General features: G+C 33.3%; 1 protein-coding gene across 1 annotated transcript; it reads left to right on the forward strand.

Annotated features, from left to right (window-relative positions):
- The first annotated feature begins 23,787 nt into the window (after positions 1–23,787).
- On the forward strand, positions 23,788–80,116 carry LOC126888388 (juvenile hormone acid O-methyltransferase-like). Its single transcript, XM_050656593.1, has 4 exons — positions 23,788–24,101; positions 51,814–52,199; positions 60,277–60,554; positions 79,017–80,116. The coding sequence occupies exons 2-4, from the start codon at positions 51,835–51,837 to the stop codon at positions 79,199–79,201; spliced, it is 828 nt and encodes a 275-aa protein (XP_050512550.1). The 5' UTR covers positions 23,788–24,101; positions 51,814–51,834; the 3' UTR covers positions 79,202–80,116.
- Positions 80,117–114,532: the final 34,416 nt, after the last annotated feature.

Below are 114,532 nucleotides of genomic sequence, written 5' to 3' on the forward strand. Positions count from 1 at the left end.
TTACTGTTTTCAGCTCCCGGACTAACAGGCGCCGAAGATGTTTACCAGGAACCTTTTTTTTATACAATGATTTATGCACCTGTGGTTGATTGATTTATGAGGAACCCTAATTTAAAGAAACATCTTGACCGAGTTGTTTACATATCTTTTTCTAATAGTTGTTCTATTGTTATTGTACTAGAAAATTTAATTTTATGTGCTTTAAGTTATTATGTAAATACTCGTTTATTGTGGATCATTCTTTTGTAGAGAGATAATTAAGCATTGTATAAATAAGAGGGATTTTAAAATTAGTAGTTAGTTGTGAATTTGAATACGTCGGTGTACTTGATATGTATCGGCGCGATATTTTTGAACTTGTAATTATGTAAATAAATTAATAGATTTAGTGTAATACATAAATTAGATACCGTAGTTTGTAAAATAAAAGATATGAATTCAGTGTCTTTCATTTGTTTAGAAGTAAGTTATTAAAAAATAAATAAAGTCAACTAAAATTAAACTTAGTGCCTAAAAACATAATAATAAAATAGTAAAGTCAACCGCGTAAAGTCAGTTTTGTAACAATATTTAAAATATATTTGAATTAAATAGGACTATCATTTAAGTTATCAGTAGTAATTACATGAGAGCTCTAGAATTATCGATTTGTATCCCAAGTGACACTTTGACAGTTTTATTACGACAGTGAAATTATGTCAAAGTGTCACGAAGGTAAAACAAATCGGTAATTTTTAAGAGCTCGAGTGCAATTCGGTAAGATTATTTCAAGTATAAAACTGTCTTTTGAAATTATTTTATTTAATATTTTATTGATATCTTCGCCTGAATATTTTCTAAAATTGTTCATGATTGTTCTCTTTGAGACGTTGTAAAACATTAATTGTCATTAATGACACTAAATGTTCAGTTTTGCGTAACAACGAAGGGAATCTGACGTAATACTTGATGACGGGATATTATCGAAACAAATTCCCAACATTAATATCACAAAATAGTGAGAATAAATTGACAATAATGCGACAATTTTTCTAAAACTTCTAAAACTTTCTAAAACTAATAGTCGAGCTCGAGTTTCCATTCAGCTGTTGCTGCATGGAAACAAGTTTAAAAAAATTGTAGCATTATTTTCTTATTTATTCTTACTATCGTGTGATATTCGATAGGTTATTTTTTAATAATTACATAGAAAAAATAAAAGTGTTTGTATGAAAACATTCAGTCACATTTATCCCATGTACTTAATATGATACAGATTTTTTAACTTGTCAAAATGAACAGCACAATTTAGCAAATACTCAGACGAAGATATCAAGAAAATATTACTTCAAATTATTGATTAATACAGTTTTATGCATGAAATAATCGTCTTTTTTTATTTCGTAAATACAGCCGCAACCACCTTAATGGCGATTAGCGGCGGCTACAGTATACAAAGTTAAATTTTATAAAATATTCCTATGAATTTTAAAAATTTTACAATATTGTCAAATGGTTAACAGTAACTTTTATATCACTAGCGGTATTTCGACACTCATCTTTTTCTATATCGGCACATACAGCAATTTCACTTGCGCACTGGTCAGCTTTTTCATTGCCTGCAATTCCAATGATGGTATCCATATAAATATTATGTGGAAGGTTTACTGGTTACCCTGAGATGACTCGCCCTCGGATTCAGAGACCTCTTTACCCAAATGCCATAGGATTTTCTTTATGAGAGTGGTGATAAAACGTTTGGATGATCTGTCTTTCAATTGTGTATAAATTTCAGTGAACATATCGTATAATCGCATTAGGTCGGAAGTAAAATCTTGAATAATTATATCAATAGGATTTTGCGCGCCACTAATATTGCTTATAAGAAGATTTATTTGGTTAAAATTGAGGACAAATGCGGGTGAATGATTTTCGATAAATTTTTTTTTCAGGTTCAAGGTTATACGATTTTAATGATTTCGCTGCTACATGCTCCTCGGTGCTTTTAATCTTCTTGGCTTTAGGTTTAGATGAAGGTACATTAAAGGGTTTTTCTGGAGAAGTGAGAACCTCATTGATACTACGTTTCGACTGAAGGTCGACATTAATGGCTATGGAGCTGTCCATGTTGCTAAGTTCTTGATTTTCTTCTATATTAGGATTATTCAGATTATTTGTTGAGCTTTCTTCGACAGGAATTTGCTCGTTAGATAGGAATGTAGCTGTAGGTTGAGGCATAGTTTCGGGTGAGGAAGACGAGATAGGTTGACTGTTACTTGAACTTGCTATTGATTCCATTTTATCGGGAAAATTTGTGGCGATGTGTCCAGGCTTTTTGCAGGTATAACAGGCCATAGTTTCTTGAGATTAGAAAATTCGATGTGTTGTATTATCGAAGTCTAAAGTAAATGAGTCGGGTAAGAAGATATTGTGAGGACTAACGTATATTTGAGAGAATATTGAGTCCTATTTTTTGTAAATAATCAATTAACAAACTGTGTGGTATAGTTGGACATACGTTTGATAAAACGATACGTTCAGCTGGAGAAATCAGTCTTCTAGCTTGTACAGTATTATTCTCGTTTTTTATTTGTCCGTGCTTTTACATAAATTCGTTCCACCGGTTGTTTGCTTGAAAGGTACATACATATCCGATTGTTCGATAATCGTGACGAAAATATAATATTTTTTTGTTGAATTAGATTGCCCAACGGAATTAAGTAATCTTGCAACTTCGTATTTTCTAAGGCGCTGAAGACAATCGCTTGAAACTTGGATTAAAAAGGTGTAGAAGTGGCTGATAAATAGGTTTTATTGGTATTTGTCTGCAATTGTTGTACATGTTGCGAGTCAGAGAGACTCCGAATGTTAGGTTCCATTTTTAATTGTAACACGAGACATGTGTTCAAAACTAATACGGACCTGACCAGTAAGTAAACCAGTAACAAAACTGGAATAAGTTTAATCTTATATCGTACTTTATTGATATTATTAAATAAGAATTAGCCAAAACGTTTATTACGTTATATTAAACAAAAATAATACGATCAATTCACTTACTGGTATCTACTAAAATTGTCACTTAACTATTTATAAATGAAGTATTACTTTTCTACACAAAATTTGCAATTTTGTTGAGAACAGAAATAAACACGCAATTCAGTAAGTTGTTCAGGGCCGGACTTCCATGAAATAATCTTACTGATGCAAGCTCGAGCGCTTAAAATTCCGATTTGTGTTGTCGTCGTGACAATTTGACATTCGTTGCAGAACAGAAGATTATTATGGCTCATTTTCTTAAATATGACAATTGTCCAGACTAGTAAACTCGTTCTGATTATACAGAAACAATCTACCTAAAAATTATTTCCACCATAATAATGTAAGTAAAAAATTCCCACTATAATAATAAGCTGATTGGACAGAATTAAACCCATGATGAAAAGTCTCGCTACACGAACACGATTGAAAAGTAAAATAATTAAAAAATAACCACTGTAATTTTTATTCTTGTAGGTTTCTATTGGTCAGAATTTCTATAAATGAAATAATCACAAAAATCTATTTAAAATTCATAAAAATTAATTTTAATATTTTCTTGACATCGCGACTCGCACAAAAGCATCCTACTAGATTCGGCACTCGGCACTATGCACGGAAGTACTGGTTGCAGAAATAAGCAATTTTCTCGGCTCGTGATTGGGGATTTTCTCATGGGAATAAAAACTCCATCTACAAATGAACAGCCGTGACAAGCGCTATAATTCCTGGTGCGGATGAAAGCGAAAGAAAGACACAAATTACAGCACGGTTGCGGTCATATCTTTTACTGATACTCTTTACTCTTACTTGAGTGTAACTATACATGGTGTCGCAAAAAAGTTGATAGCGACCATTTCCTAAAATATGATGTGACAAATATAGTAGGTTAATTGGTGTAGCATTACTATTTTTTAATGTAACTCTATTCGCCATACTATTTTTAAAGCGATTTATTTTCCAGCTAAGAAAACTCTTTCAAGACTTCTTAAATGGTGCCGAATTACCAAAAGAATGGACATTATCTATCATGTGAACTATCCACAAAAAGGGCAGCAAGGATCAAGGATCAGTGTGAAAATTATAGAGGAATTGCGGTAAACAGCACAATAAGTAGGCCGTATGGGAAACTTATTAAGAACAAAATAGAAAATTACTATAGAGATTACAAAGCAGAGGAGCAAGCTGGCTTTAGAGCTGGGCGGTCCACAGTAGTAGACCCAAGTTATTCAGAAAAAAACAGCCGTCAATAAAAAAGTTTGCCTGGTTTACGTCGACTTACAAAAAGCATATGGCAGTGTGCCCCTCAGCAAACTATGGTCAACCCTACAGCAAACCAACATTAAACATGGTCTTATCAAAGCAGTCCAAAGTTTGTATAATGGAACGACTGTAAAAATTAAACCTGTGGATAAGATCCTTATAGTCTGGGCTGATTTCGGAGAATAAGCCATTTTTGGGAAAAGTTATTTACCAGCAATTTTATTGCTGGAATCGAATTATAAGATCCTATATATTAATAATATAGGCATGCAAAGTCCTCAGATAGTGTGCTACTTTTTTTATAAACAAAATAGCGCCCGAAAATCGTGTTTTTTTCAATTATTGCTCTATAACTCCGAAGATTTTAACTTTACAACAAAAACACTCAAATAAAAATTCACCGCGATTAAATTCTGCATAGAGACGTGTTTTTCCCAATCTGCTCCGACGAAAATTTTCCTCGGAAAATGCGGGTTTTCCCAACAAAATCTTTAATTTTTAAAGAAAGTTTTAGATAAGTAATTATCTACCAATAATTAAATAATTTGGTGACTTAAAAGCCTTCTTGCTTTAGATTATAGTTCCAGAAGCTGGTGAAAATTAAACTAATATTTTAGCAACAATTCAATTGTTAATTAATAATTTACGGTCGCAATAATAACCAAAATAATTATGATACACTGATCAAACTTTGAAATCTTATAAAGATGAGATGCCTATTTAACATTTTGTCGACAAAATATAATTTTTTTATTTTTTTGCAAAATCTTTAAATGTTTAAAAAAAATAGTTATAAACAAATTAACGTTTCTCAGAAAGTTTGTATTATATAATAATTTTAAAAAATAACTAAAATGCGTATTTCAAATATCTTGAAAATGAATGCTTTAAAACTTTTTTGCAACCATTTGCAAAAAATTTATGAAACAGCAAAATAAACATACGATTACTACGGTGTTTATAATTTTTTTTAATTCTTTCAAAGCGTAGAAGTTATTTTAAAGTACAAGCTAATTATTTATAAAACAATATCGATTATCAGCTTAATGGTTATATTTTATTTAAAAATTATAAATATATTTTTTTGTAATTTACACGCGCGAAAGTAGAATAATACAGTACCGTAGCTACCCGCCCACATACACAACTCGCGCGAGTTTAAGTGTGTCAGTCGCTTCGAGTGAACATTTTACCTCCGGCTCTGTATCAAGCCTACTTTCGCGCTAAAAATTACAAAAAAAAGTATTTTTAATCTTTGATTAAAATATAACCATTGCACTAATTTTTGACATTCTTTGTGAGTAATTAGATTGTACCATAGACTCACTTTTAAGCTTTGAAACAATTAAAACAAATTATAAACAATGGAGATATCGTATATTTATTTTGCTGTTTCATAACTTTTTTGCAAATGGTTGGAAAATTTTTTTAAAGCATTTATTTTCAAGACCTATGAAATACGCATTTTAAGTATTTTTTCAAATTAGAATATAATAAACAATTTCTAAGAAATGTTAATTTGTTTATAACAATTTTTTTAAACATTTAAAGATTATGCAAAAAAATGAAAAATTTATATTTTGTCGACAAAATATTAAATAGACATCATATCTTTATAATCTTTCTAAGTTTGATCAATGTCTAATGATTATTTTGGTTGTTATTGCGACTGTAAATTGTTAATTAACAATTGAATTGTTGCTAAAATATTCGTTTCATTTTAACCGGCTTCTGAATTTATAATCTATACCAAGAAAGCTTTTATTTCACCAAGCTATATAATTATTGATAAATAATTACTGGCCCAAAAAATTTATTTGAAAATTCGAGATTTTGTTGGGAAAACCCACATTTTCTGAGGAAAATTTTCGTCAGAGCAAATCGGGAAGAACATGCCTCTATGTAGAATTAAATTGGGGTGAATTTTTATTTGAGTATTTTTGGTGTAAAGTTAAAATCTTTGGAGTTATAGAACAATAATTGAAAAAAATACGATTTGTCGGCGCCATTTTGTTTATAAAAAAAGTAGCACACTATCTGTGGACTTTGCATACCTATATTAATAATATATAGAATTTTATAATTCGATTAAAGCAATAAAATTGCTGGTAAATAACCTTTCTTTGTACTTTACTAATTAGACCAACGTATTATAACTATTTTTTTTTCAAAATTTAAAGATTATGCAAAAAAAAGAAAAATTTATATTTTATAATCTTTATAAGTTTGATCAATGTATCATGATTATTTTGGTTATTATTGCGATGTAAATTGTTAATTAACAATTGAATTGTTGCTAAAATATTCGTTTAATTTTCACCGGCTTCTGGAATTACGATCTATACCAAGAAATCTTTGATGTCACTAAGTTATTTAATTATTGATTAATAATTACTTACCTAAAACTTTATTTGAAAATTATAGTTTTTGTTAGGAAAACCCGCATTTTCCGAGGAAAATTTTCGTCGGAGCAAATCGTGAAAAACATAACTCTATGCAGAATTTAATTGCGGTGAATGTTTATTTGGGTGTTTTTGTTGTAAAGTTAAAATCTTCGGAGATAGAGCAATAATTGAAAAAAATACGATTTGTCGGCGCCATTTTGTTTATAAAAAAAGTAGCACACTATCTGCGGACGTTGCATACCTATATTATTAATATATGGGATCTTATAATTCCATTCCAGCAATAAAATTACTGGTAAATAACTTTTCCATGAATTTTGCTAATTAGCCCAGAGTATTATGGCTGGTTTCACAAAGTAAAGGTAACTTGTAGTTAAGAGATAACCTCAAAATTACCCCAAAATATGTGTTTCAGTTTCATAATTGTTACCCTTCTGGGTATACCCATAGGGTAACCCACTCCAACCTCTTGTTAAAAATTCTGTGAGTTAACCATATTTTGCCGTTGACCTGAAACTAAAACGCATATCTTGGGGTAACTTCTGGTTATCTCTTAACAACAAGTTAACTTTACTTTGTGAAACCGGCCGTTAGTGGTCATCAAGTACTCCAAATACTTGGAGTACCTGATGTTTAGAAAATTAACCGTTTTGGCTAATTATGTAACGAATTTTCACAAAGCTTTAGAGGAAACCGTTGATTACATACTTTAAAGTACCCTTAAAGGTACGTCAGTGGCCCTTGCTGGTATCATACTCGTGTTTCGCGACATCAAAAAGTACCAAACGAGTACCAAAGTAAAGTAAATCCGAGTACCAAAATTTGACATTACAGTAATTAAAGATACAGTAATTAAAGAAACCTCTTTTTTTCAGTGTGGAACCCATAGTATTACAATCTTTACCTTGGCAATTTTCCCTTATTGTATATATTTATTTACATCCACTTAATGTAAGTCATTCAAAAGCAGTAGTGTAGAAAACAGTAGTCTTCTAGAACCTCAACAAACTGTAAGATAATCTAGCGGGTTTTCGACAGATAAAATGCTTAAGTCCATGTTTTCCAAAATACGAAACCATCGACTTAACTACTAAGCTAAACTGTCCCAGACAACGGCAGTTCTCGCCAGTGGCACACAACCCCCTACATGCGACACTACATTTATATACACGAAATTTTCGATTTTCTAAATCTGACTGAATTGAAAATTTGGCCAAATCCTATTTTAAAGTTTTTGGAAAAGACTCGCCCATCCATATGTCCACCCATGCATTTTGGTCCAAGGGTGTGGATTTTACTGACCTTCCCATTTAGGGTCTTTTTTCGTTCTCTTCTTCAAAACTCCCAAAAATTTCAAATTCAAAATCAGTCGATAACCATTGCGCACGACCCATTGGGGGTCGGTGAGCACGAATTACATGACGGCGATGATCTCCGAGGTACCTGATGCCCAGGGTGGAAGTCATCGCCTGGAGTTTTATGTTAGAATCATTCAAAATCAGTCAATATCTATTACTCGGGGGTTTTTGGGTCCAAAATCTCCAAGTTACAAATAATTATAGTAATAATTAAAGTTAAGATATCACATATTAGTTTATATAGCATAATGATACAAATGTTCAAGAAAGGAGATAAAGAAGACCCCAACAATTATAGAGGTATAAATTTACTGAACACCGCACTTAAGCCAACTACAAAAGCCTTACCAACAATATCAATAAATCAAGGATTCAGATCCGGAAGATCATGCAGTAGACGCCGTATTTGTACTGAGACAAATCACAGAAAGGGCCATTGAGTACAATAAACCAGCATATCTCTGTTTTATAGACCTGACAAAGGCTTTCGATCGCGTCCAAGCCGAAGACGTCTTACATTTACTGTTTAGAAGAAACATGCCAATCAATACTATACAAACCATCGAAAACATCTATTTTCATAATCGAATACAGGCAAAGATAAATGGAAAACTAACGCGGTTTATACCAGTACAAAGCGGGGTTAGACAAGGTGACTCATTAAGCATACTACTCTTTATATAATAATGGACGACATAATAAAAGCATTAGGTAAAGTCATGGTTACAGAATGGGGAATAAAGGAATCCAAATATTATGTTATGCAGACGACGCCGCAATAATCGCCGAAACAGAAGACGATCTCCAAAGATTAACACACATCTTCAATACAACAGCCAAGAAATATAATATGATAATATCAGCAGAAAAAACCAAATGTAAAATCGAAATTGATGGGAAGATAATAAAGCAGGAAGCAAGGTTTAGATATCTGGGAATAGATATAACCAGTTACGGAGATGTTGAAGAGGAAGTACGATAACAAAGCTTAAAAGCAAGTAATGCGGCGAGATCTCTTAATGACACAATCTGGAAGAAGAAACACCTAAGACAAGACACAAAAGCAAGAATCTATAAAGCAGCAATTAGACGTATATTAATATACACGGCGGAGCCAAGACCTGACACATCTAAAACGAGACGACTACTAGAAACAAAAGAGATGAAAATACTCCGACGAATATCAAGGAAAAGTCTGTTGGATGGGGAGAGAAGCCAAAACATAAGAAGACCATGCAATGTATAAGACTTAAATGGATGGGTGACAAAACGGAAACAGGAGTGGAACGAACACATTAGTAGAATGGCAGAGGATAGGATAGTACGAATAGCACGAGATAGGTCACCAAATGGACGAAGAAGTATTGGCAGACCAAGAAAAAGTTGGTGCGATAACTTTAACAATTTAGGAGGCTAATATTGAAGAAGAAACAGGCTTTAAAGTCTACATACAAGAAGGAAGAAGAAGAAGAAGAAAAATAAGAAGAAGAAGAAGAAGAAGAAGAAGAAGAAGAAGAATAAGAAGAAGAGGAGTTTATATAAAATATTAATTTTGGAGATTAATGAAATAAGTTTTTGTATATCTGAAGTTTTAAAAGATTTATCTTATTTTTGATTTACAAGACCAATATTTTCTTTAAATTATTAAAACTTTAATGATAATAATATATTTTTTGTTATTAACAATATTTTTATCTGGAATTATTAGGGTAATTCCAGATTACCTGGATAGATTACCTGAAATTACCTGAATTGTTCAGGGTACGCTCCACTGCCAAGATGAAATTTGTGGTCAACGACCTCCAAAACCCCCGAGTATAAAAATTGAACTAATTTCCGTCAGTATATTTCCATCTTAAAATACATCGTAAAATCCATCTTAAAATATGAAACATCGCTAGTGCAGTGCTTCTTTCGTCGACTATAAACTATCGATTCAAATTATCAAGGTTAAACAAATTACTTCCCTGTATCTACAACAACATTTTATAATTTGTTCCAGTAAAAGTGAAGTGAGCTAGTCCGGGTAGTATGGCGGCTAGGAAAAATATTCTCATTTCATATGTTTGCACAATCTTACTTGAAATAGTTCCCTTATAACAAAAGTCCATGTTGCCAAGAGAAAATGATAGTCAAAAAAGTTTAACATTATTTATTTTTTAACAAATTATAAAATTAATTTTTTGTCCTTTTTTGTCATTCTGAGCAAAAAAGGTCATTAGTAACTTTTCTTTAAAATACATTTTTTCAAATTATAAACAATTTAAGGTATGAAAAAGAGCAAAGATGGCCATTTTCAATTCTCAAAAACTCAGTGAAAAATTAATATCTTCAAATCTGAACCATCTTTCCTTTTATCAAAATTTAACACTCGTCAGATTACCCAAAACTAAATTTTACAAGATTGCGAAGAATTTTTGATGTTTTTATCAATAACTATATTGTAACACATTGTTTATACCTTCGTAATAATGTGCTCGAAAAAAAGAACAGTTAACTTTCAATGATTTCGACTCTTAAATGTTCGTGTTTTCTTTATATTTAAATTTTAAATTTAAAAATGACATTTATTAAAATTTTCTAGCTAAAGCTCCTTCCCTGGTCCTGTTTACACAGAATTTAGGTCAAATGTCCTCACAATCCTTTCTGTATTTTTTGGTTGCCAAAATATCCTTGGTTATGGTTCTCCTGATTAATGATAAACTTTCAAACAGAGCTGCTACAATTATTTACAAACTCTTACTGACAAATTACTTTTACATCGTTCAAAAAAAAACTACCGACACTATTCCTAGCTTCTCAGGATTCGATGTTCTTCTCCCACAGGTCAGCAACAGATAACCACCTTCTCGGCTACCAAAAGTCCATCAAACTCAAAATTCTTCTTCCACCCTCTTTTTTTCAACCAATCATCTTTTAGTCTGTTTCATTTCTCTTTTCGATAAAAAAAGCTATGTAATAAAGGCCCTGCATAAATGAACTTTCTACAATTTCTCCGAGTTTTAAAAATCGATTGACATACAGTTGAGATTGTTAATCACTTATATTTTGTTTATTCAAACGGTACAGAACAGGTACACGGTTTTTCGCGTGAAAGCTACGAACTACGAAACTAACTTGTTTTATTATACGTTTCTTAAAACTGATACTATCCTAAATTTTAGCCTAAATTAAGTCCATAATAAGTCCATATCACTTTTAAAACATATATGTGAATATAATTCATTCCTCTATTTTAATCTACGTGAAGAAATATCCAACTGTAAGAGTTTTTGGTTATTCTTCCTTTTATTCCAGAATGAGATAGTTATTCTACAAAAAGTTTATTCTGGACAAAAACATTAAATTTTGCACAGTGTTTCAAAAAAATTTTAAACAATTTTCGACCATTATTTTTTCTTGGCAACATGCAGGTTTATTAGGTATAAGAAAACTATTTCAAGTAAGCCAAATTTCAAGTGTGCACAACGCCAATATTCCAACAGACTGGAATAACTACGCTACTATGATTTTATTACAAAAAGAGGTGGCAAAGCAAATTAGAGACTTATCAACGAAGAGAACAGATACGATTCCGAAAAAGTTACGGAACTAATGGCCATCTACAAAGTATAAAAACCCTATAGACCAGGGCGGATCTGTAAAAATATTAGTACATTTGGACGTTGAGAGGTGACTCAAATTTTTTTGCAGAAATTGCTTGAAAATAAGTCAAATAATAATATTTGAGTTATCCTCCCTCTCCGAAAGGTCCGGAACATTGTTTAAATAATGAAAATGTCAAAAAATGAAGAAAAAATTCGATTTTTCTCTTGGTTTTTTGATTATAACTTTAAAAGTATTCATTTCCAAAAAAAGTTGTACCGACATAAAAGTTGCATAATTAAATTTCCTACAATATAGATTTGGTTAAAAATTTAAAAAATAGTCACTTTTGTTGCAAAATAGCAATAATTGCGAAAAACCATACAAAAACAAGTATTCGCATTTTACGTTCTTCAACCATTTATGCTACACTTAGGACCTTTATATTTCACCCAGAAAAACTTTATGATACAGTAAAACAATATAATACTGTAAATTTAATAAAGATCGGTTCAATAGATTTTGCAAAATAAACTTTGCAATCCAGCTTTCGCAAAAAAATTTATTTTTTCAAAATGTTACAGGACTGAAAATAAAGCAGATAGTAAGTTGAAATTTTTTATACGTATAGAAGTGTACTGTACCTTTCATTTGCAATTTGCAAAATTAAAATCAATTAACTACCACGGCGTCAGGAATTTTTTAAGTAAACATTAATTATAGGTGCTACGCGCAGGGCAGCGTATAGTTTGCTCTGATTGGGCATTCCAATGACCTTTGATAATGATTGATACATTTTAATTTTTATTAAATTTCGATATAAATAAATAAATTTGTTTATTGTAAAATAAAAACACATACTCTATCCTTTGAAATAACACTTTTTTTAGCAAAGACTTTCTTTTTTCATATATTTTAACTGAGAGAATAAAAGTTTATTATTTTTAAACATATGCAATTGTTTAAACAATATTTCACAAACAATAATCAAATTTGTTTGATTTTGTGGAATTAAAATATTAAAATACAATAAAATATAGAGTAAGAAAATAATATATTAGATAAAGATTGAAAGAAATTTTGGTGGAAATCAACTTGTGTGAATCGAACACCGCTGTCCTGCGCGTAGCACCAAAAATTAATGTTTATTTAAAAAATTTTCTGGCGCCGTGGTAATAAATCGATTTTAATTTTGCAAACTGCAAATGGAAGGTACAGTACACTTCTATAAGCAAAAACAATTCAACTTGCTATCTGCGATATTTTCAGTCCTGCAACATTAAAAAAAAAATTATTTTTTTTGCGAAAGCTGGATTTCAAAATTTATTTTGCAAAATCTATTAAACCGATCCTAATGAAATTTACAGTGTTGTTTTACTATATCATACAGTTTTTCTGAGTAAAATATGAAGGTTCTAAGTGTAGAATAAAAGGTTGAAAAACGTAAAATGCAAATACTTGTTTTTGTATGTTTTTTTTTGCAATTATTGCTATTTCGCAACAAGGGTGACTATTTTTTAAATTTTTAACCAATTCTATATGGTAGGAAATTTAATTACGCAATTTTTATGTCAGTACAACTTTTCTCAGAAATGAATAGTTTTAAAGGTATAATCAAAAAATCAAAAAAAAAATCGAATTTTTCCTTCATTTTTTGACATTTTGATTATTTAAAGAATGTTCCGGACCATTTTGAGTGGGAGGATAATTAAAATATTATTATTTGAGTTATTTTCAAGCAATTTCTGCAAAAAAAATTGAGTCACCTCGCAACGTCCATCTCAAAACAGATGCGCCCTGGACTACTAATAGAGTAATCGCATAAAAATAAAACGTTAGACAAGGAGAGCCAATGTCACTAAACTTTTTTATAAAATGGTTTCTTCTTCTTAAAGTTCCCTCTCCTATCGGAGATTGGATATCATAATGGCTATGGTCGCTTTGTTGGCTGCTGCTATGAATAGTTGTAATGAACTACAGTTAAACCATTATCTAAGGTTCCTCAGCCATAAGATGCGTCTTCTTCCTATGCTTCTTCTTCCTTGGATCGTTCCTTGCATAATCATTCTCAGCAACTCATATTTCTCTCCTCTGGTAATGTGACCCAAATATTCCAGTTTTCTAGGTTTTATACTTTTCATAATTTCTAACTCCTTATTTAAACGTCGTAGCACTTCAACATTGGTAATCCTTTGAACCCACCGAATTTTCAATATTCTTCTGTAACACCACATTTCGAACGCTTCTATTCTTCTGATGTGTTGTCTCTTCAATGTCCAAGCTTCCATTCCGTATAGCAATATAGAAAATATGTAGCATCTTAGAGCCCTCAATCTGAGAAGCAACTGAAGGTCTTTGTTTATAAGCAGTGTCTTCATTTTTATAAATGCTTGCCTTGCAGTTTCAATTCGGACTTTCTTTGCTTTGGTCATTTTTGTCATCAACCCAGGTTCCCAGATATTTGTATGTCTTAACTTTTTCTATTTGGGTTTGCTCTATCATTAACCTTTCATTTTCATGTTCTGTTTTTGAGACACTTATAAATTTAGTTTTTTCTTGTTTGTTTTTTGTCCGTATCGAATGCAATAATCGTTAATTCTATTTAGCAATTTTTGTAGCGATTCCAGGGTGTCTGCCATTATAACGGTGTCGTCAGCGAATGTTATTTACTAATCTTCCGTTTATAGAGATTTCATCACTTAGCTCGACTATCGCTTCCTGAAATATGGCTTCACTGTACAGGTTAAACATTAGCGACGACAGATCACAACCCTGTCTTACTCCTCTCTTTATATCAATATTCTCGGATTCTTGTTCTTCTATCTTTATATTGGCCTTTTGATTGCAATACAGATTGATGATAATTAGTAAATCTCTGTCTATATCTCTGTTTTCAATAATTCTATTAGTTTTTCATGTCGGACCCTGTCGAACGCTTTACGGAACGCTTTTAATCGATGAGACAGGAATAAATATCCAGGTTCATACCTAAGCATCTTTGAGAGAGGACATTAAACGCAAACAATTCCTCTCTTGTTCCAAGTCCTTTGAGGAACCCAAATTGGGTATCATCCATATCATATGCTAGCTTTCTGTATAATCTTCCATGAATCACCTTTAGAAATATTTTGAGGGTATGGCTTATTAGTGATATTGTAATCTTTGGCATATATTGTTTTTGGTATTGTTACAAAGGTGGACACCAACCATTACTGAGGGATTTTTCCGGTTTTATATACTTCATTAAACAGATCCAGTAGTGCCGGTAGAGTTTCATCGTCTAGACATTTCAGTAATTCCACAGGTATTTCGTCTGGACCTACAGTTTTTCCGTTTTTTGCGTTTCGTGTTGCTTGTTCGATTTCCTCCATTATGATCTCTGGTCCCGTTTTGCTGTCGATTTCTACCGGTTCTTGCCTATTATCCTCAAACAGATCTGTTATGTATGTCTTCCACTTTTTTAATTTACCTTTGACTTATATAATAATTTTTGCATTTATGTCTCTAAGAAGACCATCTTTCTTTTTTCGCTGTGTATTTGTGATTCCCTTTATTTTCTTGTGCATATTAAAGCTATCATACTTTTTAGAATATTCTTCTATTTCACTACTAGCTCGATTTCACTGCTATATTGCTTTGCCAGCCAGGTGGATTTGGCCTCTTTTATGACATGATTTAGAACATGCTTTTAAGAATTTGGATTGGATGACGAAGCGAATAAAAATAGATGGAGAATATCTTAACTACTTTCAACAACGTTTCGTCGCTCATGTAGTCATAATACCTGAGGATCTAGGTATGGCAAGAAAGATAGTACAGGAACTCGTTGTGGCTACAGAAAATGAAGGTTTAAATATAAACATCTCGAAAACAAAAATTATGACCAATTTGGTACCCAACCAGAACATCAGTATTGCTGGGAAAGAAATAGAACTAGTTAACCCTTAACTGGTCCGGTACTGTAGCAGTAGCGTAACTGGTCCGGCGTCGTCTGCGAAACTACTGTTTTCAAGAAAGCCAAACAACACTCAAAAACAATTTTTTTATTAAGAATAAATGTTACAAACATACCTTGATATGTTTATATAAAAGTGAACGTATTAGATTTGGGCGTTATTTGGGTTAAGAAGAAAATATTAAAATAAAACTGAAATCCGCACAAATATTTGTGAAAAAGTACATAGTTTTGTAAAGTAAATAAAAAAAATATAAAAAAAAACATGAAAAACAAAATGTATTGCTAGGATAGATGTTCAAACTGCACACTAAACAAAAAACTAGGTAAAATAAAAATCGATCAAAAATGTTTGTTTCCAGCATTAGCCAAACTTTACCTATTTTATATGCAATTTTTACATAGGTAGTGGTTTTGTACATCCCAAACAAACAGGCTTTTTGCAACGCAAGCACAGGTATTTTGTCATCCTGCGCTTTCTACAAGGCAGTGGCGACGCGTGACTTTTTCTAAAGTGTTACCAAAACCAGATATTAAATATATACCAGATATATTATATATTATCTATATATATAATGTATTTTATAAATATTTTTGTGTTCCCATACATCAAAGTTTGTTCGACTAGACACCGTGAATTTTCAGCTTGCTATTAATCAACTTTTTTTTTAAACGCGCGATCCAGGTCTATTATAAAAATAGATGAAATACAGAAATAAAATTAAAAAATTGAAAAATTTAAGAAATTATATAAAGTATCTACAAACTAATAATATATTTGTTGTTTTTAGGTAAAATATGTATTATATCACCTTTATACTTTATTAAAAAATCCAAATTGTATAATTAGAATAGTAATCAGTACATTCATTTGTCATTTTTAGCCTAAAATATTAAATAATTTTTATTTTATTGATTATACACTACAATGTACTGTATAATCAATATTATTATATGTCATATTATAATAATGTTGTTGTTAATTAATATATTTCGACAAGTAATTAAAATCGATTAATATGATTTATATAGGATAAAAAGGTATAGATATGCTATCTGTATAATAAGCAAGTACAGTTACAAGTTATAAACTAATAATTAATAATGCATATTATGCAATAATCCAATCCAAAGCGCCGGTACGGTTAACTAACCGGAGTTTAATCGAGAAAATACCGGCCCTAAGAATAACAGACTTCATAAATGGAATTATAATTATTACCTATAATTATAATAATAATTAAAATTGCATTTATTAAGTCTGATATTCTTACGGTCGGTATTTTCGGTCCCGATAGACACCGGCCCTACCTAGCGTCACCAAATTAAAATTTGGTAACACCAATACTAATCCACAGCGGTTTCAGAGCCATCGTGCCCGCAAAATTTTCAGAGACCATCCAGTCAAAGATCCTACTATCGTTGCCACTCACAGAAGTGGTAAACGGCGCGGCGCACGGTAAGGGCACAGTATAAATATGGAACCTCTTTATACTGTGGTAAAGGCATATTATAATAACGTGCAACCGATTTTACATAAACTCGCTGATATTTTCGTGCGTCTAGTTGGCTATTTTACTGAATTAGGTAGATACTATTAACAAATATTTCTATTTTTAAAAAATATAAATGGAATTATTTCATAGTAGTCATAAAATATTTATTTACAAATTTTAACTGTTACCAATGGTAACAATGGTTACATGGACGCTTCGCCAGTGCTACAAGAACATAAACTGCAAATCTTGGGTTTTTCTAAAATAAGAACATCCTCTTGTTCTTCTTGAACTCCAAGTATGAACACAAAAAGTGACACCAACGGTCCGGCGTCGTCTGAGAAACTACTCTCAACCTAACTGTTGCGATAACTTTTTAGGAACTGAGAGAAACTTTTCTCAAATACACCCACTTGTCAAGCTCCAATAGTTTAAGGATTAGATAGAACGACTTGCCTGTGGGCGGTGCCAATTTCCAATAAAAAATAATCAAAATTATTGAATCGTCTGTCAGACGACGCCGGACCAGTTAAGGGTTAATAGATATAAATACCTGGGACATGAAATTATAATTGGCCGGGAAAATCAGACTCATTAACTGAAGAGAAGAATCGGAGTTGGGTAGGCAGCATAAGGAAAACGGAGAAAAACTTTTAAAAGTGAGCTGCCCACATGCCTAAAGTGAAAGGTACTTGATCAGTGCGTCCTCCCAGTCATGAGATACGGAGAAGAAATACTTACCTTAACAAAAGACTCGGCTACCCAATTGAAAAACACTCAGAGAAAAATGGAAATATGTCTATTAGGATCTATATTATAACTGCGAGACAGAATAAAAATCAGACTCATGAACTGAAGAGAAGAATCGAAATTGGGTAGGCAGAATATAGAAAACGGAGAAAAACTTTTAAAAGTGAGCTGCCCGCATGCCTAAAAAGAAAGGTATTTGATCAGTGGGTCCTCCCAGTCTTGACATACGGAGAAGAAATACTTACCTTAACAAAAGACTCGGCTACCAAATTGAGACTCACGCAGAGAAGAATGGAGATATCTCTATTAGGATCTATATTAAGAATAATTGGGAGATAGAATAAAAAACGAAGAGATCAGGAAAAGAACCAACGTGACTGACCTCATTAAAAGGGTAGCCAGACTAAAATGGAGATGGGCAGGACATATAGCTAGAATGACAAATAGGTTATTGGAATGGAGATCAAGTGAAGACAAGAGAACCGTCGGTCGTCCAAATACAAGATGGACCGACGATTTAAGAAGGCTAAATAAAATCTGGATGAGAGCAGCGCAAGATAGACAGGGTGTAAACTGGGGGAAGAGGGAGTATGTTCAGCAGTATACCTTTGAGGCTGGATGATGATTTCAAGTAAATGGTTCAAGTGCAATCATATATGGTGAAATGAGTGAAAAATAATTTTCTCGACCACGTCCAAGTAATCTGTTAACCGAGATACACTAGTACCAAGCGGCGCCGCTAGGAGGACACTATAATAATGCGTTGCAGATTACTTATATGAAACGTTGTCATTTTGTACTCTAAAACCGAGTAATGCATGACAAAAAGAAAATAATCGTTTCGATTTGGTTCAATTGGAGTCTCTTGCCATCCTCTGACATCTGATGTTTCGGAATCTATTCCTTGTCAAAGAGGCTTTAAAAGAAGACTGAATTGAACCATAACGAAACGAAGAGGAAGTGCAAATATTAAAATATTTGCACTGGAGTATGGTTAGACTGTCCTCTAACGGGGAATGATGAAATGAATGAAAAATAATTTCGACCACGTCCAAGTAATCTGTTAAACGAGATAAACTAGTACCAAGCGGCACCGCTAGAAGAACACTTCAATAATGCGCCGCAGATTACTTATATGAAACGTGGTCATTTTGTACTAGAGTTAGTTTGACTTGAATGTTTGAACTTGACTTGAGTTTGACTTAATTTCAAGTCAAACTCAAGTCAATCCTTCTGACAAATATTTCAAGTCAAGTCAAACTGGTCAATCGCACAGGTTTGAAAATTCAAACTGTTTGTCAAAGTAGTTTGAAAGAGTTTGAAAAATAATTTATTTAGTACATATACTTTTTTGTCGAGATAGACATGTTAGTTGCCAATTAAGATAAGAAAATTAATAATACAATGAGTGCCACATAAAAGTCAAAATTCTCATGTGTTTTGATTTAAAACTTTTAAATGTAGATATTTATTTTTTTCGAATCCTGAGAAAACTAATAAGTATTTTTGAAAAATTTAAACGCAGAATGAAAGATTGCGGTATTACCGAGGGCCGAAAGTCTCTTAGAATAAATAAAAAGTTTCTTTTGGATGAAATATTTGCAATTAATAACAACACTAAATTTTCCTTTTTATGTTCACCCCCGTAACTAAATAATAAAATAAACATTATAGAAGTTTTCAGGGATGTTCATCCCTCAGAAATAATGTAATATTTCATGCTGCGTTTAATTTTTTTTAAATTCTTATTAGTTTTCTCAGGATTTGAAAAATATTAATACATTTAAAACACATTGAACATTTTGATGAGCGACATGTTGCACCTATGCCTTTAAGGGTTACAATAAAATAAGACTATTTGGTTTTTCAATGGACAGCTCAAAATAAAATGATTTGGAATTTTTATGACTTTCTTTTATTAAAAAAGGCATTTATTTAGGGCCAGTTCGAAAAAACATGTGGTACCAAGCTGCTAGTTCACTCGAAAATATGTACCACAATACAAAAGTTAGTATTGTTGTATATTCGTTGGTATTTCCTTAAAATTCAAAACTAACCATAGGGTTATTAGAACTGGATCCCGCGTACCAATAAAAGTTGATTAATAGCAATCTGAAAATTTGTTAATAGCTTAACGGTGTCTAGTCGGACAAACTTTGATGTAAAGGAACACTGGAACAGGGGAAGTTTTAATTGTGGAACAGTTTAAAAATTTGGAACGTCATATTACGAAAACGTCCTATGTATTTTGTCGGTCAGAACATCCAATTGATTTGTTACCCTTTCATTAAACTCTCATGCAAAAATCAGACTGCTATTACTAACCAACATGATTCCTGTCATTTGACATGTTCTTCGTGTTCCACTCATTAAAATGCCCAGTTGGTGATAAACACCAGTCTGATTTTTGCATGAAAGTTTAATGAAATGGTAACAAACTAATTGGAAGTTCTGTCCGACAAAATACATGGTACGTTTACGTAGTGTGACGTTGCAAATTTTTAAACTTTTCCACAATTAACTTTATTGAAATTTGTAAAAAAAAAACTTACCTTGTTGGGAGAGGGGGGTGGAATTTCCCCTACCCCTCCCCCTCCTCCCGTTGATCCGCCAATGAACAAATAAAGGCGTAGGCGGTCTCATTTAAAATTGAAAATAAACACGTTGCGTGACATTCAAACTTTTCAAACTGTTTGAAGATGTTTGAATTCAAGTCAAACCTAAAGATATCGAAATCAAGTCAAGTCAAACTTTTTTATACAAAAAGTTTGATTTTCAAGTCAAGTCAAGTTTGTTGAGTAAAATCAAACTAGTTTGACTTGATGCATCTCTATTTTGTACTGTAAAACCGAGTAAGGTATGACAAAAAGAAAATAATCGTTTCGGTTTTTTTTTTCAATTCGAGTCTCTTGCCATCCTCTGACATCTGGACGTGGTCGAAATTATTTTTCACTCATTTCATCATTCCCCGTTAGAGGACAGTCTAACCATACTCCGGTGCAAATATTTTAATATTTGCACTTCCTCTTCGTTTCGTTATGGTTCAATTCAGTTTTCTTGTAAAGCCTTTTTGACAAGGAATAGATTCCGAAACATCAGATCTCAGAGGATGGCAAGAGACTCGAATTGAATCAAAACGAAACGATTATTTTCTTTTTGTCATACCTTACTACTAGTAAGGTATGACTACGGTGTTATATCTTTCCTATACTGTTGTACGGAGTTGAGTCGTGGACTCTCACAGACGCCACCTGCTAGAAAATCGAGGCTTTTGAGGTGTGGTTTTATCGTCGAATCCTGAAGATATCTTATACCGACCACATTACTAATGAGGGTGTTTTGCTGAGAATGCAAAAGGAAAAAGAGCTGTTAATCAAAATAAAAACAGCCAAAATCGAATAACTCGGTCACATCATGAGGAACAGTGAAAGATATGGACTGCTGCAACTGGTCTTACAGGGAAAAGTAGAGGAAAAGCGAGGGCCAGGAAGACGAAGGATTTCGTGGTTGAAAAATCTACGTACGTGGTTCAACACAACCACTACAAATCTTTTCAGAGCAGCAGTGTGCAAAGTGCGGATTGCCATGATGGTCGCCAACATCAGAAACGGATAGGCACTACAAGAAGAAGAAGAAGAAGAAGATACCTTACTGGGTTTTAGAGTACAAAAAGACCACGGTTCATATAAGCAATTTGCGACGCATCATTGGAGTGTTCTCCTAGCGGCGCCGCTTGGTACTACTGTATCTCGGTTAACAGATTACTTGGACGTGGTCGAAATTATTTTTCACTCATTTCATCATTCCCGGTTAGAGGACAGTCTAACCATACTCCAGTGCAAATATTTTAATGTTTGCACTTCCTCTTCGTTTCGTTATGGTTCAATTTAGTCTTCTTGTAAAGCCTCTTTGACAAGGAATTGATTCCGAAACATCAGATGTCAGAGGATGGCTAGAGACTCGAATTGAATCAAAACGAAACGATTATTTTCTTTTAATCATATATGGGATGAGAATATCTTTCCTAGCCAGTGCGGTCGGTCGTACTACCGGACTAAATGTCAGGTAGTGTAATGATTATGGATGCGTTTAAATTTCACTATTAGACCAGGGCGCATCTGTAAAAATATTAGTACATTTGGACGTTGAGGTGTGACTCAAACTTTTTTGCAGAAATTGCTTGAAAATAACTCAAATAATAATAATTGAGTTATCCTCCCTCTCAAAAAGGTCCGGAACATTGTTTAAATAATCAAAATGTCAAAAAATTAAGGAAAAATTCGATCTTTTTCTTCGTTTTTTGATTATAACTTTAAAAGTATTCATTTCCGAGAAAAGTTGTACTAACATAAAAGTTGCATAGTTAAATTTCCTACAATATAGAATTGGTTAAAAATTTAAAAAATAGTCACCCTTGTTGCAAAATAGTAATAATTGCGAAAAAACCATACAAAAACAAGTATTGGCATTTTACGTTTTTCAACCATTTATGGTACACTTAGGACCTTCATATTTCACCAAGAAAAACTTTATGATACAGCAAAACAATACTGTAAATTTCGTTAAGATCGGTTCAACAGATTGTGCAAAATAAATTTTGCAATCCAGCTTTCGTAAAAAAAATTCATTTTTTCAAAATGTTACAGGATTGAAAATAAAGCAGATAGCAAGTTGAATTTTTTTTGCATATAGAAGTCTACTGTACCTTTCATTTACAATTTTGCAAAATTAAAATCAATTCACACCACGGCGTCAGGAATTTTTTTAAATAAACATTAATGGCTGCATAATTAGTTGCTACGCGCAGGACAGCGGATAGTTTGCTCTGATTGGGCATTCCAATAACCTTTGATAATGATTGATACATTTTAATTTTTATTAAATTTCGATATAAATAAATAAATTTGTTTATTGCAAAATAAAAACACATACTCTATCCTTTGAAATAACACTTTTATTAGCAAAAACTTTCTTTGTTCATATATTTTAATTTAAAAATAATAGTTTATTATTTTTATACACATGCAATTGTTTAAAAAATATTTCACAAACAATAATAAAATAAGTTTGATTTTTGTGGAATTAAAATATTAAAATACAACAAAATATAGAGTAAGAAAATAATATATTGGATAAAGATTGGAAGAAATTTTGGTGGAAATCAACTTGTGTGAATCGAACACCGCTGTCCTGCGCGTAGCACCAAAAATTATTGTTTATCTAAAAAATTTCCTGACGCCGTGATAATTAATCGATTTTAATTTTGCAAATTTCAAATGAAAGGTACAGTACACTTCTATAAACAAAAAAAATTCAACGTGCTATCTGCTTTATTTTCAGTCCTGTAACATTTTGAAAAAATAAATTTTTTTTGCGAAAGCTGGATTGCAAACTTTATTTTGCAAAATCTATTGAACCGATCTTAATGAAATTTACAGTATTGTTTTAATGTATCATAATGTTTTTCTGGGTGAAATATGAAGGTCGTAAGTGTAGCATAAATGGTTGAAAAACGTAAAATGCGAATACTTGTTTGTGCATGGTTAGTTCACAATTATTGCAATTTGGCAACTAGGGTAACAATTTTTTAATTTATTAACCAATTTTACATTATAGAAAATTTAATTACGCAACTTTTATGTCAGTACAACTTTTCTCGGAAATGGATACTTTTAAAGTTATAATCAAAAAACGAAGAAAAAAATCGAATTTTTCCTTAATTTTTGGACATTTTGATTATTTAAACAATGTTCCGGACCTTTTTGAGAGGGAGGGTAACTCAAATAGTATTATTTGATTTATTTTCAAGCAATTTCTGCAAAAAATTTGTGTCACCTCTCAACGTCCATCTCAAAACAGATGCGCCCTGGACTATATATGACGCAACAGTAATTATTTACAAACATCCCATAATAAAGTGAGCTTAGCAAAAACAAGTACTTGATTTTATCTGTATGTAAATTTAGTCAGTAGTAAACTACTACAATTGAAACATTTTTATTAAAACTAAGTCGCTATACTTGCTTATTTTGCTACGAACCAGAACTTTTTGCTGCAAATTTAAAAAGCCAAGAACTTACAACAAAAAGTAATTTTGTTTGTTAAGGATAACTTGGTTTCTTTGCAAATATTAGTCTGTCTACATATTTTTACCAAACAAGTGGGAATACTCTAAATACATTTTATATAATTATTGTCATTATTCGCTTGACACAGATTACGTAAGCAAACCAATGCAAATAGAAAACATTTGATATCTGGCAGATAGTGGGTAAGTAAATATTTTTAATAATTAAGTGACCTATAAAAATTAATACTCCAGGGAAATAAGCTAGAAATAGACCATGTTCGGGACACTCAAATATCCAGACAGCTGAATACTTTTTTAGTTCTCTTCTTCTTCTTTGAGTGCCTCTCCTATCGGAGATTGGATATCATTAGGGCGATTCTAATTTTATTTACTGCTGTTTTGAACAATTCGTTAGTGGTACAGCCAAACCACTCTCTCAAATTTCTCATCCAGGACATTCTTCTACGGCCTGGATTTCTGCGTCCTTGGATTTTTCCTTGCATTATATTTTGTAGGAATGTGTACTTTTGTCCCCTCATCAGGTGGCCTAAGTATTCAAGTTTTCTCTTTTTTATATTCAGTAGAACTTCTGGCTTGTTATTTATTCTGCGTATTACTTCTTCATTTGTAATTTTATCCACCCAACTTATTCTTAGTATACGGCGGTAGCACCACATCTCAAAGCTTTCAAGATTTTTAATATTCCTCTGTTTAAGAGTCCATGACTCAACACCGTAGAGCAAAGTACTGAATACATAGCATTTTAACATTCTAGTTAGTAGATGAATACTAATATCACGATTACAAAATAATTTTTTCATTTTTATAAAAGTAGACCTGGCAATTTCAATACGTCTTTTTATCTCGTGATTTTGGTCACCTGTTTCATTGATAAGGGTTCCCAAGTATTTGTATTCGTTTACTTTTTCAAGTTGGGTACCGTTTATTGTGATACTAGTGTCATTTATTGGATTCTTACTGAAGGTCATATATTTGGTTTTTTTGACGTTCATCCTTATGCCGTAGTTATTACATATCTCATTCATACTTTCAACTAGATGTTGTAGATCTTCCGCTGTTCTTGCCATTATCACAGTATCGTCAGCATATCGAATGTTATTGATAACTTCTCCATTGACTATTATCCCTTCGTTTGCATATGAGAGAGCTTCTTGGCATATTTGTTCGCTGTAGATATTAAACAAGAGCGGTGACAATATACAACCCTGTCGTACCCCTCTAGGTATTTCTATTTCGTCCGATGTTTGGTCTTCTATTTTTATATTAGCTCGCTGATTCCAGTACAGATTTAATATTATTTGTATGTCTCTGGTGTCAATGTTCTTACTCTCCAGGATTTCTTTGAGTTTACTGTGGCGTACTTTGTCAAAGGCCTTTTCAAAGTCTATAAAGCAGGCGTGTACCTCTTGGTTAACATCTAGGCATCTCTGTGTTAGAACGTTCAGGGCAAAGAGAGCATCCCTTGTACCTAATCCTTTTCTGAATCCCATCTGTGTATCGTTAATATCGATGTCTAGTTTTTGATAGATTCGGTTGTGGATGACTCTAAGAAATATTTTAAGCAGGTGACTCATCAAGGAGATTGTTCGATGATCTGAACATTGCACTGCCTTAGTTTTCTTCGGTATGGTGACAAACGTAGACAGCAACCATTCTTGTGGTATTATACCAGTACTGTATATTGTATTGAATATATGCAATATTATGGTTACGGATTGAACATTCAAAAGCTTCAGCAGTTCTGTAGGGATTTCATCAGGTCCGTTTGCTTTTCCATTTTTAGCATTTCTTATTGCGTATTCTACTTCTTCTTTCAATATGTCTGGCCCAGTTGCATTGATTATCTGAGTTAAGTTGTTTCTATCGTCTTCAAATAATTCATTCAGGTATTCTGTCCATCTTTTTATTTTATTCTCTAGATCTACAATAAGGTTTCCATCTTTGTCTTTAAGTTTACCTATTTGGCATTTCTTTATGCTTCCTGTTATCTCTTTTACTTTTTTGTGCATATTGAACGCATCGTACTTTTTCTCATAGGTTTCCATTTCTTCACACTGTTCTTTAATCCACGCCTCTTTGGCTTCTTTTATTCTCTTTTTTATGTGTTTGTTTATTTCTTTGTATTTGTCTAGGTAATTCTTCATATTTCTTCTTTGTTCCATCAAGTCTAGTATGTCCTGTGTCATCCACCCCTTGTTCTTTGTTGTCGTTTTTGTCAGATGTCTCTTTCCTGCTGTTTGTATAGCTGTATTTATGTACTTTAATTTTTGGTTAACGTTATCTGTATCGTTAATTTGTTGTTGCACTGAACTGAGGTTTTCATTTATTTCTTCTCCTGTTTCTTGTTGTATATTTTTGTTTCTAAGTTTAACTAAATCTAGTGTCTTTCTTTGTGGTCTCCTTATCTTTTTTGGTCTCACCTCTATCACAGTAACTACCGGATTATGATCTGAGGCTATATCAGCTCCTGGGTACGTCTTAGTACATTTAACAGCATTACGATACCTCCTTGCTATCAGAATGTAGACTTTTTTAGTTATTGTAGACATATCGGAAAAAACCTACCTGTTTCTTGCCTAGAGTTCGCGTCCGTTTTTTAATTATTAATAATTTAGTGCAAAAATAGCGATTTTTTCGATGTTTTGAACCCCTTTCAAAAGCTAAATAGTTGACATAAAATTACAAAATTATATTTTTTGGAACAATGAAAAACATTCAAAATGCCGATTGTTGAAAGTTAAAAAGTTAATTTGTTGCTACACAGACTGTAAGTGAAAATCGTTATTTGTTAATAAATTTTATTAAAACTACCTTTACTACCTTACCTAGAACTTTAGTGTTTCGCCCAAAGTTCACTATTGGGATACTTAACAAAACCTCAAAATTTGAGACCGATCCATAAATTAGTTAAAAAGTTATTCTATTTGTTTATCCCAGAGACCTTTATTTTGCGATAACGTAAGACAGAAAATAATAAAGATAGTGCAATTCTGCGTATGCCAAATGAAAGGAGAAAAGCAGTACTAACAAAATGTACTAAAGAAAGATAAAAAAATTAATCAAAATAGTCAAAAATCCTAATGCCAAATTTTTGATAAACATTTAGAAAGACATTAAAAATATTGTCCGTAGAAAAAATCATTTTTCCACCCACCTCTACCGAAAGTATACTTTTCCGAACCTGATTGTAGGGAGAAAAGTTGTACTTTTCCTCCGTAGAGAGAAAAATATTTTTCCTCCCTAGGGAGGAAAAGTAAAAGTGACGTCATGGTATTTCATTCATGAAATATAACTTATTGACGCCTTGTACAATATCTATTTTCTATTACGTAAGTATATATACATTTTAAAGTTTATATATAAAACACCCTGTATTTTGCAGAATGGCAAAAAACAGTAAATTGTTATTTTGATTTAACAATGTTTACATTAATAATTTTACTTAAATTTGACAGTTGACAGTTATATTGTACCTACTTGTTAGTTTTAGTTTTAATAAATTTTGTTGGTTAGTTACATAAATAAATTAAGTAAAAATAAAAAAATTACTTGTTATTTGAGGAAGGTGGAAAAACCATATGTATAACATGGGAGTAAAGTGCCTTTTCCTCCCTTGAATGATTACTGTCCTCCGCTACGCGTCGGACAGTAAACTTCATTCTCAAGAGGAAAAGTAGCACTTTCCTCCCTTGTTATACAAATAGCTATTACATATTCGAAAAGCTGGTATTTTACACGAATTTTTAAAAATATAGTTCAATTAATCACTAGTCGTGGTAAGTGAAGGGGGAGCTAGGAGCCGACAAATGCACGACTTCAAAAACTAAAAAAGGCAACTTTTTACTATTATCATTTTATATATCTCGAGATCTACTGAATATATTTTGATCTTTCTTTTTTAATTTGTATCTAATTTGTCTGTACATAACAAAATACGCTATTTGTCTAGACATTTATAAATTAATAAACAGTCTAATTTGTTTAAACAATTTTTGAAAAAATAATTTTTTCTCAAAAATCCATGTTTTAAGCATACTATCATTATTAATTATAGAAAAAGTTAAGGTATATTTTAATAAATAAATTGTCGTCAATAAATAATTATCTAATAAGAATAAATTATTTATTAAAGTGCATTTTAACGTTATCTATGATTATCAATGATACTATGATTGAAAAAATAGATTTTTATAAAAAAACAATATTTTTTCAAGAATTGTTTAAACAAATTAGACTGTTTATTAATTAATCTTTATGGTTCTACTTGCAAAACAAATCTTTTAACACTAGACAGAATACAATATAAATCTATAAAAATCTGTCTAGGAGCTATGATGTCCTCACCAAGTCATGCAGTCCTAGCAGAAGCTCAAGAACCACCTTTATATTATATACGTAGGCAAATATTAGCAAACAAATGTCTAATAAAATACACAACGTTTAATACAACTATGGTTCACAAAATAGGTCTACTTTCGACAGAAAATTTAACAAATTCTTACTGGAGGATAAAAAATTCGCCTCCTCTTACAGAATCTTTTATCGATACGAATCTTTACCAACCTTATATTTCACAGCTACCAAAATTTCCTTTTTTCGAACATGACTTTGAAGTTCTGATAGACAAACCAACCATTATAATGCCATCTTATTCAGACTTGCCAACTTTAACAAATCTTATATTTAAATCCATACTGAACAAATTAGGGAAAAATTTAACAGTAATTTATACAGATGGATCAAAAACAGATGAAAGTACTGGTTTCGCATTTTTTGTTTCAAACAACAATTATGCAGAAAAATACCGAATTCCGGATTGCTGTTCTATTTTTACAGCCGAGGCTGCTGCCATACAGAAAGCACTAACTTGGTGTGCACTATACAGATGGATCAAAATTAGATGAAAGTACTGGTTTCGCATTTTTTGTTTCAAACAACAATTATGCAGAAAAATACCGAATTCCGGATTGCTGTTCTATTTTTACAGCCGAGGCTGCTGCCATACAGAAAGCACTAACTTGGTGTGCTTCTAATTATTGCGAGAACGTTGTAGTAGTCTCAGACTCTCAGGCAGTACTACAAGCTATTAGTAGCCATCCATTAGATAATTTCCAAAACTCCATTATTCTTGATATCAAAAAAATATTACATAATCTAAAATCCACTAAAAAAACAGTTATTTTACTGTGGGTTAAAGGACATAGTGGAGTAGTTGGAAACGAAATAGTGGATGGAATGGCAAAAAATACATCCGAGATACCAGAAATCACAAACATTTTCAACTTCAAAGACCTATTTTCTATTATTAGAAGTGTTGGCAGGGAAAGATGGAGGTCCAAATACGAAGATGTTCAGCAGACATCAAGAAATCATTACTTTTCTATTCACCCATTATTACCCAAATGTATACCTCATTTTAACTACAATTATAACAAAGTACATTCCTCATTAATAACCCGGCTAAAACTTAACCACGGCCTTTTTCCAGAGCATCTACATAGGATTGGTATCTATGAAACTCCCTTCTGTTCGTGTAACCATGAGTCAGTATATCGGGGATCTGAACCATGTATTCTTTGATTGTCTTAATCATAGGGATCAGACTCGAAACTTATATTTAGGTTTAATTAATCTTAACATTAGCCTTCCAGTTAGCATCAGCAATCTTTTATCTTATTCTGACAAATCTATATTTAATATCTTAATCAAGTTTATAAATGATTCTAAGATAAAAATTTAAACATATCTATAACAAAATTCTGTGGCAAAAAGACTCTTTGTCTAATGCCATCTCTTTCTCTCCACACACACATTAATTAATAAAGTTACAAACAAATTGCATATTTGTAACGTAGGTAGAAATTACATACAAATTAAACAAAGAAAGATCAAAATCCATTGATTTGATCCGGAGATACAGAAAATTTGATTAGTTTCAAATTGCTTTTTCGGTATTTTAACTTAGTGGATTTGTAGGTTCACCCTAGTAACTGTTTGAACTACATTTTTGAAAGATCGTAGTATCGTAGATGGTGCTGTGTAGGTGCAAAGTTTATGCAAATTCTTTAACAAAAAATACAAGTCCCAATCTTTAAAATGGCATCAATTCTTCTTCTTGTAGTGCCTATCCGTTTCGGATGTTGGCGACCATCATGGCAATCTGCACTTTGCACACTGCTGCTCTGAAAAGATTTGTAGTGGTTGTGTTGAACCACGTTCGTAGATTTCTCAGCCAGGAAATCCTTCGCCTTCCTGGTCCTCGCTTTCCCTCTACTTTTCCCTGCAAGACCAGTTGCAACAGTCCATATCTATTGGCATCAATGAGATTCCTTAATTATTTTAAACAAATTAGCTGTGAATTAAAAAAAAAAACACATGGCTAACTTTATGCCCAGGCTACGTCCTCACTATATTTGTTTATAAGCCAAAATATTGTTTGTAAATTTAAAACAGTGCTAAGGCCGCTTAAATAATCCGATTTTAATTCTGTAAAGTGTATTAGATAGGTAGAGAACCTCTTTATATGCAAAAAAATTAGCAAACTTCTAAATGGTCTACTTTTGGTTCAGAAGCTTTTTAAAAAATTTGAACTTTTTTAAAAAAAATTAGATTGCAAAATTCTTATACAAAATCTATTTGGTCGATTTTAATGAAATTTGGTGAACGGTTTAATTTTCTAAGAAAATTATGAAGGTTCTAAGTACAACCAAAGTGGTTGAAAAACATTGAAAAAAAAACAGTCTTTTTTGCCCCATTTTTTTCTATTTATTGCTATTTTGCAGAAAGGGTAATAATATAAGACATTTTAGACCAGTCGTATATTATACAAAATTCAATTATCTTTATTTTATTTCCCTACGACTTTGTTCCAAAATAAATCGTTTTAAAATTATATGCAATAAAAGTAGAAAAAAATCGATATTTTTCTAAATTTTTAAAAATTTAATTTTTTTTTATTAATGTTCCGCGCATATTTGAGAAGGAGCACAAGGCAATTATATTTATTGAGGTTGTCACCTAACTTTATCTGCAAAAATCCGAATGCCACCTCTCACATCCGTCTCAAAACAGATTCGTCTTTTTCTAGAATCTTTCAGAGATATATTATAAAGACAAATAAAATCCATTAGGCCATTAAAATGTTACATTTTTTAGACCATACCTTGCATTTGTTAGAGGAGTCAATTTTATTTCTTTAACGTATAAGTGGTATCAGTAGAAGGTTAAGTTCAAGTTTTTGGGGTCGCCACCCTTGTCCCCCGGCCGCCATCTTGGAAATGGTGTGCAAAGGGGTTTCGCGCTATATCTCGTTAAATTACCAACCCTACGGAAAATCTAATTAAACATAAAATGTAGCAAATTTAAATTTCTATAATTTTGTTTCCATTACTTTTTATCGTCAAGTGACCAACAAAAAATATATAAACAAAAATAAGTAAAATTTTTTTAACAAGTTTCCTTTTCTAGGTTATAACTTTTTTTCAGTTCATTTTAAAATAAAATAGCAGGATATCAATTTTGTAGAGGGTTTTTCAGCGAACAATTTCCACTATAAGGTTATTTAACTCTATTTATTTATATAGGTTTTACAGGGCTTCAAACTTGACCAGATGCTCGAATGCTCACAGTGATACATTAAAAAAAAGGTTAGGCTTACTTTTCTATCTATATATATTTCTTATTCATGCAATTTATTATGATTTTAACATTCATATGCTATTATTAATGTATTTTTGACCTTTCTCCCCACTATAAAACTTATAACCGTAAGCATATATAGAAAGGCCGAAGAAGTTGTTTGAGGACAAATTCGCCGGTCCAGAAGAAGAATGACGCAACCGCAAAATGCAAAATTTTTAAGAAGAACAAAAAAAAACGATTTTTGATATCAAAATCATAAAGTATGATCAAAATTAGCCATCCACCACACCGTGACCAGGATCTCGAAATATAAGCGTTTTTTGGGGTGTGTCGCTTGTCTATGAAGTAACATAACTTTTTTCCTATTGTATATTTTGACTTAAATTTTCCAAAAAACTTCTTCATGAATCATATTTTATTACTGTGTTGGTTAAAATTACAAACTAAAAAGTTTGTCACTCAACTTTTTTAACTAAACATGAAACTAACGAAATATGTTGACAAAATGTTTAAAAATTAACAACTCCTTTTATAATGTGTTTAAACATTTTGGACAAACATTGTTATCTAAATACCTCAAGGATTACACAGTAAAAGTTTCAAAAGGAAATATTTACAGCAACCAATGATACAGCGAGGTAAATTTGAAAAATCATAAAAATTAATTTTTGGCATTTTTCTACAAAATTTGACTTTTGAACATGTTCCACCAACTCTAGATAAAAATAAACTTCATATTCGGATTCAGCGACCTCGAAAACATAAAAAATGATTAAAATTCGTCATTCACCTTAAATTTGATTTTCGTGGTCGACATAACGTAATTTTAATTAAAGTATTGTTTTTATTGTATTCCTATGAGAATTAGAGAATCTGGTCAAGTTTGGAGCGCTGTAAAACCTAGTACAATTAAACAACTTTATAATGAAAATTGTTCATTGAAAAATCCTCTACAAAATCGCTATGATGTTATTTTATTGTGAAATGAACGGAAAAAAAGTTATAACCTCCAAAAGGAAACTTCTTACAAAATTTTCTCTTATTTTTGTTTATAACTTTTTTGTTGGTCACTTGACGATAAAAAGTAATAGATGTAAAATTGTAGAAAATTTAATTTGCTACATTTTATATGTAACCAAATTTTCTGTAGGGTTGCTAGTTTAGGAGATACAGAGCGAAACCCCTTTGCAGCCCTTTTTTCAATATGGCGGCCGGGGGACAAGGGTGACGACCCCAAAAACTTGAACTTAAACTTCTACTGAACCCCCCTCTACATTAAAAAAATAAAATTGACTTTTCTAAGAAATGCACACTAAATATAACATTTCAATGCATTACATCCTTTTTCACATTTTCACTGATTTTTAGCCTGATGCACACTGAAGCAGTTGATTATATTATACAGTGTGTCAATTTAAAAACTTACAATGGCTATATCTCACGAACAAAAGCTGATATCAAAAAATGCTTGAAACCGTTTCTAGGATAGTAAGGGGGAACTAAAATTGCATGAAAGAGAACTCACCCCCATCAACCCCCTAGGCCCCACCCACCACAACCCAAAAAGTTTAAATTGCAAACCCCTACTTGTGATATATAATTGAAGAGGCTATAAAAAATGCTATCCAATGGTATAAACAATAATTATACAGGGTGAAGCAATAATTGTGAAACTTTGGCTTAAATGAAAAATTTAATGAGGTTTTGTTGAATTGCAAATTTGATAAAAATGTCAATTAAGTAAATATTTAATGTGAATTCCGTTGTTTGGTAAACAATAATACAGCCTATTATCAAATTCTGCACGAAATTTGGCAAATGTTCTAGTAATAGGGCGACATGCTTGAGTAATTCTTTCTCGCAATTCCCCAAGTGAAGCAAGTTGAGTTTTATAAACAACTGATTTAACGTAACCCCATAGAAAAAAATTATATACTATTCTACTATAAAAAGTACCATCCAATGGTATAAAAATTAATTATACAGGGTGTTAATATCAGCTGGCTTACTATGACTTTTGTATTTGTAATGCTATCTCCCGGACTATTATTTTAAATGGTAAATGTCCGCTCGAACTTTTTTTTGTTGAATTAAAACTTAATTTGCTATTTTTACCTTAAATCAGTTGTTTATAAAACTTAACTTGCATCGCTTGGGAAATTGCGAGAAATAATTACTCAAGCATGTCGCCTTATTACTAGAAAAACATTTGCCAAATTTCGTGCAGAATTTGAAAATAGACTGTATTATTGTTTACAAAACAACGGAACCCACTTTGCAAATTTATTTAATTGACATTTTTATCAAATTTGCAATTCAACAAAACCTCATTAAATTTTTCATTTAAGCCAAAGTTTCAGAATTATTGCTTCACCCTGTATAATTATTGTTTATACCATTGGATAGCATTTTTTATAGCCTCTTCAATTATGTATCACAAGTAGGGGTTTGCAATTTAAACTTTTTGGGTTGTGGTGGGTGGGGCCTAGGGGGTTGATGGGGGTGAGTTCTCTTTCATGCCATTTTAGTTCCCCCTTACTATCCTAGAAACGGTTTCAAGCATTTTTCGTTTTCAGCTTTTGTTCGTGAGATATAGCCATTGTAAGTTTTAAAATTGACACACTGTATACTTTATTCTTTTAGCTTTTATTATAACGTAGGATATCTGGTAAATGATCCCTGACTAAAATTTTGAATATAAAATACATACCAACATCTATAAATAGAGAAGTAAAGCATTATGCTAAAACACAGCAGAATATAGTGATGGATTGGGCAAGTAGACTGGGGAATTCGGAAAAGCTCGACAGGATCTTCCACTCGACCAGCTGATTACTCTGTTATAGTCACCTACTTTGTGTAGTACACTGCTAAATTTTTAAAGTGGAAACCCTTGACGCAATAGAATTGTTCAATATAAAGTGTTTCTAACTTAGTTTTCTCCTCATATTGAATTTCATATTAATTCCATTTCTTTCTATTCTGACAAAGTAAATATATATTAAATGAATATTGTAAATAATAGTCTTTATTTATTTATTAAGCGCAACAGGCCTTGTAGGCCTAGGGCTAAAATGTTTACATTTCTGATTACATAAATAATATAGTAAATAACTTAATATAACTTACATAACTTCTTATAAATTTTATTTAAATACACTTCAGTCTTTTTATACACTCCTTCACAACCTCTCTCCATCTCCTTCTGTCCAATGCTAGTTCTTTCCATCTCTCAATGTTACTTTTCTTCAAGTCTTCATATACACTGTCCTTCCATCTTTTCCTTGGCCTGCCTTTCCTCCTCTTTTGTATTGGTCTTCGTGAAAGTACCATTTTTGGCATTCGTTTACTTCCCATTCTCTCTATGTGCCCCAAGTATCGTATTCTCTGTGCTTTGATCGTCGTCGTAATCGTTGGCTCTTGATATAGTTCTTCCAATTCTTTATTGGTTCTTCTTCTCCACTGACCTTCTATTTTCACACCTCCATATATTGCTCTTTGCATTTTTCTCTCCCATCTTTCTAACAGGTCTGTTTCTGACTCTTTGAGCACCCATGTTTCGCTTGCGTATGTTACTGTAGGTCTGATAACAGTCTTATAAATTCTTATTTTTGTTTTTCTTGATACGTATTTGGATTTCAATAATGTGCGTAATGCTCCATATTTTTTATTTCCTTTAGCTATTCTTGCCTTTATCTCCCCTTCTTCATGACCATTTTCATCTATTTTGGCTCCCAGGTAAATAATTTCTTTGGCTCTTTTAAACGAGTATGTTTTTTCTCCATCTATTTGTACTATGATGTTATTTTCTTTTTCTTTTTGGATCTCTCCCATTATCATATACTTTGTCTTTTCTTCATTTATTTTAAGTCCGAATTTTTTGGCTTCTGTTATTATGTTTTTCATTAACTTTTGTAGTTCTTTTTTGCTTGTTGCTAATAGCGTCAGATCATCTGCAAATGCTATGCATTGGTGGCCGTTTTTAAATATCGTTTCTTGCATGTTTATTCTGCTTTTCCTGATTATTCCTTCCAATGTTAGATTGAATGCCATTGTTGATAGTGGGTCTCCTTGTCGTAATCCTTCCTTGGTTTCAAACTTTTTGGATGTATACCCTTTCCAAGCTATTTCGTTTGTTGTGTTTTCCATCGTCATCTTTATCATCCTGACAATTTTACTTGGTATCCCCAATTCTTTCATCAGTTCGTACATCTGCTGTCTATTTACTGTGTCGTAAGCTTGCTTAAAGTCTATGAACAAAGCATATAGTACTGTTTTATGTTCGTAACAGGTAGTCTGTATTTCTTTTAAGGCAAATATTTGGTCAGTCGTTGATCTGTTGTTTCTAAAACCTGCCTGGTATTCCCCCAGTATTTTTTCCGAATAATGACTTAGCCTTTTTCTTATACTTTGTGCCAAGATTTTGTAAACTATTTCTAATAGTGCGATGCCTCTGTAGTTTTCGCATCGCATTCTATCACCTTTTTTATGTATAGGGCATATTCTTGCTATGGTCCACTCTTCTGGCATTTTTTCTACTTCCCATATTCTTTTTATCAGGTCATATATCTCTTTCTGTAGTCTTTTCCCTCCTGATTTTATCATTTCGGCCGATATTTCTGTTATTCCTGGGCTTTTGTTATTTTTCAAGCTCTTTATTTCGTTCTTTATTTCTTGTTCTGTGGGTATTTCTATTGCTATCTGATCATCTTCAATTTCATGGTTTGTTTCCTTTTGTACTTCGCTCTTATTTAGCAGTTCTGTGAAATAGTTTTGCCAGTTTTCCATTATTTTTTCAGGCTCATTTAGTAACATCCCTTTATCATCTCTCATATATGGGTTGTTTTTTTGATATCCTCTTTCCACAATGAATATTGTAAATAATAGTCTTTACAAGAAATAATACGAGCGAATATACAAAAAGATAGAACAAACATCTTTGCAGACAAAGAAAGCATGGCCAAAATTACCTAAAAAAAACCTGTTTAAAAATTTTTGTGAAATATGAAAATTATGAATAAGTTTTATTCTCTCTTTCTCTTGTGGTTTCCTCATTATTACTGAGGATCGTAATTTCTTCCAATACTCCTAACAATTTTTTCCATTAATCTCTATTTTCAGCTGCTCTAAGAGCTTCGCACAATGAGTTTCCAGCTGAATTCTTAATTTGGTCGGACCATCTAGTTGGTGATCATCCTCTGATTTTCTCCCTGGAGCGTTTCCAGAAACAATTAATCTCTCCAAAGTATCGTCACCTTTGCGAACCACGTGACCTAAGAATTACAGAATTCGTTGCAGACATATTGTGGACAGCCTTTTATTAATTTAGAGTTGGTTTAAAATGTAAACGTTCGTCCTATGAACTGTCCAAGGTATGCGCAGTATTCTTCTCCAGCACCACACCTCAAAGGCATCAATCTTTTGGTGCTCGCGTGTGCCAAGAGTCCAAGTCTGTGCCCCATATAGAAATATTGAGAATACAAGGGCATTCACCAGTCTCATCTTGATATTTTAAAAAATAGATCTGTCTTTCCAAACTTTAGTTATTCTTTCACGGTTTTTGCTCTAAATTTTAAAGAACCGCTTGGATTGACATGAAATTTGGCATACGTATAGCTTACATGTCAAAGAAAAAAAGTGATATTGTGCCTATGTGTGCTTTTGCCCTGGGGGTGACTTTCATTCCCTCTTGGGGGTGAAAAAATATATGTCCAAAATAAGTACGGAAATGGGTAAACTGACTAATTTTAAGTAACTTTTGTTCTATAGAGCTTTTTCGCCAAGTCAACACTTTTCGAGTTATTTGCGAGTGAATATGTTCATTTTTTAACAAAATAAGCACATTTTTAGACGGTTTTTCGCAAATAACTCAAAAGTAAGTATTTTGTGGAAAAAAACGTTCTTAGCAAAAATATAGCCTATAAAAAAGTAAAAAAAATGGAGTACACGTTGGGTCTCTGGATCTCGTAGAACCAGAGTTATAGCCAATGAAAAATAGATTCATATTCACCAAATTTCAAATAGAATATTTCGACGTAAAATATCCAAAAAATTAAGCACTTTTTGGGAAAAACCCATTATAACTTTTTTAAAGTGTTTAAAAAAAGATTTATTTTTGTTCTTACAAAAAGTTTCTAGCTTTAAATTTAAGCAAGTTACGCTCAAAATAAAGTTGGTCCCTTTTGTTTTTGCAAAAAAAAAAATCGGGAAGACCACCCCCTAATTAGCAACTTAAATGAAATTAATCGTTACCGCTCCACAAATTATTTTACTTATGTTGTGTTTATATGATCTGTAAGTTTCATCGATTTAAAGTGCTTATTTTTGAAAAAATTTGGTTTCAAAATAAAAATTTTTAAAATTTAAATTTTGAAAAAGATGCTTTTTTTCAAAATAACTTAAAACTTGTTAGAGATACCAAAAATCTCGAAAAACAAAAAAGTCAGATTTGCTTTTCTTAATATCATGTATTTTTTTGTTTTTCTGTTAGACAAAAATTTATTGAGATTTGGTGTTTCTAAATTTGCATACATTCGTGATCAGTGACTCGTTCAACCCCTTTTAAATACAACACTTTCAATAATAAGGACTTTGAACCGATGAAACTTACAGATCATATAAACAATATATACACGAGTCAAGAAATTTGTGAAGTCGTAACGATTAAGTTCATTTAAGATACTAATTAGGGGGTGATTTTCTCGATTTTTTTACCAAAACTAGAGTTGCACAACTTTGACTTGAATGTTTGAACTTGACTTGAGTTTGACTTAATTTCAAGTCAAACTCAAGTCAATCCTTCTGACAAATATTTCAAGTCAAGTCAAACTGGTTCATCGTACAGGTTTGAAAATTCAAACTGTCAAACTAGTTTGAAAGAGTTTGAAAAATAATTTATTTAGTAGATATACTTTTTTGTCGAGATGGACATGTTAGTTGCCAATTAAGATAAGAACATTTATAATACAATGAGTGCCACATAAAAGTCAAAACTTTCAATGTGTTTTAATTTAAAACTTTTAAATGTAGATATTTATTTTTTTCGAATCCTGAGAAAACTAATAAGTATTTTTGAAAAATTTAAACGCAGAATGAAAGATTGAGTTATTACCGAGGGCAGAAAGTCTCTTAGAACAAATAAAAAGTTTCTTTTGAATGAAATATTTGCAATTAATAATAACACTAAATTTTTCTTTTTATGTTCACCCCTGTAACTTATTAAAATAAACAATATAGAAGTTTTCAGGGATGTTCTTCCCTCGGAAATAATCTAATATTTCATGCGGCGTTTAAATTTTTTTTTAAATTCTTATTAGTTTTCTCAGGATTTGCAAAAATTATACATTTAAAACACATTGAAAATTTTGATAAGCGACATGTTACGCCTATGGCCTTAAGGGTTACAATAAAAAAGTCTATTTGGTTTTTCAATGGACAGCTCAAAATAAAATGATTTGGAATTTTTATTACTTTCTTTTATTAAAAAAGGCATTTATTTATCTAGGGCCAGTTCGAAAAAACATAATCAAGTATATTCAAATGGGAAATAAGCCACAATTTTACCTAAAAATGATTTTATTAACGTTTCGACGCCCAAGTCGGGTGTCGTTGTCAAAATACAAAATAATACTAAATAAACAAAAATGTTGCTTAGTAAAAAATTCTTCTAATAATTTATTTAATCTGACTCATTTATATCGGCAATTCAGACAGGTATTGTACATTTTAAAGTAGACGACTTTAAAATGATATTGCCAATATTGATGAGTTGCGTTCCTGGGACGACTTTACTAAAAGATAGTTCATTCGATTACATGAAATCAATCCCAACTCAAGAATATCCGCCATAAAAAATCATAGCATGTGATCTGTCTTTAAAAAGACAACCAAATGCAACGGTGGCAATGAAATTCTCGCGTTAGAGATTCCATAGTAAATCACGAGGGAAAACCAGGAAAAACCTCGTGATACTATCCCGACTTCGTAAGTATTTGGGTTTACATTTAGTTTACTCTCAAAACCAATACCAAATTCTGACTTGATATTTTAAATTTTAAATAATACTAAATATGTACTAACTCGATATGTTACTGATTTACTAATTGTGGTATTTTCTTTCTATTGACTTCCTCCTTTAATATGGGTAACCACATCCTACTGCATTCTACCGAGGAATTTGCGACACAATTGGTTTCATTTAGCATAATTAGAGCCGCTTCTTTGATTTTTCTCTTTTTACTATCTGCTTCTTTTAGGACTATACTTGAATCTCTCCACTAAACTCTATGTTCATTATCCCATGCGTGTTGATATATTTGAGATCTATCATATTCTCTATTTTTTATATAAGACTGATGTTCATTTACTCTAACGTCTAATGGTCTTGACGTTTCACCTATATAAAACTGTTCGCATTCACAAGGTATTTTATAAATACAATTCTTTGTTCTTTCTTGTTCACTGTTAGGTTTAGTTTTAGATAGAATAGATAGTAAAAAAAGAAAAGAAGCAGATAGTAAAAAGAGAAAAATCAAAGAAGCGGCTCTAATTATGCTAAATGAAACCAATTGTGTCGCAAATTCCTCGGTAGAATGCAGTAGGATGTTACCCATATTAAAGGAGGAAGTCAATAGAAAGAAAATACCACAATTAGTAAATCAGTAACATATCGAGTTAGTACATATTTAGTATTATTTAAAATTTAAAATATCAAGTCAGAATTTGGTATTGGTTTTGAGAGTAAACTAAATGTAAACCCAAATACTTGCGATGTCGGGATAGTATCACGAGGTTTTTCCTGGTTTTCCCTCGTGATTTACTATGGAATCTCTAACGCGAGAATTTCATTGCCACCGTTGCATTTGGTTGTCTTTTTAAAGACAGATCACATGCTATGATTTTTTATGGCGGATATTCTTGAGTTGGGATTGATTTCATGTAATCGAATGAACTATCTTTTAGTAAAGTCGTCCCAGGAACGCAACTCATCAATATTGGCAATATCATTTTAAAGTCGTCTACTTTAAAATGTATAATACGTGTCTGAATTGCCGATATAAATGAGTCAGATTAAATAAATTATTAGAAGAATTTTTTACTAAGCAACATTTTTTTTTATTTAGTATTATTTTGTATTTTGACAACGACACCCGACTTGGGCGTCGAAACGTTAATAAAATCATTTTTAGGTAAAATTGTGGCTTATTTCCCATTTGAATATACTTGATTATAAAAATGCCACAAGAAAATAGCTTCAGAACAACATCGAAAAAACATGTAGTACCAAGCTGCTAGTTCACTCGAAAATATGTACCACAATACAAAAGTTAGTATTGTTGTATATTCGTTGGTATTTCTTTAAAATTCAAAACTAACCATAGGGCTATAAGACCTGGGTCCCGCGTAACAAAAAAGTTGATTAATAGCAAGCTGAAAATTTGTTAATAGCTTAACGGTGTCTAGTCGGATAAACTTTGATGTACGGGAACACTGGAACAGGGGAAGTTTTTATTGTGGAACAGTTTAATAATTTGGAACGTCAGATTAAGAAAACGTCCCATGTATTTTGTCGGTCAGAACATCCAATTGATTTGTTACCCTTTCATTAAACTCTCATGCAAAAATCAGACTGTTATTACTAACCAACATGACTCCTGTATTTGACACGTTCTTCGTGTTGCACTCATTAAAATGCCCAGTTGGTGATAAACACCAGTCTGATTTTTGCATGAGAGTTTAATGAAATGGTAACAAATCAATTGGAAGTTCTGTCCGACAAAATACATGGAACGTTTACGTAGTGTGACGTTCCAAATTTTTAACCTTTTCCACAATTAAAACTTCTTCTCTTCCAGTGTTCCCATACATCAAAGTTTGTATGACTAGGCACCGTTAAGCTATTAACAAATTTTCAGCTTGCTATTAATCAACTTTTTTTGGTACGCGGGATCCAGGTCTATATGGTTTCATATCTACAATTTAATGTTTTTTCGGATACAGGCTACAAATGTTGGGTTTAAATTAAAAAAAAATTAATGTATAAATATGCATTAAGCTTTCTTAATAATTATCTTAACTGGCGCGTTTATTGGGTTTTATTTGTCTGTCTGCGGTTTAAATATTGTATCAGCCAATACACTTCTATGTTTATTGAAATTTGTCAAAAAAAATTTTTTGGACCATGTTGGGAGGAGGGGGGAATTTCCCTACCCCTCCCCACCCCCGTTGATCTGCCATGAACAAATAAAGGCGTAAGCGGTCTCAATTAAAATTGAAAATAAACACGTTGCGTAATATTCAAACTTTTCAAACTGTTTGAAGATGTTTGAATTCAAGTCAAACCTAAAGATATCGAAATCAAGTCAAGTCAAACTTTTTTATACAAGAAGTTTGATTTTCAAGCCAAGTCAAGTTTGTTAAGTAAAATCAAACTAGTTTGACTTGATGCATCTCTAACCAAAACCAAAAGGGACTAACTTTATTTTGAGCGTAACTTGTTTAATTTTGGTACTAGAATTTTTTTCTATAAAACAAAAATTAAGCTTTTATTAAACACTTTAAATAAGTTGTAATGAGTTTTCCCCGAAATGTGCTTCATTTTTGGTTATTTCACGTTAAAGTATTCCATTTGGAATTTGACGAATATGAACCTATTTTCATTAGCTATAACTCTGCTTGTACTAGGTGTAGAGCCGTGATATATACACCATTCTTTTAAATTTTTTACAGGCTATATTTTTGCTAAGAATGTTTTTTCGACAAATTGCTTACTATTTGAGTTATTTGCGAAAAACCGTCTAAAAGCGTGGTTATTTTATTGAAAAAATGAACATATTCACTGCAAAATAACTCGAAAAGTATTGACTTAGTGAAAAAACTCTATAGAACAAAAGTTACTTAACATTAGCCAGTTTATCGATTTCCTGACTTTCTTTGGACGAATATTTTTTCACCCCCAAGAGGGGGTGAAAACCACTCCCAGGGCAAAAGCACATATCGGCACAATATCACTTTTTTTCTTTGACTTGTTAGCTAGGTGTATGCCAAATTTCATGTCAATCCAAGCGGTTCTTTAAAATTTTGGAGGTTTTGCAATATTTTACCGTTAATGAATGGACTATTAGGCGCTTATCGTATTTTTTGCCATACCAATACGTCTCCGAACTTCTGCTTCACAGTTACCATCGTCCTTTATACTAGATCCGAGACAGACAAAAGTGTTTACTATCTGGTATTCCTGTAACATGTTAGTTAGTTGATAATGTCGAATCTGTCGACCACCATTATTTTTGTCTTTGCTTAATTGATTTTCAGACCAACTTTATTGCTTTCATACTCAACTCTTCGCAGGAGATCAAACATTTATTGTTCAATTGCTGCTATAAGTGTAGTGTCATCAGCAAATATTAAATTGGAGATTCTCCTAACAGCTATTGTTACTCCACCGGCCCATCCTTTTAAAGACATCCTTATGACATACAACGAAGCATATAATCATAGATACTTGAAATTCTCTAGACTTTTCAATGAGTTGTCTTAGGTTCAGGACTTTTTCCCGTGTAGTACCTTTACCCTCTACAAACCCCGCTTATTCCTGAGGTATATGGTAATGTAGATAGTCTTTTAATCTGTTTTTGATGATATGCAACGATATTTTACTAGCATGTGTTATAAGTGACAGTGTGCGGTAGTTTTTACATCTGGTAGTAGTTCCTTTTTTGTGTAGCGGGATATAAATTGAGGTACACCATTTAGATCGCCATTTTCCTGAATTCCAAACAGCGACACGGATAAGTTATATTGCATACTTATATAAAAGTTATATAATGTCCGGTTTATAGCGTATCGTCTCCGGTTACTGGTCTCTATTTAGTAGGTCTATCGAACCAGTCTCCTGGTCGCAGATCTCACTGACTTTTTGGACTTCACCAAGCCATCTTATTTGCGCCCTTCCTCATTTTTTCCGCTCAGGTAGCTGCGAATCCAATATTAACTTCGGTAAGTGGTAGTAGAGATGCATCAAGTCAAACTAGTTTGATTTTACTCAACAAACTTGAATTGACTTGAAAATCAAACTTTTTGTATAAAAAAGTTTGACTTGACTTGATTTCGACATCTTTAGGTTTGACTTGAATTCAAACATCTACAAACAGTTTGAAAAGTTTGAATATTACGCAACGTGTTTATTTGTTCAGTAGCGGATCAACGGGGGGGAGAGTAATGAGTGGGGGAGGGGTAGGGGAAATCCCCCAATCCCAACAAGGTGCAAAAAAATTTTTTTGACAAATTTCAATAAACAGAAATGTATTGGCTGATATGATATTTAAACCGTAGACAGACAAATAAAACCCAATAAGCGCGCCAGTTAGGATAATAATTATTAAGAAAGCTTATAGCGTTTTATAGTATGATACAATTGATCCAAAGAATGGCATAAACCAGACATCCAAAGTGAAAGTTATCATCCAACACCAAATTGTTCTATATGGTCCACATAATGTTCAGAAAAAAGTAACACCATTTTGAGCGTCGGGTTTGAAGGGTAGAGGGGGGAGAAATCGGTAAATTCGTAGTTTTTTACGTTTTTCGTCAATATTTTTAAAACTATGCGATTTAGCATGAACAACCTTTTATACAAAAATGTTCTACATTCAATTTAAAATAAAAAAGGCCCATTGCATAATCCTTCTAAAATGAACGGTTCCAAAGTTACGGAGGTAGTATAGTATAACTGGTCAAAAAAAGGCCTAACCCAAACATCCAAAGAAAGAGTCTTCCTTCAACACCAAATTGTTCTATATGGTCCACATATTGTGCAGTAAAAAGTTACACCATTTTGAGCGTCCGGGTTGGAGGGGAGATTGGGGAGAAATCGGTAAATTAGTATTTTTTTAAGTTTTTCGTCAATATTTCTAAAACTATACTTTAGCGTAAACAATGTTCCATACAATTCTACATAAAATTTAAAACAAAAAAGGTCCTATATATGATTGTTATATAATCAACGCTTCCAGAGTTACGGAGAGTGAAAAGTGGAGGTTTTCGATATTTTTTATATTTTTTGGGCAATTGATGATGATTTTGGGTGGTGAGGTTGACGTTTCTTCGAGGGCTTATCACTAACATGCCACTGAAATAGCAAATTTTATTTACAAAACACAATCCTGTTAAAGAAAATTTCTTTCATCAGTAATAATATTATAAATTTCCCAAAAAATATAAAAAGTATCGAAAACTTCCACTTTTCACCCTCCGTAACTCTGGAACCGTTGATTTTATAACAAATATTTATAGGACCTTTTTGTTTTAAATTTTATGTAGAATCCTTTAGAAACCGCATAGTTTTAGAAATATTGACGAAAAACGTAAAAATCGCCGAATTTACCGATTTCTTCACCTTCTCCCCCCAAACCCGACGCTGAAAGTGGGGTGTGTGACTTTTTTCTTACCATTATGTGGACCATATAGAACAATTTGGTGTTGGAGGATAACTTTCACTATGGATGTCTGGGTTTGGGTCTAGTTATAAGTTATACCATACTATTAATGCATATTTATACATTAATTTTTTAAAAATTTAAACCCGACATTTGTAGCCTGTCTCCGACAGAAATTTAAATTGTAGATAAATGTAGGTAAAACCATATAGACCTGGATCCCGCGTACCAAAAAAAAGTTGTCTAATAGCAAGCTGAAAATTTGTTAATAGATTAACGGTGTCTGGTCAGACAAACTTTCATGTATGGGAACACTGGAACAGGGGAAGTTTTAATTGTGGAACAGGTTAAAAATTTGGAACGTCAGACTACGTAAACGTTCCATGTATTTTGTCGGATAGAACTTCCGATTGATTTGTTACCGTTTCATTAAACTCTCATGCAAAAATCAGACTGGTGTTTATCACCAACTGGGCATTTTAATAAGTGGAACATGAAGAACATGTCAAATGACAGGAATCATGTTGGTTAGTAATAGCAGTCTGATTTTTGCATGAGAGTTTAATGAAAGGGTAACAAATCAATTGGATGTTATGTCCGACAAAATACTTGGGACGTTTTCGTAATCTGACGTTCCAAATTATTAAACTGTTCCACAATTAAAACTTCCACCGTTCCAGTGTTCCCGTACATCTAAGTTTGTCCGACTAGGCACCTTTAAGCTATTAACAAATTTTCGGCTTGCTATCAATCAACTTTTTTTGGTACGCAGGATCCAGGTCTAATAACCCAATGGTTAGTTTTGAATTTTAAAGAAATACTAACAAATATACAGCAATACGTTTTTATTGTATTTTCGAGTGAACTAGCAGATTGGTATGTAACCAGATGTTTTTCTGACTGGCCCTTAAATGCCTTTTTTAATAAAAGAAAGTCATAAAAATTCCAAATCATTTTATTTTGAGCTGTCCATTGAGACACATGTTACTGTGCTTGACTGCTAAATACAAATTTTAAGATTTTTTCACTTGAATACTATTTTGTCCTATTGTAACATGAGCGGAGGTGAGGGGGCAATATAATACAATCCAGGGGTTCTATGTAAAATATAAACGAAAGTTGAAAAGGTGGAAGATTGTGATTCGGTAGTTTTTTTTTATTTAAGTTAAAAAAACAATGTTACGTATATTACGTAATGCGCTGTTCGAACCATCCTACCCCCTCCCCGTGTAACGCGCCGTAACGTTTTACATGACTCCCCCCCCCAACTTGCGTTACGTAATACTTGAACCTGAACGCTCCCAAAGTAGATTAAATTACACTTTATATGATAAAAAACTATCCAACGAATTCTTTGTTTTAATCTAGTAACACTCCGATATAAAAAAGTTATATGGATAAAACGAAACTTGCCAGCAAGCAGTTTAAGCATTCAGGAATCATTTTCAAGAAATTTAAATTTACGACCCTATTTTGATTATAATCGCTTCCCGTATTAAGTTACTTTTATGTGGCACTCATTGCATTATTAATTTTCTTATCTTAATTGGCAACTAACATGTCAATCTCGACCAGGGCCGGACTGGCTTATAAAAAAGGCGCCAACCTAATCTCTAAACAAAGGCGCCAGAAACCCCTTCTTTATATCAAACTTTTTTCAAATCCTAACGCATGTAAAGTAAATAAAAAATATTACTTGTGATTTTTTAAAGTTTATATTAATTTAAATCCCTAAAGTAATTTACTATTTTTATTGGAAATAGTAAATTATATTAAGATGCCATAAAAATATAGCTTCAGTATCCCTTTTACTACTTTCCATTTTTTGGTGCTCTCTGAAGACTTAAAACAAATTTTTGAAAAGTTTGAGTAATTTTTCAACTGCTTCTACAGAGGAATCTACTGGTTCAAAAACATTAAACAAAAATCATGTTTGGTGTCCAATATAAGTCACTTTTTGAATTTTTCAAATTTTTAGACCGCTCTAACACTCCATATAATAGAAGAGTAAACCTATATAAAATATTTGCAACCACACGGTGTCAGGCGATCCGTGCCTGAGTGGTGAATGACCGAGATCAGACGGCCGCAATGCGGAGCCCTCGGAGGACTGACGAAACCCTTTGAAATTCAAGCCTTAGCGTGGGTAAGTGCGCACTGCCTCGCCGGACAGTATAATTCGCCCCTACTCATGGGAACTATATGGATAAGTATTTAATCACGCAGGAAAAAATAAAACAAAACGAAGGGACAATGGAGCGAGTCACCGGTGATGATGCAAGCTGGAACAAGCTATGAATGAGATGATAATATGGTGTTCATCAGTAGTGAAGAGAACAAAGGGAAAGTACTCAGCGAAGAAGAAAAGAGGAAGGAGACTTCGGAAAAACGGGATCTGTTAGAAGAATTCCGGTCACGGGTAGGGACCTGAACAAGACGGATCTTCCAGCGGATTCAACCTTACAAAGGAGCTCCTCATTTGGGAAGAAAAGATTTAGAGAGAAGGAGTAGAGCTCCGACATAACGACTATGGTAAGAGCAATGAATACACTTAGCAGAGTTACAAATAATTTAGTGAAACTAATGTCCGACCATAAGAACACGAAAGTCGAAATCAAGAATGAGGTAAAAAACCTTAAAAGAGTCACCAAAGACATCCTTTTTGTATAGACATGACTGTCTGTTTTTTCAATGTGCCTCTAGTAAGTTGTCATTCCATCGTTTTCGTGGCCTTCCCACTAATCGTCTTCCTATTGGGGAACCGTCTCTCGCTGTCCTTAAACTACCGAAGACCACTGTCCACCGAAGACATGGAGGGCACTTTCAGAGAAGTCGTCCTCGGCATCACTAAGAACCGAAATAGAATAGTGGAGGAAAGTGGTGAGGAAGAAATGACTAAGAGGCGGCAAGCGTGTCCACACAAATGGACTTCGAAGAGTTCTTTCCCGAATAACTTAGTGAAAGAAAGATACAAATGATCGCAACGGTTCTGAACTCAAGGGAAAAAGGCTTTGAAAAAATTAACATTATAAATTCGAATGGGAAGAAGATCACTTTACTTTACGGTCGCCAAACCGGGAAGAGGAAATAAACCTCCATGCGACTAAGTAATGGTCTTGGAACCTGAACATCTAGGTAAGGGGGAGAGGTCCTGATCAGGAACAACCGAAACTGGTAGTATGTGAAGTAGGTAAATACAGACCAAGAGAGATACCTCCAACTTAGTTCTATGATCACAATTACAAGGTAGAGTCAGGAAAAAGAGGACCGGGGAAATCGTCAGACTATTTTCGTGATCCCTGTAGAGAAAAGGGTGACGGAAATGGAAGGGGACAAGAGACTACTGGCAATTATTTCTAAGTTATTGAGGGAAGACATAGAGACACTGGAGACCAGAGAGGCGTATCTAAGAGTATAGAGGGGCTACAGAGGTAGGGACCTCAGGAAGCTCCTCGAAGTCACCTTTATGGGTATGGACCTCCACCTCGCGCTGGAGGAGTATGAACGTGGTGACGAAGAAGGTGATCGTGAAGGGATGTGGAAAATCCTACGCCGAGTTGCTAAACCTAAACAAACGCTGTGCAGACATGAGGAAGAGTCACATTGGTGTCAAAAGCGCTAAGAAGATTAGGTACAAGGACCTAAACCTAGAAGTGGCATGAAAATAACAGGCCGAGCACCTGAAGAAGATAAGCGTGGCCTGCATGCACGAAAACGTATTAGAGAACGTCCGGGGCTATCAGGACCAGGTGGACATATTTGATATAGACAGTGATGTCAAAAAGGGAAAAATCCTGAGACAGGTTCGGAGGTATACCGGCAGCAGAAAATCTAACACATCAAACTCATCTCTATAAGGGAAAATAGTGAAGGCAACACAAACGTCACAGTCAGACCGCCGCACATCGCAGCCAAGAAAGCACTGAGAAAAGAATCTGTTGGCTATAACTCGTGAAAGATACGAAAGAGAGACTGCATGTCCAGCGATACTTCAGATGCCTACAGTTCGGTCATGGTAAAACCGACTGCAAGGGAGAAAACAGAGCGGATTCCTGCTACAGATGTGGCAAATGAGGCCATCAGGCACGAAAGGTCAGTAGTGCCTTTTTGCCTCACTTCAGTGCCTGGAGTATAAATGGGATGTAAATGATTAATGAGACGTTACAATATCTGCAAGCTCTTATTTTTAAAGGAGGCTTATCGAATTTCTTAAACATTTATACCAAACATTAAAATGGCCACTTTTTGCGCATTCCGACAAAGTTGCGTTTATACTACGCCCACGGGCTTCATTATGTAGGATTCTAGGGCGCAACAGTCCTATACGTATAATGTAGTGATGGAGCGCAGAAGACTGCACATGTTTTGGGCCAATTGTGAGATATTATAATAGAAAGGATATTGATACCTACGAAAGGCGCCTGAATCGAAAAATTGGTCTTCGAGGGCGCCGCGCGTCGCATCTAAGCTATTTGATTATCTAATACCTGATACAAGTTGACAAGTTGTATTTTATTGTACCCAATGGTTTCATTATTTAGAAGTCTGTGGCGCAACAATCTAATACCTGATACAAGTTGTATTTTGTTGTACTCAATGACTTCATTATTTAGGATTCTGGGGAGCAACAATCCTATTATGTGTAATGTAGTTATGGAGAGCAGAAAACTACACCTGTCTATTATAGGCCAATTGTGGGATGTAACACTGTTTGTATCAAGTATCAGATAATTAAATGGCTTAGATGCGACGCGCAGCTCCCTCGCATAACATTTTTATAATAGAAACAGCGAAAATTGATACCTACGAAAGGCGCCCGAATCGTAAAAATTATCTTCGAGGGCGCCGCGCGTCGTATCTAAGCTATTTACCTATTATAATATAAACAGCGGATATTGATACCTACAAAAGGCAAAGGAATCTAAAAATGGTCTTCAAGGGTGCCGCGAGTCGTATCTAAGCTGTTTATTATAACAGAAACAGCGGAAATTATTGATACCTACGAAAGGCGCCCAAATCGTGAAAAATGTTTTCGAGGGCGCCGCGCATCGAATCTAAGCTACTATGTATTATAATAGAAACGGCGGATATTGATACCTGCGAAAGGCGCCCGAATCGTAAAAATGGTCTTCGAGGGCGCCGCGCGTCGTATCTATGCTATTTGATTATCTGATACCTGATACAAGTTATACTTTGTAGTACCCACTGGCTTCATTATCTAGGTTTCTGTAGCAGTTTCTGTTTCTTCATTAAGTAAAAACAGTTTTTAGGGGAATGGTAGCCGCCTAATCTTTGTGTAAAGGTTAAAAAAAATTTTCAGCGTTTAATTTTTTAATGGATAGATACTAATGAAGGCAAAAGGCGCACCGGCCCACTGGCCGGTGGGCCGGCGGGCCAGTCCGGGCCTGATCTCGACAAAAAAGTATATCTACTAAATAAATTATTTTTCGAACTCTTTCAAACTAGTTTGACAAACAGTTTGAATTTTCAAACCTGTACGATTGACCAGTTTGACTTGACTTGAAATATTTGTCAGAAGGATTGACTTGAGTTTGACTTGAAATTAAGTCAAACTCAAGTCAAGTTCAAACATTCAAGTCAAACTTGTGCAACTCTAAGTGGTAGACTGTTACTTTCTCTACAAGTCCGTACTAAATTGCCTGTTTCGCTGTATTTCTTCTATGGTGATGTTTGTTCTATTCATGATTTGTCTTACTCTTTCATTAGTTATGTGAATAATTCTGGATATACCTGCTTATCTGTGCCAAAACTTTATTTCCAAAACTGGGAGCTTTTGTTTCATTCTCTTAGTTAGTTGTAGGTTTCGCATCCATAAAGTACAATATTGTTAAAAATACTGTTATATAGTTGTGTTTTTTCTATCTAGCTCGTATTTCGTCATAGCATGACTAAATTACCTTTCCATCTTCTAAGTTTAATTCACATTCTCAACTCCACCTATGCAAATACATATATTTTGTTTTCGTTGAGGAAACATTTAGACCATGTCGCTCATATTCTTATATTAATTGCTTTGTCATCAAATGCAGACCTTCCTGGTCCTCTCCGAGGATTGCCTGATTCTCCGCGAAATGAAGCGTATATAGGGTTGTGTTGTCGTTTAATGGTAATATACCCATTCCAGAGCATGATCTCCTCCATTTCTTTAGTGCCTCACTCAGGTAGATTTTGAAGAGCGTTGGAGATAAACTGCAGCCTGGCGTTAATCTCTTATTAACCCTGAATTCTCGGAGAACTGGATGTTAATGTGGATTGTTGTAGAATCGATGTCTTGTTTTTACGAGTGTAATATTAATATGAGATTTCCCGTACTTGCCATAATGTGCATAGGGGGATTCTGTCATAAGCTTTCGTTAAGTACACAAATATAGACATATATGTAGATTGTAGATAGTTTATCTCTAGGGTACATATTCGATTTCATGTTTCCACCCTTATTACATTTTATTTTTATTAGACTGTCGTGGTCGTTATTTCTTATGTATATTCTTGGTCTCATCAATTGGTACATGATCGATTTCATGTTTTCACCCTTATTACATTTTATTTTTATTAGACTGTCGTGGTCGTTATTTCTTATGTATATTCTTGGTCTCGTCAATTGGTGGTCTGGTCTACAGGTAGATCCTTAATATTAGTAACAATATTAATAATCATAAAAATTTTATTAGAACTAAAATAAATTTTGACCTTTTACTGTTCTATTTCTACAACTCAATATAATAATTGATAATGATTTATCAATTTTTTTTCAACTACCACACATGAATAAGATATGTATATTTTTATTACAGCTGACAATAATAAATACTAAAATGGGTGCTATGGTATTACCTAAACTTTATTCCAATATTAATATCTCGAAAGTAACGTGTCAGAAGTTGGTTGAAAAATACAAACATCTAATATCATGGAGGAAAAATGAATCAATATTAGAGATTGGCATTGGGGATGGTAGCAACTCTCAAAATACCATAAGACCGCTACTTCCCAAGGATTACAAAGAGTATATTGCGTCCGATGTGTCAGTTAACATGTTGAAGCATGTCAAAGAAACATACTCGATACCCAACGCCCAATTTAGAAATTTCGATATTAGTGGTGAACCTCCCGAGGACTTCAAGGATCGTTTTGATCACATTTTTAGTTTATTTACATTGCATATGGTACCGAATCCAAGGTAAGTTTACAAAAGTTTAAAATATCTTTATTGTGCTTTCATAAGTCCAAATAATTGATGTAATTATAATTTGCATGTATGCAAGATAACCTTAAGCCTGGGATACACATGCCTGTAACTAGAGTTGCACAAGTTTGACTTAAATGCTTGAAATTGACTTGAATTTGACTTAATTTCAAGTCAAACTCAAGTCAATCCTTGTGACAAACAATTCAAGTCAAGTCAAACTGCTTAATACCTACAAGCTTGAAAATTCTAACTGTTTCTCAAACTAGTTTGAAAGAGTTTTAAAAAATAATTTATTTAGCAGATATACTTTTTTTCCGAGATAGAAATTTGATACAGTCAGCGATTTAAATCTAAATGGAGTAGGTTTAATATATTTTTGTGACTTTGCATCAGATGTCGTTTTACATAATTAGTTCCACTATTTGTCATTTTATAAATCTGTTGTTTATTTTTATAAGTACCGGGTGTCCACTTATATTTTCCCCCATTTTAACTGCCTATAACTTCTAAACGGCTTAAGATAGAAATATGCGGTTTTCACTGAAATGTTTTATTTTAGTAAAAGTTTTGTCTGAATGGACGGAATTTTTTATATCGCTTTCAAATACGAAATAAAAAATGTCGGATTTTTGAAAAAAACTTTGTTGACTTTTTTTTTTAATGGAACAACCAGTATATTCTTTTGTAAATTGAAAGAAAGGTCATTCACCTATCTAGTGATATAAAGTTTTTCAAAATCGGTTGTCAAATCACTGAGTAATTAATTTTTAAAATGAGAGGTGCAACGTGGATATCACATACCTAAATAACATAACTAAGCAATTTATGTGATTTCCACATTGCATCTCTCATTTTAAAAACTAATTGCTCAGGCTCAGTCATTTGAAAACCGATTTTAAAAAATTTTATATCGCTGGATAGATAAATGACCGTTTTTTCAAGTTTTTAGGTAAATAACCATTTTTTATATCGCTTTTAAATAAAAAATAGCGGATTTTTGAAAAAAAAAACGTTGTTGACTTTTTTTATTAAAACACCCAGTATATTTTTTTGTGTCTTGAAGAAACGGTCATTTACCTATCCAGCGATATAAACTTTTTTAAAATCGGTTGCCAAATGACTGAGCAATTAATTTTTAAAATGAGAGATGCAATGTGGAAATCACATAACATAATATCATTTTGCTCAGTTATGTTATTTAGGTATGTGATATCCACGTTGCACCCCTCATTTTAAAAATTAATTACTCAGTGATTTGACAACCGATTTTGAAAAACTTTATATCGCTGGATAGGTGAATGACCTTTCATTCAATTTACAAAAAAATATACTGGGTGTTCCACTAAAAAAAGTCAACAAAGCTTTTTTCAAAAATCCGCCATTTTTTATTTCGTATTTGAAAGCGATATAAAAATTCAATCCATTCAGACAAAACTTTTACTAAAATAAAACATTTCAGCGAAAACCGCATATTTCTATCTTGAACCGTTTAGAAGTTATAGGCAGTTAAAATGGGGGAAAATATAAGTGGACACCGGGTATAATATGCACTTTGCAACTTTCATTGTTTTGCAATCACGTGCCTGGTTTAAAATAAATCAGTATATTTATTTTTCTGAATTAATTCATCTACAGATATTTTTCTCTTAATTTTGGCAGTAGGAATACCTTCAAAATCAGACTCAATTTGTTCTATTGCGTATTCTGAATCGAAAAAGATTCCGGTTCAGACATTATCGCACAAAGCACACTTTGAACGAACGTAATAAACAAGCCAAGCTTATGTTTCTAAATATGAACTTTAACTAATTTGCGGAGTAGCAGAGACATATCCAAATTCCTAAGTCAAAACAAAAGGCGGTACGCTTTCAATTAGAGTAATTGGAAATAAACACGTTGCGCAATATGATATCCAAATTTCAAACTGTTTGAAGAAGTTTGATTTCAAGTCTAATTTAAAGATATCGAAATCAAGTCAATTCAAACTTTTTTACAAAAAAAGTTTGGTTTGCAAGTCAAGTCCAGTTTGTTGAGTAAAATCAAACTAGTTTAACTTGATGCATCTCTACCTGTAACTATCACACTTGCATACCAGTACCTACCACACACCAGCTGCTGTCCGCAAACTAGCAAGTGTGTACGTTAACTGGCATGCTAGTTCCTGGCATGCTAGCTAATCGCTAAAGCCGGGTGCACACATGCCTGTATATTAGAAAAGTAGCTGGCATGCCAGTTGCTAACCTAACCTAAACTAATGCACGAAACACATTTGATAGTAATTGACATGCCAGCAACGTGCCTGCATGTACTAGGAAGGCAAAAACCAGGGGTAGATATTACACATACTAGCAATCAGACTGTTTTTTTTACGTGAAAAGTACTAAAAAGTTATGTTTTACAAGTGTTTGAATTTCTTAAATCAAAAAACAAAATGGAAAGTATTTGGAGTGAATTAAACAAAAACTTCAAAAACTACTGGCATACAAATAGCTGTCAAGTGTGTTTACACATACCTGTGCAACTGTGCACTCACGCATGCGTATTGCATCAAACAGCACGCTACTAGCACGAAAATTCAAATTGTTTGCGAATTGATAGCAGAAATTGGCATGCTATTCAATCTAATAATATTCTAATATTCCAATATTTCTAATAATATAATATTAACCTTTAACTACACGCGCTGGCGTACTTTGTACGCCAGATATAAGAATTCTACTGGAAATATATTTAAAAATTTAATTTTTGACCTTGCTTATTTTTCTAACCTATCACTGGAATGCGCTTTACAATTTGGTTTTAGTTTCGTTATAATCGGCGTTCTGGAAAGATCGTAATTTACATTTTATTATTTGTTGCTTCCGGTGGTGGACAATATACCCCAGGATTATATTACTATAAGTCGTAAAATAAGTACATATTTTAATTGTTTTTTAGTCATTATGGAAAAAATATATTTTTCTTTGTAAACAATATTTTTCTCATGTAAAAAATCACATTTAAAAAATTTTTTTATTAGTAATTTTTTTTATCATGGAATCCAGTTATTTCATGATTCCAGTTATAAATCCCAATTGGCTTACTGAAAAGGAACTCCAAGTATTCACTGATGCCGAATAAGGTTTATAACGAACAACTAAGTGTATTTTTTCAAAAAAAAATTAAACAAATCCGCTGTTTTTAAGTGTATTTTCTTGTGGCGTACAAAGTACGCCACGCGTGTAGTTATGTTATAACTTGATGCGCGGGTAGTTAAAGGTTAATATTATACTTAATATAAAAAGTGGACAAGTGGATTAAATGGACAAAAACGGATCAGCGAAAAGTACGAACACACCTCACGAAAGCATAAAAACTCCACCCTAAAAGTGCAGTAGAACGAACGACATTACCGCGGTATTTAGGAAGAAGAAGACTTATGGATATAGGCGAGCAATTAGATAAGCAGTTTAGATAAACAGATGCAGGCTAAGACATCTAATCTACACCGCGCTATTTGTGTGCAGTAGATGACACAACACCGATCAAACTGAGGGAACCAGAGATGCGCATAATCCACCTTACTGGACGAAAAAATGCGCACCTGGATGGGCAAACCTCTTGTATTAAATTGTGTGATGTATAATGCCTTTTAGGTCCAAACTAATTAAAACTCTCTTTCTTGGTTCAGATACACTATATTTACACTCAACTCCATCAATGACTAACTATAACAACGTGTTTACATATAACAGTAACGACCTAGTACAATAATTAAATACTCAGTACAATAATCTTTCTCCACCGAGTTAATGTTTATATACACATTTAAATAATAACAAAACATGACAATTCAATGTTACTTGCGGTTATTGATACAAGAACAGATACTACATGGATTAATGACTTTGAATGAGTTTTAAACATATTTTGTACAGGGTGATATTATAATACCATACCTCCCCGTTTTGTTAAAATTACATATTTTTAAAATAAGATTGATTGTCTATCATCGCCGTTTATTTTTTTTTAAAAGAAAGTCCTAAGAAGAGAAGAAGAATATCTGAGTGTATATCCCTCTTTCCCTTTCACAGAGTGTTTATGATTACCTAATACTATTTTCAAAAATTAAATTTCCTAACTATCCTAACTAACTGTAACATGGTACATTTCAGATCAATCGATTTTTCCCTAAACATGTATATTCTTTTTCCTATTTTACACAAAAGTTCATATTTTCCCTATACTAAAACTGGTATTTTATAACCTATTACTAGTTCACGTACTTTCACGTCGTGTCTTTTCGTCCTTTTTTTTTTCGTTCACTAATTCACTTCATCAAAACATTGTCCACAGTGAATGAAGTTGATCCTAACTTTTAAATAGTCTTTTAGTGCCTATAAGCCGTAACTAATTTAATTGTGATAAAATCTCGACTTTAATACTTCCTAAGCTAAGCTAAATATTACCTAAACTTCTATTAAATAGTATATATTATGGTATAAAAAAATAATTTAACGTTACTTTGCTATTTCATCTTATTATTTCAGTCTTATTTTGATTTATTTATATACACCTTACTAACTTTAGAATATTGTACCTATAATAGAAGTGTAATCTCTCTAAAACTTTTAATATGTCTCTAAAAAACTTCTAATAACTCTCTTGTACCTATAATAAATATTTAATCTCTCTAAAAACTTCACTTTTTGTGTCCCTTTGCTTACTATCTACTAAAACTTATTGTAAGATATTGTCTATCCTTAATTCAAACACTTCCATTTTACGCGAAAATTTAACCTGAATTCATTATCTACATTTAAAAATAAGTTATTTATAATTTACATTACTTTAGAGAAAAAAAATTTACAACTTTAATTCTTAGACATAATTCAATGATTAGCTACTTATTTGATATTATTCTTAATTCTGCTTTATTTTGACATTTCTGACAAATTTTATTTTCCTTGTTCCATTTTTCCCACATATTTTAATAAAATTATTTTTTTCTCTCTCTCTTCTTCTTGTCTGGTACTATAACTATATTTCTTCATTTTTCTCCACATAATAACACTTCTACAGTGTACATAATTCATCTTCATATAACAATCATTTGTCATTTAATCATCAATATATCATTTCATAATATAACATCATAATAATCACTTCCTTTACTTATCCCTCAATTCCTACGTTCGACTAATCAAAGTGGCTTTACTCGAGAGAAAAGTTCCAATTCTTCTACATATTCCATATAACAATCATAATACTCAATACTAACCACGAAACCTCGACAATCTACCTTAATAGAAGCGGGTATAACATCGTTGGCTAGATCAAATTCTTTTAAAAATTTCACAACCTCAATCCCTTGCTTTGAGGCCGTTGTTTATTCACGAATAATCATGAATAAAATAGGTACTCTCAAAACACAGAGTGGGTCTCTAATAAGCTTCCAAGCTTCTATAAATCACTAAGTACCTTCCCAATTTGACAAGAGCAGTGGGTTTCTTATTGTCTCAAGTTGCCTCATAATATTTAGCTTATAATATTGTTAGTTCTTCTTCTTATCTATATAGTCCTCCAGATTCTTTATCTCGACTCTTCAGGTCGGTTCGTTAAAAATATATCTCTTGCTTATAGCAATGTTTGTCTTAAAGCTCTTATATCAACGTATGTCATCACTAATCATTATTCATTAAAAAAAAATCATTTATATATCATTTATCACACAAAAATTATTAATTCAGGTTCATATCATACAAAATTTAACACAAAATCGATGAAAATGTACTAAATATACTCAATAAATATCAATATGTAATAAGATAACTGGCTAATAAAAATTCAAGAATAGTATACATATTCGACAAAAATTCGATAAAAATTCAAAAATAGCATATGCAAAAGTTAGATAAAAATATTCAAAATAAGTTTATATCTCAAAATTCGATAGAAATTTTTGGAAAAAATTCGATATTCCATAAAATATTCAAAAATAACCGTACTAAAAATCGAAATCGGATAGAGATTTTCAAATAGATTCAATAAAAATTCAAATTCAATAAAAATTCAATAATAGCAGATATAATAAACTTCTATAAAAATATTCAATTCAAAAATCACTTCATGTTTCAAAATTCATAGATATTCTTAAAAAAAAATCGATACTTCATAAATTATTCAAAAATCAGCAAAGATAAATATTCAATGTTCAATAATAATATAAAAACGAGGGAAGCATTTTTAATAAAGATAGACATTCTTACTTACATTTTATTTCCACTTGTGTCTTTGTTCACTGGGTTCTCTGCATTCTTCCTGTCCTGGTCTGTTTTCGCCGTCTATACTTCCAAGCTGGTGCCGCCATCTTTGTTCCTTACAGAAGATTCTCCACTAGTCTGCAGGATCAGCCATGTATTAAATTGTGTGATGTATAATGCCTTTTAGGTCCAAACTAATTAAAACTCTCTTTCTTGGTTCAGATACACTATATTTACACTCAACTCCATCAATGACTAACTATAACAACGTGTTTACATATAACAGTAACGACCTAGTACAATAATTAAATACTCAGTACAATAATCTTTCTCCACCGAGTTAATGTTTATATACACATTTAAATAATAACAAAACATGACAATTCAATGTTACTTGCGGTTATTGATACAAGAACAGATACTACATGGATTAATGACTTTGAATGAGTTTTAAACATATTTTGTACAGGGTGATATTATAATACCATACTCTGCACAGGCGACATCCGAATGAGGTCAGCCAAGACTATGTCGACAATATGGCGTCGAACTATTGGTTGACATCAGGAAAGATGTTCCCTGAAACAGATGGTTAATTATTGGCCATTCAGGATCAGGTTATACTAACTAAAAATTACCTGAAATATATCGTCAAAGACCCTCATATCCAGAACGACAAATTCCGATGTGGATGCCGAACCCATGAAACCATCCAACATGTTACAGGGGACTGCCACGCATTTCCTGCAACTGAATACAAGAAACGGCATGACGCAGTAGGAAAATCCTTCATCAAGAGATAGCTATCAAGCTGGGACTCCAAACGGACTATCTTCCATATTATCACTACGTTCCTGAGAGTAGAGTAGAGATATTATCAATACGTACAATCTATACTGGGACCTTACTGTGCTCACAGACCAAACAGTGGTAAATAATAGACCAGATCTCGTACTAGTTAATAAATTAACAAGACAAACAACACTATTAACTGATATGGCGATACATAACAACAATAATCTACGTAGTAAATTTACCGAAAAGATCGCCAAGTACAGAGATCTGGAAATTCAAATACGAAGACAAAGGAGAATGAAAAGTACCCAGACGATACCTATTATTATGTCTACTACTGGAGTCATTCCGAAGAACCTCCTCAAAAACATAAAAAAGCTGGGTCTAAATGAACACCTTTATAAGACCATGCAGAAAGCTGTACTACTCGCGACGGCCAGATGTATACGAAAATTTCTGGGAGATACTCTTGCATACCAAGTCACCTAGGGCTCGATAACACGGAAAGAGTCCCACCAGAGCTGAATCCTTTTGATACCGTAGGTATCTGGGATGAGTCAATTTTCCCCTTAGAGGGAGTGTGAGCCGTATGGCTAAATCTGGATAATATAATAAAATTTCTGATAATATAATTATAATATTATAATATTTCTAATAATATTCTAATATTATTAGACCGATTTAGTCCAATTAGCATTATAATAATATTGGTCCAATTTCTCACCCACAGTTTTTTTTTTGTGTTCCGCTTTAAGTTTATTATTAAATTTGTAACAATGTCTGTGGCAATAAGCAATATTTGCTTATTTAATTCATTCCGAATACATTCCATAGATCGTCTTTTTTTTTGTTGAAAACAATCTCAATAGAGTGATAGCTTCATAAATTATTGTAATTGGCCACGTCCACTAGTTATTGAAACAAGTAGTTGTATTTAAAAAATATTTTTAATTGAGAATATCCAAACTAATACTGGAATTAATGTGTGTAAATAGTAGAAAAAATTTATCATTATATAATTTATTTTTTAGTTTGGTTTTTAAAAATAATTTCACCATGCTAAAAGAAGGAGGACAGATGTTTCATGTTTTTTTCGATGAGATGCCTTCTGATCCAGTTTTCGAATTTCTACATAATCATCCAAAATGGAGCAAGTACGGACATAATAGAATGTTATCCCCTTATTTCAAGTTGCCAAATAGGAGGCAGTTATATCACAATGACATACAAAAAGCAGGTTTTATTGATTACGTATTTGAAGTGGAAAGGGATATGACTTACCCTTACGAAAACGAGCAAATTGTAACAGGTAAGTCGTATTCTAAATTGTTGCCTAAATGGTAAATCTTAAATCAGAAAAGTGGACTACTAGAAATAAATGCTTGTATCAAAATAGCCCTACCTAAGCATTTCTCTCCAGGTGTTCTTTGTTCTTCCTCTCGTGCTCCATCCAAGAAGCCTCCGATCAACAATTCTTCATCTTCTTCTTCGTCTAGCCATTCACGTCCACATCTGAACATAAGCCTCTTCAAGTCTTTCTTTCCATTGTCTTTTATTGTACGGTACTTTTGGTCAATTTTTCCTGGCAGTCCGTTTCAGATGATCTGTCCATCTTATAGGAGGTCTGCTTCTGGGTCTTTTGTGTTGGTATGGTCTCCAGGTTAGAATTGTTCTGTGCAATTTGTTTATATCGCTCCTAGCTACATGTCCATCATATTCCCATTTCAATTTTAATGATTTTTGTACCACATCAGTGACTTTGGTATTCTGTCTTATCCATGTGTTTGTTTTCCTGTCCTTAAGTGATATGCCTAGCATTGCTCTTTCCATCGCGTGTTGAGTGAGTATATTCATATTCATATTTGTGATTGTCCATGTTTGTGCCCCATATGATAATATCGGAATAATGCATTTATCAAAAACGTTAGATCTAAGATCTTATTAAATTTGTTGATTTCTTAGTATATCATTCAATTTGCCGAATGCTGCCCATGCTAACTTTCTTCTTCTTTTTATTTGTTACTTTTAAATTTCCCTATTTAGTATTATTTTTTGTCCTAATTATATAATATTATATACTTCAACTGTTGCTATAACTTTGTCGTTTATTATTGGCATTATTTCTTCGAAGTGCATGTTGTTGGAGAACTGTATTCTCCACCCAAAATAAATTCTATTTCACCAACAACAAATTTCCGCGCCGCCTCTGTAACAACCATAAATAATTTCATTACGCAGTGCCTGAAGAAAACTTCCAAGAATGTTAATCTCCGCCCTCTCTTTTACCCAAAGCACCCAACGGAAATATTTGTTAACGGGATGAAAGAGCGGGGTGCAACAGTCAGTCAACTATCAACACTCATTAAGAACGTACGCAAAAACCTCTTTTCATTTACGCTTTTTCGAAGAGAATTCTTCACGCCGCAATTAGCAAAAAGCCGGTACAAAGTGTAAATATATGTGTAGTGGCGTCTTTCACGGATAAGTTGTTAACTCAATTGTTCACATGTAAAATTCTATTTCTTGCCCTTTTCAACTTCATTACAGTCATAGCAAAATAGAAAGTGTTTTATTTACATTAACAATTCAACAGGCCAGAATTACAGCATCTTACGGTTCATTAAAAGTTCTCCTCTTAGCTATCGAAGGCTTAGCGACACATTGAACTTACTGCAAGTGCAAAACGCTGGAAAGAGACATTGGAACCACTCCAAACTCTCCATGGAGGAATGTTGAACACCGGCGTCCCTCCATTTTGTTCCTTCGAGACCGGATTTTGTTTCTAAGAGCCGAATTTGGCCCTTAGAGCCACATTTGATCCATCGACCGAACTTTTCTGGCCTAAAAACACTCAATTCAAGTTTCTATCTAATTCTATTATTTTGTTAAAAAACATTTCTGGCTAATGCCAACTCTTTCTAAAAGACATTATAAGTGTCGCGTTTTTCGGATATTCTCGTCGAATAGACAATAATTCCAAGAGACAAAGTGATTGCGTTATTTATTCTACGGACAAATAAACATTCTGTGAACAAAAACAGTGATAATAGTTTACTTCAAGAAGTGGTGTTCAAGGACTAGCTGATTCCAGGAAAAGCAGCCCACATTCAAGTACCAAGAGCCCAGGGGTGACGTACAAAATAAACTTTTCTATATATGTAAATTCAAAAAGTTAATTTTCAAAGATCTCTTGCGAAATGTTACTCTAATAAAGTTAAACACTATTTAAAGAACTATTCAGGGTTGAATTTTTGGTTTAATATTGCATGCTTGTTAAAATTCAAAAATAAATAATAATTTCATTCAAAAATAAACAAATTAAAGTTATTACAATGAGCAAAAAAGGTTTAAGTAAATTATTAAACAAAAAGCATTCCATTCTAGATTCTGTTAATAGAATTCAAACGTGGCTAGAAGCAAACCATGACTCGGAAAAAGATGTTTTCTCATTCAAAACAAGAGAAGGTCGATTACAAGACCTGTTCTCTGATTACAATAACGTACAGGATGAAATTGAATTCCTGGACGATTCTCAAAAATGTGATCGTGCCATATTTGAAGAAAATTATTTTGCGGTTCTGTCAAAAATACAAAGTTCGATTAGAGCATTGGATATTACCAATACAGGGAGCGTCGCTGCCGCTAAGCAAGTGGCCGTAAAGCTCCCGGAAATAAGCATATGCAAATATTCCGGGCAAATAGGGGACTTCGAAAGTTTTTTGAGCTCTTCGACACACTGATAATACAAAATCAGTCCCTTTCTGACATCCAAAGGTTTCTTTATTTGAAAAGTTACCTACAGGGTGATTCTCTTAAGTTGGTGGATTCTTTGAAAGTCACAAATGAAAATTTTTCGATTGCTTTAGATATTCTAAAGAACCGCTATCAGAATAAGGTCACAATCATAATTTCTTACTTAACAGAAATTATAGACATTCCTACACTGAGAAACAGCTCACCGCAAGCCCTCAGAAATTTTCTAACTACCGTAACAAAAAATATGCAATTGCTAAAAAATTTGCAATTTTCAAGTACAGAGCTCATTGATATAATTTTAGTTTTCCTGCTAGAAAGCAAATTAGATTTTTCAACAAGGAGACTTTTTGAAACTGAGCGAAATCATTCAGATGTACCAAAATTGGATGTTCTTCTTAAATTTCTTGAAAAAAGGTGCATTGTTCTGGAAAGCCTGGAAAATACAAATCCTAGGCAAGCCAAAAACGTAAAAGTTTCACATCATGCATCCAGTAATAACACATCAGAGGATTCAGATCCCTCCAACCAGCAAACATTATGAGAGGTTTGTGGGCGCAGTAATAAGCACTGCCAAGAAAACCATCCCTAGGGGGTATCGCAAAGAATATGTGCCTGGAGGGACTGAAACATGTGAAGACTTATACACGAAGTTTCTCGAAAGTGGTGACCGAGAAATAGCCGATGAGCTTTTACACAACATTGATACAGCTAGACGCCAAAAATGGATAAAGACTGTCGAAAACCTTGACTTCAAAAAATCAAGCCGGCAGGCATGGTCCTTGTTGCGGAAAATTGGAGGAGCTAACCAGCTGGAATCCAGAGAGTCTAAAATGTCTCCTAACAAGGTTGCTTCCCATATAGTATCTCTATCCAGAGCTCCACGAGATCGAACACATACTACCAACGTGAAAAGAGACTTAAGGGCATTAAAACAAATGAACAGAACGAACTCCGAATATTCAGCAAGAATACTTATTTCTGAAATCACACATGCGCTGAAAGAAATGAAATCAGGTAAAGCACCTGGCTTTGATGGTATCCATCCAGAGTTCTTGATACACAGTGGTGCATACACGAAACAGTGGCTTGCAATGTTCTTTAATGATATACTTCAGTCAGGTAACATTCCTTTCTCACTTAAGCGAACAAAGATAATTGCAATTCCGAAACCGGGCAAATCAAACGATAAGCCAGAAAACTACCGCCCCATAGCTCTACTCAGCATGGTATATAAACTATTAGAAAAGCTTCTCCTCAACAGAATTAGTCACAGGATACTAGAAAATGTCCCCATTGAACAAGCTGGCTTCCGCCCTCATCGAAGCTGTACGGACCAAGTGCTGTCATTAACAACTTTTATAGAAGCTAGTTTTCAAAAGAAACAAAAGACAGCAACAGTATTTATAGATCTAACAGCAGCATATGATACTGTTTGGAGACAGGGATTAATATATAAACTGGCCCGCATTATCCCCTGCAGAAAGATAATTAACCTCATTGACAACATGCTGACCAACAGAGCCTTCCAGGTTATAATGGGAAAGGAGACGAGTAGACAGATGAAACTTAACAATGGTCTTCCACAGGGTTCTGTCCTTGCCCCTTTACTTTTCAGCCTCTATATTGCTGACATGCCTGAAACCGAATCTCGGAAGTTTGGATATGCTGACGACTGGACCCTTGCAACAAGCCACCAATCTTTAGAAACTACAGAAATCACTCTCACGAATGACTTATCCATCCTCAGCGAATACCTTAAGAAATGGAGACTACAGCCAAGTACTACAAAAACTGAAGTATCAGCTTTTCATCTAAACAACAAGTTGGCAAACAGAGAATTGCGAGTGTATTTTAATAACAAGCTGTTAAAACACAATAAATACCCGAAATACCTTGGGGTTACTCTAGACAGAACGCTCACATTCAGAGAACACCTGACGAAAACAGCAGCAAAATTGAAAACACGCAACAATATAATACAGAAACTCTGCGGCACTACATGGGGGTCCACAGCATCAACATTAAGATCAAACAGATGAAATAGATTATTTTTAAATTTTTTTAAACATTAAGATCCTCTGCTCTTGGCCTGATATATCCGGTGGCAGAATACTGTGCTCCAGTGTGGCTAAATAGCAGGCATACCCACCTGGTCGACACCCAACTAAACCGTACTATGCGTATGATAACAGGCACAATTAAGCCCACCCCTACAATGTGGCTACCTACCCTTAGTAATATAGCACCACCCAACCTACGCCGCGAACATGCATTGGTTAAAGAATATAACAAAATAATGGACAGTCGCCAGCTTCTAGTCCACAACGACATCCCCGATATTCTTGGAAACCGTCTCCGATCCAGGTTACCCCCTCTACAATCTGCTCAAGCGCTGCAGCAATCCAACTTTGGCTTAAATACCCGACGGAGAGAAGATTGGGAAAGTAGAACAGATCCGCATTACCATAGTCTACCGGACATCATAGGGAAACCTGGCGAATTTGAACGTCCCCGTAAGATTTGGGCAGCCCTTAATCGAATTCGAACAAACTGTGGAAGATGCGCCGACTCCCTCCACAGATGGGGTAAACTCCCCTCGCCTTCTTGTGACTGCGGCGCTGCAAGACAGACGATCAGTCACATTGTTCAGGACTGCCCACGCAGAGCATACACAGGCGACCCTATAGACTTTGTAATGGCAACCGAAGGGTCAATCGAATATATAAAAAAATTGGACATCTGTTTGTGATGCATTGTATAATGCATAAATCTAACTATGTTCTGTGATATACTTAAGCCATACGCTAAATAAATAGAGGATTCAGATAAAAATAATACGTCAAATAATTTAGTTTCTGATTTTTATTGCATTTTCTGCAAAAAGCAAGGTCATAAAATTTACAAATGTCACTTTTTCAAAAACATTCAGCATGATGACAAAATAAAATTCGTGAATTCAAAAGGTCTCTGCGTAAATTGCCTAGGTGGGCATAATTCTAAAGATTGTTCATCAAAACATGTATGTACCGTTTGTAAAAGGCGCCATAATACAAATTTGCACATTCTGGCACCAAATAATAATTCGGGTAAACATAATACTTTTTCTACGACCCATAAAAATGAAAGTCCGTCCACTTCTACAAATTCAAACAATTACGAACGCGAACATTCGTCAAATTCAAACTTTCAAGGTCCTTCGTTTCAAGGGCAAGAACATTTTACAAATTCCTTTTCTGCCTTGTCCGTAAAAAATTTAAACATACTTCTAGCTACGGCCAAAGTAACCATTTTCGACAAAAACGGGAAACCTTTAACGGCCCGATTGTTACTCGATACGGGAAGTCAAAATAGCTTTTGTACCCAGTGTCTCGCTGATAGGCTGGGCTACAAGCAATATGACAAATCTCTAAACATTTCTGGCATAGGCCAAAGTAATTCGGTTTCAAAAAAGATGGTCAACATAAAAATGCATCCTAACTATAATAAAAAGTCTTTCAAAATTTCATGTGCCATCTTAGAAAATATTACTTGCAATCTTCCACAGTTCCGCATTCTCACAAAAAAATTACCAATTCCAAGGGACGTTTTTCTCGCCGACGATTCATATCACAAACCTAGTCAGGTAGACATCTTGGTTGGGGCTGATTTGTACTACGACTTAATTCTTCCTGACATAATTCCTCTGGGCCCTAGGCTTCCAGTTTTGCAGGCTTCTCATCTGGGGTACCTAATAGCCGGCGTGATTGCTCCTCACTTGACGGCACCTACAGTAGCAAACAATGCTTCTGGAGATGTTGCTCTACTTTCTACGTGTAGCACGGACGAGCTGCTCACGAAATTCTGGAACATGGAAGAACTTTCTCAAAAACCTATTCTGTCGGAAGCTGACGAGCTGGCCGAACAAATATTTCAAACTACAACAAAGATCCTTGAAAATGGACGCTTTGAAGTAGATATTCCATTAAAAAGTGCACAAGAACACCAATTACTGGGTGATTCATTTTCTATAGCCAAACGGCGTTTTCTTTCACTCGAAAATAAATTCCAAAAAGATAAAAAATTATTTTTCGAGTACAAAAATTTCATTGACACATATATTTCTTTAGGGCATGCTGAATATGTACCTCTTTCGTTCGTAAATGAAAATTCGGACAAACAATATTTTATTCCACATTTATGTGTCATCAACGAACAAAATAAAAGTACAACTTTGCGTGTCGTCATGGACGCTAGTTGTAAAAGCTCTACAGGAAAAAGTCTGAACGACATTTCATTAAAAGGGTATCAGGTTCAACCCGATTTATTCGACATTCTGGTTCGTTTCAGGCAATACAAATTCATATTTTCCTGTGACATTCAAAAAATGTTTCGACAGACGTGGATCAACAAAGATCAACGCTTTCTACAAAATATTCTATGGAGGGACGATACCCACGATTCTATAAAATGTATTCAATTAAATACTATCACATACGGGACGAATAGCGCCCCGTTTCTTGCGACGAGAGTCTTGCAAGAAATTTCAAATAAAAATAAAGTTCAATTCCCATTGGCCTCGCATTTTCTCGAAAACCAATTCTACGTAGATGATGGTTTATGTGGGTCAAATAATATTCAAGAATTGCTCGAAATACTTCAGCAATTAAATTCTGTTCTAAACCGCCATGGGTTTACTTTACATAAATTCCATTCAAATTCATCCATATTCCTACAACAAATCAACCCAGAACATTCAAAAAATACTACTCAGGAATATGACCTAAATTTTGATTCCACTTCCAGTAAGGTTCTAGGCCTAAAATGGGACCCTGCGGAAGACCAAATAACAATTTCCGTCCCCGAAAATAATTTCTGCCCACCAATAACAAAAAGAAAAATCCTATCTGCGTTAGCGCAATGTTTCGACCCTCTGGGACTCATCAATCCGTTTATTGTTAAAGGCAAAATGCTTATGCAGAAACTCTATCTGCAAAAAATTCACTGGGACACAGAAATTTCGGACAAAACTATTCTAAACGATTGGAACAACTTTCTACAGGACTTGTCACAATTAAAACAATTAAAAATTCCTCGTTTCTATTTTTCTGAAAAAATAATTCTGAAGGTTGAGCTTCATGGATTTGCAGACAGCAGCATGGCAGCTTATGGCGCATGCGTATACCTAAGAACTTTCTATTCGGATGAGACCATCTCTTGTGCATTAGTTTCTTCCAAATCAAGGATAACTCCGTTAAAGACGGTAACACTTCCTAGGCTTGAGCTGTGCGCAATGGTTCTTCTTTCAAAACTTGTTGCAAAAATAATTTCTATCTTTGAAAATCAATCTATAAAATTTCATTCAGTCAGCCTCTGGTCAGACTCCCAAGTAGCTCTGTCGTGGTGTAAAAGTCATCCAAGTCGGTGGTCGGTTTTCGTGGCTCACCGGGTAGCTCTTGTCCAAGAGTTGACTCAAAACTTTACATGGCTTCACATAAAGTCTGCGCAAAATGCCGCAGACCTTCTTTCTCGAGGAATTCTCAATAGCGACTTCTGGTGGCAAGGTCCCAAATGCTTGCGAGATAAAAATTTCAATGTTTCCAATCTAGTAAATGACAAAGTTCTCGAAAACCTACCCGAGGAAAGAAAAATAAGCCTCGTGGTAAATTCTAATGTGGAAAATTTCTGGATAAAAATTTTCTCACGTTTCTCAAATATTTCACGCTTAAAACGTACAGTAGCGTACGTATTTCGTTTTATTTCTAATTGTAAAAAACAAAAAATTTCTGAACCTCTTTCTGTTGCGGAGTTAAATTATGCAATGGATTTCATCATCGAGAAAATACAGGGTGATCTATTTTCAAAAGAAATTTCGGCGCTTAAAAATAACAAATTTATTTCGAATAAAAACTTCATGTCACTAAAACCATTTTTAGATTCTTCTAATTTTCTCAGAGTTGGAGGCAGACTTACGAACTGTCCCGACATAGACTATTTGCAAAAACATCCGATACTGCTCCCCTCCAATAATCTTATCGTCAATCTTATCATCAAAAATGAACATCTCAGATTGGGACATGCTGGTGCGCAAACAGTTCTCTCAAATCTTCGTTTGAAATTCTGGGCTCTCAATGGTCTAAAGGAAGCAAAACGAATCATTCGCAACTGCACCATATGTTTCCGATTTTCGTGTGCTCCTGCACAACAGCTTATGGGTAATTTACCTGAAGATAGGTTGTCCATTACAACAAGACCCTTTCAAAAAGTGGGTGTAGATTATGGTGGACCCTTTCTGTTAAAATCTTCTTCACTCCGAAAAGCGCCAAAAATCAAGGCATACATAGCCATTTTCGTGTGCATGGTGACTAAAGCTGTGCACATTGAGGTTGTTTCTGATCTAACAACTTCTTCCTTTCTATTAACACTTAAGAGATTCATTTCCCGACGTGGTAACCCAACCGTCATTTACAGTGACAATGCCACATGTTTTTCTGGTGCAAAAAACCAACTCTATGTCTTATACAAATTTTTTCAAAATAAGTCTAATTCTCAAACCATTATGGAATACCTTTCTGAAAATCAAACCTCATGGAAGTTTATCCCCCCTAGATCTCCTCATTGGGCTGGGCTCTGGGAAGCTTCAGTAAAAAGCGCAAAATATCATATGCGTAGGCTAATAGGCTGTTCTTCTTTCACTTTCGAACAGTTTTACACTGTCATGGTTCAAATTGAAGCTGTGATGAATTCAAGGCCTATCTGTTCCATGTCCAGCGACCCTTCAGATTACACCTTTCTCAGTCCTGGGCATTTTATAATTGGCTCCAGCCTGTCAGCGCATCCTGAGCAAAACTTACAAAAAATTCCGGAAAATAAACTATCCATGTTCCAGCAAATTGCAAAAATACAACAAAGTTTCTGGAAAAAGTGGTCTGTTGATTACTTGAACCGGTTACAAAATTCTCCAAAATGGTCCCGACCAAGGGAAAACGTAAAAGTCAATGACTTAGTTCTTCTGAGAGAGGATAATGTACCTCCTCTAAAATGGCCTTTAGCACGGGTAGTTGATACAATGCCCGGGCAAGATGGCAAAGTCAGAGTGGTCAAGTTGAAGACCATCGATGGTCAATTCACAAGGGCAATCTCTAAAATTTCGGTTCTCCCTAATCAAGGTAAAGAAGAGTAGGTTAGACCACAAGGCTGTAACGCCGGGGGGAATGTTGGAGAACTGTATTCTCCACCCAAAATAAATTCTATTTCACCAACAACAAATTTCCGCGCCGCCTCTGTAACAACCATAAATAATTTCATTACGCAGTGCCTGAAGAAAACTTCCAAGAATGTTAATCTCCGCCCTCTCTTTTACCCAAAGCACCCAACGGAAATATTTGTTAACGGGATGAAAGAGCGGGGTGCAACAGTCAGTCAACTATCAACACTCATTAAGAACGTACGCAAAAACCTCTTTTCATTTACGCTTTTCCGAAGAGAATTCTGCACGCCGCAATTAGCAAAAAGCCGGTACAAAGTGTAAATATATGTGTAGTGGCGTCTTTCACGGATAAGTTGTTAACTCAATTGTTTACATGTAAAATTCTATTTCTTGCCCTTTTCAACTTCATTACAGTCATAGCAAAATAGAAAGTGTTTTATTTACATTAACAATTCAACAGGTCAGAATTACAGCATCTTACGGTTCATTAAAAGTTCTCCTCTTAGCTATCGAAGGCTTAGCGACACATTGAACTTACTGCAAGTGCAAAACGCTGGAAAGAGACATTGGAACTACTCCAAACTCTCCATGGAGGAATGTTGAACACCGGCGTCCCTCCACATGTCTTTTGTCTATCTTTTTTTTTTTAATTAATTTTCAGTCCTATTTTAGAAGATTCAATATGTAGTTCTAAAAGCATGGTTTGCAGTTCTTGTAGGTCAGTAGCTCTCAGGATTATGTCATCCGTAAATCATAGATTACTGAGGTAACGGCCATTGATACTTATCCTCTTATATTTCTAATTTATGTTTTTGAAATCGTCCTCCAAAACTAAGGTGAACAGTTTGGGTGATATAGTGTCTCCCTGTTTGACTCCCTGCTTAATGGTACGGGGTTCATGTATTCATTTTCATTTAGGTAGTAGCTGTAGCTTGTTTCATAGTTTCTCTCATTAAGTTGGTATATCTGCTATTCTACAATTTGGCATTGCGTTTATTACGGCTGTGTGTTCTATGGTGTCGAAAGCTTGTTCGTAATCTACAAATGCTATGAAAACTAGAAACTTGTATTTGTTACATTTTGCTATTAATATTTGTATGGTTAACAACATATTCGGTGATTAAGGTATTGACTTTAAACATGACCAAACCCTCTTAACATATGCTGTTTCATGTTAACATCAACTATGGCCACTCAATAGAGCTAGAGACTTCCCCTCAAAATACTGCTTCTTAATTTTAACCTGTGTTTTCGCTCAACTTATCCATCTAAACATTCTAATTTCCGTCACATGCATTTCTTGTTGTTCCTTTTTCTTTTTTGACTACCAAAAAATATTCTGTTCCGTGTTATCATAGCTGGCCTTATAGCTGTTTTGTAGAATTTTCTCTCCAGCCTCATTATAATTTTTCTGTCATACCATACACAACTCGCCTCCTTTCACTTCATCCATCCAACTCTAGATCTACCGCATACATCTCCTTCAGTTTTCCCAGTATTCCGTCATGTCCAAAGATATCATTTTATTTGTAGTAATTCCATATTTAAATCAACATTCCACATACTATGTCTTCACTGTCTCTTTCTCTATTTTACACTACCACTACATCGTCAGAATACATTAAGTACCTACCAAGAAATATTAACCTGTGGTTTCACCTGTAGAAGAGACAATGGGAAACAAACAATTCGGTTTCAGAGAAGGATAGGGAACAAGGGAAGCTTTGTTCTCAATGTTAACATTACTTCAACGATCATGGGAAGTACAGAAACCAATTTACGTCTGCTTTATAGATTTTGAGAAGGCGTTTGATAGAGTTCAACATGATAGGTTGTTTGAATATCTAGAAATGATTGGAATAGATGATAAAGATCTGAGACTTTTACAACATCTATATTGGAATCAAGAAGCTTCTATTCTGGTAGACGGCAAAGAAACAGACAAAATTTGCATTCAAAGAGGTGTCAGACAGGGTTGTGTGTTATCCCCAACTTTGTTTAACGTATACTCAGAAATAATTTTTAATGAAGCCTTGGAAGGACAATGTGGAGTTCGAATCGGGGGAGAAACTATTAACAACATAAGATATGCAGACGACACCGCGATCATGGCTGAAAATATCGAAGATCTTCAATTCCTTATTGATCGAGTCACTAGAGAATGCTCCAATAACGGACTTAACATAAATGCAACAAAGACAAAGTTACTTGTGGTTAGTAAACAAGACGTCGGCCCTATGCAACTAATTGTCAGTGATGAATCAATAACAAAAGTTAACCATTTTAAATACCTAGGATGTTGGATAAACGAGACACTAAATCCGGATGAAGAAATTAAAACTCGTATAGAAATTGCAAGAGGAGCATTTATGAAACTTAGATCTATTCTGAGCAACTCTCAGCTGAACTTACAACTAAGAATCAAGTTCCTAAAATGTTATGTGTATCCTGTATTACTATATGGATGTGAAACCTGGATCATGAAGGTTAACGTGATGAACAAATAAGAAGCCTTTGAGATGTGGTCGTATCGTAGAATGCTCAGAATATCTTGGGTTCAACGCATTTCAAACAGAGAAGTCTTAAACAGAGTAGGTCAAGGCGAAGGTGACTTAATGAAGATGATAAAAAAGAGAAAACTTGAATATCTGGGGCATATAATGAGAGGTAGCAGATACAGGATGCTGCAGTTAATACTCAATGGAAAGATCGACGGAAAAAGAGGAATTGGTCGAAAGAAATATTCATGGCTCCGAAACCTTCGTCAATGGACTGGCTTATCAGCAGATCAATTGTTACATGCCGCACAAGATCGAGAACGATATCGGCAAATTGTTATGGAAGCTACCCACGCCTAAAAATTTGGGCACGGTACTTAAAGAAGAAGAAGAAGTTTCCCCATTATATGATCCAAAACTAATAAGAACCAAGGACTAATGCACATAAGCACCGAGCGTTAGAGCATTCTTACTTTCACATGAAAGTAGTCAGTATCTCCACCGCCTGTCCTAACACTAGTTTTTACTCATTCATCAATTCTCCCCTAATCTTCACATATTCACCGGGAACTACTTTCTTATTGAGCGCCCATCGTAGAATCTCGTAGAAATATATCGTATGCTCTCTCTTTAGATCAATTAGTACCATATAAGATTGCGTTTCTTTATTCCTGTATTTTCCCATAAACTGCTTTATAACGAAAATTGCATTTGTTGTTGATCTACCTTGCATAAAGTCAAATTGATTATCAATTATTTCGTCTTTTTTATGTATCCTCTTCCTTTATCGCATATTTTCTTGGTGTGACTCAGAAGTTTTCCACACAGGAGCGTCATTTGAAATTTTGTTTGGGGAGGGGGGCAAGCACTATATATATTATACATTATATATGATGTTATGATGAATATTGATGTATTTTTGTAAATTTCAGTAATTTTTTAGGGCCAGAGGGGGGAGGGGCAAATGCCCCCCTAGACGCCCAAATGACGCCCCTGTTTCCACAAGGAAAAGAAAATGTTTTTCCTGTAGTTGGCTGTATACCATCAATCGCAAAATTGGAAAGAAATCCTTTGTAAAAGGTATAAAATTTTTTTTTTATTAAAATCCCTTAAGAGGGCTACATCACAACAAAACATTTTTGATTTTTATAAAAAATCATCATAAGTGTTCGGTCTAAAAATACGTATAACCGATTTAATGAATATAAAGTTGGTATTTAAATTTTGACTAAGGTTAGAGCAAGTTGGTTATACTTACAAACTGGATGCTAGCTGAGCCACAAAAGAAAAAAAAAAGAAAAATATCCAGGTAAAAACCCTTTACATATAATATAGATGCCTATAGTTTTTACGGAACGAGGGAAGCACTTTTCAGCTTGCAAGTTCTAATACAGAGAGCCAGGGATGTCAATTGCGATGTGTATGCATGTTTCATAGATTTCGAGAAGGCATTTGATAAAGTCCCACATGGAAAACTAATCGATATCCTAAAAACATCAGGACTCGATGGTAAGGATATAAGACTCGTTTCAAACTTATATCTCCAACAAAAAGCAACAGTTCGATTCGAAAATGAACTGTCCGAAATCTTCACCGTTGAAAAAGGAGTCAGACAGGGTTGCATACTGTCACCAACATTATTTAACATATACTCTGAAAACATCTTTAGAGAGGCCTTGGACGAATCAGAAGATGGTATTGCAGTAAATGGACAACTTATAAATAATATTAGATATGCAGACGATACAGTATTGCTGGCTGATAGTGCGCAGGGGCTCCAAAGGATCATGGATAATGTTGTAGAAGCATGTAACAAATACGGCCTAAAACTAAACTGTAAGAAGACAAAAATAATGATCATTAGTAAAAACACCAACATAAACGCCCAAATTACAGTAAACAATACACCTCTAGAGAGAGTACAGAAAATATGCTACCTGGGCTGCAACATTAAGGATACTTGGGATCATAGCTACGAAATAAAAACTCGTATTGAAAAAGCCAGAAGCTCTTTTAACAGTCATAAGAAAATTCTCTGCAACTTATCTTTAAGTATCAATATACGCATAAGAATTCTTAGATGTTACGTCTTTAGTGTCCTCCTATACGGAGTTGAAAGCTGGAGCCTGACAGAAGATGCCATAAAACGGTTAGAGGCGTTTGAAATGTGGTGCTACCGACGTATGTTGAGGGTCTCATATATACACCACACAACTAATATAACTATTCTCCAGAGGCTAGGAAAAGACAAAGAAATAATTAACACCGTAAAGAACAGAAAATTGGCTTACTTCGGCCACATTATGAGTAATGAAAAATACCGACTGCTGCAGTTGATTCTACAAGGCAAGATTGAGGGCAGGAGAGGCCCTGGACGTAGACGTATATCCTGGCTGGCCAATCTTAGGAAGTGGACTGGTCTAACGTCAACTGATCTATTTCGAGCTGCCGTAAATAGATTAAGATGGGTCAATGTGGTCGCCAACATCTCCAGAAGATAGGCACTTTTAGAAGAAGAATAGTTTTTACCCGGATATTTTTCTTTTGTGGCTCAGCTAGCATCCAGTTTGTAAGTATAACCAACTTGCTCTAACCTTAGTCAAAATTTAAATACCAACTATATATTCATTAAATCGGTTATACTTATTTTTAGATCGAACACTGATGATGATTTTTTATAAAAATCGAAAACGTCTTGTTGTGATGTAGCCTTTTAAGGGATTTTAATAAAAAAAATATACCTTTTACAAAGGATTCCTTTCCAATTTTGTTTTAAGAAGTTTTATTTCTCTGTAGTACGTACTTTTTTATATCTCCCTTGTCTGTGTAAACATGTAGCAATACATTATATACTTCTTCTTTATTCGTACGGCATTTGCCCAATTCCCATACTTCTATTTAATAAACCTGTTAGCCAACTTGTCTCTGTATCTTCTAATGCTCTCCACGCTTCTCCAGAAATATCATCTGGTTTAACTGCTTTTATAAGGTTAACTGGTAAAGACAGCTGCGGTAGGGCTTACAATACCGGGATTCAGGGATCCCGAATACCGGAATCCCGGACGATTTTTGTCCGGTATTCGATACCGGTATTTATAATAAAAATACCGGTATTTCGGTACATATTAGCTTAATTTATAAAAAGTGAATTGATGCACAATAAACTTTCTTCTAAAATATTTTTTGCTATTACAAGAAATTATTTTTGAAGATAAACAACCAATACCATTGTAAAAAATATTTATTAAACACGTTTATTACACATAAAAGTCATTAATTTAAGGCAAAGGGTTATATCAGTTTCTACAACCAAATTATTAAATCTCGAATATACAAATATGTATGTACATAAAATAAGTTATATAAAAATTCTTAAATTTTTAAAAAGCTGTAAGATTTATCAATCAGAATTGTTTTTACATTTTTAGATCTATTTTTCTTTTTTTTTTGTGTATTGTGGTGTATGAATTAGGCTCACTTATTTTCTGAATTATTTATAATAATTGAAAATATTACTTACTTACTTACTTATTCCTCTTCACTCCATGCGGAGCATAGGGCGTCAACTGTCTGCCTACATTCTGTCTTATCCTTTGCACTGATCTTTATTTCTGCCCAGGTTTTCCCCAATAGCATTAATTTCTTTTCAACACTTCTTTTCTATGTTTCTACGGCTAGTTCTTTTCCATAGGTTCCTGGTTAGTTGTTGTCCATAGCTCTTGGTTTGATATACGGTTTGGCCAGTAAATGTTAAGAATCTTCCTTAGGCATTTATTTATGAATACCTGCATCTGTCCGATACATTTTCTTGACACTTTCCAAGTTTCTGCTCCATATAGTAACACAGTCTTCACGTTGCTGTTGAATAGCCTTATCTTGGTTTTAATTGTCATCTGACGTGAAGACCACATTTTCCTTAGCATATTGAATGTGTTTTGAGCTATTCCTATTCTCCGTTTTACGTCCTCCTCCGTCCCTCCTTTGTTTTAAAGTTAAATTAATTTACAAATAGCAAATTTCATGAGTAAAGGTGCTATCCTATTATATGAAAAATTTATCCTAGAATCAAATATATAGTTTTTCTATTTCCACATTTTTTGTATCTATGTATTCCTACTCTCTATCTAATACTTATTATAAACATCTACTCATTTGAAAACAAAATTTAATAGGTTTCATATATTATTTAATGACAAGTCGATATAACAACTGAGGATAGTATAAATATAACGTGTATATTTTTTATTCATAATACCGGTTTTAATACCGGGATCCCGGTATTTGAAATTTTAAATACCAAATACCGGTATTGTGATTTTGGCTCGGTATTGTAAGCCATAAGCTGCGGTATATAAGAGAAATAGGACTTAGTCCAGGGACCGAAGCTTTTTACTTCGCAATTTTTACAGAATGAATCGATTTGCTTGAAAATTTGATAATAAGTAATGGATAGTCCAAGAGTAAAAATTTATGTTATGCTGAAAGGCGCTTTTACCATGGGGGTGGTTGCCACCCCATCTCGGGGGCGGACATTTTTTATTATATTCTGACCGCAAAAGTTGACAAAAACGTTCATTATAAGCAAAAAACGGTATACATTTTTTTGGTAAAATTAATAGATTTCGATTTATTCGCTACTATCGAAAGTGTTAGTTTTATATCGAAAAAATCAATGTTTTTCGATATGCTCATTTACGATTCACTCAATTTTTGCCGTAGAAAAACGTTTTCCAAACCTAAATCTTGGGAATTATATAACCTACAATTTCATATTTAAATATTTTTTTGTATCTGTTATGCTAATCTTTCTATTCTGAAGAAAATGGCATTTTTCACCAAAATACAAACATTTCTTATTCGCTTTTAATTTCAGTGTTTTAAAAACTAATTATTCTAAGCCAGTCAGACTTCTAGAATCTATTACTAATACATAAATAAAGAAGAATGAATAAGACTAATGACTAAAAACACCGCTAACCATTCTTATGCTTCCAATTGGATTTCTCCTTTTTTCTTCAAAAACAATATATTGATTTTTTAACCGTAACTTTTTATTTTTTATCTTAGAATGTTTGGAAAAAAGAATTTTGTAGGATTTCATAAAATCTAAGTATAAGCTTATTAATTTAAATCTTTTTACAATCCTCAGTCGCAAAAAGAGATGACTTTGAAAGGGTTGGTAAAGGTGGTTTTTGGATGTAATTACAAGTTTTAATTACAAATAGTTCACTCAATTTTTAACGTAGAAATTTTTTTTGCAAACCGGGATCTTGGAAAGTAAATAAGCAACAATGTTCATATTTAAACATTTTTTTATATCGCTGACGCTAATCTTTCTATTCTGAAGAAAAGGCCATTTTTTCCAAACTACAAAAATTCGTTATTCGCTTTTAAATCCATTTTTTTTTACTGATCACTCTAAGCCGTTCAAACTTCTAGAACCTATTATTAATACATAAATAAAGAAGACGAAAAATAAGGTCAATGACTAATTTTAATTAGGATGGTGATTAGGGGGTTGCTTCCGATCACTTTTTCGCTGAAAAAAATAGGAACTGACATTCTTCTCCTTATAAGTCACTTAATTTTTGAGCTAGACTCTTTTTTTTTATTTCTGAAGATAGATATTTTTAAATATTTTAAATTAGTTTGAACAAGTTATCCTCGAAAAACGCATAGTATTCCCGTCTTTTGAGTTTAAAACTACAATATTTAGCATTTGACGAAGAATGGAGCTTACATATAATAGAGTATAGCTCGATTAATGTTGGTCTTAAAGAAAATTAAAAAAAAAACGGTTTTGTTTATTTTCTCAAAAGGTATATTTTTGTTAAGTAAAATTGTTTTGATAAAACGAAAACTTTTGGAGTTATTAGCAGAAAACTTATTGATTTTTTTTATAGAAAACTAACACTTTCGATAGCGAATAAATTGAAAACTGTAAATTTTACCAAAAAAATGTATAGAACGTTTTCTGCTTAGAATGAACGTTTTTACCCACTTTTGCCGTCAAAATATAATAAAAAATTTACACCTCCGAGATGGTGTGGAAACCACCCCCATGGTAAAAGCGCCTTTCGCCATCATATAGATTTTGATTATTGGACTATCCACTACTTATTCTCAAATTTTCAAGCAAATCGATCTATTCTGTAAAATTGCGAGGTTTTGTACTATTTTAAGCTTCATTACTTAGACTATTATTATGTACTTATATTCGGGAGAAATTAGAAAAACTGATTGTAAAATTCTATTTAAAATAATATTGCTGCGTAAATATTTTTTGTTTATTTTTGCATATCATTAATATTCCTTTTTTTTTTAATTTCAGATTTATATATGGCTATCAATATTATTCTGCCTGATATTCCTGACAGCGAAAAGGAAGAATACACGGAATATTATCTTAAAAAATCTAAAGAACTCTGTTTTTCTCCGGTTTTGTGTGAAGATGGAAAGGTAGCGAAATGGGGAAACAAATATAATATGTTTGTCATTTGTGCGACCAAAAAGTAAATGCCAAAATATGAATTTTTTAAGATTTGTTGAAGTACTTTTCTATTTTTATATATTTTTAAGAAACTTTGAATACTCTTACATCATTGTATCTTACATTTTGATTTCATTATGAGTTTTGAAAAATAAGTTTTCTATCATGACGGAGCTTAAAGCTTCTACTTTTTCTTTGAGCGATATCAGCGTCAAAATATTTCTGAGAAAATTAGTTTTTTTATTTATACCATAGCAAATTTCAGGCTTTTGTTAGGGTCTACTAAAAATAATTAAAGAGTTATCAGGTAAAATCTAGTGTGAATAACATGATTTTCTTTAATTTTTTATATAACTTTGATATAACTCTTTGATACATTACTTTCTTTTGATTTCCTTAATACACACATCTTAATGTCTTTGTTCTAACTAATTAAGCATACTGATGAAAGTATGAATTATTTTTTTATGGGGGCAATTTTTTATTGAGCCAGCCACTTTATTTTTAATTTACCCCAGAAAAAATCCCTTGTTTGTTAAATAGGTGTCCATGTATAATTTGTTGTTATCTTTAGATGTTTAACTGTGATAATACATTGTACGTGATTAAATCTCATAGCATTCTTTATCTATGTTTATGGGAGTTTTTAAAGTTTTTGTTGTTTTAGACTTTAGACCATAAAAATCAATAATTTGTGAGTGTAAAATAAATTAGTACGCATAGATTTAGTAAGGCGTGATATTGTATATCTTTTAATATTGAAAATAAGTATATTTAGTTTCTGCATATTGTTTTAAAGATAAGTAGAATGATTAATATCTGCATGTTGTTTATACTGTTAACATAATGTTCAATTATTGTTTTTTGTCTAGTTAGATTATATTTTATATGTATATGTTTTATTCTTTTCTGCATTTATTAAACTATATTCTACACTAAAATTGTTTTTTTATTATGTCACACAATTTTTGAACTATATAGGATTATCTGTATTATTATATGTGTAGAAGCAAAACTGTATAAAATAACAATATAAAATCAGAATAGAAATAGAACATAAACTAGACGATCTAAAAAAGAGGATTCAGAAAGGACATAGCACACGAGACCACATGTTTACTATGCAATAGGTAATATATGTAGAAGACCTTACAGACAAATAAAGTCCTTACATATTTTATAGACATGGAAAAAGTATTCGATTCAGTCGAAACGAAAAGTATATGGAAGAGCCTAAACAAGAAACCGGTAAACGAAGACCGAAATATCGCAAAAAAATCGTAACCTTTTTCTTGACAATCTAACAAATTTGTAACATTTTGTTATCATGTTAGGTCCTAGGTGAGTTCTAGGTGACTTGAGGAGCATTCTGTTACTCACAATTTGTATTAATAACATAAAACTGTCCCTAGATGGCAATAGTTAACTTATATTTTTATTATTACCGATTTCTGATAACTTCTAATTGATGCCATAATCTGCCCCCTATTGCATTGTCGAGAAGGTTCTGCACTGTTTTTAAAAACTTTTAATTTTTTATAAAAAAAAACTTGTTTTTTTTATTTTGGTGATTGTTTTATATTTTGCAATTATCCTATAAATATACTGTGTACGTTTTAGTTATTTTTTGTTTATTTAACTATCAAAAAACGTCGTCAAACAATTGTAACAAATTTGTTACATTGCCAAGTTACAGTATGTAAAGTTTTCATTTTTTTCTCCCATGTAGATTTTTGATTTTTTTTATCTCTGTAATATCTTTAGGCAATTTTATTTGTTTTGCAGCTAAATATGTTTAAAAAAGGGTAGACAAAATTATTTCTATGTTTTGTAAGTCAGGCACTAGTTCCATTCAATCCATGAAATTTGAAGGGGTAGACGACTTTGTCTGAATGACAAAATAAATTGTTTTATATCATCAGAAATAATGAGTTATCTAGATTAGAAGGATTTTATTTAAAATACAATAATTATATTTTTTTAATAAATAATTCTATTTTAAAATTACAATTTTTTTTTGTAGAAAAATTAATTTTTCTAAAATTTACTGGGGGGTAATATGACGCGAGAGCACTCCCATGAACTAAAATATAAGAAATTTAACCCTACGTTAGGCGCGTCGTTATTGCTGACAAGTTTAGGCGCGTGGTCTACCATTGTAGACCAATAGTTTTTTGTCGTATAATACCGGATTTTGACAAAATTAACAGATTAGTGGTTAACAACATGTTTATTTATGTTCGCACTTTGATATTAGATATGTTTTGTCCTTGACTTTTCTCATTTTGACAGTGGTAAAATTAAAAACTGGGTCATGACTTTTTGGGTCTTTATTCGCAAGTAAATGAAAATGGTCACAAACATAAGCTCAATTTAGTAAAAAACACAAATATTTTTTATCTTTGAACTTATAGAATGACCAATAGGGATAAATAATAAAGAATAGAACTAAAAAGTAAAAAAGAACAAAACTATTAAATGGTCAAAGTATCACAATTTTAGTCCGTCAAACATTCAGTGCAAATATCCCCAAAATGATCCTTGAATGCAAATGTGTCACATCTTTGGCATGCCCTTCTTGTTGACATATTGCAAATTCATGCACAAATACAACATCGTCCCACGTAATTTGTTGGAATATTATGGGAAGGGGGTACGACTTCTTGAACTCCGAGCAGTGCGCGAGCTCGTTGTCTAAGTTCTCTTAGCAGGGAAGGCATAGTTGATCCATTTTCAATTTGCTGTTTGATTAGTTCCCATGCTAAGTTTTCAATGAAGTCGCTTCTTGAAACATTTTCATTTATGTTATTAGCTTTATATACACAGCAGGCTACATATTAGCTTTATATATACAACTAAAAACTGGAACGCGCTTAGTCGCGTCAGTCGCGTGGTCTACGGTCGTAGACCAGTGCTCTTTGAATAATGATAAAAAAATAATGCAAACAGATCAGCGGCGTTTAGCAAACTGAAGAGTAAGTTGGAATTATTAGTGACAGCTACTAAGCGGGATGGGGGCGTATGTGCAGTTTTATGCAATTGGCGACCACTTAAAGGAGAGTGGTCTACGATTGTAGACCACGCGCCTAAAGGAGGGTTAAACTCTGTTCTGAGAAATCGGTTCAAACCTTAGAAAAGGCATGGATCATCAGTGATAATAAGGTGTATGGTATTCTTGGCAATGTAACAAATTTGTAACAAATTCAAATTTGGTACTTAGGAATAAATTAAAGGTAAAATGTCTATTTCATAAATTTTTAAATAATTCTAGAAGGGCATTAATAGAAAGAAAACACTGTTTTCCCATTTTTATAGCGGTTTGCCAAGAAAAGGATTAAAAAAAAAACACTTTACCATCATTGAAAAACTAGGGATACGTTCAGTAATTTTCTAAAATCACATAAAACCTTGCCTAGCAAAAATGATTATCTCTAATGTTTTTTTTTCATTGGGCCAAATAAAATATCTAAAAAAATAGACTTACGATATTGAGTTCGCAAAAACCTATTCTAAAGAAAAATAAAACTTTACGATACTCACTTTTAATGTTTACATCAAGAAATCAAAATGTGGGACATCTTGGATTTTAAAGCACCCTATGTAACGCACAGCTGGCACAGCTGAATGTGGCTGCATTTTTATGTTTGTGCATCACAGTGTTGCCATGCTGTTTTCTATATATTTCTTTCATAATTTCAATCAATGGTAAATATACCTACAAGAATAATAGAATAATAACATTTACTTCTCCGTCATTATACTAGGTATAATGATAAATGAGGTGTCAAATTAAAGCTTATAATCCAAGGATAGTACTAAAGGTAAGAAATTAGACATAGGTTGTCTGTCCGTCTGTCTGTCTGACCGCGAATATAACTCCTCCGTTACTATACCAGATAGAATGACAAATGAGGTGTCAAATGAAAGCTTATAATCCAAGGATGGTACTGAAGGTGAGAAATTTGACATAGGTTGTCTGTCCGCCTGTCCGTCCGACCGCGAATATAACTCTTCCGTTACTATACCAGGTAGAATGACAAATGAGGTGTCAAATGAAAGCTTATAATACAAGGATCGTACTAAAGGTGAGAAATTTGACATAGGCTGTCTGTCCGTCCGACCGCGAATATAACTCCTTCGTCACTATACCAGGTAGAATGACAAATGAGGTGTCAAATGAAAGCTTATAATACAAGGATGGTACTAAAGGTGAGAAATTTGACATAGGCTGTCTGTCCGCCTGTCCGTCCAACCACGAATATAACTCATCCGTCACTATAGCAGGTAGAATGACAAATGAGGTGTCAAATGAAAACTTATAATACAAGGATGGTACTAAAGATGAGAAGTTTGACATAGGCTGTCTGTCCGTCTGTCCGTCCGACAGTGAGTATAACTCATCCGTCACTATACCAGGTAGAATGACAAATGAGGTGTCAACTGAAAGTTTATAATCCAAGGATAGTAGTAAAGGTGAGAAATTAGACCTAGGTTGTCTGTCCGCCTGTCTGTCTGTCCGCGAATATAACTCCTCCGTCACTATACCAGGTCGGACGGACAGGCGGACAGAAAGCCTATGTCAAACTTCTCATCTTTAGTACCATCCTTGGATTATAAGTTTTCATTTGACACCTCATTTGTCATTCTACCTGGTACAGTGACGAAGGAATCATATACGCGGTCGGACAGACAGAAGGACAGACAGCCTAGGTTAAATTTCTCACCTTTAGTACCATCCTTGGATAAGCTTTCATTTGACACCTCATTTGTCATTCTACCTGTTATAATGACGAAGGAGTTGAGTTTGCAAAAAGACAGACAAGACGGACGGACGGACAGATGGACGTGGACAATTCAATGTTTTCACATTTTTTCAAAATTGGTGAAAACAACAACATAATAAACTTTACTTAATTGGTGTTTCAAAACTACTTACTTTTAACACATTAGGTACACAATATTACAAGGTTTCTAGCAAGTTAAACGTCACAATGATTTAGAATAATCAAGTAAAAACCTATATATACATAACATATTAGAACATACCTAAAATACACAAAAATGATACGTTTCACACACAAATATAATATCACAAAAAATTGTAACGTGATAGTATGAAAAAATAGAGGATACGGCAACGGTGTTACATGTGACGGTCGGCCCGGGTCGGATTCAATGCCAATATATATTAGGGTGCTTTAAAATTCAAGATGTCCAAAATGTGTTGCTTATTATACTGCAACTTGAAATCAGCAACATTGAAACTCGCCACTTACGATAAAAATGAACAAAGCACTGCTAAGAGAAAATTTAATCTCAAAACAATTACAATTACAGGTTATACCTTTCAATGCAAAACTCAGACTGATGTAATATGTAGTAGCGACATCATGTATCAAGGGGAATCCCTGAACTGCAAACCCTCAGATTACTGACATCTGGATAGGAATATAGTATCTAGTTACTATTAATAATTATAAGTAGTGAATAGTAGTAGTAGTTAATATTAATAATTATCTTCTTCTTAAAGTTCCCTCTCCTATCGGAGGTTGGATATCATAATGGCTATGGTCACTTTGTTGGCTGCTGCTCTGAATAGTTGTAATGAACTACAGTTAAACCATTCTCTAAGGTTCCTCAGCCAGGAGATGCGTCTTCTTCCTATGCGTCTTCTTCCTTTGGTCCTTCCTTGCATAATAATTCTCAGCAACTCATATTTTTCTCCTCTGGTAATGTGACCTAAATATTCCAGTTTTCTAGTTTTTATACTTTTCATAATTTCTAACTCCTTATTTAAACGTCGTAGCACTTCAACATTAGTAATCCTTTGAACCCACTGAATTTTCAATATTCTTCTGTAACACCACATTTCGAACGCTTCTATTCTTCTTATGTATTGTCTCTTCAATGTCCAAGCTTCCATTACATATAGCAATATAGAAAATATGTAGCAGGAGCCCTCAATCTGAGAGGCGACTGAAGGTCTTTGTTTATAAGCAGTGTCTTCATTTTTATAAATGCTTGCCTTGCAGTTTCAATTCGGACTTTAATTTCTTTGCTTTGGTCATTTTTGTCATCAACCCAGGTTCCCAGATATTTGTATGTCTTAACTTCTTCTATTTGGGTTTGCTCTATCATTAACCTTTCATTTCCATGTTCTGTTTTTGAGACAATCATAAATTTAGTTTTTTTTTTAGTTTTAATAAGACTTAATAGTTACAAGACTTAATAATTATAATAGTTTTTAATATAGGGCAGTCAATGAGGGTATTTGGTTCCGAATTCCATCCTACTATACATCGATTTACTTTATATTTACACAGTAAGTAAGGAATAGATCAATAAACAAAGTGTACCCTATGCCGATGTGAGCTTTTATCTTGGGGGTGGTTCCCACCCCTTCCTGGGGGATGGAAAATTGTTTGGTTAAAATAACTACGGAAGTGGCTTGAAAACCTAATTAGCAAAAACTGCTCTATAATGTTTTTCTGAAAACAATACTTTTTGAGTTATGCGGGGTTGAATGCGAGTTGGCATTTTCATTGAAAAATTACAACTTTTGCATCTAACGAAAAAAAACTATATAAAATATTTAATATTTTTGTAGCTTATAAAAAACAAAGAGATTCGTTCCTTCATAAATCTTCTAGTTATAACACAAAAAGAGATATGGTAGGTGAGAAGAGTTTTCTTTTTTGGTACACGCTCAAATGGTTGTATTCAACTTGAAATAACAGAGAAACGGTTGACTTTAGGTGTATAATGCCTCCAATAACTTTTGCAATGCTTGAAAAGACCTTTAGAATGAGCAATATTAAAGGTCGATTACATTCAAACTAAGCGAGATATGCTGCAATAAATTGATGACTAATGAATTTTAAGAAAAAATGAGAAGTGTATTTAACGCCTCATCCATCAGAATTTAAATGCATCGTTTTCCTTCTACAATACTTTTTTATTATAGTGTTAGTTCTATCTTTAAAAAGTTGGACGGGTTTAAAATGAATGGTTTTTGAAAAAAAATCAGTTATACAGCACATTTTTAAATTTACTTAAACATGATCCTTTTTCTCCATGTAGCTCGAAAATGATAAGGGATACGAACAAACGATACTGCACAAATATGTAGGGATTTTTTAGATAAAAAATTTGTTTTCATTTTTCATTACTATATATCTTATCGTTTTCTAGTTAATGGAGGAAAAGGAAGATATTGAAGAAAACTTAAAAATGCGCTCTATAATTTGATCTTGTTTTTTTTTTCAAAAATCATTCATTTTAAACTCGTATTGTAGAAGCAAAACGATGCATTTAAATTCTGGTGGATGGGGGTTAAATAAAATATACTTCTCATTTTTTCTTAAATTACATTAGTCATCGATTTTTTTGCAGCATATCTCGCTTAGTTTGAATGTAATCGACCTTTAATATTGCTCATTTTAAAGGTATTTTCAAGCACTGCAAAAGGTATTGGTAGCATTATACACGTAAAATCGACCGTCTCTCTGTTATTTCAAGTTAAATACACCAATTTGAGCATGCACAAAAAAAAACAAACTCTTTTCACCTACCATATCTCTTTTTATGTTATAAGTAGAAGATTTATGAAGGAACGAGTCTCTTTGTTTTTTATGAGCTACAAAAATGGTTTATATAGTTTTTTAGTTAGATGCATAGTTTTAGTATTCGCGAAAAACCATTCAAAAAGGTGTTATGTTTCAATAAAAATTGCCAATTTTCAACCACGAATAACACAAAAAGTATTGAGCTTTCAAAAAAAAATTTAGTTTTTGCTTATAATTAGGTTCTCTATCCACTTCCGTAGTTATTTTAACCAAAAAAGTTTCCACCCCCAAGAAAGGGCGCGAACTACCCCCAAGATAAAAGTGCACATGGGCATAGGGTAGACTTTGAATTAGGAGAAAAGTAGTGGCTATTCCCAAAATTTTCTGAAAATTTATGCAGTAGGATAGAATTCAGAGGTAACATCCTATTTTTGCTACCATTGACTGGCGTAATAATAGAAATTTGTGGATGAAAATAGGGTAACGGGTACAGTGATTGGCCACTTAAGGGATTTCAAATTGAATTAAAATTGTAAATTTGTATATTTTAAAGTGAAATATTTTGTAAGGGTTTTTTAATAATAATAAAACATCAAATTTTATAAAAACTCAGGTTACTTTAATAAAAAATAATAATGTATATAAAAAATTAACACAAATTTAAAAAGATACAAAATTACACAGTTATTGGCCATGCAAACATAGGTATTGGCATATAGAATTACAGTTATTGGTCACTCATAAAATTCCTAATTTTCTTTTTTTTGTTTGTGCAGTTAGGGCACACAAAACTATTTAGATTTTCAATTTCTTGTTGTTTAATAACACAACTACCAATATGGTAGCCTCTGACACAAAATAAACATTTTATTCCAACTTTTGATTTAGAAATGTTATAGGAACAAGAATAGCCCAATCCTGTATACAAAAGATTATTATTTACAGGTATGTTGGTGTTGTCTGATTGTTTCACCAATATATCTGAGAGAATTTGTATTTTTTCATGTTCTGGATATCCCTCTGTTTCGAAAAACAACTTTCTTTTAGCCGACTCACCAGCACGTTTTTCTTTGCTGGTTTCCAAATTTGTACATTTGCTTTGGGAAGTATTCCTCAAATTTGATGAATTCTTATTGTTGGAGACATCAAAAGATACGTTATCAATTGAGGGCGGAAACGCGTTTTCCTCTACGGAATCAGTAAATTGGTTCCGTGACAGTTCGTGGTTTTCTTTGAGGTTAATCACTTCTGGTATATGTACTCTAACTTCACTTCCCAAAGTAGTACTTTTATTTGTATGATCAAAAAGTGTGTCTGCTTTAAAAGTATTTGTATCTACAATATCTCCTGTACTTAGTGTAACATTTTCTTTATTCTTCACAACATTTTGACATTTTTTTGCTCTCGGAATTGGCTCTTGTGGCAATTTTTTTTATTACTTTCTTCTTGGTTTCTTTATTTTGTTTACCTTTATTGTTGGCTTTTGCGTCAATTCGCTTTTGTTTTCGTTCTAATTATATTTTTTCTTGTTCTTCTTTCTCTTCAATTTTGCGCATCTCTGCATTTTGACGATCTGAAGAAGTGAGCACGAAAGGCAACCTTTCTGTTTGCTTTTTACCCTTTCTTTCTGGGGTTTTTGGCCAAAATAAGAATTTGTCAATTGAGGTGTCAATTTCTTTATATAATGAGTTGTCTTGATTTACTGAAGGCAGATTATCGGATGTCGATTGAATATCTAAAGTCATTGTATCTTCTGTGACAATAGTATCTACTAAATTATATGTAATATCACCGTTTTCGGGAAGTTCAACTAGAAAATCAGAAAGTAGATTGTCTTCTGTAATAACAGGAATATATTGTATGTTGCATATAATTTCATTGCCACCTGCAGGCTTAAGTGTAAGATCTGAACATATATGAGTTTCTGTGATGATATCTTGTATATCATCTGTGATAACACCTGTCTCTGTAGTCTGAATTGTGTGTATATTTACGGTATTTTTAAATAAAGTAAATATATGAAACAGCAATTTTGAATCTCCATTTAGTTCTTCTGAATTATCCAAACTTTAAAATTCTAGTATTTTCTCGGCTCCAACTGTGTGTACAAAATCTTCATATGTTATTGATTTTGTAATTGAACTAGTGTGATTAATACCTTTATTCGGGTCTTTGTTCTTTCCTAAACATCTGGAATAGTTTGGTTCCATGGATACAATCCAGATGCTTGAAAGCCATTAATTATGGAATCTGATTTTAATTGACTAATGGCTGTGCTTAATACTAATGCAAAATTCTCTTTGGTGACTATTACTTTTGGGTTTTCTCGTCTGAACTTTAATACTGCCCGGTTCCAATTTACCTTTAATGGTTTAAATGCAGCAACATCTGCAGGCTTTATAATTCTGGTCGCATTGGGATATAATGCCACTAAAATAATTGGTAACTTTGAAAATAATTCACTGGTTAGAATGGTTAAGTGAGTTTTATGTCCATCAACAAAAAAATGACTGGAAATTTAGTGTTTTTTGCCACAAGGTACTTATATAAGACGTTTCCTATTTATTCATAGAAGTTTTCATTCTTCATCCATCCCGTATCGCTACAGCCTATTCCCCATTCTCGAGGAACTGAATTTATAACATTGCTAGGAAGTCGTTTTTATGGGTAAATAATCATCGGTGCTGTTATTTCTCCAGACGCTGCAAACGTAAACATAACCGTCAAATTAACTTTGGAGTGATGTTCTATTTGATATACATTTTTGCTTCCCTTTACAGCCAACACTCGTTTATTTTTGGGACACAGGAGGAAGCAGGTTTCATCCCCATTTAAAACACGTGAAGGATCTTGAAGAATATCAATGTAACATTTCTCTCTCTCTCTCTCTCTCTCTCTCTCTCTCTCTCTCTCTCTCTCTCTTTCTCTCTCTCTCTCTCTCCCCGGTCGTTTCCCCATTACTGAGAATCGTGATTACTTCCAATATTCCTAACAATGTTTCTCCATTAGTCTCTATCTTCAGCTGCTCTAAGAGCTTCGCAGAATGAGTTTCCAGCTGAAGACTTTATTTGGTCAGACCATCTAGTTGGTGATCGTCCTCTTGATCTTCTCCCCGGAACGTTTCCAGAAACAATTAATCTCTCCAAACTGTCGTCACCTCTGCGAACCACGTGACCAAAGATGTAACCTTTACGATGCAAATATTCTTGAACACCGGTGAACCATTTTCTTATATCTTTTTCAGACACAACTGAACTTGCTGCTGTTACCGCTTCTGGAGTTCGCTGGCTTAAATCTGGATGTCGCTTTAAAAAGGATCTATACCAACCTTTTCCGGGCCGATTGTCAGTAAAAGGATTAGCTCTTGGATTTGCGTCAAGAAAACCTCTAACCGAGTCTTGTATATCTTCCACTCTTACTGGAAAACCTTTGTCTTGACATGTTACGATCCAATTCTTTAAACGATTCTCTTCCTCCAAAGAAAGAATAGGATTGGGACCAAGGGTAATGTTTTCATTAAATTTTTCGCTTGCTCTAAACTGCAGTGTTGCTCTTGGCACATTAAATTGTTTAGCGGCTTTCCGTTGGCTTATGCCATTTTTTATGGACTGAAAAGCAGACTGAAGATCTTGTTCTGTATATTTTTTGTGATACGTTTTATCTTCCCGGATATTTGGCATTTTTGATTCTAAAAATAAAAATCATTTAATAGTATCTAATAATGTTAGCTACAATACGGACGTTTCAAATTTGATTCATATTGCCCGCATTGGCACTAATTTTATAACAACTAAAATAATTGTAATTTTAGAAAAACGAATCCGGACAAAAAATATATTCTTATTGCACATTACAGTTAGTGGCCACCCTGTGGTTTAGTGATTGGCAGTCGGCCAACCACTGGTTATTGCCATAAAAAATAAGAAAAAAATGCTTGAAATATGTTGTGTTGGACCAATCTAAGCTAAAAGAGCCTGAATTATAATATTTAATATTTTAATATAAAAAATATTTTAATTTAAAGTAGGTACAGTAATTGGCCGGTAAAATTTACCGCCAAAAAATTATAACCTTACTATTAAAACCACCGATAATGTAAGATATACCCCACTAAATCGCCACAAAACATTAATATAAGCAGATACACAATATTATTAGCCAAGATAACTCACCTCATGAATCCTTAACAAATTCTTTAAAAAACTCTTAAAACTGGATGCACCTGTTAAGCTTCGAACAACACACGCCGTCACAACTAGACAATATTAACTGAGAGAGATAATGGCTACACCAAATATATAGCAATGTTGCCGAATTGCAATGCAAATACATTTATTTCCTTGTACTTTCTGAAAATCTTAATATTTTGGATATTTGTGAAAGTAGCCAATCACTAGTGACCGGCCAACAACTGTACCTGTTACCCTATGCGGTTCATATTTAATAGGATGCGGTTTATATTTAATATAAATCGCACAACTTCAAAATCGTATTAAAATAATCCGCATAAAAAAGATTCACAAACTAGTCCAATTATGATATTCTTGATTCTTTGTTATACAGTCTGTTCCAACGAAAATTGGACCCCCCCCCCCCCAGAGACTCAAAAAATAAGAGCTTCTTTAAAATAAAAAAAAAAACCGTCAATTTAGATTGGAACCCGTCAATTTAGAAGAAAAAGGCCACACTGTTAGAAACATTAGGAATATCAAACACCCTAAAACTAGAGATCAGCTATCACTATTTTTCGTCGACTTGGAACCTTCTGATAATAATAGAAATATATATGACATTGAGTTCCTATTAAACCATAAGATTAAAATTGAACCACCGTACCAGAAAAGAGAGATACCACAATGTTCTAGATGTCAACGATACGGACATACCAAATCATACTGCCACCTTAGACCACGATGTGTAAAGTGCACAGGGGATCATGCAACAGAGCAATGCACTAATAAAGAAAGAAGTGCCAACGTCAAGTGTGTACTCTGCGAGGGAGACCACCCAGCAAACTACAAAGGTTGCAGGGTATACAAGGAGCTACAAACGAAAAAATTCCCAAAGATTAGACCCAGGCCTAGCATGCCAATTAATCATGCACATGTCCAAGCAGGAGTTACCTACGCCCAAATCGTTAATAACTCACAACAAATTACGAATAGAAATACAAACCAAACAGAAGTAATTACTACCAATACTCCCGCCTCAAATGACATGGCTGAACTAAAGAAAATGTTAAAAGTCCTGATGGAACAAATGGGTACACTGTTAAACCTTCTCACCAGCGTCGTCACTAAATTAACAAAATGATCAAATTCTTAAAAATAGCTATTTGGAATGCCAACGGGCTGACAAATCATGCTCAAGAAGTTAAAGCTTTTATACTAATACACAACATCGACATAATGTTAATATCTGAAACACACTTTACAAATAGAAGCTATCTGAGAATTCCCAACTATGCAATATATAACACCAAACATCCAGATGGCACTGCACATGGAGGAACTGCAATCATAATTAAGTCATCTATAAAACACCACGAGTTAAATAAGTTTAAAAGAGACTATATTGAAACACGCTCAAAGTCCCACCGTTTGAATATTTGAAATTCCGACCCAGTAATACTTTCGCTACGCCCTGTATATCGATCTTCCGCATAATGCAGAGTATGGCGTTATTCAATTCTCACGGGATTTGGATGTTTATTTCGGTTCTTGCGATTCTTTGAAATTTGGTGTACAAAGGTGCCCCAAATTGTTTATATCCTACGCATTTAAGAAACGGAATATTTTTCAATAAACCCTTGAATTGTTGTAGTTTACAAGGTAAAAAGGTTTTTATGATATTTACAGTTTTGGTTTGTCGGTTATATGTTCGTCGGTATATCCAAATAGCTAGAGGAAGGACCCCTGCTATGCTGTTAGGCTGTTGCAGTCTAGAAGATGAAAGATTTTTATGACTTTCTCAGACACAAATTTATTGAGGGTGTATTACAACCGGAAGGCTCAACCTAAAATAAGCCGATGTCTTTAGTAATATTGGTTCTCAAAACTAACTGTAAAATTATGAGTCATCGCATTTCGTGTAAACTCGAGAGATTTTGTTATTGCGAAGTTTAAGTGTTTGTAATTGGTTGAAGGTAGGACCATCATGGCGTCCGAGGGATGTCTTGAGAGTTTTCTGACCATTTGATTGGTAGAGAAATATCTGGTATGATTCCTATTGGTCTAAGTAGGAAGTCACTTTTTTTGGGAGAGGAACCCAAGTTTTAGAAGGATCGAGTTAGCGGTCCTAGTGATCAGTTCTCCCAGGGCCATCATCGAGTTAAGTTGAGTTTTGGTTCCCTTAGGGCCATCGTCATGGAGTAGAGTTCAATTGAGTGTAAAGGAATGTAGTTTTCCAGTTTCCCAGCCGGCTAGGTTAATTCCAGCCCGGCGAATGTGATGGTGTATCGTGAACTCCGGCGATTTTCCCGCTGTTTCTAAGCAAATCGTCGTTATCATTTTATACCAATGTTGGTATCCACTAATTTCTTTTAAGCAGTCAGAACCAGAAGTAGGAGAGAAGAGTTTCAATTTTCTCATTACTATGTTTAACAGTGCAGTTAAAACATGTAGTATGCTCACATACTTTATTTTGGTCAAAGTTAATGAACTTTCAACAATCACGTTCGAGTCTAACTAAATAATTTTATTCGAGTAAAAGTAAAATTTGATCCAGTTTAACGAACTTTTAAACTATTTATCTTCAAGTGAAAGCTGAATTTTTCTATAATACTGTTTGTTTATAAACAATGTACTGTTTGCTGAAGTGTTTCGCGAGTGCAATAGCGCCTTGGACTTTCGAATCAAGCTACGAGGAAGAAGCCAGGACACTAATTGTTAAGGTATAATTTTTATATTTGTAAAACTGTTCGTTTCATCTTTGATTAATTGGTAATCTGGTCTCTAATTATAACAGAGAGATCAGAGATTAATTTTTTTTAATAAATAATGTTTGATTTTCAACATATAATTTATTTTCTTCCCTTCTCTCTTGAATCGTAAGAACATTAAAAATTGACTGAGTATAGAATTCTGAATAAATAAGGTAAGTTACGTTATAATATTCTGTATATTATGTATATTTTTTTATTTGACTATTTTCTGTTTTATTTTGATCTAATACCATTTTTCTTTTAATATTTGTTTTTTTGTATAAATTCTGGTTCCTTAGTAACCAGTGGCGCCCAATATTTTATTTTTTTTTCTTTATTTTTTATTTCACACCCTTATTTCGATTTTTCTATCTTTCTAATTTTTCTAAGCTAATAAGAGTATATCATAACATCTATTAAAGAATCCACTCCCTAAAATCTCTGAGACAGTAGCAACCGAGGTACTTAATAAATTATGTAGCACGAATTTTGTCCAATTCTTAATTAGTCATGTTTCATAAAACAACAGGGGCTATCTTTTGTCTTACATTAAAATGGCCCCATATGACTTCCATTCTTTGTCGTGTTTCATAAAATGGCTTCCATGCGTGGGGCTGTTTCATAAAATTTATCGGCTTACAATATACAAGCAACAAGTATTAGCATAGAAGACTGGAACGGTCCTTTAACAGTAACTGCAATATATAGTCCACCACGACATGCTATAGCCAAAAATCAATACCAAGAATTGTTCAACACACTTGGAAACAGGTTTCTAGCAGGCGGCGATTATAACGCAAAACACACTCACTGGGGATCCAGGCTAATAACTCCGAAAGGTAGGCAATTATACATGGCAATGGAAACCAACAACCTTAAATACATATCTACTGGCGAACCCACATACTGGCCCACAGACACAAACAAAATTCCAAATTTGGTTGATTTCTGTGTGACTAAAGGAATACCACTTGAATCCCAGACAGCACAATCTTGTTTCGATCTTTCATCCGACCACTCTCCTGTCTTGGTCATGATATCTACGAATATCCTCGAAACACAACCTCCACCATATCTAAGTAGTAAATATACCAATTGGATTAAATTCCGGGCTATCCTTGATGAGAGACTGGACCTAAACATCCCACTAAAATCGGATGGCGAAATTGACGAAGCAGTAAATCAATTAAATAGGATAATTCAGGAAGCTGGCTGGCAGTCAACACCTAAACAACCAAGAACAATCATACACAAAGATTTACCCAACGAAATAAAAGAAAAAATCGCAGAAAAAAGAAGACTAAGGAAAGTATGGCAAAGAACCCGTGCACCCCAGGATAAAAATAGATTAAACCAAGCTACAGCGCGACTAAAAACTTTGTTAAACAACAATAAAAACAACGACATAAAACGATATCTACAAAATCTATCTGCTACGGAAACCTCCGAATACTCGCTATGGAAGGCAACACGAAAGATTAACAGACCACAACTCTCTAATCCGCCTATCCGGGCCAGTAACGGACGATGGGCTAAAAGTAACAACGAAAAAGCTACAGTCTTTGCCAAATACCTGGAGGAAGTGTTCCAACCACATGCCCAAAACAACAACTCTGATGCAGAAGATAATATTCAATTGTATTTAGAATATCCATACCAACTAGTAGCACCGTTGGAGAAATTCACAGCCAAACAAGTTTTCAACAAAATCCAAACAGATATGAATCCGAAAAAGTCCCCAGGGTTCGACTTAATCACTGCAAGAATTTTAAAAGAACTTCCCAAGAAAGGCGTGCAATATTTGACACAGATTTTTAACGCAATCTTAAGAACTGGTTACTATCCCCTTTTGTGGAAAGTGGCACAAATCATCTTAATACCCAAACCAGGCATGCCTGTAGAAGAAGTTAAGTCCTATAGACCTATCAGTCTACTTTCAGTGATGTCAAAGGTTTTTGAAAAACTCTTACTAGACAGATTACAGCCAATCCTCGTGGAAAAGCAGCTAATACCCAACCACCAGTTTGGATTTAGACAACAACATGCTACCACCGAGCAAATTCATCGAGTCTGCAATTCCATAAACAAAGCCTTAGAAGAGAAGCAATACTGCTCTGCAGCTTTTTTGGATGTCTCGCAGGCTTTTGATAAAGTCTGGCACACTGGCTTGCTATACAAAATAAGAAAAGTCCTTCCTCTCAACTACTTTCTAATCCTCAAGTCCTATCTCTCCGACCGCCATTTTCTTGTAAAAGTTAAAGACATACCAAATCATACTGCCACCTTAGACCACGATGTGTAAAGTGCACAGGGGATCATGCAACAGAGCAATGCACTAATAAAGAAAGAAGTGCCAACGTCAAGTGTGTACTCTGCGAGGGAGACCACCCAGCAAACTACAAAGGTTGCAGGGTATACAAGGAGCTACAAACGAAAAAATTCCCAAAGATTAGACCCAGGCCTAGCATGCCAATTAATCATGCACATGTCCAAGCAGGAGTTACCTACGCCCAAATCGTTAATAACTCACAACAAATTACGAATAGAAATACAAACCAAACAGAAGTAATTACTACCAATACTCCCGCCTCAAATGACATGGCTGAACTAAAGAAAATGTTAAAAGTCCTGATGGAACAAATGGGTACACTGTTAAACCTTCTCACCAGCGTCGTCACTAAATTAACAAAATGATCAAATTCTTAAAAATAGCTATTTGGAATGCCAACGGGCTGACAAATCATGCTCAAGAAGTTAAAGCTTTTATACTAATACACAACATCGACATAATGTTAATATCTGAAACACACTTTACAAATAGAAGCTATCTGAGAATTCCCAACTATGCAATATATAACACCAAACATCCAGATGGCACTGCACATGGAGGAACTGCAATCATAATTAAGTCATCTATAAAACACCACGAGTTAAATAAGTTTAAAAGAGACTATATTGAAACACGCTCAAAGTCCCACCGTTTGAATATTTGAAATTCCGACCCAGTAATACTTTCGCTACGCCCTGTATATCGATCTTCCGCATAATGCAGAGTATGGCGTTATTCAATTCTCACGGGATTTGGATGTTTATTTCGGTTCTTGCGATTCTTTGAAATTTGGTGTACAAAGGTGCCCCAAATTGTTTATATCCTACGCATTTAAGAAACGGAATATTTTTCAATAAACCCTTGAATTGTTGTAGTTTACAAGGTAAAAAGGTTTTTATGATATTTACAGTTTTGGTTTGTCGGTTATATGTTCGTCGGTATATCCAAATAGCTAGAGGAAGGACCCCTGCTATGCTGTTAGGCTGTTGCAGTCTAGAAGATGAAAGATTTTTATGACTTTCTCAGACACAAATTTATTGAGGGTGTATTACAACCGGAAGGCTCAACCTAAAATAAGCCGATGTCTTTAGTAATATTGGTTCTCAAAACTAACTGTAAAATTATGAGTCATCGCATTTCGTGTAAACTCGAGAGATTTTGTTATTGCGAAGTTTAAGTGTTTGTAATTGGTTGAAGGTAGGACCATCATGGCGTCCGAGGGATGTCTTGAGAGTTTTCTGACCATTTGATTGGTAGAGAAATATCTGGTATGATTCCTATTGGTCTAAGTAGGAAGTCACTTTTTTTGGGAGAGGAACCCAAGTTTTAGAAGGATCGAGTTAGCGGTCCTAGTGATCAGTTCTCCCAGGGCCATCATCGAGTTAAGTTGAGTTTTGGTTCCCTTAGGGCCATCGTCATGGAGTAGAGTTCAATTGAGTGTAAAGGAATGTAGTTTTCCAGTTTCCCAGCCGGCTAGGTTAATTCCAGCCCGGCGAATGTGATGGTGTATCGTGAACTCCGGCGATTTTCCCGCTGTTTCTAAGCAAATCGTCGTTATCATTTTATACCAATGTTGGTATCCACTAATTTCTTTTAAGCAGTCAGAACCAGAAGTAGGAGAGAAGAGTTTCAATTTTCTCATTACTATGTTTAACAGTGCAGTTAAAACATGTAGTATGCTCACATACTTTATTTTGGTCAAAGTTAATGAACTTTCAACAATCACGTTCGAGTCTAACTAAATAATTTTATTCGAGTAAAAGTAAAATTTGATCCAGTTTAACGAACTTTTAAACTATTTATCTTCAAGTGAAAGCTGAATTTTTCTATAATACTGTTTGTTTATAAACAATGTACTGTTTGCTGAAGTGTTTCGCGAGTGCAATAGCGCCTTGGACTTTCGAATCAAGCTACGAGGAAGAAGCCAGGACACTAATTGTTAAGGTATAATTTTTATATTTGTAAAACTGTTCGTTTCATCTTTGATTAATTGGTAATCTGGTCTCTAATTATAACAGAGAGATCAGAGATTAATTTTTTTTAATAAATAATGTTTGATTTTCAACATATAATTTATTTTCTTCCCTTCTCTCTTGAATCGTAAGAACATTAAAAATTGACTGAGTATAGAATTCTGAATAAATAAGGTAAGTTACGTTATAATATTCTGTATATTATGTATATTTTTTTATTTGACTATTTTCTGTTTTATTTTGATCTAATACCATTTTTCTTTTAATATTTGTTTTTTTGTATAAATTCTGGTTCCTTAGTAACCAGTGGCGCCCAATATTTTATTTTTTTTTCTTTATTTTTTATTTCACACCCTTATTTCGATTTTTCTATCTTTCTAATTTTTCTAAGCTAATAAGAGTATATCATAACATCTATTAAAGAATCCACTCCCTAAAATCTCTGAGACAGTAGCAACCGAGGTACTTAATAAATTATGTAGCACGAATTTTGTCCAATTCTTAATTAGTCATGTTTCATAAAACAACAGGGGCTATCTTTTGTCTTACATTAAAATGGCCCCATATGACTTCCATTCTTTGTCGTGTTTCATAAAATGGCTTCCATGCGTGGGGCTGTTTCATAAAATTTATCGGCTTACAATATACAAGCAACAAGTATTAGCATAGAAGACTGGAACGGTCCTTTAACAGTAACTGCAATATATAGTCCACCACGACATGCTATAGCCAAAAATCAATACCAAGAATTGTTCAACACACTTGGAAACAGGTTTCTAGCAGGCGGCGATTATAACGCAAAACACACTCACTGGGGATCCAGGCTAATAACTCCGAAAGGTAGGCAATTATACATGGCAATGGAAACCAACAACCTTAAATACATATCTACTGGCGAACCCACATACTGGCCCACAGACACAAACAAAATTCCAAATTTGGTTGATTTCTGTGTGACTAAAGGAATACCACTTGAATCCCAGACAGCACAATCTTGTTTCGATCTTTCATCCGACCACTCTCCTGTCTTGGTCATGATATCTACGAATATCCTCGAAACACAACCTCCACCATATCTAAGTAGTAAATATACCAATTGGATTAAATTCCGGGCTATCCTTGATGAGAGACTGGACCTAAACATCCCACTAAAATCGGATGGCGAAATTGACGAAGCAGTAAATCAATTAAATAGGATAATTCAGGAAGCTGGCTGGCAGTCAACACCTAAACAACCAAGAACAATCATACACAAAGATTTACCCAACGAAATAAAAGAAAAAATCGCAGAAAAAAGAAGACTAAGGAAAGTATGGCAAAGAACCCGTGCACCCCAGGATAAAAATAGATTAAACCAAGCTACAGCGCGACTAAAAACTTTGTTAAACAACAATAAAAACAACGACATAAAACGATATCTACAAAATCTATCTGCTACGGAAACCTCCGAATACTCGCTATGGAAGGCAACACGAAAGATTAACAGACCACAACTCTCTAATCCGCCTATCCGGGCCAGTAACGGACGATGGGCTAAAAGTAACAACGAAAAAGCTACAGTCTTTGCCAAATACCTGGAGGAAGTGTTCCAACCACATGCCCAAAACAACAACTCTGATGCAGAAGATAATATTCAATTGTATTTAGAATATCCATACCAACTAGTAGCACCGTTGGAGAAATTCACAGCCAAACAAGTTTTCAACAAAATCCAAACAGATATGAATCCGAAAAAGTCCCCAGGGTTCGACTTAATCACTGCAAGAATTTTAAAAGAACTTCCCAAGAAAGGCGTGCAATATTTGACACAGATTTTTAACGCAATCTTAAGAACTGGTTACTATCCCCTTTTGTGGAAAGTGGCACAAATCATCTTAATACCCAAACCAGGCATGCCTGTAGAAGAAGTTAAGTCCTATAGACCTATCAGTCTACTTTCAGTGATGTCAAAGGTTTTTGAAAAACTCTTACTAGACAGATTACAGCCAATCCTCGTGGAAAAGCAGCTAATACCCAACCACCAGTTTGGATTTAGACAACAACATGCTACCACCGAGCAAATTCATCGAGTCTGCAATTCCATAAACAAAGCCTTAGAAGAGAAGCAATACTGCTCTGCAGCTTTTTTGGATGTCTCGCAGGCTTTTGATAAAGTCTGGCACACTGGCTTGCTATACAAAATAAGAAAAGTCCTTCCTCTCAACTACTTTCTAATCCTCAAGTCCTATCTCTCCGACCGCCATTTTCTTGTAAAAGTTAAAGATCAGTGCACTAACTTATATCCAATCAACGCTGGAGTACCTCAGGGTAGTGTCCTTGGACCAGTTCTCTACCTACTCTACACAGCAGATCTTCCTACAAGCCAAAACATCATCACAGCCACATATGCAGATGACACAGCAATCATTGCAGCTCACTCAAACCCGTACATCGCCTCGCAACTGCTCCAGACAAATCTCGACAGTATAAATATCTGGTTACAAACATGGCGAATTAAATGAAATGAAAGCAAGTCAGTACATATAACGTTCACTAATCGAAAAGATACGTGCCCAACCGTCTCAATAAATAATCAAGTACTACAACAAAAGGATGACGTAAAATACCTAGGTATGCACTTGGACCGCAGATTAACGTGGAAGAAACACATATTCACGAAAAGAAAACAGTTGGTTCTGAAACTCAATAAAATGTACTGGCTGATAGGAAAAAGGTCACAACTGAGTTTGTACAATAAAATTTTAGTATACAAGGCAGTGATTAAGCCAATATGGAGCTATGGTATCCAACTGTGGGGATCTGCGTCGAGATCCAATATCGACATCCTGGAGAGATTCCAATCGAAAACCTTGCGCATTATCACAAATGCACCGTGGTACATGACCAATGAACACATCAATCGTGATCTCCAAATGAAGACTGTCAAAGAAGAAATTGCCAGTTACTCCCAAAAATACGACATCCGACTACAAAACCACCCCAACAGGCTAGCGAAGAACCTAATGAGACCCCAGGCAAACAGAAGGCTAAAGCGCCACACTCCAAGCGATCTACGAACAAGATTTTAAATTTTAAATTTTCAAAAATATTTTATTTATTATAGAGTTTTATTTATAGGGTTTTATTTATTAGTCACAAATAATTTTTTACTAAATACGTACTAAAATTATGATTTTATAGGTTATTGTCACTGGACAGTCTCCTGCAAGTCTCTTTTAATTGTTAAACAATTTACTTATTGTAATCATTATTACAGATTGTAAATAAATGGGATGTTAAACAAAAAAGAATGTGTGTGTACTTTGTACGCACGTATAAGAAGTTATACTTCTATTATATGATTTAAACGAAATTAATATACTTTTTATTTATATTTTGTTTAAATATTAAACTAATTTATACTTACTACTTCTCAAACATTTTTATTAGAACAGTGCCAAAAATTAAAATAATAAAAGAATCAAACACACACAAACACATTAAACAAGCCACAAATGATGTCTGAACATTAATTGTCGAAAATTTTTTAACTAAATACGTATTTTCTGAAAATACAATTATATAATAAATATACTTACAATCATAAAATGTATAAAAAAAAACAAAAAAGAAAGTTTCTATTGGGACTCGAACCAGCGCTGATAAGAGCGGTTGGTATTGGAATTCATTCGCCTTCTCCGCTTAGCCACGGACACTATGTGTCATTATTTACGAAGATCGACTAACTAAACGGATTAAACTTGTGATATTTTGATATTTTGAAAATTGATCAAATTATTTTAATTTTGAATTGAAATGATTTAGAATTGAAAAAATACAACAAAACATAGAGTAAAAAACAATATATTAGGTGAATATTGATAGAAATTTTGATGGTAATCAAATTATATAAATAAAAGTATTACATACGATGTATTTTGGCAGATCAAATAGGTAGGTTTATACCCATGATACATTAACAATTATTACGTACCTGTTGCTTTTAAAAACTATTTAAAAGTCACTACAATATTATAAACTTTTTTGTTTCTGTCCTCACAACAATAAAACTAATATATTATACATTTGTTTACCTTTACCTTTACCTCCAATCCACAGCTGCCATATCGGATAATTTTTGACATGTCATTTGAACATCCAATCAGAACAAAGTTATAATGCGCATGCGCCGGGCTGATAGGTTTTAACATATAAAAAAATCACCCTCTATCGCCGGTAAAGAAGTATAACTTCAAAAAAAAAATTAGATTGGGAGAAGGACGAAATGCGCTTAAATGTAACCCCCTACTACCCCTCCTAAACTTCCACTTTTTGTTTGAATAGGAAGAGTGGTCGAGTGGCATATCATTTGAAAGGTAATTTTTTTCTCTTAATACTCTATTTTTAATTTTACGTAATAAGTTTGAAGATAATTTTGGATTTAACAAATTTATTATAAATTACTTAAATCCAAAATTATCTTTAATATTATTCCAAAAATTGGACTGATACGGGGTAGTAGATGGTTACATTTGAGGCCATGAATTTTGCATGATAATTGGCCCCCCTTCCAATAAAAATTGCGTGTTTTTTAAATTGTGAAGAAACTCTTGGTTTCTGAGTTTCCAAGGGGAGGGGTCAAATTTTCGTTTGAACACACTGTATACAATTCACAAAATTTTATTTAATATATAACTTTCCATTATTAGTAGGTACTTAATAGTTTACATCATTTGTAGCTTATGCATTAAGCTATAGCAGTGAGTAACATGCAAAGCCACTTAAATTACCATGAGTATTGATGATTGTATTGAATATTCTGTATTCGTAAAAAGTTAATTAGAGCTAATCTCTGACTAGCCTTGACTAATGTAATTGAATTATTAAAGATAAACTATCGCTGAAGATTAACATATACACAGTTTACTTATATTATTAACTGCGTAGATATTATAGAAACATTTATATAGAAATATAGGTAATGTAAAAATAAGTGCAACTTTTATTGTAACATAAATTTTCATTGTACTGAAACATAAAAATACAATATTATTCGTCAGTTTCCACTGTTAGTATGTTTTCACATCTGCATAAATAGGGGAGTGCATATAGATTTTCACTTCGGAAAAAATCAAACAAGATAGAACTTTTTGTAATTTCATTAAGAAATGTTTAATAAACAACATATCAAAAAGTTCTACTCGAGAAGTGAGTGCTTCATTTTACATGAATTTTGTTGAAGTGGGTGCTTACATGTATTTTGTTTAAAAATGATTTAAAAATGTGTAACTAATACAATTTTTCTTACAAAATCCTCAATTTTGCACAACTTACCTTTCAATCATCGTAATAAATGATGTTTCATTCAAAAAAAATCTCAAAAATTTAGTTCAAATGATATGACGTCTTAAAAAATATAATTTTTGAAATCTTCGTAGTTTTATAGAATTACCACCATTTTAAGACGGTATTACTCAAGTTTGAACAGATCTATTACGGTTTTATAAGTGCTTTTTTAAAGCTTGGGATGCAATCTTTAAAATTCACTAAATTATTTTACTTTAGAAATGAAATAGACTATTTCTTTTTGAGAAAATTAAGAAAGATAACAAAAATGTAATACCAAAACCGAAAATTACCCGCTAAAAAAATGTTTATATAAAGTGATCAAAACGTTTTTCTGTAAAACTTACCTAAAATACATTTAATAATAAACTTCAACAATAATAAATGTTCAGCAAAAAAATTTTTTTTAGCTCTTATACAGTATGTTTGCGTAACTTGGAACCTATTGATAACTTTTTTACTACCAGTTTTACGAAAAAAAGTTATTCCTTATAAAATACTCTGTAGCGTATATAATCTAATATGCAATCAGCAAATATCAAATTTAATGATCTTTATACGAGGTATGTCAAAAAATATTAATTTCACTCAAGAGTAAATTATCGTTAAATTTCACAATATCGAAAATTGCTATAAAGAAAAGTTGTTTGGAATTAAAAAATTTGTTTTGGTGTTCAATTACACCCTTCTAATTAAAATATTGTGAATAATAAAGGCACTTTACTCTTAAGAAAAATTCATATTTTTTACATACCTCGTATAAAATTAAAAAAGTTTAATATCTGATGGTTGTATCTTAGATTGTAGACCAGGGAGAGCATTTTATGAAATAATACTTTTTTTCGTAAAAGTGATAATAAAATAGTTATCATAATTGTAATAAAATGATGATGAGTATCCGTAATTTGAGAAAAATTTTAAACAAATTTTTCGATTAGAATAATGTAATTGTATATTTAAACATAGTTTTTATTTCAAACAACTACTTTACTCTTTAACGAAATTCATATTTTTGAGATAACTCGTATAAAATTGATAAAATTTGATATCTGATGGTTGAGTTCTAGATTTTTGACTATCCAGAGCATTTTATAAAGAATAACTTTTTTCGTAAAATTGATAGTAAAAAAGTTTTCCATGTGGTTCCTAGCTACGCAGACATACTGTATAAGAGCTTTTGTATAAGAATTTTAAGATTGCAATGCCATGTTCGGATTCAGTATAATCAAAAACAAAATAAAAACATATTTGTTTAAAGTAAAATGATGAATTTAACGATATTTTTAAAATTAATAATACAAAATAATTGTTATTGTTTAAACAATTAATAAACAATTAGCGGCCAAATCCGCGAGTAGAACTTTTTACTTTAACATGCATATAAACTAACAAAAAAAGTTTTAGAAAAATATAAGCTTGTTTGAATTATTCAGAAACAATGCATATTTTCGTTCTAATTGCACTCCCCTAAAAGTTGACTTTTTTGAAACATGACGCTTATCGTTGGCCTATTATGAAAAATGTCAAAGTCAAAAATTTCCAATTTTAGACTTTTGATGTCACTTGTTAGCATTATCCAAAAGCTATGTACAGCTCTGTTTTCTTCTAATATCGTTTACTAGATTTTGCTTAAATTGTAAAAATTAAATTTGCATAAGTCGAAGTAAAAATTCATTAGTTGGACTTAAAATTGCGTTCTCATTCGGCTTATTCTCCTGATTTGGCCCCTTCGGGTTATTAGTCCATTCATTAACGGTAAAATATTGCAAAACCTTTAAATTTTAAAGAGTCGCTTGGATTGACATTAAATTTGGCATACACACAGCTAACAAGTCAAAGAAAAAAAGTAATATTGTGCCGATATATGCTTTTGCCCTGGGGGTGGTTTTCACCCCCTCTTGGGGGTTAAAAAATATTCGTCCAAACAAAGTCAGGAAATGGGTAAACTGGCTAATTTAAAGTAACTTTTGTTCTATAGAGTTTTTTCACTAAGTCAATACTTTTCGAGTTATTTGGCAGTGAATATGTTCATTTTTTCAACAAAATAACCACGCTTTTAGACGGTTTTTCGCAAATAACTCAAATTGTAAGTATTTTGCCGAAAAAGCATTCTTAACAAAAATATAGCCATTAAAAAATTTAAAAAAAAAATAGTGAATATATCACGTTTTTTTATTTAGTAGAAGCAGAGTTATAGCTAATGAAATATAGGTTCATATTCGTCAAATTCCAAGTGGAATAATTTAACGTGAAATAACCAAAAATTAAGCACATTTCGGGGAAAACTCATTTAAACTTATTTAAATTGTTTAAAAAAAGCTTCATTTTTGTTTTATAAAAAAAATTTCTAGCATCAAAATTAAACAAGTTACGCTCAAAATAAAGTTAGTCCCTTTTGGTTTTGGTAAAAAAATCGAGAAAATCACCCCCTAATTGGTATCTTAAATGAACTTAATCGTAACGACTTCACAAGTTTCTTGACTCATGTATATATTGTTTATCTGATCTGTAAGTTTCATCGGTTCAAAGTCCTTATTATTGAAACGGCTGTAGTTAAAAGGGGTTGAACGAGTCACTGATCACGAATGTATGCAAATTTAGAAACACCAAATCTTGATCAAATTTTTGTCTAACAAAAAAACAAAAAAATACATGATATTCAGAAAAGCAAATCTGACTTTTTTTGTTTTTCGAGACTTTTGGTATCTCTAACAATTTTTAAGTTATTTTGAAAAAAGCATATTTTTCAAAATTTAAATTTTTAAAAATTTTACTTTGAAACCAAATTTTTTCAAAAATAAACACTTTGAATCGATGAAACCTACAGATCATATAAACACAATATAAGTAAAATAATTTATGGAGCGGCAACGATTAATTTCATTTAAGTTGCTAATTAGGGGGTGGTCTTCCCGATTTTTTTTTGCAAAAACAAAAGGGACCAACTTTATTTTGAGCGTAACTTGCTTAAATTTAATGCTAGAAACTTTTCGTAAAAACAGAAATAAAGCTTTTTTAAACACTTTAAAAAAGTTAAATGGGTTTTCCCCAAAAAGTGCTTAATTTTTTGGATATTTCACGTCGAAATATTCTATTTGATATTTGGTGAATATGAATCTATATTTCATTGGCTATAACTCTGGTTCTACGAGATCCAGAGACCTAACGCGTACACCATTTTTTTTACTTTTTTATAGGCTATATTTTTGCTAAGAACGATTTTTTCGACAAAATTCTTACTTTTTGAGTTATTTGCGAAAAACCGTCTAAAAATGTGGTTATTTTGTTGAAAAATGAACATATTCACTCGCAAATAACTCGAAAAGTGTTGTCTTGGCGAAAAAGCTCTATAGAACAAAAGTTACTTAAAATTAGTCAGTTTACCCATTTCCGGAGTTGTTTTGGACATATATTTTTTCACCCCCAAGAGGGGGTGAAAGTCACCCCCAGGGCAAAAGCACACGTCGGCACAATATCACTTTTTTTCTTTGACATGTAAGCTATGCGTATGCCAAATTTCATGTCAATCCAAGCGGTTCTTTAAAATTTAGAGCAAAAACCGTGAAAGAATGGACTATATTATGTGTTTAGCAATCTTTAGAGATGGGCTGTAAATACAAAAGTTGATGTCACTCTTAATTATGTAGTTTGTTAGGTGTATATTGTTTGAGTAATAACATTGCTAAATAAAAATGTTATGAGGAAAACGATAACTAATTGAGGGGTTATTAACTCTTCAATGTTCATTATATTTTTAATATTGTTTGTTTTTTGAAAATTTTATAATTTTTTATCAGAGCAGAAGAATTATCATATTTGTAATAAATAAAAATGACATCGGTATCGCAAGTTTGAAAAAGATTGGAAAAACAAACAACTTTTCATAAGAACAGTTTTCGATATTATGAAATATAAAGGTACTTTACTTACTCTTGAGCATTATTCATATTTTTTTGCACATTTGTCTTATATTGAAATTTTATATCAAGAATGTGTATATTCCAGTATTTTATTTTAACCAAGGAATACCCACAATAATCACAACGACATCCGATTTGGACGTCAAGACGTCAATAAAATCATTTTTTAGTTAAATTCTGGCTTATTTCCCATTTAGAATAGATGATTGCAAAAATGCCACAAGGAAATAGCTTCTGAACAACACAATAATCACATACCTACTGTTGTTTTAAGACATGGTTCGCAAAGTATAAATGTTACGGTTGATGTGATAAATCCGGTCTGTATTTATAATTACCGGTAAATATTAATAGTAACCGTAGACGTTGGTCAATGTGATTAATAATGCCTTTATAATTAGATTTACCGGCTATTATTAATACTTTCCTAACAATTCTGGTTAATGTAATAAAAACGCATTTCAACGGGCTTCACTATTGTTTATTTATAAAATTTGACAATAAAGTTAAACACTTAAACAGAATTTATCAATTAACAACTCAACTAGACACCTTATAAGTAAAAACAAACTCATACACAAGCATTAGGCTACTATTGCTACTAACTATATCGTTGATTGGGAAGAATAGTATGATAAGTCAAAAATGGTTCATTTTTAGTTTATATCAACAAACTACTCAAAATAAATGGATCTATTATGGAGAAAAGTATTGTAAGTGCAGTTTAAACGACAAGCACTAGAGAGCTCTGTGACCAAGTATGGCATCTCCCACTTCCACACAACCGGTGTGGAGAAGACTCGGGTAACTCAGTTGTCTACAGGTCGTGCTAAGTTTAGGTCATTTTTATTTAATCAATACTATTATAAGTCAAAATATTAACACTGCTTGCATCTTATTAGTGAATATTTTTGGAGCAAGAGAATTATATTTCAAAATATCATACTCTTCTTTAACAGGTAAGCATTTATTTTTATTATAATTTTGGTCAGTATGATGATTACAAATAATATGATACTCTTGAATAAAATAAGTACACCTGTGGGCATTTTATCTTTATTTCATTTTGAGTTAACATAGTTTTGAATATAATTTTGCGCTAAGTATAACGTGATATTTTTAGTTAACATTGTCTGCAACATAATTTAACTCAAATCCAAGAAATGATTTCGTTTTATCATTCTATTCCTTAAAATATTTTTTTGTTACTAGATATTAACGCATTTTTTTCATACGCAGGAGAAAAAATTCGTGTTTGCAAATCCTTCCTTATGGCAACTCTTTGCATTAACTCTCAAGTAATTGAGACCATTTTTCGCAAACAAAATAATGAAGTAAATGGAATAATACAGGCAGATAATCGAGGTACACATGAAAAACATAGCAGTGTTCCTGAGGAGTTGAAAGAAGAAGTGCGTAGTCATATTCGATATATTGAAGAATACATTGAAGAAGGAAAAACTATTGCCGACCTGCACAGAGATTATGAGCAGCGTTGTAAAAAACTCGGGAAACCTAACGTAAACTACTTGATGTACTCCAATATATTCAAAGGAGAGTTTAATTTATCTTGTTTTATTCCAAAGAAAGATAAGTATGATTTTTGCCAGGGTTTTACTAATACCTCCGAGGTAGAAAAACAAGAACTTCAGGAATAGTACAATAACCATATTGAAGACAAAGAACTGACAAGAAAAGAGAAGGACATGGATAAAAATTCTCTGGATAAAATTGACGCTGTTTATGATATGCAGGCAGCATTGCCATGTCCACAAGGGGACTCGTCTTCTTTTTATTATGTATCAAAACTAAGTGTGTATAATTTAACATTGTACGAGCTTAAAAGTACGGAAGCAATGTGCTTTATATGGCACGAAGGTCTTGCTCACAGAGGTGCAAATGAAGTGGGTTCGTGCGTTTGGAATTATTTGTAGTCTGTGAACGCCAAAAATACTGAAATGGTAGATGTTGTATTTTATACTGACAACTATTTCGGACAAAATAAGAACCGCTCCGTAGTTGCTTTATACATCTATGCAGTTTCTATTCTGGAAAATATTAGGTCCATCACCCATAAATTTTTAATTAGTGGTCATTCTCAGAACGAGGGAGACCACGTTCATTCTGTAATTAGAACATTCAATTTATAGAACATATAGGGCCGGTTGTTCGAACGCTAATCAACAATGATCACTATCAAATATTTAATTACTGTCACAACTGTCAATGTCAACTTTGGTTGGGTGGCTGAAAACATAATTGATTATAATTATGAGATTAGTTAATCAATTAACATAACAATTATTAACATAATTGATTAACTAATTTCATAATTGTAATCAATAATTATGTTTTCAGCAACCCAATCAAAGTTGACATTGAAAGTAATTAAATATTTGATAATGATTATTTTTGATTAGCGTTCGAACAACCGGCCCTGAGTGTTATAAAACGTTTACGTACCAGATAAATATGTAACATTGGTTAGACAAGCAAAGAAGCATGGAAATCCATTCAACGTACATGAAATGGGTCATGAGAATTTTTTTGATCTAAAACAACTATCAAGTGATATGGGCATGAAGGATTCTTTTAAGACGGAAGAAGGTGGATCAGTCCCTCTCTCAGGAATATGCGTTTTAAAAGCTACCAAATAAAATCCTAGTCACCTGCTATATAAAATGTCGTACAAAGAACAGGAATTTAAAACCATAAACGTTCTTCAAAGCAAACGACGACTTCCATCAGCACGTGACGTTACTCTAAAACAAACTTACAAGAAGAAAGTGGGAATAAGTGAAAAAAAGAAAGCTGGCCTGCTCTCTCTTTTTGAAAAGAAAAAAAATGTAGCGGTTATTTATAGCAAATTTTTTGTTTTTTTATATTGGTATTGTACTATAACTGCGATTATTTTCATTCATTGTTGTTTACACTCTAATAAAACATTTAAACTGTTCCGTTTTATTGTCCCTAATAACCTTATAATTGTGAAATAGTACAAAATTTTTATGAAGAAAAGTATTATAACTCAAAATGGGGATGAAAAATATGAGTTGGGGGTGGTATATGGATTGGATGTAAAACCCATATTGTCAGTTAATACTGTAAGTTTTAATTACTCTGATGAAAAGGATATTTAACATTGTATTGCTTAAGTAATCCGATCTCGTAACCCATCTCAATCTTTAATTGTCTTTTCTGTAAACTTAATGTTTTTGAAATACTTATCATACTATTCTTCCCAATCAACGATATTAAGTTACTAGATTATAATTACTTCTTTTTATAGGAAAGGCTCTTGTGGCACTTAGAATTACAAAGAACGCTTACATTTTTGCGTTTCCAGCGTTTTTAATTGCATTGGTCACTACAATTGCAGTGACGGAATCCTTGACTGGTTAAATTCGAATCTTTATGAACGCATTCAATGAGACTTATCTGAGTGTCAGGCGCTTCATTGACTGAAATAAGTATTTCCTTGCAGGTGGTAAATTCATTTCTTGCATGAAGTTGGTTTAAAATGCCATTTCATGTCTATTGCCTAGCTTGTATAGCTTTTCATCTATAAAAGAAATAATAATGGCAATAATGTTTCGGCTAGAAAATAGAGGAAAAAGCGTAAGCCAAACAAAAAAAAAATCACACAAAAACAAAAAAATCATAAAAATCTTGAGTTCCGAGCCATTGGACCGAGCTCAATTGGGCTTGGTACAATGGCTTGGGGCCCAAGCAAGCAATTTTTAGTTCCGCGGTTAAGTAAGTAAGAGGATAAAGGCATAGAGCGCATCACGCTGAGCCTAATTTTTTTTGCATTCGATTAGGGTACCACATGGAATCTTATTACCCAGGATTCCATTGTGAAGAGCATTTGGCTTCGATAGTTGTGCCCTCATCGCGCATCAGCGTGCTATGGGGGGGAAAGGGATGGCCTGGGGCATTGGAGCGAGGTGGGGTGATCCCTGTTTGAACTTGGGTCAAAACACCTCGCCCCAATGAATTGTTACACCCGAATATACTTTTTCGATAGGGTGGACATCTCCCACAGGTCGGGTTGAATCAAATTGCTTGCTTGCTTGCTAATGTTTCGGCTATCGGCCTTAGCTCTACCAACTTATGAAATTCGCACTCTAACACTTTGACCTACTTTTTCAACAGGTAATCTATCATTAGAATGCTTTAACATTCTGTCAAATTCGTTTACAAATGACTGTTTAGCGAAACCCTAAGTCCCGTGAATTTTCTTTTGACGTTTTGCCAATTGCAGTGCCTTCTTTTTCGTCTCCCGAATTTTCTTTAACGCCAATACTGGCATTGTCTTCCTCATTTACAGCAATTATCGCACAAGTATTATGTTCGATTAAGCTGTTAGCCAAGCCGCACACCAAAGAAACATGAAACGTAAATTACGTTTCATGGAAATAAACCACTGCTAAACAAATATACGTCCGGCCATTTATGAGACTCTCCGAAAATAAAAATATGTCATGAGCATGAATCACACTCGTTTCATTGATAGGCGGACTTTGAGATTTGTTTAGCAGTGTTTTCTTTTCATGAAACATGTTTTTCGTTTCATGTTTCATGTTTTTCGTTTCATGTTTCTTTGGTGTGCGGCTTGGCTTAGTGTTACTTGTATCTTCAATATTCGCTAACTGTGAATCCTCGGTTGTACTGTTGAGTTCCATCATATCACCACGGTGCTTTGCTCCATCATCAGCGTCATCAGAATGGTCAGGGCCTATTTTACCACTAGGCCCGTGAGGCACCTGCTTCGGGCCCGCATTTTAATGGGGCCCGGAAAGATCACCAAAAAACATTTTTGATTGCAATAACAAAATAAATTTTAAAAATTCTTTCATTTTATGAACAGAAAATGATAAATGATAACTCCACAGTTGATTTTCAAGCGACTTCACCTGTCGCAAGTACCTACATCTCCGTCATCTCCTATAGAAAACGACAATATCAGTAACTCTTTTCCTAGCGATATAGGAGATTGGCCAAAACAATTAAATCTGGAATTTCAAGAATATTTTATAAAAATAATCGACCGAATCAATATATTGATAAAATTAGTGAATGTGTTACAGAACTGGATAATAATGAAACCTGGTAGTCCTGTCGCCAGTAGGGGTACAACGGCCTCCTTAATTCAGATGGACTTACCCAAGTTTTCTTTATGTATTTTCACCCGTAGAACACGAATTTTTTAGGTAACAGTCGATCCGGATGTCGATAAGATTGTTATAAACAAAGAACTTGAGGAATCACATAACAGCGATTTTTCGCAAAACAAAACATGTTTTTGTATTGTTTGGGTCATTCTAAGCAAAAAATTATTTTACAAGTTTTTTGGTAGGATGCACAGTTTTCGGCATAAACGGGGTTGAACTTTCAAAAAATCGAAAAATTGCAATTTTTGAACCCGAATAACTTTTGATTGAAAAATAAAATAGCAATTCTGCTTACCGCATTTGAAAGTTCAAGTAAAATTCTATCGGTTTTGATTATTTTCATTGCTAGAAATTAATTTTTTTTATTGTTAAACAAAGCTATCAACACATAGTGATTGAATGATGTTTTCAATGCATTTCTAATTTGAAATCGAACGAGTAGGCGCGCATACAGAATTTCTACATACATTACGTCCATTAAAACGCATGCATTGGGCCCGGGAAACACTATGTGTTTATACCTTTATTTAACAAATAAAAACTTATTTTTTAGCAATGCAAATAATCAAAACCGATAGAATTTGACTTGAACTTTCAAATTCAGTAATCAGAATTGCTATTTTATTTTTTAATCAAAAGTTATTCCGGTTCAAAAATTACACTTTTTCGATTTTTTGAAAGTTTAACCGCGTTTATCTCGAAAACTACGCGGCCTACGAAAAAACTTGTAAGATAATTTTTTGCTGAAAATCACCCAAAATATACAAAAAAATATTTTGTTTTGCGAAAAATCGCTGCTATGTAATTCCTCAAGTTCTTTGTTTATAACAATCTTATCGACATCCGGATCAACTGTTACCCAAAAAATTCGTGTTCTACGGGTCAAAATACATAAAAAAAACTTGGGTAAGTCCATCTGAATTAAGGAGGCCGTTGTACCCCCCCTGGCGACAGGACTATGGATATTTTTCTGGAAAAATTCTTTGCGAGTGGTTAGTGTACACTCCTAAATGTAGCCGTGTTTATCATTACGTCTGTAAACTGATTTCCACGAAAATTATGTTCTTCTAACTTTCGATGGGAATAATGACTGGAAAAATGTCAATAGGACAGCTATTCAACATGAGCGATCTCCTGAACATATTTCATCAATTGGTACGTTAGTCAAAAGTCAGCAGGACAAATTGTAACATTAATGGAAAAAAGGTATTTAGTAGAAAACGAACATTGGAGAAACGTTCTTCAGCGAATAATAGCAACCATTAAATTTTTGTCCAAGAACGGTCTATACTCGTATGGTTCAACAACCAAATTATTTACAAAAGGAAATGATATATATACAATGTGTCGCATTTAAGATGAAGACAGCCCTATATTTTGGGTATCAAAATAAATGCAGCTTTGAAGTTTTGCACAGTCATACAGGTTAAATGTTCACATTTTTTAAGATACTCGGCTGTAATTTAAATTTTAAACGCAGCCTACTGCCACTCCATAGACAGGATAAATTTTCGATATTTTGCTTAGCGTTAGATATATCGGAAGTTATTTGAAAAAGTTGATCCACATACCATTCTAACTCGACCTACCAAATTTCATGACAAAATTCGCACTTTTAGTTTTTTTCATTATTTGTAGTCAGGACCCTAAAACTTAAAATTGGTTGGCCCGAGTTTGCCATAAAAATACAATGTTTAATTCTTTAAATATAAATTTTATTTATTGTTAATAAAAATCTAAATTTCTATTAAAAAATTAATTCATTTAAAAAAGTTATTACTATTATTAAATCATATTTAGGGGCCCGAAAATTGTGTAGTGCCTCAGGCCTGACTTGAAGTAAAATAGGCTCTGAGAATGGTCTGCTATTATCGTTTCTAAATCTTCTTCTGATTTCGGATAAAGTACCAGGAGGTAAGGATAGTTTTAATCTTGCTTTAGCCTTATGTACTTAAAACATTAAATAGTGTATTACATAGTGGCCGACAACAGATTGACTAACACTGTGGTATGCGCTATGCGCTGTATTTGAGCTATGGTATGTCTCATTGACTAATAAACCTCCCTACACTCCGCAAGCTTCTAGGCACTTAACGGTATTGAAATTTATCACATTTACCGTTATAACTCGGAAATTATTATTAATTAC

Source organism: Diabrotica virgifera, chromosome 7 (assembly GCF_917563875.1).
Source record: "Diabrotica virgifera virgifera chromosome 7, PGI_DIABVI_V3a".
NCBI classification, from domain to species: domain Eukaryota; kingdom Metazoa; phylum Arthropoda; class Insecta; order Coleoptera; family Chrysomelidae; genus Diabrotica; species Diabrotica virgifera.

Coding starts and splice junctions, on each gene's coding strand:
- LOC126888388 (XM_050656593.1), top strand. CDS start 51,835: ATGGGTGCTATGGTATTACCTAAACTTTATTCCAATATTAATATCTCG. Junction 52,200..60,276: donor CATATGGTACCGAATCCAAG/GTAAGTTTACAA, acceptor TTTATTTTTTAG/TTTGGTTTTTAAAAATAATT. Junction 60,555..79,016: donor AAACGAGCAAATTGTAACAG/GTAAGTCGTATT, acceptor TTTTAATTTCAG/ATTTATATATGGCTATCAAT.